Source organism: Hypomesus transpacificus, chromosome 13 (assembly GCF_021917145.1).
Source record: "Hypomesus transpacificus isolate Combined female chromosome 13, fHypTra1, whole genome shotgun sequence".
NCBI lineage: Eukaryota > Metazoa > Chordata > Actinopteri > Osmeriformes > Osmeridae > Hypomesus > Hypomesus transpacificus.
Genome location: NC_061072.1, coordinates 5340891 through 5482048, shown reverse-complemented (window position 1 = coordinate 5482048; position 141158 = coordinate 5340891). Strand labels below are relative to the sequence as shown.

General features: G+C 43.3%; 11 protein-coding genes and 3 long non-coding RNA genes across 27 annotated transcripts in view; 4 read left to right on the top strand and 10 right to left on the bottom strand.

The window, feature by feature from the left end:
* Positions 1-11400: 11400 nt before the first annotated feature.
* LOC124475987 lies at positions 11401-12034 on the bottom strand. Its single transcript, XR_006956983.1, has 3 exons — positions 11964-12034; positions 11628-11816; positions 11401-11510 (listed from the first exon to the last, which is right to left on the bottom strand). It is a non-coding gene; the product is annotated as an uncharacterized LOC124475987 (long non-coding RNA).
* A 1173-nt stretch (positions 12035-13207) lies between these two features.
* Positions 13208-13583, bottom strand: LOC124475334. Its single transcript, XR_006956916.1, has 3 exons — positions 13540-13583; positions 13365-13458; positions 13208-13273 (listed from the first exon to the last, which is right to left on the bottom strand). It is a non-coding gene; the product is annotated as an uncharacterized LOC124475334 (long non-coding RNA).
* Positions 13584-27231: 13648 nt separating this feature from the next.
* On the top strand, positions 27232-30045 carry lrrc59 (leucine rich repeat containing 59). The gene is made up of 8 exons (XM_047032304.1): positions 27232-27411; positions 27650-27767; positions 27858-27917; positions 27998-28156; positions 28248-28352; positions 28470-28542; positions 28764-28955; positions 29052-30045. The coding sequence occupies exons 2-8, from the start codon at positions 27669-27671 to the stop codon at positions 29330-29332; spliced, it is 969 nt and encodes a 322-aa protein (XP_046888260.1). The 5' UTR covers positions 27232-27411; positions 27650-27668; the 3' UTR covers positions 29333-30045.
* A 117-nt stretch (positions 30046-30162) lies between these two features.
* Positions 30163-32526, bottom strand: nat9 (N-acetyltransferase 9 (GCN5-related, putative)). Its single transcript, XM_047032294.1, has 7 exons — positions 32457-32526; positions 32287-32373; positions 31732-31841; positions 31467-31607; positions 31319-31378; positions 31067-31161; positions 30163-30968 (listed from the first exon to the last, which is right to left on the bottom strand). Exons 2-7 carry the CDS (start codon positions 32361-32363, stop codon positions 30798-30800), a joined length of 654 nt encoding a protein of 217 aa, XP_046888250.1. The 5' UTR covers positions 32364-32373; positions 32457-32526; the 3' UTR covers positions 30163-30797.
* A 1196-nt stretch (positions 32527-33722) lies between these two features.
* Positions 33723-40864, bottom strand: LOC124475882. The gene is made up of 2 exons (XR_006956974.1): positions 40709-40864; positions 33723-33893 (listed from the first exon to the last, which is right to left on the bottom strand). It is a non-coding gene; the product is annotated as an uncharacterized LOC124475882 (long non-coding RNA).
* An 11846-nt stretch (positions 40865-52710) lies between these two features.
* On the top strand, positions 52711-55057 carry zgc:112285 (uncharacterized protein LOC561476 homolog). Its single transcript, XM_047032790.1, has 6 exons — positions 52711-53137; positions 53388-53497; positions 53610-53704; positions 53816-54096; positions 54228-54391; positions 54575-55057. The coding sequence occupies exons 1-6, from the start codon at positions 52999-53001 to the stop codon at positions 54752-54754; spliced, it is 969 nt and encodes a 322-aa protein (XP_046888746.1). The 5' UTR covers positions 52711-52998; the 3' UTR covers positions 54755-55057.
* timm23a (translocase of inner mitochondrial membrane 23 homolog a (yeast)) lies at positions 54966-59995 on the bottom strand. 6 transcript variants are annotated; one of them, XM_047032791.1, is made up of 8 exons: positions 59899-59995; positions 59176-59292; positions 58854-58912; positions 58655-58748; positions 58454-58538; positions 57189-57247; positions 56951-57061; positions 54966-55823 (listed from the first exon to the last, which is right to left on the bottom strand). In XM_047032791.1, the coding sequence occupies exons 2-8, from the start codon at positions 59279-59281 to the stop codon at positions 55705-55707; spliced, it is 633 nt and encodes a 210-aa protein (XP_046888747.1). In that variant the 5' UTR covers positions 59282-59292; positions 59899-59995; the 3' UTR covers positions 54966-55704. The 6 variants fall into 6 exon arrangements, with proteins under 6 accessions (XP_046888747.1, XP_046888749.1, XP_046888748.1 ...); XM_047032793.1 differs by having other exon boundaries at positions 59176-59283; positions 59899-59970; XM_047032792.1 differs by lacking the exon at positions 59899-59995 and adding an exon at positions 59482-59637.
* A 17852-nt stretch (positions 59996-77847) lies between these two features.
* On the bottom strand, positions 77848-89030 carry qki2 (QKI, KH domain containing, RNA binding 2). 2 transcript variants are annotated; one of them, XM_047032741.1, is made up of 8 exons: positions 88163-89030; positions 86732-86880; positions 85803-85919; positions 85382-85525; positions 83356-83443; positions 82177-82464; positions 81620-81694; positions 77848-79310 (listed from the first exon to the last, which is right to left on the bottom strand). In XM_047032741.1, the coding sequence occupies exons 1-8, from the start codon at positions 88302-88304 to the stop codon at positions 79288-79290; spliced, it is 1026 nt and encodes a 341-aa protein (XP_046888697.1). In that variant the 5' UTR covers positions 88305-89030; the 3' UTR covers positions 77848-79287. The 2 variants fall into 2 exon arrangements, 1 of the variants encoding a protein (XP_046888697.1); XR_006956975.1 differs by having other exon boundaries at positions 79287-79310; positions 81620-82020; positions 88163-89029.
* Positions 89031-95632: 6602 nt separating this feature from the next.
* Positions 95633-102672, bottom strand: prph2a (peripherin 2a (retinal degeneration, slow)). Its single transcript, XM_047032802.1, has 3 exons — positions 101193-102672; positions 99155-99401; positions 95633-97191 (listed from the first exon to the last, which is right to left on the bottom strand). The coding sequence occupies exons 1-3, from the start codon at positions 101771-101773 to the stop codon at positions 96985-96987; spliced, it is 1035 nt and encodes a 344-aa protein (XP_046888758.1). The 5' UTR covers positions 101774-102672; the 3' UTR covers positions 95633-96984.
* Positions 102673-102782: 110 nt separating this feature from the next.
* tbcc (tubulin folding cofactor C) lies at positions 102783-104122 on the bottom strand. Its single transcript, XM_047032801.1, has one exon. It carries the CDS (start codon positions 104004-104006, stop codon positions 102966-102968), a length of 1041 nt encoding a protein of 346 aa, XP_046888757.1. The 5' UTR covers positions 104007-104122; the 3' UTR covers positions 102783-102965.
* A 569-nt stretch (positions 104123-104691) lies between these two features.
* Positions 104692-113045, top strand: bicral (BICRA like chromatin remodeling complex associated protein). Of its 6 annotated transcripts, none has more exons than XM_047032126.1 (13): positions 104692-104965; positions 107234-107282; positions 107478-107523; positions 107722-107770; positions 108027-108092; positions 108192-109373; positions 109552-109621; positions 109740-109789; positions 109901-109950; positions 110099-110241; positions 110335-110429; positions 110513-110615; positions 110718-113045. In XM_047032126.1, exons 3-13 carry the CDS (start codon positions 107483-107485, stop codon positions 111179-111181), a joined length of 2313 nt encoding a protein of 770 aa, XP_046888082.1. In that variant the 5' UTR covers positions 104692-104965; positions 107234-107282; positions 107478-107482; the 3' UTR covers positions 111182-113045. The 6 variants fall into 6 exon arrangements, with proteins under 6 accessions (XP_046888082.1, XP_046888081.1, XP_046888086.1 ...); XM_047032128.1 differs by lacking the exon at positions 104692-104965 and adding an exon at positions 105106-106680; XM_047032129.1 differs by lacking the exon at positions 104692-104965 and adding an exon at positions 105111-105216.
* On the bottom strand, positions 112919-116713 carry si:dkey-21c1.4 (uncharacterized protein C17orf80 homolog). 3 transcript variants are annotated; one of them, XM_047032132.1, is made up of 5 exons: positions 116421-116713; positions 114529-115901; positions 114286-114399; positions 114073-114189; positions 112919-113976 (listed from the first exon to the last, which is right to left on the bottom strand). In XM_047032132.1, the coding sequence occupies exons 2-5, from the start codon at positions 115883-115885 to the stop codon at positions 113948-113950; spliced, it is 1617 nt and encodes a 538-aa protein (XP_046888088.1). In that variant the 5' UTR covers positions 115886-115901; positions 116421-116713; the 3' UTR covers positions 112919-113947. The 3 variants fall into 3 exon arrangements, with proteins under 3 accessions (XP_046888088.1, XP_046888087.1, XP_046888089.1); XM_047032131.1 differs by having other exon boundaries at positions 114529-115887; XM_047032133.1 differs by having other exon boundaries at positions 114286-114396; positions 114529-115887.
* Positions 116714-118849: 2136 nt separating this feature from the next.
* Positions 118850-124533, bottom strand: LOC124475657 (guanine nucleotide-binding protein subunit alpha-13-like). Its single transcript, XM_047032432.1, has 5 exons — positions 123943-124533; positions 123201-123427; positions 121311-121361; positions 120978-121178; positions 118850-120771 (listed from the first exon to the last, which is right to left on the bottom strand). The coding sequence occupies exons 1-5, from the start codon at positions 124223-124225 to the stop codon at positions 120400-120402; spliced, it is 1134 nt and encodes a 377-aa protein (XP_046888388.1). The 5' UTR covers positions 124226-124533; the 3' UTR covers positions 118850-120399.
* Positions 124534-134642: 10109 nt separating this feature from the next.
* LOC124475650 (regulator of G-protein signaling 9-like) overlaps positions 134643-141158 on the top strand; it is a 9105-nt gene continuing 2589 nt past the window's right edge. The window contains exons 1-12 of the mRNA XM_047032426.1: positions 134643-134870; positions 135877-135973; positions 137198-137248; positions 137346-137452; positions 137524-137575; positions 137664-137722; positions 137842-137918; positions 138153-138234; positions 138961-139023; positions 140002-140031; positions 140881-140942; positions 141155-141158. The exon at positions 141155-141158 is cut by the window's right edge and continues 110 nt beyond it. Of these exons, the coding sequence (XP_046888382.1) occupies positions 134805-134870; positions 135877-135973; positions 137198-137248; positions 137346-137452; positions 137524-137575; positions 137664-137722; positions 137842-137918; positions 138153-138234; positions 138961-139023; positions 140002-140031; positions 140881-140942; positions 141155-141158 (750 nt within the window). The 5' untranslated portion in view covers positions 134643-134804. The remainder of the gene's footprint in view (positions 134871-135876; positions 135974-137197; positions 137249-137345; positions 137453-137523; positions 137576-137663; positions 137723-137841; positions 137919-138152; positions 138235-138960; positions 139024-140001; positions 140032-140880; positions 140943-141154) is intronic.

The following is a 141158-nucleotide window of genomic DNA, read 5'->3' as shown; positions in this document are numbered from 1 at the left end:
TGCGCCAAAATTCAAAATCGATCCAACAAATTAAACACTCATGTTATACCTTTCTGAAATCCATGAGATGTTTTCTAACTACACCAGAAAACAAAACGTTGATATCACATTCAGAGAAGACATGTCATATCTTTCCTGTTCTTATCGCCTCCCCCCGAAGAAAGTACCCAAATTTGATAATCTGGGACAGGTCACTTGGTAATCTGGGACACTCTATTTGTGTTAGTTATAGACTAAATCACCTTACATTATGCATAACAATCACAAAGTCACACATTTTTCAAAAAGCATTATGAAAATATGACACACACAAAAAGCTGTTTAAGAAAATGTATTAAGTCATAAATGTAGTCATATTTATTTAATGTAGAACTAAACAAAGAACATATAAAGAAGGATTAACGGATCTACCTTGTTAATTACTGTATTTTTTAACTGATTATATAAATGATTGACTACAACATTCATACACATTTACAAAAAATCAAGCAACAAGTAACAATTATTTACTGATTATTATTCATTTAGTTATTACTTGTAATTTTTTATACAACTATTGAGTAGGGGGCGGGGACTGTTGGGGAAACACTGGGGGCTACTCCGGAAACAAACAGTCCCTGCAGGTGAGAGACCCATCGTCGTCGATCACACCGTTATCCTCTGCACAGGATTGATGGTGCCACAGACTGCAGACCGCACAGGACAGCCACTCTTCTGTGCTCTTTGGGTCATCTCTGTCCCCATATGCATGGTGGCAGATGGTGCATGGCTCCTCTGTCTTCTTCTTGCGGTTTGGCTTTTGCTTTGGCCCTTTGCCCTTCCCCTGAACATAAACAAAATGTTCATTGCTGGTAAAATTCATCGAAGGCGGCTTGGTTCGCTTCCGGGAGGTTGTTGGTCTTTCTCTGACCGGAAACTGTACCAGGTCCTCAAATGAGACTGCTGCTTCCTTCGCCTGTACCACTGCTGTCTCCACCTAAATTTCACACACCAGAGATGGTACAGCCTCTTGGGGCACTGCCAGTTGGCAGCAACAATGATGCTGCTGGAGAATGGCATGTTGGGCATCAGGACGGAGTTGAGGAGGGTTGCTGGCTTCCTGCACAGGACCATGCAGTGGATGGGCTTCAAGACGGAGGGGAAGATGGTTGTTAGCTTCCTGCAGAATATGCTGTGGCGGTTGTTGGTATGGTGAAGCACTCAACAGTCTTGCTTGTTGCTCTCTCTCGGTTGCTTCACTTGGTGGGGAGAGGGCATCATTGATGTGGTCTGGGTTTAGTGGATATATACCACTGCCCCGGAAGCCATCTCTGGCATTTGAAGAGGTTGCTGCCTTGCTCCAGGCCTTTGAAAAGAGTGGCAAAAACAAGGCTCTGTCTAGTCGTTTCCCCCCACTCTCCCTGGTGATGGCCCGACCCTCCAGCCTCCAGTAGTGCTTTAAGCTCTTGAAGAAAGACCTGTCTGCTGGCTGTAGATAATATGTGGTGTGTGATGGTAGGCCAAGGACATGCACATTGTTAGCCTTCATCAAATGTAGAAACTCCATGTTATAAACATGGGAGCTGTGCCCATCAAGCAGCAGGACATGTGGACGTGGGTCATCTTTTGGCAAGCCAGACACAAATTGCCTCCCCCACTCTAAAAACAGCTGACTATTAATCCACCCATTGTCAGACATTTTTACCACAGTGGTTGGTGGACACCCCAGGAGCCACTCTGCCTTCAACCTTTTTCCCTTGAATATGATCATGGTAGTGCCATACACACCGGCAGCATTTAGAGATGCTAGGCAGGTGGTTGTCACTCCCTTCTCACCAGCAGTGACTTCAAAACATGGCCCCCCAACCTCTGCAACCACCTTGGACGAAAGGAAGTGGTCCTACAGGCCGGTCTCGTCACAGTTCCAAATATGGTCTGGTGCATCTTCCAAACTCAGGGACTTGATCACCTCCTCATATTCTTCAAACCACTTCGATACCACAGGGCGGTTGAAGCCAGCTGCTCTAGAAGTGGAAACAGGGTTCATACACATTTTGACCAACGGATTTCCATGACTTTTCCATGCCTTTTCCATGACTTTAAACCAAATTTCCATGACCAAACTTTTTGTGAAATCTGGTGTATACGTTAAAAAGTTGTATTACACGGCTGGGCGTAATACTGTAGAATGCTCCATTCACCTAAATGGGGCTTCCCAACGTTCTTCGGTGAACATTTTTTTTACATTTGAACTTTGCTATGCATATTTGACCGCTGTCAATGGAAGTGGCCTTTTTGCCTCAGATTCACATCTTTTGTAGCACTCCGCAAGCAGTCCGGTAACTTTTCAACCCCAGCGTACTCCGTTGCTTAGCGACGTCAGCTGATTTGAAGCCTAAAGAATGTTCAACGTCTATGAAGTTCAACGTCAAACTATTTTTCTGCTGATCAACACTACGAACGGTAACAAACAAATTGTAAAAAGACACTGTGTTAAGTTGTTTTTTTAGCAAGTAGCCGTGTAATAAGCGGCATAATGTATAGAACGCCGGTCATAGTCGGGAAAATAAGCCCCTTCAGCCCACATTACCTCCGCAGTTAGGACTTCATTTTTTGTCACAGCATCGGTTATCGACCCCTGCTGCTAGTAGGCGTAGCAGTGGACCTCGCTGTGGTGAGAAAGCCGGTGATGGGTGCTGCTGTAGCTTTGCTAGCAGCACCCATCACCAGGCTGCTGAAGCTTTGCTAGCAGCAGCGCTCTGATGTTTGCTACCTTTGGAATGGCTAGTTAATGCCGCCTCTCCCATGTTTGAAATGTCGAATGATTTTCCACCAGACAACCGACATTTTGCTCGTCCCGGGTCTTTGTTTTATGTATCTTTCCATTTGTAGCCAAGCATCGTTAAAGCTACACTTTCCTGGCATTTGGCAGCGTATGCCTGCTTATATTTTGAACGTATTTCTTTTAAACGCATGTGAATTATTTAAAACTCAGCGTAAATGAACAACATGAAAATATGATTATAACAACTTTCCATGACTTTTCCAAAACTTTTGGGATTTAATTTTTTTCAAGCACTTTTCCAGGCCTGGAAATAACCATTTAAAAATTCCATGACTTTTCCAGGTTTTCCATGACCGTACGAACCCTGTGGAAAGACCCTCAGGCTTTCTGATACTTAGACCAGGGTTCCGCTTCAAGAATCCCTGAAACCAGGCATAGCCAGCTTTTCTCTTGTCTACCGAAAAGCCCTTTATCCCTTTTTTTTTTCAGCAAATTGGAATGCAAGGTTCTGGATGTCTTCCATTCTTAGAGGAAATCCTCTTTTCCCTAGTGTCTGCAAGATCTGCAAGGACGTTTTCATCTTCTTGGGAGATAAATGGCTTCCTCCCAATGGCATGTTTGTGGTCCCCTGTACCTTTGACTCTTCGCTGAAGGGTTGACTTAGGAACATTCCAGGCCCTGGCCAACAAACGAAGCTGAGGGACGCTACCCGCCTCCACTAACTCAAACTAAAATATGCACTAGCATATAAAGTTGCCCTAATTTACAGTAGGCCTATAAAAATACAAGTATTACAAAAAAATACCCAAAAAATATTAGGCTCCATTTATTATAATAACATGCTAGCCTTACCTATTAAAGCCTACTACTTAACTGATCCGTGCTTTTACGTATCCTTTACCACCCGTATTTAACCGATCTTCCTATTTATAACCAAGAAAGGACTTAACAATAACCGAGAAAAGATAGAAGATGTCAACTATGTCATTCATAATGGAACGAGGCCTGGACAAGGAGAGCACGCGACCTGGCACGCGACCTGGCACGCGACCTGGCACGCGACCTGGCACGCGACCTGGCTACAATCTACCGCGCAATTTTAACCTTCAGTGCGACTTCATCCCCTTCCTGGTAAGTAGCATATAAATGAACCTATTCAATTTCTCATGTGAAGTTTACGTTTGATGAAGTTGCTAGCCATAATTTCTCTGTTTATCAACAAAACATAGAAGCCCAACTGTATTGCAATTTTTGTAATTGTAAAAAAAAAAAAAGAGCGGCAGTATAAGCATTTAAGAACAGGAGGCATATTAGCTAGCTATAGCTAGCATTGTACAGTGCATGCGTTGGCCAGCCTGCCAGATTTTAGCTGGCTCAGCTAGTAAATGTATCTAGTGTCTGATTTCCTGCTTGCAGGACTCGAAATTTAGCAAGATGAGCACCAGTAGTAGTCTGTAATATCAGGCAGAATAGTTGACATAATTTCAGATGGGCTGGTTAGACTAAGAAAATCAATGTCTTCTACAACTACTTTTATATGCTCTTGTTCACTTCTTTTTCTAACCTTCTGTTGCAGCTCCATTAAACCCATTTGCCCTTCTCCAAAACCCACTACCTGTTTGTTACCAAACCAACCCAAAGGCTCTTTTAAGAACCACATCTTTCTTTCCTGCTCTATTGTTCTCTCTATCTCTCTCTCACTCCATTTGCCCTTCTCCACAACCTACTACCTGTTTGTTATCGAAACCAACCCAAAGGCTCTTTTAAGAACCACATCTTTCTTTCCTGCTCTATTGTTCTCTCTATCTCTCTCTCACTCCATTTGCCCTTCTCCACAACCTACTACCTGTTTGTTATCGAAACCAACCCAAAGGCTCTTTTAAGAACCACATCTTTCTTTCCTGCTCTATTGTTCTCTCTATCTCTCTCTCACTCCATTTGCCCTTCTCCACAACCTACTACCTGTTTGTTATCGAAACCAACCCAAAGGCTCTTTTAAGAACCACATCTTTCTTTATTCTATAGCTCTCTCTATCTCTCTCTCATTCTCATTCTCTCCTCTCTGACTCTGTCAGTTTTCAGCCTTTTAGATGGCAGGAGGATCTATAAAAAAAGAGCTGCCATTTTTGCAAATCTTCAATGTTTTGTGCTCAAAAAATATGTGGCAGCTGTAAGCAGCCACAACCAACAAAAAAGATCTTGCAAAAAAGGTTTTCAAAATTTGATTCCCGAAGAGAAGTGTGGGCAGCTGGTATGAAGATCAATCACAACGTTGCAGCCTTGCACAATGATGCCATTTTATTGGTAAGTTGGCTTTCTAAGAAGGTTCGAGATATTAATATTTGCTGTATTTCATAATATTTGTAGTTAAGTCTGGATGTACCTAATGAGAAATCCCTACTTAAAAAGTAGCTTAATGGTGAGATATTTCTATGTGCAGCGAATGTAAACCTACTGTAGATGACTAAAGCCCCACCCGCAATCTATGATTGATGAAAGTGAAGCAAAATCATCAAAAACAGACTGCTGGGAGACTGCTTTGTAATTTCCTCAAATGATTCTCACAGTGTCATACTGTTGTCATTTCAGCACGAGAAACTCCAGGCTGTCGGGTACAAACCCACTCTCCTGCTTGCCGAAGGCCACAAGAAGCCTTTTAAATGTGAAACTTTAACCCCGCGTTCCATCCTTAATGAATGCTCAAAGGACTGCATGAGCAATATAAAGGAGGTTTATGCAGTCTTGTGTGAAGGTAAAACCTATTTTAATTAACCTAATAATCAGTGAACCAACAGCAGTTGATATTGCATTATTCCCCTGGTATCAGCAGGCCAGATATGACAAAGAAAAATCTAGACCAAAGAAATGAAGAAGAAATGAACGTAAATTTGAACGCATCTCCCGATCCATTTAAATGTTTTGTGTAAAGCTCCCATGTGTGCTCGAGTATGTAAGTAAGTTTAGTTACATTTCACCTTGAAATAAGTACCAAAAAAAGCCGAGGTGAACAATTACAACTGCAGAGAGCTTAATAACATAATTACTGGGTAATGTTCTCAGTGACTAAAACTATTGCTTGTTCTTTTTATACAGGGTGGACTGAGGATTCACAGGGCACACAGAGTCCTCTGACCTCAGACCTCTGTGGAAATCCTGAACAGGGACCAGTTTTCACCCTGACACTGGTCCCTGTCAACCCCCAGGAGACGTCGACTAGCCTGACCCCCGCTCCCAGGGTCGAGACGTCGACTAGCCTGATCCCCACTCCCAGGGTCGTGATGTCGACTAGCCTGACCCCCGCACCCAGAGTCGAGATGTCGACTAGCCTGACCCCCGCACCCAGAGTCGAGATGTCGACTAGCCTGACCCCCGCTCCCAGGGTCGAGATGTCGACTAGCCTGACCCCCGCACCCAGAGTCGAGATGTCGACTAGCCTGACCCCCGCACCCAGAGTCGAGATGTCGACTAGCCTGACCCCCGCTCCCAGGGTCGAGATGTCGACTAGCCTGACCCCCGCACCCAGGGTCGAGACGTCGACTAGCCTGACCCCCGCACCCAGGGTCGAGATGTCGACTAGCCTGACCCCCGCTCCCAGGGTCGAGATGTCGACTAGCCTGACCCCCTCTCCCAGGGTCGAGACGTCGACTAGCCTGACCCCCGTGCCCAGGGTCGAGACGTTGAAAAAAAAGAGGCAAAGAAAGCCAGACAGCCGGACTCAACAAAAGAAACAAAAGAAAGGTAGATTGACTGTACATTACATACTGTATAATCATATAGTGGGCAGTGACAAAGTATACCTGTATCTCTACATTTGCTTCATAGTTTCTGAGTAGACACTCACACACTCAATTCTAAAGTAAGCATTCATTTTCAGTGATAATTATTACCAACAACGTTTTTACTTTTCAAAATATTTGAACATGTCTTTTATATTTTCAGAGTGCTTGTATCACACAAGCCTGAAGGTTTTCCCCATCAGGAGTGTGATCAAGGAGAGAGTCAGAAAGGTTGTATAGGCAAAAGAAAGACAAGGATATGAGGATTAGGAAAGCTGTATACAAAATTAACATCCAATTCTAGACTCTGAAAAGCACACATGGCTGTTTCACATTCAGTCATGAATAGCAAGTTTTAGAGTCCTAGATAGAATGTATTAACTTTATGACAGTGATACACAGTACAAACATGAAACTCACACGAATATTCTTCAAATTAAATAAAGTATTTATTCCTCCTCATAGGGCATATCGGAGATTTTTGTGGACTGGCAGCCTTGCCCAGTGTGGTATGTACTCATTTTAGATCATTCTTTGTATCATGCGTGATGCTTGATCTGAGTCTTTAAGTAATGAGAAGTTTGGATCATTTTACTGACTCGGTTCTTTGAATCTCAACCCTGAGGACAGGGTTAAAAACCACTGTCTTAGTGCATCTAAACTAGCATAGATTACACATTAGTGTGGCAGATAAAAAATTTTAAGAAACTAATGCATAATTTTGTTACACAGTTTGTATGATTTGAAATCGTCATTTATTATAACACAAGCATTTAATTATCTCTGCAAACAATTACACTGCACTGAACTGTAAGTAAAGTACAACAAATTTCACCCCTAAAAAACTTGTGAACAAATATCTTTTTTTCTGTTTCTTCTTCTTAGCCTACACAGGTCACGTGAAAAATGACTTCAGCATATTTACATGTTTTACTTTATTTTCAGTGGAGAGGTGTGGCTCGAGTCCTGGCAACCGAAGGCGACCATACAACCTGTCACATCAATATAAATAAATATAAATCCATTCTTTCTCCTTGTATTCATCTTAGCTACAATATGTTGAATAGGATGTGTGCAGGGTTGTTTTTTTTCAGTAGGTTTATTGGTGCCAACAAAGTCTTATCAGGAACAGGAGCCGAGTGTCCCAGCTGGGTGTAAAAAAGTTGGTCTTAACTCTTACTTCTTACGTCTTAGGTACGTCCGACTTTGTGATTTGAATTTATAAGTGCACCAAGCTTGAAAGACCAAGGTCGTAGCTACGTCTGGTCTTAAGACGCGCGTCCTTGTGAAAATGCGAAAGCGTCGAACGTTGCCAAGCAACACATTTAAGAGCCTATCAGAGCCAGTCTACGGGCTTATTAGACATTCTCTGAGCCTATCCGAGGCGCACTTTATAGCTAGCCTCCCTTCAAACCCCAATCTCCCTTCAAAACAAGCCATGGATAAAGAAAAGAAAAATACATTTTACTGATAGAGAAATTAGAAAACATAAAGTTTGTATACTGAGAACAGAAGCGTGTTCTCGGGGAAATGTATAATAATATCAACACAAACAAACAGAAACAATCAGCTTTGAAATCGATCAACAATAAGTGGATTTCTGCTACCACGGACGACTCTTTCTCGCCTTAACGCCCTTTCCATGTTGCCTATTAACAGGACGCGCTGCATGTGCGATCAAACTGTTAGCCCTAATTAGGCTACCATGGATTTTGGTCCGATTTTCCAATTTACGCCTGCTCCCCACTAGGCGTAAAATGTACACCCAGGTGCAGCACATAAAGGGCTTAAATCTAACTGGTGCACAAGTCTTAACTTTAAGTTAGTCTTAACTTTCAGTTCTACGTCGGACGTAGCGTACGCCCAGGCGTATGCCCAGCTGGTGCACTCGGCTCTGATGATGACGTAAAATGATAAACGTAGATACAAACAGGTGGGTTCGACATGGACTGCGTGACTTCATGCAGCGCCGCAGGTGGCTGCAGCCGGCTGCCTTGAATCTGAGAATGCCATTGGCTGCTTCAAGTCTGCGGCGCTGCATGATGCCAGTCCAAGTCGAATGCACCTAATGAATGGGAAGATGCACACAAATGGGGAACCCTGAGTTAGCTGAAAGCTAATGATAGTTAACTGTCGTTCTTTAAACAAACGAGATTCCAAACAAAACGAAGTAATCGGATGGTTTCTAATAATATGTGCTTAATTATGCAATATTACACATGATGACAAACCAAACTGGTTAAATATAGCTACAAACTAATCTTTCCATACAGTACACCATGATATGAGTAGGCCTAGCCTACACTAAAAAATAAAGTGATGAATGGGCCATGATGTTTGTCAATGTATCTTTGCGGTAAATTTGGACATTTGCTTAAAAAATGTAAAGTAAAGTAGGCCTAACTAGTAGCGAAGTTACTTTTCAAATGCAGAAACTAGTAAAGTACAGAGCTCTGGGGCTGTCTACGTTTCCCTACCCGCAACAGACGCACTCAAGACGCACTTGTTCCGGGAGTACAATGGTACTTAGGAATGGTTTGCTGAACCCAACGCTAGTTTCCTCAAGGATCACAATGACTCTTGCTTAGACTGTTGCTCTTGTTGGTTAGTGGTAGCTGATTTAAACTGTTGTATTTTATTTTAGTTAATCCTATGTTTTACTGCTTTCTTCAGGTACACCTGCACTTAGAGATTAATGTTGTGTAATTTTAACTTGTTTAACTACATGCTCTTATGGTTTCTTCCCTTTAGCACTATTTTTTGGTTGTTCACAATATGTACTTCTTGTTTTTGACTACCCGCAATGCTGTGGGGCTATCTTGTTGTTATTATCAGTGACCTATGCACTTTGTAAAGCTCTCTCTTGGAAGTCGCTTTGGATAAAAGCGTCTGCTAAATGAAATGTAAATGTAACAGAGTTTCGGGCTGGTTCACGAAGTCCAACTGGCTATATGTCCCTGCCCCAGCATATATTATACAGTGCAATTGAAACAGAAATATCAAAAAGGGTTGAGCTTGTTCTCTCGTGTATCAGGGAGTTTGTTCTTCCCTACGCATCCCTTCTGCTCGGGTGCTGTCTCAGCCTGGATTCAAGGTTGCTTCTGAAATGGAGCGATAACAACACAAAATACAGCCTGTTTCCCACACCCTGTGTGAGACACAATGTTTTAAGCCTGAGCACACTTCTAAGTTTATTAGACATACATTTAATAAGCACAATACATAACTTCAATACATGCATCCTTTATAAAGTCATATGAGCATTGTTCCCGTTGCTATATAGTGCACAGTGCCCGTGATGCATTAGATGATTAAGTTGCCACAAATGTTAATAACTGGAATTATAGATAATGCCCTGCCCGTGATACAGCTAATGATTATAGCACTAGAATTGTACTGTAATGTATTATAAATTCTTTAGTACATAATAAAGACTGAACCTTTTCTAAAGTCTGTGGTGCAGCTTCGTTTTGTGGGCATTCTCCTTCCTAAAATAATCTGGCTACATTCTAGGTTTATTACAATACCATCATTACATATTGGATTAGACACAGTAAAATGAAATCCTTCAAGACTCGGCACTTTTCAGTTAGAATTCGCCATGTTACAGAGCCAGACAAGACTTTGCGGATGGTCCACACATTCTCACGTCTGCTCAAAAGTTTCCGTGACGGCCCGCACATTCTCACGTCAAGTAAATCTTTATACATCACAAAGTGTGCGTGAAAACCAGCGTACGCAAGCTTTTTGTGCGTACGCAACGTTTATACATGAAGCCCCGGGTTTCCAGCCCTTTGTCTGGACTGCTGTTTTGTGTCCTCCTTTTCGCCCTATTGTCCTCCTTTTGACTCTTCCTGCCCACCGTCGCAATTTACCCCTCGTGTCGACTATCAGATGCCAAAAGGAATAGAAAAACCTCCTTCAGATCTACGTGAAGTTCAGAACTCCACTTTGTCACTAAGAACAGCAACGATCGATATCATGCCTACTTGCCTCGGGGGAATGTCCCTGTAGGCTACTTAGTGTATGCCGCTCTGGATAAGAGCGTCCGCTAAATGACTAAATGTATTGTAAATGTAGTCTATTCAAATTACAAATGTTGACTTACTAAAACGATAAATGTTACTGTTAAATTCATACTAATGCCCCCCCTCCATCTCGGTCAACAACTCATATAATTTCAAAAAGACTCCTTTATATGGCTGAAATATTATTGGATCCACTGCTAATTGTGTACGTTTGCCCACTGACAAAGAAATTACCAGTCTGTAATTTTAACTGTAAGTTTATTTGAACAGAGATAGTTCTTCTAGGGGACAGTCCATCCACATTGTCTGCTACCACCGCCCCTCATCTTTTAGCAGCTAACATCTGAAGAGAACAGAGAATAGGACAGAGATAGATGGAGAAAGAGAGAGCGTTTGAGTGATTGTGGTTTATAAAGTTATTTTTCTGAAGCTAAATCATGCAGTACCAGGATTGAGAAATTCTGCATTAAATAATACCTTCTTTAGCCTCTTCCTCCTCACTCTCTTCATCGCTGCCTACCCTGTCACATTCCTCTTCCTCTCCCACATCGCCAAGGAGAAAGGCCTGTTGACCTACAGCTGCCTTGTTGTACTGGCAAACCAGCTGCAATCTTCCCTCCACTTCTGACAGTCTTAGTTGCAGTACACAACGTAGTCCATTATTTTCCTCCCCTAACAATTTAAAATGTAACAAGACAATATGCAGAACCTCATTTAAGTGTCTATATGTATGTCAAATCTGCATATTTTTTCCCCTAAACTTAAATTGCTCAGTATTACCCTCCTCTGCAATCTTTGTACTGAGGACAGAGGACAGGTTTTTCAGCCAGGTGCAGTGTTGGGCCATCTCCCAGACCAGGATCGTCCTCTCCTCTTGCAGGCGTGTGGTCAGCATATGTTGATCATGCATCCTCTTTTTTGTTGCAATGGACACTAGTGATTCTAAATAATTTAATAATATAATAAATAAGCACTTCTGTTGTTTTGTAATTTCTGTAGACTGTAGAGATACAAGTAAAAAGTTGATACCTTGAGGGACACTTCTAAAAAGACACATACCATTGCAAAGCACCTCCCATGGCCATAGCAGTGACTCTGCACTCGATCCAGCCAGCGACCCCTCTAACACAGCCACATTGATGTTGACATCTTCAGGTACCGTGCCATTGTATTTTGAGACCTGCTCAAAAAGCCGCCTTTTATCCTCTGCCAACCTAGAGCATAAGCGATGACGAAGCTTGTTGCTGTCTGTAAAACATCAGAAGAGTTCAAACTGGTGTGAGAAAATGTTATCTATATGAAATGATCTGTAATGTAATTGGATTATGTTCTTCATAATTCGTAGATTTTTATAGCTAAATCTAAGTCTTTTTAAGGAAAAGAATGCCCACATACCATTCTGACGGTAGAGGCTTTGTTTTCTAGCATGCACACTCATATGAAGCCCTTCAATGGACTGCTGCAGAGTCTGAAGGTCAGGGTTTGTGGTACTGGTTTGCTCTACAAAAAATAAGTATGTGATGAAAAAGCATTTGGTGTATGTTGTCTATTATCACAGTAGTAATTTTGTTTGTTGTGAACTTTTATGTGTAGTTAACCTTGAACAGTCAGTAACAAAGTGTAGTGCTGCTGCCTAGAACACAGATTATCCCTAAAAAAGGGCTCACGGGAGGGGTGCCATCCTTACCGCTTACTGCCCAATCCTGAATATCAGCATCACACTCCAGTGCCAACTGGTCGGAGCAATGTAGCTCCAACTTGAGCTCGGACAGTTTTGCTGCCTCAACCACAGCCCTTTGACAAGTCTGTTTTATAATACTAATAATAATCAAATATTAATATTCAACTGTGGGATTTCTTTGGAACCACCATATAGATTTCCCTACAGAAGTGGACATATACACAAAATACAATAAGACAGCTAACATGAATACCTTCACATATCTTGTGGAGAGGGCCTGGTGAAGAGTTTCACCCTTGTACCTGTTCCACACCATAGCATGGACCGTCAGCATGTCCATACGTGCTGTTGTAAGTAAAAGGATGTGGTTATCTGGCAAATGTAAGAGCAATCTAAGAAGAGAACAGATACCCAATTAGTCGTTAAAGTAGCAAACCTGATTTGGACATGTACTTGGTTGTCAGGGCACAACGGGAGAGGAAACTGTTGACTTGCTCAACTTCTTCACCGGCGGTTGTGCCTGCTCCGCTCTGGTTCCTTCCACTCCATTTGATCTGATAGGGGTAACAATGACAATGTTGGGGAACTAAATACTATGAACATTTACATTTTGGTTGAATGTGCTCAATCTAATTCCTTTATAATGTAATGTAGCAAAATGTTAACAGATACATACCTCACACTTTGTGGCATGGGCTCTAGCATGCATGATGCTGAGGAAGGGCTTCATATCAAGGAGCCCCTGGAGAGATGACACAACACCAGCCACCTTTTCTAGGTAGGGCCAGTATTTGCAAGCAACGTCCATTGCAAAGAACCTGATGTTTTCGGTGGCATGTATCTCTTTCTGTAGATACAGTGGGTATGCAAATATCTCCCCCCTGTACATGCTGAGGCCCTTCAGCAAATATCCGTGGCGACACACAGCCACCTCAACACCTTCCTCATCCAGCTTGTTGGCCCTCCTGGAAGTCTCCCTTGCGGCTGTCCACTGTGAGGCACCACATGTGCCCCTCCCTTGAGTCTGTGAAGACAATTCATCAACAGATAAATTCAATAACAATGAAATCTAAAACTTTGTATAAGCTTAACACTTGTGTGTGGTAAAAACGTACATTTTTTACAGCACTGTGGATGAGGTCAACAAAACATGCCACCTCTCTGTCCTTTGCAAGGAACAGCCCATCAAAAAATGCAGCTTCATCAGAGCTAGAGAAAAAACAATAATGTAAATTGCGTAAACCATTTGAGTTGTAATTGAAATGTATTTTAATTAGATACCAAACTCACCTTCCTGATCGCTGAAAGCGGTAAAGCTTACGGTTACCATCTACTGACACGGCAACTGTTTGTGGTGTGCAGGCTGGACAGGTGAATGGGGTCACACAGCAGAGCTGCTCTTTCTGAAAGGAACAGTACATAAACTCCAGAAAGTTCCGCTGCAGTGCATCCCCGTTGATTTGACCAGACCAGAAATATAATAAATACATAAAATTACAGCAATTCACAACAAGAAAATACAAAAACAAACAAAAAATGGCTGATATGCTTTTCTCTTTTACAGTTACTCTTCCAGCACGCTGTGTGCGATGTTCAAGCAATTTTGTGAAGGCCTGTCTGGACAAGCCTGGAGAGATCCCCTTCAGCTCCTGGAATGAGCTTAGGAGGTCAACAGAGTATAGGGTCTGTGAAAGTGTTGTAGCTGGCCAATACCCACTTTTGATCAGGTCCCTGACTTCTGGGGTCCACTTTTGCATACAGATATTGCACAAATACACAGGTTTGTGCAAGTCATAACGTCCTGGTGAAAAATTAGTAAATAATGTAAACATTCTATACTTTGTGTACATACACTAACTAAAGAATGTAAAATGAGGGGAATTTCTTGCTTTACCATTCATAGTAATGAGGATTACTGCTCTTCCAGCCAACACAGTGATGTTGGCGACCTCACAGGAACCCCAGCTTCAACAATAGCTAGATAGGTGGAAGGAGGAATGGCTCTGAAGAATCCATCTACCACGCTTTCTCTGTTGTGGAGTAGCCATCTTTTATGAATGTGGACATCACATGCCTCACACAGCCACTCCTCAGAAAGACAATCTCTTTACCTAAGAAAGGAAAACAAGGTTTATTAGCTAGCTATTTTAGTGTTTCAGTTGTCAGACTAAAATGGAGGAGCAAAACACTTTTTACTCCCAAACACATAGCTAGAAAATGCAAACAAGTGGTCCAACCGTATGACAGCAGTCTTCTGGCAGATGTAGCACAGTTCCTGGCCAACATCCTCTGAGTCCAGAAGACATTTCAGGTGAAATGGCCGAGCTTCTTCCCAATGCTCTTGTGCTGTCAGGTGACGTGAGGGCCAAGATGAAATGGTTTGTGGGGACTCCATTGGCATTGCAACCGGGCAAGACTTCAAAATTTCCGAAAGTTTCTCCATGTTTCGGTCTATAGAAGAAATGGTTTGAATTAGCCATGTTGGAAAAATTAAGATTAGAATCTTTAGAGACAATATTACCAAATTGGTGGCCAAGCCGCGAAGCGGCGAAGCCACCTTAAGTGTTTCTACGTATTCTTATTATTATTATTATACGTCTTCTGCCATGGAAGTCTTTGGCAGCCCCTAGAACCAAATGTTCAGAAGTTGTGAATTTTGGCACACTATTTGGGACCAGTCCCCTCATCAATTTCACCAAGTTTCATGTCTCCCATTCCAACCATCTAGCGCCACCAATGGGTCAAAGTTGAAGGTGTGTTTACACATGTTACTTTTGAACCATATGCCCCATTGTCCAAAATGAGGTATCGTTGGATTCCCTGGATCAAGACGAGTTTAACGCACTCTATGACATCATACCCAGCTCTATAGATTCTCCGCCATTTTGAATGTAAAGGAAAAGCGTTTTTTCGCTACTCCTCCTACAATTCTTGTCGAATCTTCTTCATAATTGCCACATATGATCTTCAGACCAAGCCTCACAGAAATTATCCCCTGGAGCTTTAATTTTCGCAGCCGTTGTTAGTTACAGCCACATCAAATTTATGTGGCTGAATTGATGTGGCCGCCATTTTGAATATAACGTTTTTTCGCTACCTCTCCTATAAGGTTTGTCCAATCTTCACCAAATTTGGCACAGATCATCTTCAGACCAAGCCACACAAAAGAAATCACATGTTTTTTTGATTATCTAAACCTTTTGACTGGAACAGCCAAACAAAGTCGTCAACCAAGCCAACATAAAAGAAGTGAGGTCATATCTCAGCACCTCTACTGCATTGACACCAAATTTGGTATCGGGACTAGGGACACTGTTCTAAAGAGGTCCAAAATAGGTCATGCCAATTCACCTCTAGGTAGCGCTGCAATCAGCAAAAAATTGGCAACATTTATCTTCAGATCAAGCCTCACAAAAGAAATCACATGTTTTTTTGATTTTCTACACTTTTTGACTGGAACAGCCAATCAAAGTCATCAGCCAATCAAAGTCGTCAACCAAGCCACCATAAAAGAAGTGAGGTCATATCTCAGCACCTCTTTACTGCATTGACAACAAATTTGGTATAAGGACGAGGGACCCTGTTCTAAAGAAGTCCAAAATAGGTCATGCCATTTCACCTCTAGGTGGCGCTGCAATAGGCAAAAAATTTCAGACCAAGCCTCACAAAAGACATCACATGGCGTTTTGATTTCTGCAACCGTTTGTTAGTTACAGCCAATCAAATTGAGCAACTGATCCGGAAAAAGGGAAGTGAGGTAATATCTTAGCCAAACTTTGATGCATTGACTCCAAGCTTGGTGTATGGACTCAAGGCCCTCTTATTAAGAGGTTTGAGACAGGTAGTGTCATTTGACCTCTAGGGGGCATTACAATAGGTAGGATTGTGTTTTGACCAATAACTGTTGATTTGTTTGGCGTATTTAAGTCATTCCTATGTCTCGTGATATATTAGGAGATCCCGCGTCTGATGCATGTTAACGCGTGATACCAGACGAATTGATGAGGCCGCCATTTTGAATGAATAAAACTTTTTTTCTTACTCCTACACAATGTATCCAATATTCACCAGATTTGGCACAGATTATCTTCAGACCACAATCACCTTGCCATGTAAAAATATGACTGAATTACAGCTGTTTAAACTCGGGCCAAATCTGACCATGCGTGCCACAGGAGAAACGGCTTCCTTTTTGTATTCAGTAACTGTACACAGCAATTCCCAGTGCTGATAATGGCTCACTGGGATAGACTGGCTCCGTTGAAGTGCAAGGTCGTAGGTTCGAATCCAGGCAAAGTCTCAGGCATGTCATGATACTGGTTTATCTGTTCAGTGAAGCCAGGTATGTGACAGTAGCTGTCGAGCAGTATAATCATAATGGCCACGATAATGTTTCATTCTCAGGGGATTTATACTCATGAAGAATCCGATTTATTGTGCTTTGTAGATATAGTGAATCTACATCTAGCCAGTGCATCGGATTTCTTGCATCATAACTTCTGAACAGATTTGTCATAAATCACAAGATTGGTCTCTTCTGATTCTACGTGGCATACCAAGTCGAAATATATCACATTGTCCCGTGTCCACCATTTTGGGCGTCGGCCATTTGGAATTTTCATAAAAACATACTTTTTTGAACTCCTCGTTTGCCGTTGCTCCTATTTTCATGGACATGTAATCAAATCATTTTCAGACTACAATCACCTCGATTTGTCAAAATATGACTGAATTACAACTTTTTATACTTGGTTCAAATCTGACAACGCTTCTCACAGGAAAAACGGCTTACTTTTTTTTACATAGTAACTGAACACAGTAAATCCTTGCACTGAGAATAGCTCACTGGGATAAGACGGGTTCCTCTGAAGTGTAAGGTCATAGGTTCGAATCCAGCCAAAGTCATCACGCATGTCATGATACTTGTTTAGTGAAGCCAGGTATGCCACAGTAGCTGTCTAACAGTATAATCATAATGGTAATGATAATGTTTCAATCTCAGGGGATCTATACTCAAGAAGAGTCAGATTTATTGTGCTTTACAGATATGTGTCCTCTAACCTCTAGGGGGGCGATCCCATGTCTGACACATGTTAACTTGTGATACCAGCCAAATTGATGCCGCCATTTTCATTAATTAATAAAACGTTTTTGTCCTACTCAAAATGTATCAAATATTCACCAACTTTTACACAGATTATCTTCAGACCACAATCACATTGACATATCAAAATAGGACTGAATTACAGCTGTTTAAACTTGGGACAAATCTGACAACCGCTTGCCACAGGAAAAATTCTTTATATTTTTACGCAGTCACTGAAATCTGATTTCCAGCACTGAGAATAGCTCACTAGGATAAATTGGTGTCCTGGCAACGTCAGAGGTTCAAATCCAGCCAAAGCTGACAAGCTTGTCATGTCTCTGATTCTCTGTTTAGCGAGACTATAAGCCACTGCAAAGAAAGCCAGGTAAACCGCAGTCACTAGATGTCGAAAGTTTCTTCTGGGTCATCTGACCTGCTTGGCCACCACATTGCTGCTTGCAGCTATATTTTTTCTTGAGTTTGGAGCTCCGGAGAGGATTCCTCTGCACTGGAAGGAGTTCCTGTGAAACAAGACACGAGAGAATAAATAAAACAGATTTTAGATGTCAGATTTTTGTATTGTATTTAGACCGAATTTAGGTTTGTGATTCTCAAAAGGTTACGCCACAGTGTCAGACTATTACATTTCCTAAGTGTGATAAATAGAGGTAAATTCAGACTTGCATATGAAACATTTGAGTGAATAAAGAACACCAACCAGTAGTTGAGCCCTGCCTTCGCCCACCACATCTTCCCCTAGGCTTGCCTCGTGGACCAACTACACATCCCCTTTTAATTGGTGAAGTAGCCTCTCCGGATGCTCCATCACTCCGTTTCTGTGAAAAATATAGTTTGACTGTGATCCTTGAAATGCTACTGTATAATGGTACTTCATAGCAACTTAAATGTTGAATTCTTGTAAAAGCACTAACCCTCGCTTCACTTAAAAAATGTTTTTGCTTGATGGAGAGTGAGTCTGCCCCCTTGGTTGAGATTATCTGATGGACGTTGGGACGCCATCATTGGACAGACAGACACAGAAAGAGAGAGATAGAGAGAGCAATAGAGCAGGAAAGAAAGATGTGGTTCTTAAAAGAGCCTTGGGTTGGTTTGGTAACAAACAGGTAGTGGGTTTTGGAGAAGGGCAAATGGGTTTAATGGAGCTGCAACAGAAGGTTAAAAAAAGAAGTGAACAAGAGCATATAAAAGTAGTTGTAGAAGACATTGATTTTCTTAGTCTAACCAGCCCATCTGAAATTATGTCAACTATTTTGCCTGATATTACAGACTACTACTGGTGCTCATCTTGCTAAATTTCGAGTCCTGCAAGCAGGAAATCAGACACTAGATACATTTACTAGCTGAGCCAGCTAAAATCGGGCAGGCTGGCCAACGCATGCACTGTACAATGCTAGCTATAGCTAGCTAATACCTCCTGTTCTTAAATGCTTATACTGCCGTTCTTTTTTTTTTTTTACAATTACAAAAATTGATATACAGTTGGGCTTCTATGTTTTGTTGATAAACAGAGGAATTATGGCTAGCAACTTCATCAAACGTAAACTTCACATGAGAAATCGAATAGGTTCATTTATATGCTACTTACCAGGAAGGGGATGAAGTCGCACTGAAGGTTAAAATTGCGCGGTAGATTGTAGCCAGGTCGCGTGCCAGGTCGCGTGCCAGGTCGCGTGCCAGGTCGCGTGCCAGGTCGCGTGCCAGGTCGCGTGCCAGGTCGCGTGCCAGGTCGCGTGCCAGGTCGCGTGCCAGGTCGCGTGCCAGGTCGCGTGCTCTCCTTGTCCAGGCCTCGTTCCATTATGAATGACATAGTTGACATCTTCTATCTTTTCTCGGTTATTGTTAAGTCCTTTCTTGGTTATAAATAGGAAGATCGGTTAAATACTGGTGGTAAAGGATACGTAAAAGCACGGATCAGTTAAGTAGTAGGCTTTAATAGATAAGGCTAGCATGTTATTATAATAAATGGAGCCTAATATTTTGGGGGTATTTTTTTGTAATACTTGTATTTTTATGGGCCTACTGTAAATTAGGGCAACTTTATATGTTAGTGCATATTTTATTTTCTAAGCATTGCTGGTCTATGTACCTTTAGTATAGTTAGATCTCATCAGAATCAGATCAGAATGGGATTTATTCGCCATGAAAGTTTGCACTGACAAGGAATTTGCTTTGGCAGGAAGGTGCATACAATAAACATATAGGAATCTTAAATTTAAATATGTGGTCTAACTATACTAAAACTATCAGTAAAAAGTGGAATACACTAAAATAGAATAAAAGTGGGCATAAAATAAAATATAAATTGACAAATTACAATATAAAATACAATATAAAATACAAATATAACAGGAATTGAATGTAGTGCAAAAGTAAAAGTTTTAAGACATGAAGTCATTAGAGTCAGTGTGAGCTCTTGGCCTTGTTGAGGAGGCCAACAGCGGAAGGGAAGAAACTGTTTGTGTGGCGTGAGGTTTTGGTCCTGATGGACCGCAGCCTTCTGCCGGAGGGGAGTGTTTGAAACAGGGAGTGACCAGGGTGGGAGGAGTCCGCCAAAATCTTCTTCGCTCGTCTCAGGGTCCTCGAGGTGTGCAGGTCCTCGAGGGAAGGCAGATTGCAGCCAATCACCTTCTCTGCGGTGCGGATGATACGCTGCAGCCTGCTATTGTCCTTGGCAGTGGCAGCAGCGTACCAGATGGTGATGGAGGAGGTGACGATAGACTCAATGATGGCTGTGTAGAAGTGCACCATCATTGTCTTTGTCTGAACTGATGTTCAGTTCCCACTTGAGGTCCTGGGAGAGGATAGTGCCCAGGAAGCGGAAGGACTCCACAGTGTTGACTGGGGAGTCACACAGGGTGATGGGGGTGAGTGGGGCTGTGTTCTTCCTGAAGTCCACAACCATCTCCACTGTCTTGAGAGCATTGACCTTAAGGTTGTTCTGGCTGCACCAGGTCACCAGGTTGTCCGCTTCCCACCTATAGTCGGACTCGTCTCCACCAGAGATGAGTCCAATGAGGGTGGTGTCGTCCGCAAACTTCAGGAGTTTGACGGATGGATGGCTGGAGGTGCAGCTGTTGGTGTACAGGGAGAAGAGCAGAGGAGAAAGGACGCAGCCCTGGGGAGATCCAGTGCTGATGGACCGGGAATCAGAGACTTGTGTTCCCAGCTTAACGCACTGCTTCCTGTCAAACAGGAAGTCTGTGATCCACATGCAGGTGGAATCAGGCACGTTCAGCTGGGAGAGCTTGTCCTGAAGCAGAGCGGGGATGATGGTGTTGAAGGCAGAGCTGAAGTCCACATACAGGATCCTGGCGTAGGATGCCGGGGAGTCCAGGTGCTGTAGGGTGAAGTGGAGGGCCAAATTAACTGCATCGTCCACAGACCTGTTGGCTCTGTAGGCAAACTGCAGGGGGTCCAGTAGAGGGTCTGTGATGGATTTAAGGTGTGCCAGCACCAGGCGCTCAAAAGACTTCATTACCACAGACGTCAGGGCGACGGGTCTGTAGTCATTATGTCCAGTTGGCCTGGGCTATTTGGGCACAGGGATTATGGTGGAGGATTTGAGACAGGCTGGCACATGGCATGTCTCCAGGGAGGTGTTAAAGATGTAGGTAAACACCGGAGACAGCTGGTCAGCGCAGTTCTTGAGGGTGGCTGGAGAGACAGAGTCCGGCCCAGCTGCTTTGCGGGGGTTCTGTCTATTGAACAGTTTGTTCACTTCTCTCTCCTGAATGGAGAGGGTCGTCACTGTAGATGGGGGAAGGGGGGGGCCTCACGGGTGGAAGGGGTTGTTCAGGACTGTCCAATTGTCTTTCAAATCTACAGTAGAACTCATTCAGGTCGTTGGCCAGGCGGGAGTCATTAGTGGAGTGGGGGGCTCTGGGCTTGAAGTTGGTGATCTGCCTGAGGCCTCTCCAGACAGAAGCAGAGTCGTTAGCAGAGAATTGGTGTTCCAGTCTCTGCGATTACAGTCGTTTAGCCTCTCTCACCGCCTTGCTAAACCTGTTCTTCGACTCCTTGAATCTGCCCTTGTCCCCATTCCTAAACGCTGCCTTTTTGTCCAGCCTCAGCCTTCTGAGTTTAGCTGTAAACCAGGGGTTGTCGTTGTTGTAGCTCACCCTGGTGCGTGTTGGTATACAGCAGTCCTCCCAGAAGCTGATGTATGATGTCACAGCCTCTGTGAGCTCATCCAGACTATTGGTAGCAGTCATGAACATGTCCCAGTCAGTACAGTCCAAGCACGCCCGCAGTTCCTCCATAGCCTCACTGGTCCACTGTTTCGATGTCCTCACAGCAGGCTTACAGCGCTTAAGCTTCTGCCTGTATGCAGGAATCAGGTGGACCATGGCGTGGTCTGAGTGACCCAGTGCTGCTTGGGGGACCGCATGGTATGCTTTACTGATAGTAGAGTAGCAGTGATCCAAGGTGTTCTCTTCTCTGGTAGGGCATTTGATGAATTGTCTGTATTTGGGGAGTTTTTGAGTTAGATTGCCTTTGTTAAAGTCGCCTAGCACAATAACCAAGGAATCTGGATTTTCATGCTCCATGCACAATATCTGGTTTGCGAGTACACGTTGAGCCTCGTTGGCGCTAGCCTGAGGGGGCATGTAGACGCCGACCAATATGAATGAAGCAAACTCACGTGGCGAGTAAAAAGGTTTACAGTTAATAAAACATGTTTCCAGATCAGGAGAACAATGCTGCAAAATCACTGTCACATCTTCACACCAGCCACTGTTAATAAAAAAACAAATACCACCGCCTTTCGTTTTGCCAGAAAGCAGGGAGTCACGATCATATACATTTTTAAGATTCCTATGTTGAATGTATGCATCTTCCTGCCTAAGCAAATTCCTTGTCTGTGCAAACTTTCATGGCGATTATACCCTTTCTCATTTCTGATTCTGATTCCTGATTCAAGTAAGGTGTGAGGGAGTGGAAAACTGTCAGGATTAGGCAAATCTCCGAGATGTAGTGGCGTGGAGTTCATAATATTTAACTATAGGCTACGTAGCCTATTTCACCTACCTCTTAAAAAAAAGAACACGGCAAGTTATTTTATGAACTAGTTTTTTATCGCTTAAAAATTAGAACGAAACCTTAAATGAACACAAAAACATTTCCCCATTTTGTTGCTCCATTGAAATGAATTGGTTAATTAAAATGTGCCGAGGTCACGAAATATTCTCTCCATTGAAATGCACTGGTTGAAAAAACGTGACATAGTCTCGAAAAAAGTGCCAATTTCGTGAACCTGTCACGAAATATTAGATTCTTTTTCGTGACTGGTTCACGAAATTATGTGATACTGGGTTGTCAGTACACACACACACACACACACAAAGAGGAAGTCCCTGAATACATATTTTCCTTACTTGAAGAACTTAAATGACTGTCCCAGATGACCCAAATGATGCCGTCCCACATTACCAATCATGTTTGATAAAGTGGGACAGCTAAGAAATTGTAAAAAAAAAAAAGTTTTCCTCACTTTTAGGCATATTTTGTGGCTTGAATAGATCACAAACATAATTTGATAACAATAAGGAACATTTATTTATTTTTGACAGATTTATATCCTTAACATTAATCTTGAATGTTATGTCACTGACCTGATTATGCAAATCTCATGGGAGCTTCCTGATAGACAAGTGCCCTGCCCCATTCTGTGACATAACACCAATTAAGTTTTGTGATTTCAGTCACATGACATCCATGCTAAACCCATAGTAAAAGTTCTATGGACTAGACATTGTCATAGCAGGATAAAAACACACTGGAGTTTAGGTGTCCCACATTACCCAGTGTCCCAGATTACCCGAATTCACCCTACATGATTAATCTATAACAATAGGCAGCCATATTCTGAAGCAGAGCTAGAAATGGCTATGCTAGCTGCGTACTGTAGCCTAATGATTGAGGACTATTGTTCTACTGAACATTTAACTTTTGACTGTTGAAGTAAATGGGACTTGTTAAACACGTTTTTTTATTCATCAGCCCACTTACAATTTACCACGTTAACAACGTGTTATGTTCTGTGTACTTAAATGCAGTGATGGGCAAGCTACTTGATATGTGTAGTGAGCTAAGCTACTAGCTACTCAACAATAAATTCAGCTTCACTACACAGAAGCTACTACTCATTTCATCATCTTACTACTAAAAATTTAGCAAGCTAAGTTACAAAGATCTGTCAAAAGTAGCTTGATACATTAGTAGCTACTTTCAGTTAAACAAACTGCATGTCAATTCAATACAATTTTAGTGATCAACACAATTGTCAGCCAGATAAAGGCTAAAATATGTTTAGATATTTTAATCGAACAATAGCCTAATCCAAAATGCTAATGACAATTGCTGTTATCTAGTCAGACTGGCCGCGCAGGCACTGTGTGAGTGGAGATGAGACAATCATAGCCCTCGCTGTACTAAGTTCTAGTGAGATAGATTGTAACGTGAACTGCAGAACGGGATATGTGAGATGCTTTTTCCGTGCTTTGCTTTTCAGATGTGTCCAGGAGAAATTAGCTTTCGAGGACGCTACTGCGCTACTTGATCAATAAAAGCTAATGAAAAGTTACTTAGTTTTGTAAATAGCGACGTTACAGCCAAGCTACTGACAAATGTAGTTGAGCTAGTAGCGTTGCTACAAGTAGCGAAGCTACTACCCATCACTGCTTATATGTTATGCCAGGTTGCTTTGCTTCTTGTCCTGAGACTTTCCGTGCCCAGTCGGACCCTGTGTTGTTCTGTGCACCTGACAATAAAATACTTGAACTTGAACATTTATATTTGCAGTATCCTACTTGATGCAAGTTGAATCTAATCTAGATAGCAATCACACCAGCAACTGCTCAATTTAAAACAAGGAGTTTGGTAAATAGAACAGAATATACAAGGCAACCAATTGCATTAATTAAAACATTTTATTATATAATATCATGAGAGGGTCATTGTTTTTAGTGTGTGAACCTGAAATTTCTGCCGAGCGTTGAGAGCTAGCTGGACAATAGGAACCCTTGATCTGCTATTAATTGTTGTTAGCTCTAAATCACTAACTACGCTAATATGAGAAGACTAACTTTGTATGCCAACAAACATCGATAACTAGAACTAATTTGTCAAACGTAACTTCAAGTGCTTATACTCATCCTGATGTTGTGATTAGTTGACAACATATCAACTATCACTTCGTATGTAGCCTACCTATGCCTTGCATCAAAATCATTCTTAAAATAGCGAAAGTATTTCCGAGTATTTCGATGTTTTCAAAATAAGCGTTCTCCTTCCTGTTAAAACACAGACAGTCCCTCTGTCCAATCAGGGTCCATCTTCTGCTAGATAGGCCCTACCTTTTCCGTCAGAAGTTAATGTCGTTGTGTTTTCCTATTTGATGTTGTGTTTTCCTATTTGATGTTGTGTTTTCTTATTTGCCGTTGCGTTTTCCTATTTGCCGTTGCGTTTTCCTATTCGCCGTTGCGTTTTCCTATTCGCCGTTGTGTTTTCCTATTCGCCGTTGTGTTTTCCTATTCGCCGTTGTGTTTTACTATTTGCCGTTGTGTTTTCCTATTCGCCGTTGTGTTTTACTATTTGCCGTTGTGTTTTGCTATTTGCCGTTGTGTTTTGCTATTTGTCGTTGTGTTTTGCTATTTGCCGTTGTGTGTTGCACTTCAGGGCCACCGTAGGAAAGTAAGCAAACAGCGCTTGATCGGCCATGACTGACGTTAACGCAGCACAGAGCCGTTTTCAACTCCTCCCCAACTGCAAGCGGCTACTCTCGCCGGTTGTTTCATGCAGCCGCAGTCCATGTCGAACGCACCTTATGTCAGAGCCATTCTCTGACTTGAGCTGTGTCTACTACCGCGCACTTGTGCACTTCGAGCACTAACTTTCAGTGCTTAGGGCGCTTCACTCCCAAAACCTGCAGAATTCAGTGCACTGAAAGTACCCGGATGGCGCACTGCAAACGGTCCAAAAAAACTGGTTGTTTATCAATCCGAAGAACGCTGAGAACGCAAGTACATTCTTTTGAAGAACCTTCTTGCAAGCGTCCTTACAAGAATTGTCTTGCAAGGACGCAAGGACGGAGAATGAATTGAGATGGTTAGGGTTTTCCTGGACTCGCAGCATTATGATAACACTGACTAACTACAAAGACTAGATAACAAAGCTAAAAAATGGTCCGTCTACCTGTAATTTTACGTTTTCTGTAGCCCTTGCTATCTTACAGTACCTAGTGTCTGCACTGCACTGAGATGCTAGGTAGGTTATCGACAAGTCGGAGCAAATTGACAAATTAGCCTTTTCATCAATAAAATAAGAACATTTTCAGCGACTGAACTGCTTATTTCTCGTCACATTTTATTTCAGATGCTGATTTACACGTACCAATTAACTGAAATATGAAAAGTAAAAAATTACAGTTGTGAGGTTTGTCTGCCTCGCTTGACATCTTGCAATGACTTCTGGGAAATCAGAAGCGTTCTCTCTGGTCAAGTCATCATTCGATGCAACCTCGAGAAAAGGGGCGTATCAGGAACATTTCCGGGTATTTTTGGCGTTCTTGGTGACTTATGTTCTTTGGATTGGAACCGTACTTGGGCAATAAAAGATGATGTCAAACGAGTTCGCAAGAACACAAGAAGGGAAAAAACGTGGATTGATAAACAGCCAGTGTACAACGATGGACACTACTCGCCCTAAACAGGCGCCATCTTGGCTACGTAGCGGAAAAGGAGGAGCCCTTTCGGCAGCTTTTTCCACTTGAGTGGAGAAGCGCGTTCATTTTGGCAGGTTTTGCGGGTGTCGCGAGCAGATTTGCGTCCGTCACTTCCACCAAGTGTTTAACGTAAGTGTTCCATTTGAGACAGCACTTATCAACGACGGAGTGCACTGAATATGTAAGTGCACTGTTTTGCAGTGCACTGTATTGCAGTGTACTTTGTAAAGTGCGCGGTAGTAGACACAGCAGAGTGTATGGCTGCAGCCTGCAGCCTCCCGCCTCATGCCCTCCCGCCTCATGCCCTCCCGTCTCATGCCCTCCCGTCTCATGCTTCTACTTTTCAAAATAAAAGCTTGTCTGGTCCGCTATTTCTCCTTTCTACTTTGGTGTACGTGTTTTTTTTTGCTAGACTACAAACTAAAAATCCATTCTAGCAGCCTGGGAGGCCCGGCTGAGTTTAGGCGTCACAACGACGGTTGAGGTTAGGATTAGTTTAAGGCCAGGAGTTGTAGCAGAGGTCGAGGTTAAGGTTAGGCACAACCACGACGGTTGGGGGACAATGATGGTCGGTACAGCACACTGTGCATTTGGTTAGGGTTAGGGTTTCATCTACGGTGTGTTCTTTGTTTTTAAAGACACTGATGTGTACCTTAAGGAAAATCACAAAAAGAAACCATCAAAGTCTGCAACAATACATTGCTCTAGGTAACGTTAGCTAATATTCGCTAACAAATGTCAGCATAAAACGCTGATGCAGTCATCGCAGGTTTCATTAAATATACGTTAACATCAGGGAAAACATCCAGAAATCAGCAAACTATATGATAAAAAAAGTAAAATGTTACGTTTTTCAATTTATTGCAACAAACGTGCTCACGAATTTACCTTTAACTCCATCCGTACAATAATTCGCGATTTGGTATTTTTGACCCTCTGCATTTACCGTTGGACAGCTTGGGCATGAGACGGGAAGACATAAGACGGGAGGCTGCAGGCAGCAGCCATACCCATCTCGACACAGCCTATATCGACCTCTGGCGGTCTGTGAACTATGTCGACCTCTGGCGATGACGGCTGTGTGCAGCAGGAGCGGAACAGAGAAATCATCCTCCAATGCTGTAGAGGGCAATGTATGCAACAATGTCGATGTGGCATTGTTGTTGACTCGATGCTAAGAACTGAAGCACACGACTTAAATGACTGACGTGGACTTTCATTGTAACTACAGACAGGAACATTAAATATCTACCAGAGCTCTTACATTTATATTTACAAAGAGGTCTGTCTCGCCTTTCCTTTTGCTGGTTTTCAAACTGTCAACTTAAACCAGGTGAGTGTGGACCTTCTTGAAAACCATCCCACTTTGTCACTGTGCCTGTCATCGTGGGAACTGTTACCTTATAGACAGATTAGCTACATAGTCAGGTAGACAGAAACGGTTTAATTATTATCTGGCATAAAAAAGGAAACACTAGGCCTACTTTTACGATAAATTAGCCATTATGCAAACAAACCAACCGTGTCCATCAGCTTACAGTTTTTTTGTAAATAAGTTGTTTCTTATACAGCTCTCAAGCCAAGGCCACAATGAGTAAAAGCAAGCTGATAAATCTGAAAGACAAAATCAATGGCAACGAAATGGACCTTAGCCTCTGTAACTTAACAGAGGTACCGGTCAAAGAACTGGTAAGTGCTTTTTACATGTAGAAAGACTAAATTCACAATTAGTTTAGCATCAGACCTGTATGTAAAATGTTCTTAAATGTGCCACCACAGGCCGCATTCCCCAAAGCAACAGTTTTGGACCTGTCCTGCAACAACATCACCTCACTACCTGTGAGTAACACTTGCATCCTACACACATTGTCTTTCCTCAAATAATTATTAATGGAATCTATGGTTTTGACTGTGTGCAGCCAGAGATCTGCAACCTGACTCACCTGATCAAGATAGACCTGAGCAAGAACCAGCTGAGCAGTCTACCAGAGGACCTGGGTCGCCTAAGCAACTTGCAACATCTGGACCTGTACGACAACAAGCTGGGCATCCTGCCTGTTAGCTTCTCAGAGCTCAGGGTATGTACACACACACACAGTACAAATTGAAATTAATTACTGGATTTTATAACAAACAAATGTTCCTTGTGGCTTGTATGTGGGTCTGTAGAATTTGAAGTGGCTGGATCTCAAGGATAACCCTCTAGAACCACAGCTAGCAATGGCTGCAGGTGACTGTTTGGACGAGAAACAATGCAAGCAGTGTGCTTCTAAGGTAAGAAGACAGATGTCATGAACAGAATGCCGCAAAGACGGTGAGATGAGAGAGGGAGAGAGCTGGAGTAGCTTTGTTGAAAACAGTGTATAGTGAGAAGGCTGTATTTTTTCCAAGGTTCTCCAGCACATGAGATCCCTTCAGGAGCAGGTGGATAAGGAGAGAGAGCGGCGCCTGTTGAAGGAGAAAGGTGGGTACTGCAAGTGTATTTATCCCAGAGATGGTTGGCTATTGGCTCATGAAATCAAACCTGCGAACCTATAATATTAGAGGTTGGTTTCTGAGCTAAGACATTTATCCACCAGTGTAGTGTCAGATAACAAACAATTAAGTTTTTCCAGATGAGGGATTGATGATGTTCCATCTGCTAATCCTGCTTTATTTCCTCTTTCTCTCCACTATCAAAACTAGAACTAGAGAAAAAGAAGGAAGCCCAGCAGAGAGCGAGAGAGGCAAAAGAGAGAGAGGCTCGTAAAAGAGAGAAAGCAGAAGAGAAGGAGAGGAGAAGGAAAGAGTACAATGCTCAGATGGCTTCCATGGCTGCTCAGGAACAACAGAAGAAGAACAAGGAGGAGAAGAAGAAGAGAAACGGACAGGCTGCTGGTAGGAAAGCTGCATTGCACTGTTGGTCAAACCATGTAAACTTGCTGGTCACCTCATCATTCATTCATGTGTTATTTATTTCATTCACATCTCAAGACAAACAAGCAGTGGTGGACTCTTTCCCAAAAGCCAAACGCTCTCTCATTGGCCTGCTGTTCAAGATCGTCCTCCTGATGCTGCTGGGATTGGCCGGAGCCATAGGGGCTTGTCATCTGACAGAGCTACAGAAGGAACCTGTTTGTCTGCCAATCAATGTTGCCGTGGGTGACAGCCTGTCGTGGGCACGGGAGCAGGAGAATGTGGTCAGACAGCTGGTGCACAAGCTGTCCACTCTGAGTCAGGAGCTACTGGAACGCCGGGCTCCGTCTGAAAACTAATCGTCTTTCTGCCTCCATGTCCCCCTCTTTACCAGCCCATGGCTCCCACTGGCCTTTACTATGCTCAAACATGGATTTAGTCCAAAGCTCACTTTTGAACTTTACAGGACATTGGGGTATGGGATTTGATTACAGTGGGGGCCTTGCATTCTTTAACTCGCTGGACTGTGATGTGTGGGTTGGGAGAAGGGGGGGGGGGGTGATAAATTGGATGATCATCTTAAATTCCTATGGAATTGTCTTTGTCCTGGTTCTTCAGTACAAGGTCCTTGTTTTTAAATCATGACCTAGTCTAAAAATGGCCACCTTCTCTGTATTAAGCATGTACCTGCAGCCTTACGTGGCTATGTAGTGCCCTGTGCAGAGCAGCTTGGAGTCGGAGAAGCCCAGCCAAACAAGTGGCCTTGTCTGTTGTGCATTGAAGTGCCCAGAGCCATCAGGACCAGATACAGGACATTGGTGTGTTAGGCATGCTAAGTTTTTCCAAAACTGTGTGAATGTTGAGTTGTCACATATTTAATGATAACATCTAACTAACCATCTACTCTATAAAGTCTATTGATGCCTCCAAGTTTTGCAATGGCTGTAATACTTGACCAGGTCCATGGCTATAGCAGTACATTTTTCCTTGCTGATATTCTATCATGTTTCAGCTATAATCAAGATATGTCAACATAAATAAATGTTTGTGTGCTGGCCAACCATTGCAGTTGTTTTCTATTACTAAAAAATCTTAACGAGGTGTGTTGGTATTGAAGCCTAAAACTGATCAATAAAACATTGTATTTCAGCTGCTGAAATACAATGTGAAATAAAGAGATACAAAAATCCAAAGTTATAAAAAAGAAAAAAAGACTTGAATTTAATATGCGCATTATATAGTAAACATTTATTACCCAAGCCCAATCGTTTACAGTTTCCAATATATTTGTGGAAAACATTAATGAGATGTCCATGAATCTCAGAAAATCATCTACCCAATCGAGTATAGATCTGTAGAGAATACATCCCTAGATGGACCTTCCCATTCTCTGTCTTGGTGACCATTTACAGACACAGTAAACTAATACTTAAGTACTGAAAAGTACTCCACTTACACTTGGCACATTTACATTTCTTAAAAGTAGGCTCGCCTCTGAAATGAGTCCCAAAATTCTATGTAGTTCTCTGACTCAGCCACAGACCTGTATGAAGAGTATAATTAGGTCTAAATGTATATTTGGGTCTAGGACATCTACTCATGTTCTTCCTTCCTGACTTTGACCAGAGCAGCATCACAACAAACATGTAGGACTACAGAAGGAGGTGGACCCTACATACCTGTGTATGTACAGTTCCTGGGCATACAATTAGTAAAAACAAGAGTGTCCAGTTCAGGTCAATGGTAGCCTAATGCAGCTGTATATACCTGGGATCACTTTGACCGTAGTCACCAGTTTGAAAACAGGAAGTTGTCGGGCAGTGTTCACAGGGAGGCATGTGATGTGTTTGGTAAGGTCCCTTCATGCCGGCTCTCGCGGGCCTTCCTGTACTCCTGTTCCTTCATGAAGGCCATGTCGCCCATGAGCTTGGTCCGCATGGCCTTGTCCACGGTCAGCCCCAGGGTCACCTCCTTGAACACCTCACTCACGGACAACTGGAGGACAAGAGTTGGAGCAGGATGACTACACATTGCTACCATGTCACTGACATCACTCCCTCCGTTTATACATGATCATACTTTGACTGCCATACCTCATGGAAGTGGAACTTTTTGAACATAGCGATGCTGACTTTGTTGTCCAGTCCGATTTTTGCCTCAAACTTCTGGATTCCCAGTTTAGTCACCCCTAGAGGACAACACCATTGTCACCACAGAAGTGGGGGGAAAAACCTTCAACACATTCTAACATTGCTTTAGCATAAACATGATCCTCTATTTAAAGCACATCTTCTAATCCAGGAGGAGGGGGGGGGGGGGGGGGGGGAGTCTATGAATGACAGTACCATAGCAGATCATCATCCATGTAACCTCTTTCCCCAGGCCCTTTCCCCTGTAGCATGGCTCTGGAACAACATCAGAAGACTATCATTATCAGCTCTTATTATTCAGATCAGTCGGTGAAGAACCAATTGTAATTTTGTTGCTGTTTACCTGCGATCATTATCTCGAGCTCGGCAAGAGAGGGGTCGCTGGGATCTGTCAGGAAGATGTTGACGTCGCCCACCATACACTGCTCTTCCTGCATCGCTGGGTCCGCCCAGCGCTGCTTGTCCAGGATGATAAACGTGCACTCTGGGAGAGGAATGAAAGGAGGGATGTAGAGAGACATATCTCCTGAAGACAAAAAGGCCACTAAAGTAGTAAAGGCTGACCACCGGTTCCCTTCTTTGGGCTGTGTGTGTGTATGCGTGCTCACTATCATCATCCTCCCGCCAGCTGCTCTGCATGTCATACTCCTGTTCCAGAGTCAGAGGTTCTGAAGCAGTCAACTGCTGAAGCTCAGAGGACTCCATCCACTGGTGGTACCTGGCAACCAAAGGGACATACAGATGATACCTAGCAACCACAGGGACATACAGATGATACCTAGCAACCACAGGGACATACAGATGATACCTAGCAACCACAGGGACATACAGATGATACCTAGCAACCACAGGGACATACAGATGATACCTAGCAACCACAGGAACATACAGATGATACGTAGCCACCACAGGGACATACAGATGATACCTAGCCACCACAGGGACATACAGAATACAACTAGAAACCACAGAAACATAAATGAGACAGCTTACAACAATTAGCTGAGCGTGGACAGGTAGCCTATAGGGTCTGAAATGTGTGCGGAGATGTAGTGCGCGTGCACTGTAGACAGAAGACGTTGTTACAGGTCCCTTAAGAAGCAGCACAGACATAGGGACGTGGTCTACAGTGAAATCTAGGCAAAACCTTGAATATAAAATACCTGGGTACATGATCTGCGTTGTAAGGCACCAACACAACATTCTTCCCCTCCAGTAACGTATCTTCGTTTATTCTCATGGTTTGCCACCTGTCATACAACAGGTAGCGAAGTAACTGTTTATTAGCATCCCAACATTGCGCTCTAAGATTTACTTCACCAGATTTACTTACCTTTACAAGTACTGTTTGACTCACTTCCTTGTTTGCTAGGTTCGTTGGTTTGGTCCAGTGATGTTGGTCGTTATAGCCAGCTAAACGAGCTAACCCGCCATCTACTGGTCTGGAATCGATATAAGTGAGACCTGTGTCGAATCGTAGTGATCGTGATGTATTTTGATGTGGTGCTATGAAACAATAAATGTTTCAATTAAGTAAAACTTTATTCTTTGGGTATCAGGCAGCCTATACGTCTGTATGCATCTGTTTACTGTGTCTTTGGGTGTTATCTTTGATTCAACACTAAAATTTGACAAATTAATTCTGTTGTCAACGGTAATTTCTTTCATTTAAGGAGTATTGGGTGACACTTTAGAATAATGGTCCGTTGTTAACAAGTAGCTATGCAGGAAGTAATAGGTAGTTCTACATTAACACCGATTTTAATACTATTAACTAATATGGAACCAAGATTAACTAAGCAGTAAGTAATAGCTAATTTACAACAAAGGTAGTTCCTTGGTAGGTTTTTGGTTATTACTAAATACATGTATCTTCTTGAGGACTACTTGTGAACTATCACTAATTAAGAAAGAATAACCAATTAATTACTAATCACAGAAGTAACATGTCTAAAAAGTGAACAATTTGGTTGTTTCACTCTCAACATGGTCATAACTTTTCAGAAGCTTGTGCCTCAAATGGGTTCTTTGTGGAAACCAGTTTATGAATATTATATCCCCCCAAATACGTTAACTACAGGTTGAGATTTTGACTACTCTTACCAAAGAATGGATGTATGTTCTCTGTTTATTTCAAACTTAAACAAGGTATAATACAAATAATGATGATTTGTTTAACATTTTTAATAATTAGGAAGTGATGCTGACACTCTCATGATTGGATTAGTTTACTATTATGAGCTCTTCAGCGTCAGTTCAATATGTCTCAGACTCCAAAGACCTACCTTTATGTTACAGTAGCCGCCTGAGGAGGACTTCTCTTTAGGATATGAATATAAACATTGATGTTCTCTTGTCAAAAACAATTTGCATCCTGCATTTATGTTGCGATAAGCGCAAAACCAAATCTTCCAGATTACAATGTTTGTTAGAATATCACTAGTGCCTCACAGAAATGTATGCCCGTGTAACGGGTGTGCAACAGTTCTTGTGTTAATATATAGAAGTGCACATCCGTTAACGGCGTAATCGTCTGCGTTGTGTTCTGGGGGGGTGTGAATGTTGGATGAATGGAAGGATGGGAGACTGGACCACAAAGGAGGCTGGCTTTCTCTCATTTATTCGCTTCTGTATGAGCCAAAGAAACCAACGTGTCAATAGTATAAACGGTCGTAGTCGGGACCAACATTCCCTCCTCCGCTCAGACAGTAAAAAGCCTTCTGAGCTTTGGCGCCACACCCACGTCACAAAACACGGACTTCTCTTAAAGCTACAGTACAGGTACAAAAACACATCAACAAAGGAACAGGTTACCAAATGTACCTAAACATATACTGGTACATTTAAATCAGCATTGGTGACATTTCAACACAACTAAAAAACGCTGTTTCACCCTGGTTACATACACCCCTCCTGAAATTCACCAACATCCTGATTTAAGGATGTCTTCAAAGGCGTACAAAAAGTCTAGCACTGACACAACCTGGCACAAATGAACAATGGACCTTGTCCACATAGTCAACTTGAAAGCTACCTTAACACAAGGTTCAGGAAAGAAAGAGGTTGATCAAATCTCTAGATTCCCCTTAGTTTGATGTGACGCCTCGTACGTCACACAGCATTTGGCCCAAAATACATAGTCCATAGACATTTGCAGGTTTATAAAACCTCATAGTTGGCCCCTTTTGAAAATGTATCACATAAGCACTTTCAACACTTAGTCACGCCCAACTTTTAAAACAGCTGGGAACGGCCGTCCATAAAAAACTTGGACCTTTCAAACAATGGTTTCTGAACCATAGATTCTATCAATCTGTTCACTGATTTCACCAATCTTCCAGCACGTGTTCTGACAATGCCATCATCCTCAGCGTGTGCATGAGAGTCAGTGCAACCTGAGGTGTCAGCATGCTGGGCTGGCCTTGTGTCTCTGTGTGGAGCGACTGAGATGGATGGACAGTCATTGATAACAGCAGCAGGACAGAGTGCTGGACTAGGCTGAGCATGCTCTTCTGCAACAGCCAACTCGGACTCAGGTGAGTCGTCAAGTGATGAGATTGAGAGCTCCTCTTCATCTCTGGAATCTGACACGTCCTGGGCATGTTCACCCTGAGTCAATTCTCCAGACACTGAAGCCATTTCATCATCATCAGAGACGCGATCTTCCTTATCAGACTCCTCTTCAGCCCACGACTGATCAGTTGCATCAGCAGACTCGGCTTGGTCCAATCCAGGGAGAGGCAAGAAGTTCACTTCCAGTAAGAGATTCCTGTGCACAACTCTTGTGTGTCCCACGGCATCCTGTATTTTGTAGACATGGATACTTGGATTCACTCCAACCACTGTGTACACTCCATCTTCCCATTTGTCGGCTAACTTCCTCTTTCCTCGTCCCCCTTTATTTGACACCAACACACGATCTCCCACTGACAGGAAGGTGCCCTTGGCTCGTTTGTTGTATTGTCGGGTCTGGTGCTGCTGCTCAGAGGAAGTATGTTTCTGAGCGATCTCCATAGCACTTTTCAAGCAAGAAAGCAGGGATTTTGCATACGTGTCGTAGTCAGCAACTTCAGGGTCGTCCAGAACCCGCCTGAACATGACGTCCACCGGCAGCCTAGGGACACGCCCAAACATGAGGAAGAATGGAGCGTAACCCGTCGTCTCGTGGACGGTGGCGTTGTATGCGAACGTGAGGGTCTGGACTTGTTGTGGCCATTGCTGTTTTTCTTTTAGGGGAAGGGCTCGGAGCATGTTGCCCAAGGTGCGGTTGAATCGCTCGGTACCCCCATTGCCCATCGGATGGTAAGCTGTCGTGTGGGATTTTGCAACACCAGCCAAACGGAGGAGCTCCGCAATCAGGTTGCTCTCGAAATTGGCGCCCTGGTCGGAATGTATCCTCGCCGGGAAACCATAAACACAGAACACATTATCCCAAAGCTTCCTTGCGACCTGCTTTGCCGTTTGATTGGCACAAGGGAAGGCATGAGCGAGTTTGGTGTAGTGGTCGGTGACCACCAAAACATCAACGGACCGCTGCTTGCTGTCTTCGGCAGTCCAGAAATCCATGCACACTAACTCCATTGGAGCTGAGCTCTTGATGCTCTCCAGAGGAGCGCGAGCAGCTGGTTCCGGTGACTTCCCAAACACACATCTCTGACAGCATTTTACATGTGCCCTCACATCCTTTTCCATATCAGGCCAATAGAAACGCTGTCTTGCAAGCGAAAGAGTACGATCCTGGCCCTGATGACCTGCCAGATCATGGATGCCGGACAGTGCTTTGTCCTTTAGACTCTGAGGCAACACATATTGGGATCGTCGCTGCTTGGAAACTGGATCTCTTGAGACCCGATACAGAACTCCATCATGGACTTCCAGCCTTTCCCATTGCTTCAACAATCTGAGGACCTTCGAGTCAGCACCATGCCTTTCTCGCCTAGACGGTCGTCTCCTGGCAGAAACAAAGGGCAACACCCTGGAGATAACTGGATCTTGCTCTTGAGCCAGCTGTAGCTCCTGGGCAGAGAACATGGGCAGTGCATCTTGACCACTTGAGCGTTGTTGGACTTTTTGTGTCAAGAAGAGTGCCCTGGACTCTGCCGTGTCATTCCAGGCACAGTGGGCCTGACAGAGAGCTCTGATCTCGGCTGTGTCGTACCCCGTCCTGGGTAGTGGATGGTTTTCCAGTCTGAGGGTTTGAGACTGGCAGCTGAGCCTGAAAACATCCTGCACAGAATCCCCTTCCACCTCATCGGCTTCCTGAGTCAGAGTGGAATATGGCTCCTTGAGCAGCCTCTGGCCAATGGTTCTCGCAAAGGGATCGCGACTCAAGGCATCTGCCACCACATTTTTCTTCCCAGGTAAGTGTTTGAGATCAAAGGTGTACGACGCCAGCTTAGACACCCAGCGGATCTCACATGCGTCTAGCTTCGGCTTTGTTAGAAGGTAAGTAAGTGGATTATTATCAGTCCAAATGGTGAAGCTATGACCCTTCAGCCAGTGACTAAACTTTTCACACACACTCCACTTCAGGGCCATGAACTCCAGCCTGTGAGCTGGATATTTCCGCTGTGATGCGCTGAGGGTCTTGCTCGCAAAAGCAATCGGTCTGGCCTTGGATTCTCCTCGGGGCACTTGGGAGAGTACCGCACCAAGTCCATCCAAAGACGCATCTGTTGACAAGATAAATGGTTCATCGAAGTCCGGATGAGCCAGCATGACGCAGTCCAACAGCCTGGCCTTCATGTGCTCAAAAGCGCTCACACATTCCTCTGTCCAATCCGCAGCAGTGAGTTTACGGTAGGCCGATTGGGGCTTTCTACCCTTAGCTGACTTCCCTCGCCTCTTCTGACCAGCTGTAAGTGCGAACAGCGGCTTTGCAGTGGAAGACAGGTTGGGGATAAAGTGTTGATAGTAGAACACCATGCCGAGGAATGATCTGAGTCTTCGAACAGAAGGCGTGCATCCATCTGTATCCATGAGGTCTTGTACCTGCATGCTGTTGATTACTTCCACCTTGGCTGGATCGACGGACACACCCCCACCGTTGATGATGTGGCCAAGGAACCGGACTTGCTTCTGCAGAAGGTGGCACTTTTTAGGAGCCAGTTTCAGGTTGTTCGCCCGCAACCTCTGAAACACTGCTTCGAGTCTGGACAGAGCCTCTTCCTCCGTTGGGGCAAAGACAAGAAGGTCATCAAGATAACACAGAAGCTTTGTGAAGTTCATGTCCCCAAAGATACCAGTCATCACCCTCATGAAGGAAGCAGGGCTATTACACAGACCTTGTGGCATGCGGTTGTATTCATGCAGCCCGAGAGGAGTCGTGAAAGCTGTGTACTTCTTGTCGTCTTCATGCATCGGAATGTTGAAGAAGCCAGAGGTGAGGTCCATCGTGCTAAAGAAGCAGTTGCCACCAAGGGCAGCGAGACAGTCTGACTGGTGAGGCAGGGGATGTGCATCCTTTATGGTTCTGACATTCAACCACCTGAAGTCATTGCAAACCCGCAACCCACCATCCTTTTTCCACACCATCACCAAAGGAGACGCATATTCGCTTGTGGACTTTCTGATGATTCCCTTTTCCTCCATATCAGTGAGAGCCTGCCTCAACTTCTGATAGTGGGCTGGAGGGACTCTCCTGTATGGTAGGCGAAACGGGCGATCGTCAGTGAGACGGATGCGGTGTGCGTAACCCTTGACCTCACCGCAGTCAAGCGAGTGCTTGGAGAAGATGTCTTGATAGTCAGTTATCAGTTGCTTGAGCTGGGACCTACAAGCTTCGCTAACCTGACATGAGGCTACATCGACGTCGCTTAGACCCAACTCTGACAGACTTTTGCCGGACTGGGATGAAAGACTAGCACCGGAAGAAGCATCATGCTGTCGTTTCTCAGTGTCAGGTTGCTCTTTCTCCGAAGCTGCCTGTGAGCCCTGGAAAACATCAAGATCCTCGACTGCCAAGCACGGGAACACATCAGCCAACTTGCAATTCCTCTTCAGTGTAATCGCTTTGTCAGATGGGTTCACAACAGTCATTGGCACCCATCTATCACCCCAGAGAGGTGTGACAAGACGACCCACTAGGACACCTCGTGGCATGGCTTTTGAGTTGGTCTGCTCCACGACAACAGTGCTGCCAGGTGACATAGGCGACTTAGCAGGGAGTCTGCCCCAAACCAAGTGTTCATGCTTGGGTAGGAGGGTCACAGCCTGGGTGAGCTTAACCGTTCCTATCTTTTCAGGGACTGCGCTCCCCTTCCAGCGCTCGACATTTGTGAACATGGACAAGAAGTGACCGATCTCGGGGTCAGATTGATGGTCATGAAAAGATGCAAGATCCCAGTACTCGTCACCACCTTTCAGGACATGAGTGACATATTTGATGATATTCGAGCCCAATATGAGATCATCCTGCTGGCCAGACACAACCAAAGTGGATACAATACATGGAACACCATACAGCTGCATCTCCAAGTCATAAAAGCCCTCAGGCTGGGTCTTCAGACCACCACAACCAATCAAGACAATGTTCTCTTCGGGGTACCGCTTCTCTGGCAAAACATCAGCACATCTGAGCTTCTCTACTGCTTCCTCACTGATGCTACATACCATAGAGCCAGAGTCCCACATGCCTTTAAGCTGCACACTGTGGTTGACGAGGACTGGAGCATAAAACAGCTCTCCGAAAGCTTTGATTCTCTGGGTAGCTTGAATGGCTATTTTTGTACCCTTAGGTGCATTGGCACAGCTCTCTTCATATAACTGAGCTAGGTCACAGGTTTCAGAAGGGGTTCCATTTACGTAACCCACACCGGGCCCCTCAAGGTGTGGGTTTAACAGTTTAACTGCTGAGACTGGCCACCAGCGCTATCATCAGGCTGAGAGCGGCGCTGGTTAGGCTGCTGGTTGTGGTTACCAGCACGGCCATTGTGCTGAAAGCGGTGCTGGTTCGTCCGTTGAGGACAGTCCCTCTTCCAGTGACCGGGACACAAGCACTGTAAACACAGGTTCTCGTGATTACAGTGTGACAAAGTGGAATGATTAGGAGCCCCACAGACCCTGCACACTCTCTGGGAAGAGCGTGGCATGGCAGCTTGGGTGCCGGGGTTGGAAGGCACTTGGGTATGCACTGTGACCAGCCGGTCCAACAGGTTTACCAAACTCTTCATGCAATCATTGTCGACACCAGCAGTGGTCAAAGGGGCTGGAGGCTGTCTCGGTGGAGCAGCAGTGTTCAAGAGAGGTGCCTCTTCAAGTATAGGTACGTGGCACGAATTAGCTCTGTGCTCTACAACACTAGGCTTTAGTGGTCTTGCAGCTGCAGATCTTGATTTCTTATCCTGCATGTGCTCATCGAGCCTATCTTGAATTTCACAGGCCGACCATTTGTCAGCAGACTTGAACTTGAAAACACTGTAGAGAGACTGGTCTGGGCAGTGTTTGATAAACATCATGCTGACCTCATGGCCCGGGTCATCAATGCTACGACCCTGCCTTTTCAAGCACTCGTCAGCTACATCCACCGTTTTATTTAGCCTAACCCAATACTCCATAGCATCTTCACCTGGTGTGGGCAGCGTGTTATAGAAATCTGACAGGGGCATGCTTGAGTATGATAGTTCACTGAAATGTTGTTTCAGAGTATCAAAAATCACATGTGGATTTGTAGCGTGATCGATAGATGTGTTACGCAGCTTTACTCTCACCACATCTCCTGCTTTGCCCATAAGCTTTGCCAGGATCTCTTGGGATTGCTCGTGAACTGGGATGGCACGTCTCTTTAAATACAGGGTCATGAGATTTTCCCACTCGTGAACTGTAAATTTATCTGAGCCATCACCCCTGAATAAGGGAGGCTCCTTTGCGGCTGATTGCAGCACTACACTGACATTAGGCAGTGTTGTCTCTGTTGGCAGAGGAATACTTGTGCTGTTTGTGCTCCTATCAGCCTGTAGCTGAGCTGTAATGGACTCACCCAGCTTTTCAGCTAACTGTGTAATGAGCGAACCTAAGTCTGGGTTCTGATTGAAGTGGCTCGGCATGGCACGGTCTACATACCGAGTTGAGGTCAACTGGGGGGTGCCCAACGCCGTGACTCCAGGCCCTGGTGTTCTGGTTTCTGAGGGCTGATTCAAAAATCCCCTCCCCACACCAAACTGGCACTCAAAAGAAACGCGCTCAGCATCATCACCCCCACTACCCAGTGAGTATGTTCTGCCCTCTGCCATATTAAATGCCACCTTATCAACACAATGGAAGAAAAAAAACTGTTCAATGAAATCACAATGGATAAATTGGGAGCACGAAATGACAGTACTAAAAGAGCATATCAATTGGCAAACATATATACAGCATCAAATCAGTACTTTACATTTCACAATTGACGAACGTGCTGTAACTGCCCTTTTTTTTTTTTTTTTTTTTTTTTTTAGCACTCAATCAGTTCACTGAGATGGTACAAAAAGTCCACAATGTGCAAACACCTACTTCGTTCAGCATCGACACATGTGGATAGGCCTATATAAAAAAATAAATTGTCCATTCAAAATAAAATAAAACCCTGAGCACTCTCCACGGAAATACCTCAGTACCACAAAGGGCCAGTGGCAGCAGCTTCCTCGGCGAACGAGGTGATGTCGTCCTTTAAACCAATCCTTGAAAGGTCACGGCACCAATGTAACGGGTGTGCAACAGTTCTTGTGTTAATATATAGAAGTGCACATCCGTTAACGGCGTAATCGTCTGCATTGTGTTCTGGGGGGGTGTGAATGTTGGATGAATGGAAGGATGGGAGACTGGACCACAAAGGAGGCTGGCTTTCTCTCATTTATTCGCTTCTGTATGAGCCAAAGAAACCAACGTGTCAATAGTATAAACGGTCGTAGTCGGGACCAACATTCCCTCCTCCGCTCAGACAGTAAAAAGCCTTCTGAGCTTTGGCGCCACACCCACGTCACAAAACACGGACTTCTCTTAAAGCTACAGTACAGGTACAAAAACACATCAACAAAGGAACAGGTTACCAAATGTACCTAAACATATACTGGTACATTTAAATCAGCATTGGTGACATTTCAACACAACTAAAAAACGCTGTTTCACCCTGGTTACACCCGTATGTGTCAAATATAAAAATAGACTTGTTATAGGCCTATTACTTGTGAAAACCAGTATAACTCCTCACTAATTACTCGAGCGTTACCTTGTCATCCTGCAGGAACTACTTGTGATGTGGACCATTATTTTAAAGTGAAAAACATGTTAACTCCTCACTAGTTACTCAAGGGTTACCTTGTTATCCTGCAGGAACTACTTGTGATGTGGACCATTATTTTCAAGTGACAAACATGTTAACTCTTCACTAATTACTCAAGAGTTACCTTGTCATCCCGCAGTAACTATAATCTGGACCATTATTTCAAAGTGAAAAACATCCCTCCCTAACATGTCACCTCACAACATTTACAACATAAAACAACTGCAGTGATTGGATAATATTTTTTTAAAATTATATGCACTGGAAGATTTCCATGAAATCGTAAAAGAAAATCCTACATAATGCAAAAATGCACATGGGCATGCAAGAATAAAGCATTTTATTTGTATGTCTGAATTAACTAAACATTTTTTGTTTGGCACAATGATGAAACCTAGCATTTAAACAAAAAAATCTGTATTTTGGAATGAAACATTCAACACATTCAACAAACTGTGATGATAAACTGAGTCAAACATAATGGCTAAATAGATAATAAGTAAGTACATGGCTAACCCTAACCCAAATCAAGGTATAGGCCTACTCACTACTCACGATTCTAGCATTGGCCACTACTGCGAAATACAACAGCAACGCAATTCCAAAAGAATAAAAATGATGAAGGAAGAAAGAACAAATGGCAGGACTTTAAAATAACTTGCTAGATAACCCAAATCAGAGAACAGGAACATGGCCCAAAACGCTAGCTACAGTTGTTGCTAGCTGTAAAGCCAAGCTAGCTGTCGGTTAGCTTATAAAAACTCCCTCATACAAACTGTATAGTATTGCAATCGAAATTCGCATTAATTCTACAATTCGAAATTTGCACTAATTCTACAATTCGAAATTCTAGTGAAATTCACCTAGTCGTTGTTATCGTATGTTAGCCAAATGCTGGATATTTTCCATCCATAAAAATGTGCCACTGCCAAATGATTTTGCGCTCCTAACTCATTGACGTTGCACCAGTATTGCTTTAGGGAAAACATGACATGTATTCAGGACAAATAGGTTTTGGTAAGCCAAGTCGACTGGATTCGGAAAATGGACCGGCCGTGATTTGATATTTTCTGAGCTACAGAAAGACCTAATTGCAGACACATCGAAATTGCCCGCATAATCATACAGTATGATCAAATGTTGGGGAGGACGTGTCCCATAATCATACAGTATGATCAAATATTGGGGGGGACGTGTGCCATAATCATACAGGGGCGTGTTATAACGTTAATATTCATAAACTGGTTTCCACAAATAACTCATTTCAGGCACAAGCTTTGAAATGTTACGACCATGTTAAGAGTTAAAAAAGGACAATTGTTCACTATTTAGACCTTACTTTTGTGATTAGTAATTCATTGGTTATTCTTTCTTAATTGGTCACAGTTCACAAGTAGTTCTCAATGAGGATATATTAATAATCAAATACCTACCAAGGAACTACCTTTGTACTAAATTCGCTATTACTTACTGCTAAGTTAACCTTGGTTCCATATTAGTTAATAGTATTAAATTCAGTGTTAATGTAGAACTACCTATTACTTCCTGCATAACTAGGCCTATACTCATTAACAACGGACCATTATTCTAAAGTGTTACCGAGTATTGCAAAACTTAAACATTTCCTCTCTTTTAAAGACTTGGAAATTGTTATTCATGCACTTCTATCGTCTCGAATTGATTATTGTAATTCTCTGTATTATGGCATTTGTCAATCATCATTATAACGCCTGCAGCTTGTCCAGACTGCGGCTGCTAGAATGTTGACTGGTACCAGGAAGGGGGACCATATCTCACTTCCAGGCCCCTTAGATAATCAAACCAGTTATTTTTAGCCATTCCACAGACTCGGATGAAAACAAAAGGTGATCGTGCCTTTTTTGAGCTGTAGCCCCTACTCTGTGGAATAAACTGCACATGTTTGTCAGGTCATCCCCCATCACCGAGCCATTTAAGTCTCGTCTTAAAACATATTTTTATTCTTTGGCTTTCGAGTCAGTTTAGGGTCTCTCGTGCCTACTGTAATTGTGTTTTTTGGCTGTTGTTCTTATTTTTTGTTGTTTTGCCATATATGATGATTTTTTAACAGCACTTTGGTCGGCATTTGCTGTTTTTAAATGTGCTCTATAAATAACTTACTTGTCTTTGTAAAGTAATGGAACCTTGTATTACATGAAAAAATAACACAAATGATAATATCAACAATATCGATTAAATCATTCTAAAGGTGGGAGAGTTTGATTATTGAGCCAGCGAATGTATAATCAAGAGAAGACCACTAATGGTTAAATGGGACTTTATCATCAGGAAATAAAATAAAATGTAGAGCAGAACAAGCAGAAATGTAGACCCTAATAACATATTGCATTGCCAAATGTCAACCCCAATGAGGATTTTAATTGTACAGTAGTTATGCCATCCCAAGACAGGGCAGATCTGACTGACAAAGCCAGCTCCTGTACAGTGTGTAAGATTTATTTGTTTGTCTTAGATTTTTTTAAACATTTATTGTCATTTAGAAGATGCTCTTATCACACAGGTGGAGCCATAGTCTAGACCAGCTGCAGAAGTGTGCAGGACACAGGTGGAGCCATAGTCTAGACCAGCAGCAGAAGTGTGCAGGACACAGGTGGAGCCACAGTCTAGACCAGCTGCAGAAGTGTGCAGGGCATAGGTGGAGCATCAGTGTAGACCAGCTGCAGAGGAACCTTTAGATTCAGTTGTGTCTGCATAGTCCCTCTGACTCCTGATGGACAGGAGAAATAGGCTCAGTGTTAAGGTGTTGTATTTAATCTATTGCCAAAAGTGCTGGTTAAATCATACCCCCTTTCCACCAAAGTGAACCGGGAGCTAGTTCGGAGCTGGTGCTAGAGCCAGTTCGGAGCTGGTTCAAGAACGGAGCTTACTAAGAACCGGTTTGCTTTTCCACGGGCGAGAGCCACCACAGAGCCACGTCATTACGTCACTGTATACGTCTCATATTTCCCAGCAACGCTAGCGCGGTAGCGCCAAACACAACATCAACGATGGCGGACGTTTCTTTGCTGTTGTTGCTCATGGTTTTGCAAACTTACATCGGCATCCAAACACGGCGCATCCGACGTGTTTGTTCAACTCGCCATTTGTATAGACCAATTATCACCCTACGTCACACAACTGTCAAGCAGTCTCAAATGCGCATTTCGGTTGTAAAAGACGAACTTCTCCCCGGTCTATTACACCTGGAGTGTCGATCAGGTCATCATATATCTCTGGCCACTGGATTGCAGGGCTTGATATTAACTTTTTGAGGCTCTTGGCCTTTGGACAAATACATTTACGTTTCACTTGTCTATGCACAAAATTCACTTGACCCCGATACCCTTAAATAGCCTGACCAAGTGATCAGCCAAAACTAGCCTGGCAAATTTTTTCGACTTTTAAAATGTAAAATTGACTGTGAAACTGTAAAATTATGAACTTAGTGACATGACGAAGACATGGTTGCCACTCGACTATGCGGTCTGTACCGGGCAACATTCTCACTCAAATGTCAAGACGTTCGTGACCCAAATCAAAATTCTGATGTGACAGATCAATGGGTAATCGCTTTCTCTTTTAAAGGCTGTCCTCCTCGACCTTTTTGGTATTTTTAAATTTAACTATTTGTATTATCCGTGTGGTCCTTTTGCCATAAAAAATTCTATCCTTTCCGGGTTTTCTGCAGCCACATTGCGCGCGCATCCCGAATGTTTACATTACAATCGAGAATAATAAAAGTCAGAGCAAAATTAGCAGTTTCATCAATAAAATAAGCACATTTTAAGCAACTACACTGCCCACTTCTCGATACATTTTCATTCAGATTCTGATTTACAAGTACCGTTTAGCTGAAATATGAATTGTAAAAACTTTGCAATGGCGGCCAAAGCGTTTTGTTGGTCACAGTAACCCCGCCCCAAGCAGTTCTTTGTTGGTTCGTAAACTAGACCAGCTCCGAAGTGGTGCTCGTTGCGAACCACGTACGAACCACGTACGAACCACTTTTCCGGTTCCCAGTCTGTCGAAAGAGGAAGAACTGGTTCGCGATTAGGCACCGGCTCCGAACTGGCTCCCAAAATGCGTTGATGGAAAAGGGGTATCATTGGACTAGAAGTGCACAGTTCTCAAATATATTGCAGTGGTTAATGCCGAGGAATGGTTTGTCTTTGACAAGACTCTAATACTGGTAGAGCACAAACGTGTTGCCACAGCAAGAGTTTTTAAAATTCTTGTTGATAGAATATTTATTTATGTATGTATCTTGAATCTTCTAACTATTGGTGAATCTTCTAACTATTGGTGAACAAAGCATCAGATTGTATGCAGTCTTTGGGCCTCTAATATATCTATAATGTTTTGTTGCATCTGTTTTGTTGCATCCACCACTTTTCAGAAACATTTTCAGAAAACTTTAATTGATATTCTTCACTGATTCCGAAATGATTAAGATGGGCCAACCCATCTCACCCTGGACACTCCCTGTTCCAGCTACTCCCCTCCGGCAGAAGGCTGCGGTCCATCAAGACTAAAACCTCACGCCACAAGAACAGTTTCTTCCCATCCGCTGTTGGCCACTTTAACAAGGCCAAGGAGTCACACTGACTCTAAATCACAATCTGCACAATGACACCCTGCACATTGCAATTTGCACTATCTATTGTATCGTTTGCACTCTGTATTTTTTGGTATTTTTAGGTTAAATTGTAAATTGCTACTTTATTAATTAATTAATTGATTAATTAATAAATAAATAATTAATTAATATTGATTAATTAATTATCCTTAAGGATGTTTACCATGTCTGTCGCTCTATTCTCATCTCAGCAATATGTTTCTAATCTATCTTTCGACCATGCACACATCTGATCTTAATGCCCTATAGGTCAAGTCTTAACGATTACAGAGATTGGGGGCTGATCCTATCTATGGCCAGAGGAACTACAACCTGGGTAACCTTTACCACCTACACACTCACACACACAGACGCAGACATACACACAAGCACATACACACAATCCCCTTGTAGAGATTGGTCAGCTCGAACCACGGCTAATGAGATGAAAGGATGTTAATCCTTGGAGTTAATGCTAACGTACTGCTATCACACACAAACGTACACACACACAGACAGTCAAAGACCCACACAGCTACTTTGGCACTATGTAAGATAAGCGCTTAAGACAAAGAGGCAAAGAAAGATACTGACCAAGAGGGAATAGAATGGAGAACATTTTAAAATTTTAATTAAATGAATTGTTGCAAAAGACGGCAGGGAATACAAAAAACGTTTGTGTGAGAGAGGAAGGTAGGTAGAAAGGAGAGGGCATACTGTAAGGTGTGTGAGGTACAGAAGAGTAGATCAAACACTCTCAGATGGAATACAGTTGTCCAAACTCAACTGGGGAATAAAGAGGAAACAACTCAACAGTTGTTGTTTTTTCAAAGGTAAGAAATACTTACGTGTGCGTTTGTCTGTAGGTGATTCGAAGGTGTTTGAAGTGTGTTTTTGTGTATATACTTTATACACAAGTGTACTTTCTTTGAAAGTATGTGGCTAGGATAAGGGTGTCTATGTTGGTGTTGGTTAGTTTGAGTCAGATGTTTGTACTGGGTTATGTAATTGGATAGCCGTTTTCACAAGCAATGTCACAGAGGGCTTCACATACGCCCATAGAACTGCCCCTCGATGAAAGAAAGTGAGCAGGTATCTGGGTGTGCGTGATTTAGAGTGTGCCCGTGTGTGTATGCATGTTCGTGAGTGTCTGAATGAGCTCTCCATGTTAAGCTGAAAAGCCATCTGCAGGGCAGCAAAGCCACACACACAGTCAGTACTGGACTCAATCAATCAATTGACCATTACACTTCCTTGAGCTACCTGTCCCCTCTTCTGCCCCTTGAGCTGTTTCTTTGACACCGACTACCACATCTAGTTTTATTATAAGGTAAGTTAGGGTCAAAAAGATTTGGAAGTGTAAAACTGGATGTAAGCGTGAGATAAATATTTGTATCTTCAAAACACAATTTTCAAAAGTGTGATATATGTGGGAAGTGTAAAATATGTGGGATTTAGGACATGGAATGTTTACACTCGGTTTACTGGTACAGTAATAGTTTGACCTTTAAATTAAATGACTCACATACAGCCCATCCAATTTATTGCGTTAAAAGGACAACTTCAATACTCTTAATTTAGAATGTAAATTTTGTATTTAGAAAATGTGTAGTATTATTGTTTTCCAAGAGCACATAACAAACCAATTCAAAGCATACACTTTGGAGTAGAATTTGTGGAACTATTGAAAATGCGAAGATCTGGTCCAATCAGTGGGATTGCTTGAAACTCTCAGCCCAAATTTGGCAATGAAACAACAGACCTATCACCTTATTTTTTTTAAATCAATATCACATATAGGCCTAATGTTAAAGAACAAGATGTCTTACTCGAGATGTAAACATGATAAATTATGTAATTATTATAATTATTATAAATATAGCTGCAAGCAGCAATGAGGTGGCCAAGCAGGTCAAATGACCCAAACTTTAGACATCCTCAGAACAGGGTTCCAAGCACATGCAGCAAGTTTTGGTGTGAATACATCATAGATTTGCTGAGAAACAACCCAACTTCCTGTTTGGCGGCTTTGCTGCAGATTTTGATTGGATGTACCGGACAAACGGTTTAGAAAATTTAAATCTTATGATAATTGGAGTGAGGATTGCTCTGACGATGATCTGTGCCAATTCTGGGGAAGATTGGACAACGGTTGTAGGAGGAGTAGCACAAAAAAGGTTTTCCCTTACAATTCAAAATGGCTAAAAATCGTATTGTCTTGATCCAGGGAATCCAACGGTACCTCATTTTGAAAATTTGGCCATACAGTTCCAAAGTTACTTGTGTAAACACTCACACAACTTTGACCCATTGGTGGCGCTAGAGTGCTGAAACTTGGTGAAAATAATGAGGAGTCTGTCCTTAAAGAGTGTGCCAAATGTCACAACTTTTTAACCATACAGTTCTAAGGGCTGCCATAAACTCCAATGCAAGCAAGAAATGTCTTAATAATAAGAAAAGGAAGAAAAACAATAAGTGGTTTCGCAGCTTGGCTGCTTGGCCACCAATTATAATAACAGTCTGCTCCTGCGCATCGAGAGGAGCCAGTTGTTCGGCCATCTCACTAGGATGCCTCCTGGGCACCTTCCTATGGAGGTTTTCCAGGCACGTCCAACTGGGAGGAGAACCCGGTGTATTCCCAGACCTCGTTGGAGGCATAATATATCTCCTCCGACCTGGGAACACCTAGGGATCTCCTTGGAGGATCTGGAAAGTGTTGCCACCACGACCCACCCTCGGAAAAGCGGAAGATGATGGATGGATGGATGGCTAGTAATAATAAAAGAAAAAACATGAAAATACATATATACGATGCATGAGAAATATTAATATAGAATGTTAAATGTAGAACAAAATGTATTGATGCCTTGATTTGCTTTCCTGTTAACAGATGTTAATTTAGTATTCAAATAAAGTTTCAATTTGTAAAAAAAAAATGAGCAAAGAGGCTGACAATTTGTAGCTTATAATTACATTTGTGGATGTAAAACTTTCCAATAAATTACATTAAATTCATACAAAAGCAAGAATATTTAGTTATTTTATTGTTAATAGAGACACCCAAAAGAATATGCTTATAAGTTGCGTTCAGTTAGTTTCTATGCCGATGTTGACATAAACAAAAGAAAATGTTGTGCTAGGCTCCGCAATTTGGATGTGTAGACTAAGCGGTCTTCAGAAAAGTAATTCTATGAAAAATGTATTACTGTATTGTGTTATTTGATTAGGCTAATCTCTATTTCACTTTTTTAACATACATGTTTGCGCTTCTTAGAGAAAGAGAATGAGAGACGATAGGACTGGGGAAAAATTGGTAACAACTTTTGTCAGGTTAAAAGATTGATTATTTGGAAACCTTTCTCTCCTTTTTACAGATCGTATTCTTGTTGCCATGGCAAGGCGTCCACTCTCTGAGCATCTTCCCTTTGGCAGTGGCCATGTTAGATCCTCTCATGAAGCTCAGCTGGATGAAGAGGAGGAGGAGCATGGGCCCATTATTTCTCTGTCCAAGAGCTCCATGGACATAGTCATGACAAGAGGGATGCCTTTCTTGCGAGATCCTGCCTTGGCAAGACTGGATCTAAGACGGAGTGCCAGCCATCACACCCACACAAGTCAAGCTATAGCCCCAAACATACAGGCCCTGCAGCAAGTGTTCATTCAGACACCTCACAACAAACATAAACTACAACAGACACACACATTCCAACCTACAAACTTATCCCAACAAGGAAACGCAAAATGTGAGAATTGTAACGTGTGTAGTGGGAGTGCCTGTAGTGGAAGCAGCACTCCAGACACAGTTGTATGGAAGGAAGGGACTTCAAACCCCTGTAGTCATTCTGAGCAAGCCCTGTACTCTCCTGGATCTCCCTTCTCTGGACAGGCCTCTGCCCCTCCTACTCCTCCCCCATTCATTTCACCCCTTCAGACCCCAGTGGCATCCCCCTCACATACACGCACATATGTCCCTTCCCCACTGCTACTACCACAACAGAAACACATAGCCATCTCACCCACATCTACCTCTGGCTCCTCTGGGACGAATGTGGAGGGGACAGGCACATTTGGAGGGAGTCTGCTGGATGCGGACTGCAGTGAGGAAGAGACAAACTATGGAGAGAGAACCCCTGGCCTGTTTACCAGTCCCAGCGACACACATCCCCAAGGTGGACTTCCAGGAAGTCTAGTTGAAGCACAGAACTGCAAGACTCATGTACCCTTTGACAAACTGCAGAAGAAAGACAGAGTCTCTTGGCATCATATGGACTTGCCATGGTTATCAACAAACTGTCTGTCGGCCTCCTCCCCCTCCCAATATCAAAGGTCTGAATTCACGTCATCGCTCAGCGACTCACAAATGGATGGCCGCTTCTTCAAGTCTGCCCATGTGAAACAGGAGATGGCGAGCTTGGTGACATTCCCACAGCTGCGTCGGGGTAGCGGTGCATGCAAGGAGGAGGGGACGATGACGTCCCAGGTGGAGCTGAGAAACATGGCGGTCCAGGTGGGCTCTCCTTTTGGATCCATGTGGAACCTGGGGACACACCTGGGCTCCGACATGGGATCCCACTCCATCCTGGGCTCTCCCCCAGGGTCGAGACTCAACCTGAGGTCATCAGTAGGCTCCCACTCAAACCTGGTGTCTCCCTCCTCCAGCATGTTCCGCGTGGACAGCTCTGGAGAGGAGGGGAAGGGGGAGGAGGGGGACGAGGTGGTGTGGGAGGTCAGCAATCCCCCACCGGCACCTGGAGGGAGGAGAAGGTCCTGTCTGAAGGTCCAGACTGAGGAGGGGAGGAGGACTGGGGGGAGGGATTACACACGGAGGAGGAGCAGTATGAAGCAGGTGCAGTGGGATGAGGACGGGATGACATGGGATGTACACGGAGCATCTCTGGACCCCGAGGAGTTGACCTCAGCCATACAGAAGCACCTGCAGAGGAAAACCTACAAGACCAGAGAGAACAAAACCAAGAACAAAACCAAAACCATCAAGATCAAGAGTCCTGCCACAGTAACTGAGACACCGCCCACGGTCCCAGAAACCTCTGCACCAGTTGAGCTCTCTACTGCAGTAGATAATGAAGCAGAGCCAGCAGTTGTGGAGCGAAAGGAACATAAGGTAGAGGGAGGAGAAGGGGGGAAAGATAGAGAGGTACAGGAGGAAGAGGGCAGTGCAAAGGAGAGGGAGGACGGGGGAACCCAAACATCAAACAAGTCACCCTCCCTTGAGAGAAGGCGAATCCGGACAAGGCGCAGAAGCGTGATGAGGTCACTGAGGAAGCCTGGCTGCTGTGTTCGCTTCAGCAAAGCCAGCGACTGATGCCAGCCACTGCTCCTGTGTCTGTTTAAACTCACCGTGGTTGTAAACGAAGGAGGCACATGGAACTTCTCATTCTGTATGTGTTTCCTTCTGTTGTGTTGACTAATTCTGTTTGTCAAACAATCATTGACACAGTAGCTAAAGATGGAAAAGGAAACACATTATATTTACTGTGAACAAATACACTATTGCCTAAAAAGGGATCAGTGTAATCTCATATCCAATTTGTTACGTCTAATGTACATGTAAACAAACCTAGCATTGAGGAATATCAGACAGATTAACTAGAGGGGAACTAGCACTGAATCAGAGTAGACATTTACCAGGACTCATCCGTACTAACTTGTTCTTGTCCAGGTTTACTCCCAGTACCTCTCTTCAGCTTCTGCAGGACAGGCCCATAAGGGCACGCATGGGTAGGGTTTAACTTACTGTATACAGTATGTCAAGTGTGGAGAAATGAGAGGAATGGTGTGCTGATAAAGAATGGAAGAATGCTGGACAAACGTCAAACAATATAATCTACTATTTGGACCATGACTGAATAAAATGTTTTAAAAAGAGATATTGTTATTGATCTTTCACTCATCTATAATATACACTTATTGTGTATTTGAAAATATGATGCATACACATTCACACACATTTTAGTGGGCTCACCCACACACACACACACACTGGGCATGGGAGCTTGGTGAACCATGACGGTGAGAGCGGTGGACGGTTCTCTGTAAGGCCATTCAGGTGTTTTCTGTTCAGATGAGCCGGCACATTCCCTGTCATTCACTGTACTAAAATGCTTCACTGTCTGGCTGCTTCTATTGGAGTTATTGTTGTCATATTTTACTCTTTAGAAACCAACAGAGCATGTTCGTGTGTGATACCATATTGATTACCATAGCCAGAACCTTCTCCATTCATCAATTTTTCTTGCATGCTTCTAGCTGTTTGAGTATAACTATAAAGACCTTGTTCCAGCAGGCGCAGAGACACAGGGTGTCCTGGTTTGGGGTTGGAGGAGGGGAATGAGATTAGTTAGAACAGAGTTTAGAAAGAGGTTCATCTGTAGGGCAGTGTGTCATGTGACATGACACCATGTAACCAGGAGGTGGGGGGAGGTGGGTGTTGTTTGTTTGTGAATGTATACAGTAAGGTCATGTATTCTCTGTGTGCCTGTGTGTGTACGTATGTTTTTTTTAAATCGCTGAAGGGACTCTCAGAATCCCAGCAGCAGTGGAAAGCCCAGGCTCCAGGAGAACAATCCAGTGTTGGCGCTTTGTGAACATGTTTATTGTCCCTGGAGGGGCGTATATTTGTGCGTGTATGCGTGTTTTGGGGGAGTTTAAGTCTATAAGCATGCATGTGTCTTGAATGAGTGTGTGTGCATTGAGGAATGTGTTTTGATCGACATCTGTATCTTTGTATGTGTCTACTTGTGTGTCAGGAAGATACGTTTGTATATTTGTGTGTGTGTGTGCATGTGAGAGACAGAGATGGTTTGTTTGTTGGTATTTGTGTGATTGTGTGTTCGTGCGTGCATGTGTGTGTGGGAGGGGTGAAAGCGCGGTGGTTTGTATGTTTGTATTTGTGTGACTGTGTGTGTGTGGGAGGGTCCTGAGGCTGCAGTATAAATAGTGGGGCCTAGGGACAGGGTAGAGATCATGTGGAGGATGAAGGCTGTTCCTGGGAACCCTCTCCTGCTGCTGCTGCTGCTGCTGGTGGGCCAGGCTCCCCCGCCAGCTGCTGGACACACCCTCAACAGTCCCGGAAGTCAGCCCCAGCACAAAGTCTTGCACTTGGGTGAGAAACACACAAACTTAATCATATTCAAATGCATAACAGAAATACACAAATGGCAACATAATTTTCAGTCCAGGATTTCAGTTACTTGAATCTCAGTCTTTGAAAGGTAATCACTCATTTTTTGTTTGCCGACCAGAGATCAGTTAGAAATAAAGAAGTAGCTGTTTGTGTATGGCTGGGACCGTTTCATGCCATGTCTGTGATCAGCATCCTTGTGCTTCACGGATTGCTTCTCCTCTCCTTCCAGATTGGCCAAAGGACTGCGGCATGTCCCACTTCAAACCCAACATGGCTGAACGTATCGTCTCTGGTAACGAGGCCCGACCTCACTCATGGCCGTGGCAGGTGTCCTTGCAGGTAACAGATTATCTGCCAAGAACACAGGCATTCAACCAAGAAGTTGACATTGATATACCACTCGTGTGTTTATGTGACTCGAGGACATGATGTCATGTATTACCCCTGTCAGGTCCGTCCTCGGGGCAGTAAGCACTACATCCATGTGTGTGGAGGAACACTCATCCACAAGAACTGGATCCTTACCGCTGCACACTGCTTCCAGAAGTAAGAATCGTCTCTCTCATGCACACACATTACTGAATGCTTTGAAAGTAACCATAAACAAATTCTGGAAAGAATCCCCACAAGTCAGTCCCCACTGTCTGTTTCTATCAGGGGGAAAGCAGAAGATGCTGGTAGCTGGAGGATTGTTGTGGGGAAGCACCAGCTGAAGCGGTCTGAGAAACCTGAAAGGATTTTCCCAGTGAAGCGTATCTACAGGCATGAGCACTTCCGTTACCCAACCCACAGTGAGCTGGACTATGACATTGCCCTGGTGAAAGCTGGCACAGACATCGTGCCATCCAACTTCATTCGCTACGCCTGCCTGCCGCGCAAACAGACCAGTCTCAAACCAGGCCACTACTGCTGGGTCACTGGCTGGGGGGATACACGAGGTGAGGAGAGGGGACAGGAAGGTTGAAGAGAAAGGAATTTTGTGGAGGGGGGTGGGAGAACAAGGAATGAGTGGAAGGTTGAGAAAGGGCAGGGGATGAGAGGATCTGATGTTCTGTCCCCTGGATCTAAGGTGGGAAGGAGAACGTGTCTCTGGCTGAGGCTCTGAACCAGGCTCGTCTGCCCATCATTGACTTCAAAACCTGCCGGCAGAAGAAGTTCTGGGGTGAGCGTGTCAGAGACTCCATGATCTGTGCTGGCTTCAGAGACACCGAAGGTCCACCTGCAGCTTGTCAGGTAAGATTATCTCCAAAGGCTTTCCCTCCATGCCAGATGACATAGGCATCAGAATACCTGGATGCATGTCATTTTCAGGACTGGAGATAGGAGACTAGTCATAGTGATTATTTGCTTATATAAGTATCGACTTGCTTTCCCAATGTTCTGTATGTTTTACCACCTCCTCCACCTCTCCTCCAGGGGGACTCCGGTGGTCCTCTGCTGTGCCAGGTGGGACACGACAGCTGGGAGGTGCATGGGGTGGTGAGCTTTGGACCAATTGGCTGCACAGTGGAGAACAAACCCAGTGTGTTTACACGCACAGCAGCCTACATTCCCTGGATCGAGGCCACACGCATCAGAGACTTCTTCCTTCACTAAGCCTCTTCAAATATCCCATACCTCGCCCAACATCCTGTGTCTGGGGACCTGGAAATATACTCCTGCCTAGTCCCTGTATTTTAAGAACTTGTAAGACTTGTCTATGGTTAGGATATCAGCATCTGTGACACACTCACAGAAAACTGGCTAGCTGGCCTATTTCCCAGGTTGAAGCTCTAATATGATTAAAGGAGATACACACCACAGCATGGACAGCACAGCAGTGGCTTCTACAAGCCTCTGATCTGACTTCTTTATTTAACACAATACCTAGTTTATTTACCAATTAAAGTTTATAATAGCAAAACACTTGTGGTATCTGTTCTTCTTGACAGTGTGGTAAATAAGACCTGGACAAAGAGAACACACACATACACGCACCATACCTTTGAGAGGTCATGTTTACTCACTCCAGGCTTCCATGTCTAACTACCAATAAACTATCACCCAATGGATATTCGTTACAACAGTATAATTTTTAAGACTGTGCTGGGGTGAAATGCTTTCAGTAAGTTATGATGACACTACTAGGCTGATGATATTAATAATATAATGTACTCCAACTGTAGGCAATCAGACATGTAACCTTGCCCAATTTTAAATGTACATCCGCTGAGTTGGAACAACAACTTGGGATTAATATCGGTAAAGACAAAGGAGATTCATATGTCTACCAAATAACTTTTCACATATATTTGCTGGGAAAACAAAAAATTAAAATTGTTGACTGTGTGTGATAGGGAGACTCCTCCAGTGGGTGGGAACTTGTCAGAAACTTGAGGGGAAAGGGCACATACTATAGGAGGGCGTGGAAGTGGAATTCAAGTCGTTATTCAGTCCATGGTTCAACAACTTGCTTCCATCAGCACCGCAAAACGCTCCTTTCAGCAGAAGTGGACAGTGATTCTGGGAAAGCTAAAAAAGGTGACTGAGGACACCTGGTGGTGAGTTCAGTACAGACTTGAAGAGGAGGATGAGCCGGTGAGGTGATCCCAGTTGTTATAGAGAGCGTAGGCACTAGACATGGCCAAGCCAGCAAGACCGCCGCGAGCCACTCCCTTCAGGCCTCCTGCTCACCACACACACACAGGATGGAAGACTTTTGAGTTTACCTGCATATTTACACAATCATTTGCAAGTGTGTATTTTTTACTTTCCATTGCAGTCAGTACTTATGTTGTCACAAAAAACATTAGCAAGTCGGTACTACGGTTCTACCCAGTACCCATGCAGAGTCGGACGCTGACAAGCACAGTGTTTCCAAACTTATCTCACCAGATGTTAATAGTGGCTCTCTGAAAAGTCGCTAAATTAGAATTTAATTAGACTTTGGGTGTGAGGCAGATGACAATTAGAACATTTGGCAAATGCAATACCGAATACTGGGGCATACAAAAGGAGAGGGCACACCAAGGTTAACACATTTTTACTTGCAGGCTTTTAGATGACATACTTGCCGAAGTTTGTGTTTAGGAGTTTGGGATGTATATTTACGTGTTGTGCTTGTAGCGCAACCACAATGTAAAGAGCCTCATGAAGTGTGTTGAATCCACTCTTTCTACTTCTTATAAGTTATGTCAAGATTAATATTTTGAGCTCTACAAATGATCTCAAAGTCATCTGTGAGATCATCTCTTAATGCCTACACACATTTTTTGCCTTTAGGCGTACATGCATTGTGATTGTTGTCATTAGTAGGCTACAGCCTTAGATATTGTAGGTGACTGTTACTGTCAACAAATGACAGTTGTTCAGTAACCATTTTTGTTTTTTGCTTTGGTATCGAAAATGGTATCAAGTACAGTGACATTTCACTTGTATTGGTACCGACTACTAAAATGTTGGTACCGTGACAACGTCAGTAAGTACAAACATTAACAAGCATACATACACACCTTAAAACACCACTGATATTTCTCAGCATATTCATTCAAGATTCTCATAGTATTAGAGACAGGTAGGACAGCCATTCATTGTCATCCTACATGGATGGAATGGAGCCTTCTCACAGATTAGCATCAAGGAGAATCATCTCAATCCCTTTTAATCTTCAATCTTTTAAATAGCACACTCTGCGCATTGATTTTAGTTATTTTGTAGGCTAATTACAGGCTTGGCCTGAGAAACAAAACAGTGGTCTAAGTATTAATCCTTTGTTATCCTGTGTAGAATAAAGGCTTAGCTTGAAGCACACACCTGTGGCTTTGAAGAGCATCCCTGTGAGTGTTCCAGCAGCCACTGTGTTGATGTCGTCCTCGGCTCCTCTGGCCTTCTCAATGGCCACACCAAATACACTGTACAGCAATGCTGCAGGAGGGCAGAACACACCCAGCTCAACAAACAGCACACCAAGGAAGGCACATCTGTTAAACATGGCGGAAGAACATGTTCAGTTAGTGTGGTGGTGTTCAGGGAGAAGCAGGTGAGAGCTTACCCACTGAGCCCAGTGTGTTGGCCCATGACGCACCCTGACGAGTCACCATGTTCAGAATCCTGAGGAAGTGTCAGGAAAAATGTCACGTCAAACCAGGTGAGACCTCTCACTGGTCTAGGCTCATCATTCTTAACAACGTCAAACCAGGTAGGGCTGTCACGATAACTACTATTTCTTGTGCGATATATTGCACCAAAATTAGTTGCGATAAACGATATGCACACATCAATTGTAATTTTCAGTCACAATTTTATGTCACTGATTACGCCCCCCCCCCCCCCCCCCCAAGACGAGTTGCCACGGCTGTTCGCGCGTCTATGTTGCTTCACTCCATCATCCCTTATTGATTACAACGTTAACAGGGATACTTGGTTGGCGTTGCCTTTTCAGCTTGAGATATACAAGATATGGCGTGAGAGCGTGTGAAATGGTTGAAATGCGTGTGTCACGGCCAATGCGTGAGAGTTGGCAGCCCTGTGTTTGTCAAAAGTTTACAGCATATTTGTAAATGCTGGTTTTTCGACCGTGTTTAATGGCTGCATCTCTTTGGCTATATAGCGAGTTAAGCCATTTTGCGCTGTCACGTTTAAACGTATCTGTAACAGAACTGTATGGAAAAACCCCATTTCAGCTCCAGCTGCAGTTGTTGTTCACAGGTTGAAAAACTGGGTGGGATAGTTATGTATTGCTAGGTGAGATGTTAGGTTAGTTTCCACTGTTTTTAAACAAAGTCGACATACCGGCTCGTACCTACACCGGAGCTGAAGATTGCGGCTTTGAAACCAAGTCCATTTTTACTTGTTCTTCCTAACTAGCTGTAGATGTCTTAAAACAGAACACTTTATAACAGTGAGTTCACGCCTTCTCTTCACCTGTCAGTGTCCGCTCTGTGTGTGTGGAGACGCTAGTTCCGCCTACGCTTTCGACACAGAAATCAGACAAGATGACTGAAGCAGCGGGATCGACTAAAATTGAGCTAAATTGGTGACATTCGTTCTTATGTAAAAATGTTTATAATCATTATTTTTTTATTATAAAAACAATCAGTTGCAATATATCGCGGCACCAAAAATTATTGCGCTCATTTCCATATACCGTGTGATAAGTCAATAAATTGACTATCGCGACAGGCCTAAAACAAGGATCCAGTTGTTAAGAATGATGAGCCTAGACCAGTGAATAGTGTGCATCATACCATGACTAAAACTGATCATGCCTGTTGTAATCCTAATATCACTAGTGGAAGGTAGTGAGAGGTTGCTTACTGGACATTACGAGGTTTTGACCAGCCCATGTCCCGTGTGTCCTTCAGGCCCAGTCTGAGACCGTTCACCGTGCCGAACGCAGCACCTGCAGAGTAAGCGAGGGAGGAGGAGGGAGAAGACAAATTGCACAAGCTAAAACTAGAGGCTCACTGAAAAGATACTGACAGTGTGTGTATGGATGAGTCAGGAAGGAGGTCTCACCTGTGATGCAGCAGCCACCAATGGTAAAGAAGGCCAGTTCAAATCTTCCTCTGGTCTTACTGGCTCCTGTTGGCAGGATAAACTCATCTGTATCCTGTGGAACCACAATGTAGGAGTAGTTTATAACACTGACTGACATAAGATCTTCAGTATAGTCCTTGTTAAAGTTAGTTTGGCTTCTCAGCAGTGCAATACAAACCTGAACCAGGTAGCGTGGGTCGACATTAAGGTAAGGAGAGAGAGGGCTCATTCCTGTCACTTGGAAGAAGTACCAACAGCAGTATTAGTACAGTAGCAGTGGGAAATATCAAACTATTGAAAGCTGTTGCCCTAACAGGCTTACTTAAGTAAAAGGTTTGCTACCTAACTTGTTAGCAAACTAACGACGACTTCAGCTAATCAGGTTGTTTGTCTGAGACAACTGAATGTAATCTGCTGTCGCAAGATAGACTAGTTGCTAAAATGGGTTTGTCCTCTCAGTACTCGAGCAATACAATGAACGATTAGTTTATGTAACTTACATGGTACACCAGCTAGTTCGGTGTTGGAATATTCAGGCGCACTCCCTCCAAAGAGATTTCCGAGTCCGCCTTTGAAACCACCCGATCCCGGATCGTTGTTATCCATGTCTGGAGCAACTTAACCAGTAAGAATCGTTGAGGAAAGATGTGGCAGACAGCTAGCTAGATAGAACAGCTAACTAGCCTAACTATCCGGCCTCTTAAGATTGCTATCCCGAGAACGTGATTCAGACTCCAACTGATTAAACACATACATAAACATAGGTAGGTATGACTAAGCGGTGTAAACACAGTGTCTCAATGTACCTTGAATCTAGATCGCATCTGAAAATAAAGCACTCATATTTTCATACCGAACTGGTTATTGCTTTTTCATTTCGCTCCATTTGACCTCCAACACGCTTTACAGTAAAGCGAGTTAGCGACAGTTGAGCACGAATACGGTAGGCTCCTCTAAAACTGAAGTGTCATAGTGATGACGTATTTTTGTAGGCTAACCGGAAAGTTAGCATCACCCATAGACTTATAACTAGACCAGAGAATGTCTAATATGTCTAATAATAATGTCTAATATCCTTAAACAGGCTCTGACTAGAGAGAGAGAGAGAGAGAGAGAGAGAGAGAGAGAGAGAGAGAGAGAGAGAGAGTGAAGATGAGAGGTTTGTTTTGGAAACGCTCTTTTAAAATACTATAATAGGGCCAAATGTAAAAATGAATACTAACCTTTTTATGTCGCCTCTTTACTTGACTTTTGTTCCCGTTTCCAAAACAAACCTCTCATCTGCTCTCTCTGGGTCGAAAATCAAGTTGTTCTACTTAGCGCTCCCCCTAGAGGCTTGGATCACTTCCGTTGTGTAATCTGGATGCTACGGTGGCCGACATGTGCAAACGCGGCGTGCTGCAAATTAAGAAAACACATGCAAATAGACAAAACACAAGCACATTGAGCAAACATCTTCATAAACACATGCGCAGCATTCTGTAAACGCGCTGCAAATACACACAACCAAATACATAAACGCGCTGCAAAAAACGAAAGCACGCAAACCAAAAACTCGATTGGCCAATACGTAAACGCGTTGCAAAAATGAAAGCACGCAAACTCAAAACGCTGCATCCCGTTTTCACAACGGCTAGATCAATTTAAAATCTGTGCTCTTGTAAAAAAATGTCATGTTCTTTTAACCATAAAGAATGTATTTGTATAGCATACATCATAAACAATTACAAAAACGGGATTACCAGTGTTGAACTACTTTATTGTCTATAAATCAAAAGCATCACTTACTTTAAAGCTAACACACATCCATAGACATCATTAGGGTTCTTCCGGTAGGAGGAAACCCTATTGTATTTGTTAGTTTTATTATTGGGGTTCCTCCGGTAGGAGGGAACCTATTGTTAGGGTTCCTCCAGTACCCGGTATTCCTCTTCTCTTTGCGCCACAATAACTCAACATGGTATTGGTAACTAATATTCTAATTTGGCACAGTGATACTACATCTGAGTGGGTACCCCCACGCCAACTATGGGCCACATCAGACTATAGGGGGCGCCACAGAAAACGCCCTTTGTGCACTTCGAGCACTGACTTTCAGTGCTTAAGGCGCTTCACTCACAAAACCAGAATAATTCAGTGCACTGAAAGTAACAGGATGGCGCACTGCAAACGGGCCAAAAAACGGCCATCTTGGCTACGTAGCGGAAAAGGAGGAGCCCTTTCGGCAGCTTTTTCCACTTAAGTGGAGAAGCGCGTTCATTTTGGCAGGTTTTGCGGGTGTGGCGAGCAGATTTGCGTCCGTCACTTCCACCAAGTGTTTAACGTAGCAGTGTTCCATTTGAGACAGCACTTATCAGCGACAGAGTGCACTGAATATGTAAGTGCACTGTTTTGCAGGGCACTGTATTGCAGTGTACTTCATAAAGTGCGCGGTAGTAGACACAGCCATGGTGTGCATGCCTTATTTCTCATGGCGAACAAAAAAGCCTCAAGGACCCATAAGGTCCGCCTGATCTATTTTCCTGCACAGTGATAATTTGGGAAAACCTTCAAAATACCTCTTCTCTTGAACCAAAGGTCTAATTAACTTGAGATTTTGTACAGATATGTATCATTGACGTATTTAAAAACGTTACTTATAGCAATTGAATAAAATACAAAATGGCTGAAAGGGGTGTATTTATATAAATGTCCACATTGCCTCAATATGTTTGTGTCACTAAATCAAATGTCATTTTGAATGATGGGTTTTCAAACCTAATAGACTTTAAGGTGACACGTCCCTGAAGTACCATAACAATTTCGCCTTGATATGTCAAAATATGACTGAATTACAGCTGTTTGAACTTGGACCAAATCTGACAACGCTCACCATTGGAGAAAAAGCTTTTTTTTGTACAGTAACTGAACATGCCAAGATTCAACTCTGAGAATAGCTCAACGAGCTGGAACGGTGACCTGGAAAGTATAAGGTCGTAGGTTCGAATCCAGCCACACTGAGTCTGTCTTATATTTGAATATATGTTTAGTTAAACAGGATGACATCGTTCTGAAGTATCATGCGCAATTTCACCTTGATATGTCAAAAGATCATTGAATTACAGCTGTTTAAGCTTTGGCCGAATCGAACAAGCCATGCTACAGGATATACAGCTTTTTTTGTTGTTGACAGAAACTGACCAGAATTTCTCAGCCTTGCGGGTAGCTTAATGGGTTGAACCGTTGTACTGCAAAGCATAAGGTCACAGGTTTGAATTTAGGCACAGTCTTTTGGCCTGTCATTATTTTGATTACTTGTTTAGTTAAACAGGCAGACACCATTCTGAAATACCATGCACAATTTCATGCAATTTAACCTTGAAATGTCAACCGTTTCTTAACCTTTGTCCCAAAGCTGAGAAAAAACTAATACTCATATCACTCAGTCGGAGCACTGCTAGATAATCAGCGTCAGCACCCTTGGGTACCCAGCATGCAGTGCGGCATGTCCAAAAACGCAAAGACTTGTGGAAAATAGTTTGGTTACAACAGCCGAGGGATTTCAGTTGTTGTGTTCGTTCAGTTAGATGTTTGTAATGTTATTGTTGGTTAGTTAATATAATCTTCTTGGTCACCCTGATTGTGTATGTTGTGTAGTTTAATCGCACCAGAGAGTCTGCTGCCAAACTATCACAGCCATTCTTGCAAGGAGGTGAATGTGTAGACCAATTGTCACCCTACGTCACACAACTGTCAAGAAGGCCAACTGTGCATGTGGGTTGCAAAAGACGAATGTCTCCCCGTTCTATTACCTTTGAGTGTCAATCAGGTCATCACATATCTCTGGCCACTGGATTGCAGGGCTTGATATTAACTTTTTGAGACTCTTGGCCTTTTGACAAATACATTTACGTTCACTTGTCTATGCACAAAAGTCACTTGACCCCAATACCCTTAAATAGCCTGTGAAAGTGATCGGGCAAAACTAGCCTGGCTAACGGAGGTAGCTTTCTCAGGCAAATGACGAATGAAACAGACAGGTTAAAGAAATCCGATATTCTGGCTATCTTCACCAGACTCGTATCTACATTAGGCAGTCCTCCCTGACGTTTCTGGTGTAGGATGGAGTGAAATACAACATTGTGCACACTGCCAGTGAGCGAGTCTGACTGAGGCTAACATCAAAACAGTGTAACTGGGATGTAGTCTCACTCAGATTGCCAGTTTAAACAAATAAGAAAAATAATCGGACCAGCTGACTATAAAAGCAGAATTCCCATATCTCTTGAAAGCTGCCCTGCTCAACTTTTTAAATGTAGAATTGACTGTAAAAGTGTAAAATTATGAACTATGTGACATGACGTGAAGACATGGTTGCCGCTCGACTATGCGGTCTGCACCGGGCGACATTCTCACTCAAATTTCAAGACTTTCGGGACCCAAATCAAAATTCTGATGCGACAGATCATTGGGTAATCGCTTTCTCTCCCAAAGGCATGTCCTCCTCGACGCTTTTGGTCTTTTTAAATCTAACTATTTGTATTATCCGTGTGGTCCTTTTGCCATTTAAAATGCTATCCTTTCCTGGTTTTCTGCAGCCACAGTGCGCGCGCATCCCAATTGTTTACAAACAAATAATTGGTCTATACCAGAGCCATGGAAAAAGAGAGTTTCGACACGCTCTGATCTCGCCGACACGTGATCACGTGGTTCATGTAGCTCGCTGTAGTTCCAAAAAGCCCCACTGCTGTCAACTTTTTTGAATGGTTTTCAATGGAGCTGGCCAACGGAAGTCGCTTTCTCAGGCAAATTACGAATGAAACAGGCTCAGTTGAAGAAATCCGATATTCTGGCTATCTTCAGCTGACTCGTATCTACATAAGGCAGTCCTCGCTGACGTTTTTGGTGAAAAATGGAGTGAACTACAACATTGTGAACACTCACTGCCAGTGAAACGCAGGAAAAAAGCTAGAGCTTTTTTGTCACGTGGTTCCGGTAGCTCGCTGTAGTTAAAAGAACCCACTGCTGTCAACCTGTTTGAATGGTTTTCGGCGGGACCGACAGCAGCATCATCTCGATTCACGGATATTTTCGGTATATTAACACAATATCAATTGGTTACTGGTGTGTTGTATCATGTATGTATGCTACTTTATTAACATGTATGTATAACATTAACTTATAATGCATAACGCAATATTGTGAAGCAGAGCTGGAAATGGCTATGCTAGCCTATATTGTTCCACTTAACGTTTAACCTAGGGATGGGCGAACGATGCCTTGTGAAGCTTTGGTGGTTTCTTCCGGATTGTGCCGGCCCAAAGAGCCGAACTATCGGCGCTTTGAAAATGAACAGCGTCATCTAGCAGCCGTTTAAACTGGCTGAATGAGGCGTAGTGGTTGTCTCCGACGGTAGACTACCCTACGTTATTCAATATTTAATTAAGGCTACATGTGTTCATTTTGATCTGATATTAGTGCTCACACATTAAAATGTTGTGATACATCCGTAGGCCTTTAGAATTATGTCATTTTCTCACAGTAAAAGTTAAAGAATATCGTACGAGATTCACTGGACTGGGGCGCGAATTTGGGATCCCAGATTCGCATTAACAATATGTAGTCGAACAACGCTTTAACCAACTACACCACCGAAGAGATCTTTATTTGTTAAAGCGGTTGGACGGACTTTATACGATATGGTCTTTATATCAATTAAACTAGATAACACAGATTTTCTTAAAATTTGTTATATGTAGGTCTATTGTGAACTGGGGGAACTTTATTTTTACGAATTATTATTACTGTTGACAATGTTGACGAATCATCAACATTTGTTTTCTGGGCACTGTATAGACCTACCTAGTCCTATCATGTTACGTTTCATTTCAATAAAATAACACAACACAAATGCACGGATTTATAATTATTACTATACGGATTTGGCTAAATAATAATGACTGATGGAAGAAACTCTAGCGATATGGAAGCAAATCGTGACCAAAATTCAAATGAAAATGCATTTCCAGAAATGCATTTTCATTTTAAGAATGTGGCTGCATTATTTGACTCATAAATCAAATTAGTATTCAATCATCCTATTTGCATTTTCATTTTCTTCTTTAAGACTGCTCATTCTTTCCCTTAATTAAAATGAAAACGAAAAAGACATTTGAAATTTAATTTTCAAAATATGCCCCAGCAAATAGATACCAAAATTCAATTTGAAATGTAAAATTTGAAAATGAAAATGCATTTCCAGAAATGCATTTTCATTTTAAGAACGTGGCTGCAAAATCGTGACCACAATTCAAATTCAAATGCATTTCCAGAAATGCATTTTCATTTTCAAGAACGTGGCTGCAAAATCGTGACCACAATTCAAATTCAAATGCATTTTCAGAAATGCATTTTCATTTTAAGAACGTGGCTGCAAAATCGTGACCACAATTCAAATTCAAATGTATTTCCAGAAATGCATTTTCATTTTAAGAATGTGGCTGCATTATTTGACTCATAAATCAAATTAGTACTGATTAGTACTGAGCGGACATTGCATTTTCATTTTCATGTTCTGCCCGCAAAGAACTGCCCATAATTCGAAAACGAAAATGCATTCTGAGCGGCGCAGTTGAGTGACGTCAGTAGCCGCTCTTCTTCAGCTCCCTGCTGACCGAGCTACCCATCTTGTTCGGTAGGGGGCGGTGTGCACATACGCATTGCATTACATGGCAAATGTGCCGGGAAATTTATTGAATTGCCGGGTCTTTAGAGGACGCATCACAGATCATGGCGCTCCCTCAAATTGTGCAGACACTGATAGAATTAGCTGAGCTGGTAGAAACTAATAATATATCTGAGTCTGATGCCCGTGACCGAGTAGAACAAGTCACAGAGAGCTTGGCTGCATACTCTGCCGTCACAGACGTACACATTAATGAGGTTGCCATAGTAAACCTCTCTTTAGTCCTGGAACGGCTGGATGCTGTGGAGCCTCAAATGGGACGGGGACGACCAACCATCCACATCCCGTTCGAGTCCATCGAGAACTATTTATTAAATGGTCTACTTTTTCCTGTGAAAGCAAGCTGTTTCACCTTTGGCCTGGTTCAGACAAAATCTGAATTTCCGCAATCTGAATTTGAATTTCCGCAATCTGAATTTCAAGAATCTGAATTCCTGCAATCTGAATTTTAGAATGTTTTATTTTTGGATCAAAATAATTCAGTTGTATTAAATTTGGCATACAAATAATTCAGATATTATATATTCAACAGCAATATATTTCAGTTTTATGAAATTCGACACACAAATATTTCAGATCTTTCATATTCAAATTCAGATACTTTTGTCAGCTTTCTAGCTCCATAAATCCGTTGCTTTGCATCCTCCGACGGATGGTCTGGTGGCCGACAACAGCTCCGCTATGTCCTTTATTTTTAAACCATTTAATAAATAGTTTTCGATGGACTCGAACGGGATGTGGATGGTTGGTCGTCCCCGTCCCATTTGAGGCTCCACAGCATCCAGCCGTTCCAGGACTGAAGAGAGGTTTACTATGGCAACCTCATTAATGTGTACGTCTGTGACGGCAGAGTATGCAGCCAAGCTCTCTGTGACTTGTTCTACTCGGTCACGGGCATCAGACTCAGATATATTATTAGTTTCTACCAGCTCAGCTAATTCTATCAGTGTCTGCACAATTTGACGGAGCGCCATGATCTGTGATGCGTCCTCTAAAGACCCGGCAATTCAATCAATTTCCCGGCACATTTGCCATGTAATGCAATGCGTATGTGCACACCGCCCCCTACCGAACAAGATGGGTAGCTCGGTCAGCAGGGAGCTGAAGAAGAGCGGCTACTGACGTCACTCTACTGCGCCGCTCAGAATGCATTTTCGTTTTCGAATTATGGGCAGTTCTTTGCGGGCAGAACATGAAAATGAAAATGCAATGTCCGCTCAGTACTAATCAGTACTAATTTGATTTATGAGTCAAATAATGCAGCCACATTCTTAAAATGAAAATGCATTTCTGGAAATACATTTGAATTTGAATTGTGGTCACGATTTTGCAGCCACGTTCTTAAAATGAAAATGCATTTCTGGAAATGCATTTGAATTTGAATTGTGGTCACGATTTTGCAGCCACGTTCTTGAAAATGAAAATGCAATTCTGGAAATGCATTTGAATTTGAATTGTGGTCACGATTTTGCAGCCACGTTCTTAAAATGAAAATGCATTTCTGGAAATGCATTTTCATTTTCAAATTTTACATTTCAAATTGAATTTTGGTATCTATTTGCTGGGGCATATTTTGAAAATTAAATTTCAAATGTCTTTTTCGTTTTCATTTTAAATAAGGGAAAGAATGAGCAGTCTTAAAGAAGAAAATGAAAATGCAAATAGGATGATTGAATACTAATTTGATTTATGAGTCAAATAATGCAGCCACATTCTTAAAATGAAAATGCATTTCTGGAAATGCACTTTCATTTGAATTTTGGTCACGATTTGCTTCCATATAGCGATGCCTGGTGCTGCTTCTCTGATAATGTGAGATTTGTCTTTAACAAGAAACGGTGGCTTCGTTCCTTCCATGGCTCTGGTTCAGAAGAGCGGCAAAACTTCGAACCAGTTCGTGACGTTTGAAGCATTGAACGTCATCTGTCACGTGGTTTCGTAATTTGATACAAGCTCCAAAACACTTTTTCGAAACTGTGCGTATTGGTTTTGCGACACAAGCATCGATGCGTCAGTGCCATACGTCCCATCCCTAGTTTAACCTTCGACTGTTGAAGTAAATGGGATTTGTTCAACTTTTTTTTTCTTCATCAGCCCACTTACAATTTACCTCATTAACAACACGTTTGTAGTACTTGATGCAAGTTGAATCTACCCATGATCACCGGCAACTGTTCAATAGAAAAAAATGGAACAGAATATACAAGGCAACCAAATGCAATTCAATAAAACATTTTATATTGTACAATATGTCAAGTGTTCTTCCACTCCTTTTGTTTGTAGTGAGCAGGTGATCTTAATGTCTGCTTTTCACAAAACTTAGACCGCAGTAGTAGATGCATCTAGTTGAGCTAACTAACTAGTTAGCTATTGAGTGTACCTGAAATTCCTGCGAGCGTTGCTGGACGATAGGGGACCCAAGGCTTTAATCTGCAACTCATTGTTGCTAGCTCTAATCAGATGTACTATAGGCTAATAAGAGCAGATTCTGTAAACTGTGTATGCCAAAGAACACCAATAACTAGAACTAATTTGACAGACTATAAACCAACAAACTTCTGGTTGATACACATGCTCTTTAGCTAGCTACAGTAAAAGTGTTGCATAGCTCTACTATAGTCTAGCGCAAACTGCATTTAGAATCTAACGAGCTATAATCTTACGAAAATGTTTATCTTCAGTTGGCCATATGAAATACTACTCATAACATTTGATATGTGGTGGTTGAAATATGAAAAAATGCATGATTTTCATCAATTTACCACCTAACTTACTTCGGAGACACTGAAAATGAATGGGGTTCAACGGTGGAAAATACAATGTTTGGAACTATAAGTTGCATGAGACACGCTTAACTTACGCATTCCTCGATAATAATGGGAGTCTATGGAAGTGTCGCAACTCTCTTTTTCTATGGCTCTGGTCTATACGCTGCCCTAGCCCTGTTGCCCACATGACTTTCGTTAGTTGTGCATTGACTGAGAGTCTGGAATTGATTTTTGGCCAAACATGAAGTGGTTTTGTTTCTTTGTCCAAGTCTTGATCTTCTGCGGTGTACATGGTTATAATATTGTGCCATTTTGCGGAGGAACCCGCATCGCTGCTTGCAGCTATATTTTTTGTTGGTATTCTTATTAGATATCTTATCAGATATCTCCCTGTACACCAACCAACAGAGATATCTTATTAGATATCTCCCTGTACACCAACAGTTGCACCTCCAGTCATCCGTCCGTCAAACTCCTGAAGTTTGCGGACGACACCACCCTCATTGGGCTCATCTCTGGTGGAGACGAGTCTGATTATAAGTGGGAAGCGGCCAACCTGGTGCAGCCAGAACAACCTAGAGCTCAATGCTATTAAGACAGTGGAGATGGTTGTGGACTTCAGGAAGAACACAGCCCCACTCACCCCTATCACCCTGAGTGACTCCCCAGTCAACACTGTGGAGTCCTTCAGCTTCCTGGGCACTATCCTCTTCCAGGACCTCAAGTGGGAACTGAACATCGGCTCCCTCATCAAGAAAGCACAACAGAAGATGTACTTCCTTCGGCAGCTGAAGAAATTCAACCTGCCAAAGACAATGATGGTGCACTTCTACTCAGCCATCATTGAGTCCATCCTCACCTCCTCCATCACCGTCTAGTACGCTGCTGCCACTGCCAAGGACAAGAGCAGGCTGCAGCGTATCATCCGCACTGCAGAGAAGGTGATTGGCTGCAATCTGCCTTCCCTCGAGGACCTGCACACCTCGAGGACCCTGAAGCGACCGAGGAAGATTGTGGCCAACTCCTCCCACCCTGGACACTCCCTGTTTCAGTCACTCCCCTCCGGCAGAAGGCTGCGGTCCACCAGGACCAATACTTCATGCCACAAGAACAGTTTTTTCCCTTCCGCTGTTGGCCTATTCAACAAGGCCAAGGGTCCACACTGACTGTAAATGAGTTCCTGCTTAAAACACATTGCATTTACACAATTCTATCTTGTACATTTGTATCTTTTGTAATATTTGTATTTTTTATATTTTCATATTGTAATTGGCAACTTATATTTTATTTTATGGCAACTTATATTTTGTTTTATTGTAATTTTTTTTAAATTCCACTTAGTACTGCTAGTTTATGTACCCTTAGTATAGATAGCCCACATATTTTTATTTTAGGTCCCTATATGTTTATTGTATGCACCTTCCTGACAAAGTAAATTCCTTGTTTGTGCAAACTTTCATGGTGAATAAATCCCTTTCTGATTCTGATTCTAGGGTTCCTCCGGTAGGAGGGAACCTATTGTTTTTGTTAGTATTCTTATTCTCCTTGCGCCCCAATATCTCAAAAAGTCCCCGGTCAAATCTTCTAATTTAGCACATTGATACTACATCCAAGTGGGTACCCCTACACTAAATATGGGGCACATCGAACCATAGGGGGCGCCACAGGCCACGCCCAAAGTCACATTTTCAAAGTGATGGCATTTCCACTGCATTGCTCCAATTCTTCTGAAACTTGGTGTGCATATGTCACCGGCTTGAAAGTGAGGTACAGGGTGTATTTGTATATTTAGTTAATTGGGTTATTTGGGTTGCAGTAGTGTGCCTTGTTTGGTTGCTGTGTGGTTGTTTTGCCTTTCCCTTTACCTCCAGTCACCGAGCCTAATTGACAATAAAGGAAAGGCCCAATTGGAGCGCAGTTGGGGCGGAATACCTGGCCTATAAAACAAGGAAGTCACGGGGAAACAAGGAAGTCTGAAACCACCGACGAAGTCACGGAGGAACCGATCGGGACGATCATGGGAACGGCGGTAATTAGAGGGCCGCAAGAGAGTGTTCTGGATTACGGAGGGAGATCTAAGGGCGTGGTTAACATTCGGCACACCCGGACAAAGCTGTGGGAACGAGACGGGAACCGGACCGCAAAACAGGGATTCGGATTACGGAAGGAGACCTACGGACGTGGCCCGATGGACGAGGCTGCCAGTCAGCACACACGGGTGACTGTTAGAGACTGAGACATTCTCTCTTTTAAACTTGTAGACATTTCGGAAGCCTGGAAATACCTTTTATACTAATTAAAGTACATTACTTTATATGGCATGGTTGTCGACTGTTCCTTTGGTCAAACACACAGGTTCCTCCCTCTCAGAACGAACCAATTGAGTTCCTAGACGTACAACTAGGTGGCGTAGTCGGTACAACACTACACGTCGGCGACACATACCTCATTTTTCATTAGGAACAAAAAAGCCTCAACAACCCATAAATTAAGCCATGATGGATTTTCCTGTACAGTGATAATTTAAAACCTAAACAATTCCACTTTTCTTGAACCAAAATATCAAGTCAATTAAACATTGACTTGATATTTTGTACAGATATGTATTATTGACGTATTTTTTGTTACTGAAGACAATTGAATCAAGTACAAAATGGCTGAAAGGGGTGTATTTATGTAAATGTACAAATTTTCTCAATATCTCTTGTCACTTAACCAAATTTATTTTTGAAGGATGGTTTAAACCTAATAGGCTTTAAGGTCACACCTCTGAAGTACCATGCAACGTTTCACCTTTATATGTCAACATATGACTGAATTACAGCTGATTGAACTTGGTCCTAATCTGACAATGCTCGCATTTGGAGAAACTGCTTTTTTTTGCTTTTTCTAGTTTTCTGATCAATCCTCCGGTTGTAATACATAGCAATGCTTGTTTATTTTAGCCCATCACAACACTCCGATGATCTGTTTAGCGAGACTGTGTAAACCACTGCAAAACAAGCCAGGTTCACCACAGTAGCTAGCTACTTGTAGTCTACGCATGGTAGAGATAACTCTAATGGTTATCTCTGATGAAGTAAATTGATTGTTCAGGTGGATCTCTTGCCTGTTGCACATTCATTTCAGTAACCTAAGCCAGGACACGTTCCCACTGATGCTAGGCATGATTTGAAATTCCCTTCCATGACAAGTTATGGCACTCCAAACAACCTTTAAAAAAAACTGAGTAAATTATTCTTTACAGCAGCAACCCAGTCATCCCGTTGTACCGTTTTTATAGGAAATGTACAAGCAGTTTCAACTTGGACTGAATCTAACAACACTTACCACAGGAGAAACGGCTTTTTTATACAGTAACTGAACATGAGAATATTCATCACTGAGAATAGCTCAATGGGCTGGGATGGTGACCTATAAAGTATAAGGTCGTAGGTTGGAATCCAGCCATTATCTTTTGGCCTGTCATCATTTTGATAATCTGTTTAGTTAAACAGGATGACATCATTCTGAAATACCATGCACAATTTCATGCAATTTCACCTTGAAATGTCAACCGTTTCTTAACCTTTGTCCCGAAGCTGACCAAAGCTAATACTCTGCCCTTTCTATTCATGCAATCTCAACAGTTGGTGTGTAGCAGAGACGATAGAGGTTGACTTTAACATTACACTCATGAGTTCAAATCCCCATTCAACCTATTGTTGGACAAACATGAAGTAGTTCTGCTCTCTTGTTGGCAAACTCTATCTTCTGAGGTGTACATGTTTATAATATTTTGCCATTTTGCGGAGGAACCCGCATCACTGCTTGAAGCTATATTTTTTATATTGTTTTTCTTTTTGGCCTGAACAAGTATGTCAAGGGATTGCTTTCTATGTTTGGCAGCATGTTTCAGCCTAGACCTCCAGCCACCTTTTTTTTTTGCAATCCTGAGCGCCTTGGATCCTTTGCTATAGAAGAGAGACCTGGCAACTTTGGCTGCAGACTCTCCTGTCATCTGTCAACGGCTTCTGCTGACCGGATGTTTTTGCACAGTGTGCGATCCACCTCCCCATACCTGACATCCTCTCGTCTAAAGAGGTCGAAATGTTGAAACTTTCATGTTCCCACTGTTGGGGTTGATGATTTCATTCATCAGCTCCCCACCTCCATCAGGGACACTGACTGTCTCCCCACCTTCAAGAAAAGGCTCAAGACGCACTTGTTCCGGGAGTACAACGGCACTTAGGAATGCTTGGCTGGACCTGTTGTTAGTTTCCTCCAGGATCACAATGACTCTTATTGAGTGACTTGTTGCTCTTGTAGGTTAGTTATAACAAAGTTAAGTCTTGTACTCGCTGTGAAATATTTTACTATTGATTGTTCTTCTACAGGTACAGTCCTGCATTTTTTTGTGGTTCATGTTGTTTTCATTTGTAACTTGTATAACTGCATGCTCTTATGGATCTTCCCTTTTGGCACTTGTTTAGTTTTTTCACAATGTATGCTTCATGTTTTGGCTGTTTGCAATGTTTGGGACTACCTCGTTATGATCAGTGACCTATGCTCTTTTGTAAAGCTCTCTCTTGGAAGTCGCTTTGGATAAAAGCGTCTGCTAAATGCGTAAATGTAAATCAGACTGAATGATGACTTCACTCTTGGACCATGAAAAATAAAAAAAGACCACATTTTAGTAATGCAGTGAGGGCTGGATATTTCTATCTCTTCCCAAAGACATGACCCCACCACTCCACCAACCAATTCCCATCCTTGAAGCTGGGCAGGGATCCACATTGTATCTAATGATTTCTTGATGGGCATCTCTGCCAGTTGGTAGGAGGTGTGCCACTATATCACTCAACCTCTTCAGCTGGATGGTTGCCTGTGAGTGACCTTTCAGAAGGGGATCCAGAGCAGACAGGGCCCTCAGTGTCTGGCTGATCAAAGGAAGCTTCTTCTGCATATATGCAGCAGTTGTCATGTAAGCTGTTCTGAGCTTTTCCATGAATTGCTTCAGCAGCTGTATAGTACATCACTAATCAGATAATTAATATATGTTCTCTCAAACAATAAGTTAATAAAACACTACAATACACAAGTACAGTCAACAGTCAAACGTTGCAGGAAAAATTCAGTTACATGTGACATACCTGCATGTTCATTTGTCAAGAACACCAAAGCACATGATGGGTATCACAGGTGTGACAAGTGACTGACTATCAAGGGGCGGGCGTGACATTCAAAATGGAGTGTACATAAATCACCGAATGACATATCCCCGTTTAGACAGTGTAATAACAGATGAGGCATTTTCCTAGTCAGGTTGATGAAGAGCACGATCATGGTCTCCATCCCTTTACAAGTGTTAATGTTGGAATGGTCTCACAGTTTCCACTTGACTAGATATACTCGGTGTGTTTAGGTGTAGTCAGGCAGCTGATAAACCACTGGCTAAAGGGACATCTAAAGTTTCACCCACCTTCCAGACTTGTGAATAGAATCTCTGATGCGCTTGTGAATATTAGAACTTACATTCCAGATGAATTTGCTTGTAAACCACAATCACTCTCGGAAGAGGATAGGTGGAAGGCCACAGAGTTTAGGCAATTTGACAGGAATCTGTGTGTGCACAAATAAGAATGGTTGTAGTAGGTTGTAGGTTGTAGTTTAGTTTAGTTCAATAACCGTACACTCTGCAAGTTCATATTCTGCATGTGTCCTCTTCATAATCCAACAGAGTGCAGTGCCGCGATTGACGTTGTTTGGATAAGCATTTAGACGTCAAATTATGATTTTAATTGTTTTAATTTGCCGCCAGTTTGCCTTGCTATCTTCACGTTGCAGCCCCTTCACTCTGATTCATCCTCTGGTCTGCAGCGAGTCTCGAGAACTAGGCACTCAAAATTCATATTATGCAGGTGTCCTTTTTATAATCCAACGGAGTGCAATATATCCAATGAAGCGTACAAATCTTTACTGTGATTTTGAAGATCGGGTTTTCCAACATACAAATATTTTCTGTGCTCTTGAAAATGTGGTTTTGAATATTTTTGGCGTTTTTGGAAATCAGGTATTGAAGATGCAAATCTATATTCCATGTTTATATTAAGATTTACAATTGCCAATCTTTTTGATCCGAAACTGGTATGTGACCAGCACATCTCTCTTCTCGCGCCGCTCGTCAACAGTGGCGAACAAAGATCCCACTCTTTCCATGGTTGGGCTCCCTCATCTCTGGGGTTCCTGAGCCTCTCAGACCTGCCTGAAGATCCTTGGATCATCATCAGAGAACTGGCCAAAACAACGGCTGGCTCTGCTCCACCCTGCCATGTCCCAGCAGAGGCACTACCATCCGTCTGTTGTGAAGGACTGAGTGCTCCGGTGAGTTCAACTCCACGTCTACCGGAGCACTGGACTGAAAACAAACATACTAAGCACCTGTCTCCCTCTCCTCCAACACTGATTGCTGGTGATTGAAGGGATGTGCGTTTCTTACACTGTTTCCATGGTGCCCCTGCCACCTGATTCAAATGACCCGAGTCGTTATGTAACTCAGCAGAAGCCTGCGTACGACTATTCATTTGAATCAGTTGTGCTGGAGCAGGGAAACATCTAAACATGCAGGGCTGGGGGTCCCTGAGGACCAGGGGTTGAGAACCCCTGCCCTAAGGGCATTGTTTGAACTCTCATTCTGATAGATTAATTTAGTTAATTCAGCTTTGCTCCTTTGTTTGTTGTACTTGGAATACCGACCAGGTATATTACGTTTTGTTCAGTTGGATTTTTTGTGTGCCAACGGTGGTTCCATGTGTCATCACAGAGTGTCAGTGTCATCCCCAGAGTATCATCACCAGAGTGTCATCCCCAGAGTGTCATCCCAGAGTGTCAGCGTCATCCCCAAAGTGTCACTGTCATCCCCAGAGTATCATCCCCAGAGTGTCACTGTCATCCCTAGAGTTTCAGTGACATCCCCAGAGTGTCATCCCTAGAGTATCATCCCCAGAGTATCATCGCCAGAGTGTCACTGTCATCCCCAGAGTGTCACTGTCATCCCCAGAGTGTCAGTGTCATCTGCAGAGTATCATCGCCAGAGTGTCACTGTCATCCCCAGAGTATCATGCCCAGAGTGTCAGTGTCATCCCCAGAGTGTCATCCCCAGAGTGTCACTGTCATCTGCAGAGTATCATCCCCAGAGTGTCACTGTCATCCCTAAAGTGTCAGTGTCATTCCCAGAGTATCATTCCAAGAGTATCATTCCCAGAGTATCATTCCAAACCTATCATCGCCAGAGTGTCAGTGTCATCCCCAGAGTATCATCCTCAGAGTATCACTGTCATCCCCAGAGTGTCATCCCCAGAGTATAATCCCCAGAGTATCATCCCCAGAGTGTCATCCCCAGAGTATCATCGCCAGAGTGTCACTGTCATCCCCAGAGTATCATCCCCAGAGTGTCATCCCCAGAGTATCATCGCCAGAGTGTCACTGTCATCCCCAGAGTATCATCCCCAGAGTGTCACTGTCATCCCCAGAGTATCATCCCCAGAGTGTCACTGTCATCCCAGAGTGTCAGTGTCATCCCAGAGTGTCAGCGTCATCCCCAGAGTGTCACTGTCATCCCCAGAGTATCATCCCCAGAGTGTCACTGTCATCCCTAGAGTTTCAGTGTCATCCCCAGAGTGTCATCCCTAGAGTATCATCCCCAGAGTATCATCGCCAGAGTGTCACTGTCATCCCCAGAGTGTCATCCCCAGAGTGTCAGTGTCATCTGCAGAGTATCATCGCCAGAGTGTCACTGTCATCCCCAGAGTATCATGCCCAGAGTGTCAGTGTCATCCCCAGAGTGTCATTCCCAGAGTGTCACTGTCATCCCTAAAGTGTCAGTGTCATTCCCAGAGTATCATTCCCAGAGTATCATCCCCAGAGTGTCATCCCAAACCTATCATCGCCAGAGTGTCAGTGTCATCCCCAGAGTATCATCCTCAGAGTATCACTGTCATCCCCAGAGTATAATCCCCAGAGTATCATCCCCAGAGTGTCATCCCCAGAGTATCATCGCCAGAGTGTCACTGTCATCCCCAGAGTTTCATCCCCAGAGTGTCATCCCCAGAGTATCATCGCCAGAGTGTCACTGTCATCCCAAGAGTATCATCCCCAGAGTGTCACTGTCATCCCCAGAGTATCATCCCCAGAGTGTCATCCAAAGACTATCATCGCCAGAGTGTCAGTGTCATCCCCAGAGTATCATCCCCAGAGTATCACTGTCATTCCCAGAGTGTCATTCCCAGAGTATCATCCCCAGAGTATCATCCCATAGTGTCAGTGTCATTCCCAGAGTGTCATCCCAGAGTGTCATCCCAGATTGTCATTCCCAGAGTATCATCCCCAGAGTATCATCCCATAGTGTCAGTGTCATTCCCAGAGTGTCATCCCCAGAGTGTCATCCCAGAGTGACATCCCAGTGTCATCCCCAGAATGTCAGTGTCATCCCCAGAGTGTCATCCCCAGAGTGCCATCCCAGAGTGTCATCCCAGTGTCATCCCCAGAGTCCATCCCAGAGTGTCATCCCAGTGTCATCCCCAGAGTGTCATCCCCAGAGTGTCATCCCAGAGTGACATCCCAGTGTCATCCCCAGAATGTCAGTGCCATCCCCAGAGTGCCATCCCAGAATGTCATCCCAGAGTGTCATCCCAGAGTGTCATCCCAGATTGTCATTCCCAAAGTATGAGTGTGTGTGTGCGAGCGTACACGTGCAATCTTTCTTTCATCTCATACTGACCTGGTTGAGAATTTGACCTTGTCCTGACACAGTAGCACAAGTTGACAAGCTGTTGACTGTCAGTCCTCTGGACTGATGGACATTGCAGAGCAGACCTTAGACAGAAGCTACACACCTACCAGGACAAGCACTCAGCACTCATGTTCTGCTGCCTGATCAGTGAGCTAGCACTGATGACTATATCAGTCACTATGCTTTGTTTAAACATCTACACAAACGTCAGGTTCACTAGATGTCCTCAGACAACTGGCACAAAAACAACTTGGATTGACCTCGATGTTAGACGGCATGATAGAACATAATGTCAACTCGCCACGTGGTTAGAAACTGAAGGAGGTACATAGGATGGTCACTTATGGCAGGTTGAGTACATTATACCACAACTGTATCCTCACTCACACACACATACCTTCAGATTGGGTTTCAGTTGTGAGTGGTGGAAGTTTTGATACTTTGATGTAGTGGATGGGAGAGCTACAGGAAGGAGATCGCCAGATGTTCTAAAGAGGCTCACTTCTTCTAAAAATATCTAATTCAAGTTACTAGACAGCAGAAAGTACGTTTCCAGATCATGCTTTTTACTTCCAATTTGTGAGGACTGCCTGAGCAAACTGAATGTGCATCCTCATTGGGTGAGTGTAACTGTTAAATATACACATGTATGTCAATAAAGGATTAATTGCCTGAACAGAAAGTGTGAAAGAGAGAAAGGGTAGAGGGAAGATTGTTGCATTCAACTTCTTCATGACCTTCCAAAAACACATTTCTTGATATATTACCTTTGGCATAGTTTTTGGTCTGTAGTCATTTAGTTTACGAGTATTTCCAGAGTTGTTGCAGTATCCACAGTCTACTATTAGTAGGAAAAAAGCTCACGGTCAGAATTATGTGACAGAGGAAAGCAACCAAGTTTGTTAGTTTTAATAGTTTAATAGTTTGCTGTTTCCAGTACAATGAGTTATTCTTTTTCCAAATAATGTTTGAAAAGTTAAACATTCAATGTTGAACACATTTTATTTCCAGACAGCTGGTGTTTTTCTAAAGGAAATCCAAGCAGAGACAGATATCAGTTAAGCTGTTAAAGATCGCTGGGTTGGTCAGTTAGTAATACTTGGCACTGGAGAATAATAGTGATACTACACCATTAAAAGTCACATATATATATAAAAGGCACATAAGGTAAGCAACAGAGACCAACCAAAGATCCTGGAAAAAATGTTCACTACATCAGGACTTAACAAACATTTGGCACACCAGTATGTGATGAAGCTGCTTAAAGTTTTCATTATTATAGCTGAAAATTTGAAATTATAATCCATGATAAGGCATACTTTTCTTATCTGACATTGTCATTTAATGTTATTTTTCACTTACAAAATATAATAGAAAAATATATTATAACCTTGTTACAGATGTTAAAAATGAATATATTATTGTATTCTCTTGAAGGCACTGGTTGAAGTACAAGGCACTGAGTGGAATACAAGTTGATCCGAGGCAAAATGCAACAGACACAGTTCACGTGAAAGCCTATGCACACTCACAAGTAAACACAAATCTACCTTCCACTCTTCCAAAAAACAAAAACAAAGTAACAAACACAAATGTTAACACTGATATGATGGCCCTGTCGTATTGGTAGAAGACTACCACAGACACGGTAGCCAAAAAGGAACCTACCAATAGCAATGCATAGCTAGGGCCTTAGTACCCAAATACAGGTTCAGTACAATTGTGCTCCAAGATGTTTTTATAAATAATATTTATATATGACACACAGGATTATGGGAATACTCTTTAGACAAGCTAGGCCTGATTTATCTTAAATACTTGATTGAGACACTTTGTATTTCATTAGGAATACAATGCCAGGAATGTTGTCCTGATTTGTAACATCTTTCTCATATTGTATAATTAAAGGCATATTTGTTCATCAGATTTATAAAACGCTATGGTGATACAAAGGCAACATGATGACGAAAGAACATGTCTCCTCATTTACTGCACTGTGAGAGGACTGGGGTGTTGTTCCTGAGCGTGTAGGTTCCTCTCAGTGTTTGATTCATTATTATCTTTATAAATGCATCACTTGGACTCATACCATGGCAGGAGTTAGAGGACACTAACTAAGTAGAAGTACTTTGGCCTTGGGGTGGGCGGGGACACCTGGTTAGGAGGTGTGGCCATGGGTGAATCCTCTGAAGGGATTCCTATCATGTCCCCTGGTTGGCTGGTTAGGCAGAGACAGAGGTTGTTCACGCAGTGCTGGTCTCTGGTGGATTGGGCTGGGGCACGGGTGCAGCCGAGAGCCAAAGTGAGGTGGATGGGTCATCAGTGGGCGGAAAGGTCAGAAGGTCAGAGGTCATGGATTAGTTGCTGTGGCAGCTGGAGAGTTAGATGACAGACAGAGAGGAGGGTACGAGGAGAAACAAAGAAGACAAAGAAAAAAGATAGAAAAGATATTAGTGTCAACTAGTGGCGGAAGGATGACAACAGATCTACTGCAGTGAGGCAGACATCAGGACCATAAAACATGTCTTCATTAGCAGCATATGAGCTCATAACCATGGTCTGAACAATCACATCAATATCACAGCCAGTACAGGTATCTCAATTGCAGCACACAACAGATACCAGGCGTTGCGCATTGTTCACAGCAGTGCTACTAAAGGTGTTATATTTGCATATTAGGTTCAAGGAACTAGTGCTTCTGCTACAGATGTCTGCTACTTGGGCTAGTGATGATGCGCCTAGCACAGCCTGAAACCCTGGAAACACTGACAGCCTAATGTGGCTCCTGGATCCACCAGGGATCCTCCATTAGCTTCTCCACAGTGGAACTGACCCCAACAGTTTCCCAACATCAAACACTTTTATCTTCAACTTTGGGTACACGTATGACTATAAGAGAGAATAATCTAAATAATTAAACATCAAAGCCCCACCTTCCTCTGATCTACTCAAATCCGATGGGCCAACCTCTCTCTCAACCCCATCCAGCTCTTCATGTATGTGACATAGAGGTGTGACCGCTGGTCACTTGTTCTTACAGAAGCTTTACTGACGTTGAGAATGTCGCTTCCCTTACTATTGATAAACACGCTTCTTGTAAATTGCTTTGAATAATAGCGTCTGCTATATGACTCAAAGATAAATGTAAGGAGGCACTGGAACACAGTGGCATTTTAGTGTTAAGCATCAGTCTGGGCAGAGAGGGCCATCAGAGACGATGATGAGATTACAGTTTAATTATGGTTTTCAGACTTTGATATGAGAACTGCATTCAAACGGAGTGCGAAAGCAAGGATACATCTAATCACAAGACAGCGATGAGATGTTAAGAAATATGATTTTAGAAGGAATTAATAAGTAATTGACACTTAAAAATGTTGACTGCAGGCTTTAGTTTCTTCTTTGGAGAATGACTTGTCTCAGACTTTATTCTATTTGTTGTTCTCTACAGAGCCTCCGTCTGAGGAGGTTTACCAGAAGAACCAAAGGGCCTCCGACTCAGGACCACAACACACAACACCTATCAACACAGCTAGGTGCTTTGTTTCACTAATAACAATATAGATCTCTAATGCTATAAACCTCCTAATCAATGACCCAGTTGTGAGGCCTTCCAATATTTCATAACCATGGGGGTCTATTATATATTTTTAGAATGCACAGTCAAGACATGCAATGTAGTGGCAATGCATAGCTCATTTTTGCTACTTATTATTTGTGGCTAAATACATACATTTCCACAAACTTAAACACTACTTTTAATTTTGTAATTCTTACACATTTGCCAATACACAATACTCCCTTTAACACAGTGGTTGTCAAACCTGTCCTCAAGTACCACCTACCCTGCATGTTTTAGATGTTTCCCTGCTCCAACACACCTGATTCAAATGAATGGGTCGTTATCTAGCTCTGTAGAAGCCTGGTAACGAACATGCATTTGAATCAGGTGTGTTGGAGCAGGGAAACATCTAAAACATGCAGGACAGGTGGTCCCTGAGGACAGGTTTGAGAACCACTGCTTTAACAGTTAAGACAATGTTGCTGAAAATGGAATGAAGTCCTTCTGACTGTAAACCCTATGGCTCATCAGAGAAGGTCCAGAAAAAAAGAATTTACACCTGCGCTAATAATATGTTAATAAGGTGTCAGACACCATCTTGAAGTAATACTGGACCCTATAGGATCACACTACACTACCTTACCATGACCAAACTGCATATAACCATTCTCATAGGGACGCTGAGTGGGTTTGCCAAGAATCCAGAATAAAAAACATTGATATATAAAACAACAACAAAAGAAAGTACATGTAATTTTTTCTACATCTAGTTCATGAAAATGAATCAATAATTTAAGTTTATAAAACTATTTGATCTCTTAGGTTGGGTTGTAATGGACTGACTTAATATGTGTTTACATTTGCAGTAAATGGGCCAATCCATTCTCATACTGGGGGTCAACCCCATGTGCCCACTAATCGTGCTAAGAACTGTCTCATTACTCTTTTCCTTTAAGCCACTGTAACCTAATTTTCAAGTGTGTCACCACCTCAACACATTTCACCAGCCCTTCTTAGCATGACACAAACTAAACTGCTAAATAGAAACCAACCTTGGTCCATACCACAGATAAATAGGTCCAAACACACACACACCCACACAACTGGTGAACTAACTGACCTCTGTCTGGGGTCACTACCCTTTGGTAAGGATGGAGTCTCATGTCGTGGCGTCGTACCTTAGCAGTCATCGCACCTGCTCATTGTGCAATTACAATGACCAAAACACAAAAAGTTAGTAAAAATTGTGACATACACACAGTAAACCTCTTGTGTCAAAATCTGGTATTTTCTAAGCTACCTTTCTAAGAAAATATACAGTAACCTTCAAAGTAGATGCACATTTATGAGACGGAATAATGCACATGCATTTTATATTCCAACTTATTGTTTCCAGAATGAGATCATTTGAAATGTGAACCCTAAAATGACTTTGTGATGGTTTATTTAAGGGGGTGTATCTGAGAGCCATCTTGTGCAGGAGGTGTGTAGCAGCTTAGCCCTTGGTTGGGTAAACCATACCTGCAGTGGGGGAGAAACAGGGCTGAGACCAAGACCTTCACAATTGTACAGTCTGTTAATAATGAGTTCCTCCTCATTCATATCATATATGTAGTGCCTTTCAAGATGTTCCATGTTTTTGTTATTTTGAGAGTGTGTGTTTGCACGTGTGTTTACCTAGTACTCCAGTAGAGTCAATGGGGTATTCCAGTATTGACGGGGTGAGTGTGTAGGGGTACTCATAGGGTGCATATATAATTCCTGATTCTTGAGCTTGCTGCATCAGTGCTGCGTGGGGATTGGCTCCCTGCATTAAAGCTGAGCTCTGGATCTGTCGAATCAGATGTGGCATGATGGTGGGCGTGCTGAGGGGGGTGGGGTTTCTCAGAGTGGAAGGCAGCATGGGGGATGGGCCAGTAATGATGCGAGGGGCCTGATGGGAGGCTAGAGAGAAGCCCATAGTAGCTGGGAAAACACAGGACAGAAAAAGAAAGCACACAAACATCCATTACATGAAGGAAAGTATTCTGAAATACAGTAGACTCACTTTGAACCTAACCTCAGCTGCCGACTCCCTACCCACACATCCCCTAACCTCAGCTGACCTCCACACTTCTCCTAACCTGAAACTCAGCTGCCCTCCTCCACACATCCCCTAACCTCAGCTGCCCCCCTCCACACATCCCCTAACCTCAGTTGCCCTACTCCACACATCCCCTGACCTCAGCTGCCCTACTCCACACATCCCCTAACCTCAGCTGCCCTCCTCCACACATCCCCTAACCTCAGCTGCCCCCCTCCACACATCCCTTAACCTCAGCTACCCTACTCCACACCTCCCCCAACCTCAGCTGTCCTACTCCACACATCCCCTAACCTCAGCTGCCCCCTCCACACATCCCCTAACCTCAGCTGCCCTCCTCCACACATCCCCCTAACCTCAGCTGACCTCCTCCACACATCCCCTAACCCTAACCTCAGCTTCCCCCCTCCACACATCCCTTAACCTCAGCTGACCTCCTCCACACATTCCCTAACCTCAGCTGCCCCCCTCCACACATCCCCTAACCTCAGCTGCCCTCCTCCACACATCCCCTAACCTCAGCTGCCCCCCTCCACACATCCCCTAACCTCAGCTGCCCTCCTCCACACATCCCCTAACCTCAGCTGCCCTACTCCACACATCCCCTAACCCTAACCTCAGCTGCCCCCCTCCACACATCCCCCTAACCCCAGTTGCTCCCTTCACACATCACCTAACCTCAGCTGCCCCCTCCATACATCCCCTAACCCTAATCTCTAAAGTGAACCTCCAGCACAAACACAATGGCAGTTTGGTGATGATGTCATACTTACCAGTTTTGATGTTAGCATCTCTGTAGGTTCCATTGAGAATGGCCAGCTCCATCAACTGCATTTTTTTCAGACTGTCCTCTCCCTCAGCCTACACACACACAAATCCTATATAATGTAATTTAAGCCAGTGTACCGTACACGCACTCAAAAACACACACAAAACAGTATCAATCAAGTTGCCGTTTCTTTAAGCTTGGGTTACAGTACATAACAGGTTATAAAAAAAAACATGGTACTGATCTCTGTATCTATGCTCTGAAGGAGATTGTCTCTAGGTACACAAGTCTTAATTAATCTGTATTTTTATGCTTTATTGATGCTTCCAAAGCTTTCGATCGAATTTTCCATGAAAAACTGTTCATGAAGCTGCTAGCGAGAGGTGTCCCTAAACCTCTTGTGAGGATTTTGGTGTTCTGGTATGCCAATCAAACTTTTCATGTTAAATGGGACAATGTTGTATCAGCTCCTTTCCATGTTAGTAACGGAGTTCGACAAGGAGGAATTTTATCTCCCTTTTTGTTTAATGTGTATATGGAAGATTTATCAAGCCAGCTGAATAAGACAAATACAGGCTTGTAGGTGAATCTATTGTCAATCACCTGATGTACGCAGATGATTTAGTCTTACTCAGCCCATATAGTGCTGGGTTGCAACACATACTGAGGGTGTGCTCTCAGTATGGCATAGATCATGAAATAAAATAAAATGCAAAGAAAAGCCACATAATGATAGTCAGAAGTAATCAGGACAGGAAATTAACCTTCCCTACTTTTTATTTATCTGGCAGTCCCCGTGGTGTTTGTGAGGAAATAAAATATCTGGGCCATGTCATTTCTGATGATTGGACAGATGACAACGATATATATTGACAGCGCTGCAAAATATATTCTCAGGCCAATATGTTAAGGACGTTTTCTATGTGCTCAGACTCAGTTAAATGTTCCCTGTTTAGAACCTACATAACACCATTGTACACTGCTCATGCCTGGTCTATTTACAGAAAAAGGAGTATACAGAGACTGAAAGTAGCTTACAATGATGCTTTTAGATTGCTGCTTAATGTGCCTAGGTGGCATAGTGCTAGTCAGTTGTTTGTGTCGAAGCACACGCCAACCTGTGAGGCACTCTTGAGACAATTGATGTATGGTTTCATGTGTCGACTGGACAAGTCTGAGAATTGTATAGTAGAGGTCAACCCTTTAAAGAGCTGCTATCGATTTACTTCGAACTTAAGACGACATTGGCACAAAAGTCTTCATACTTTTTAATGCACTGTATTATGTATGTTGTATCTTTTAGTGTTTCTCTTTTTTATAGCTCTCTGTCTGTTATTTTATATGGAACTTGGCGTCTGAAATAAAGATTTATATATAACACAAATGTGGGTTTGTAAAACATGTTGGTTCATCTAAGTTAACCCAATAGCTATCATTAACTTACACACAGGCTTTAGAAACAGATGCAAGTACATTTAAATATAAATGAAAAATGGCAACTAGTGAATAAAAAAGGAGTAAACAGAACCAGTGAAAACGTATTCAACAGTTTTTGGTACAATTTGTTAGGTTAAGAGTTAAGAGTGCACAAACAAAAACTGTGTGTGCGCGTGTTTTTCCAAGTGTGTTCAAGTAGGAGGAAAAGATCATGTGAAATACTGTAGCTTGTGTAGTATAGATGTAAGTGTACAAGAGTGAAATACTGTAGCCTATGTAGTAAATATGTAAATGTACAAGACTGAAATACTGTAGCCTGTGTAGTATAGATGTAAATGTACAAGAGTGAAATCTTGAATGAGGAAAATGTGTGAACAGACTCTCAATTCATCCCCATAGTCTTTCACACAACCATAGGTTACCATGGTGACTCTTTTATACGTGTCACTACTGATTACCCCCTACCACACACACACACAGCCCCCCCCCCACACACACACACACACACAGCCCCCCACAGACACACACATATACACACACATGTCTCTTTCTCTCCTCTATTTCTCTCACACATCCAATAGTTTGTGACTCACAGCAGGGATGAGCAGTTTGTTGACCTCCGCTGTGGCTCGCTGCAGTTTGATCTGGGCTCGGTTGTGGGTGTCCTCAACAGTAATTAACACATGAAGGTCTTCACTTAGATGCTCCCAGTTGGGCTTCCCTCTGTTCAATTCCTCCTGCAGCACACACACACAGTTAGGGTAAGTGTGCATTTGTGTGAGAACATTTTAATATTTGTTCCACTGTCCCCCTCTCTTTCCCTGGCCCTCTTCCTCCCATCCTCTATTTCCCCTCAGGGCTTAAAGTGTGGGTTGGGAATGTTCCGGAGAGAGGGGGAAGGAATGCTGGACTTGCTCCACCTGGCGTTTGTCTGGTTACCTCCACAGAGGATTGAATACAGATCCAGGACCAGAACATTCTCTTTCTGTGTGGTGCGTGTGTGTGTGTGCGCACCTTCTTCTTGTCCCTCATGGAGCCTTTTCCTCGCACCATAATCTTGCAGCCTGTCTCTGCCTCCAGCTGTTTGGCTGTCAGTCCCCTTGGACCCAGGATTCTCCCCACAAAGTTAAACTAGACAACAGTACAAAATGAAACAGTCATTGTGGAAAAGAACATTCTGTAAAATTGAGTGTGTGTGCACATATTTTTGTGTGTGCGTGTGTTTGTATTTGGGTACAGGGGAGGGGCAGGGGGACAGGAATAGCTCATTATGTGTTGGCTGGTGGTATGGCAGGACAGCTACACTCTCTTAACCTTATCTGTCACTGAAGCTGAGTGATTAACTAGACAGCTGCCTCTGTCTTTTCCTCTGTCCTACTGCCTGTGCCTACCTTGCTGTTTCTCAGTTTTTCTTTATTGATCTGTCTCTCTATCTTTCTTGTGTCTTTCTTTCCTTTTCATTCTCTTTCATATCACTGCATACTTCTATCTATTTTAGTCTTTCTTTCAATCTTTTTCAACGTTTGTCTACCCAGTACCCCCCAACTTGTCACTTCAGACAAACTGTTGCTGTTTTCTTAACCTCTTCTATCTGTGAAGGTTGCAACACATTCTTTACATTCCCGAAGGCAACCCTTAACATACAGCTACCATGACTAGATACTATATATAATACCCTGACCTAATCTGTTTCACTGTGTGTGTGTGTGTATCACATGTGGAAACATAGCTAATATATGTTAATGAAAAGACTTACTCAACCACCTGAACAGTCTAACTTGGGCCTTCTTTTCAAAAACAACATTTGTTGTTATCAACGGTCTGTCTTTTGAGGTCTTACTAGTACCTACGTATTTTGTGTGACCCTGTTACCAGCACAGGGAAACATGGGTAACCCAGAGCATCCTGACCAGCGTTTGTGGGGGATAGGTTTATCCACTCACATCAGGGTACTCCTTGACAGGCACGTAGAGTTTCTCTTGCAGCTGAGCAACTGGACCAATAGCATCAGGCAGCTCTTCAGAGTCCCGCCCCTCACTGACACCCCCATTCATGGTGTCATTGTACATGTCCTTGCGCACTCTTCCGATCTCTGAGGGAGGGGGTGAAAACATAACACTTTGATTAATGTGCTACCTCTATTAATAAGGTAAATATGTGTAGATTTACAGAGGGCTAGGAACAAACTAGACAGCCAAATAACAGATATATAACTTTTGACTGACACATGTTAAAGTTACATCCTACATGAGACTCTCTCTCACACACACACATACACACACACATACACACACACACACACACACACACACACACACACAGGTGCATGTATTGTGAACAGGCAGGATATATTCAACAAATTGGGGTGTCAGAAAAAGGCTACACAAAACAACAAACTAGCGACAGTCTGGGACAAAGTATGACCAAACTACAGTCCAGGAACAACATGGGATGTATGGTTTAGAGACCACTGTGGACCACACAAAGAAACAGTTACAGAAAGCTAACACCATTAGCATTTATGTCATTAGACCATGGACACTAAGCCTTATTTGTGTTTGTTTTATGGCTGACTCTGGTGTCCAATTTGTCAAATGATTCATTTTGTAACAGTATGCTAACACACACACACATATACACAGTGACTGGCCTGAAGCAAAAATATATTCTGACCTCAGTCAGATTGCAGACACGTCTCTGCTCTCCAAGTGATAATTCCAACCATAATAACTACAGTTGGACTATAATTACACCCACAGCTACAACCACAACTATGATCTCCTAATAACAAGCTGACCTCAGACCCAGAGGTGACAATTACTGACACACACGCACACACAGACAGTTAGAAACATGTGTTTTAGAGTGAATGGCAGAGGCCAAGGGGGGTGGGTTGGGGTTGGGGGTATGAATTTATGACAGGCCCTATCTAAACACTTCAACCTGGCTGCCACACATAGATACACTGGACCATGGTCATTTTAGATATGCAAAACAAACACACTCACTCACTTTTAAAGACACCTGTGAGCTGTGGAAAGTAAAAACATTGAATCAAACAATGAACTGTAAAGCAGCACAGCGCAACACGTTCCAGCTCCGACATGTTCAGTCTTACTGTCCTCGTGCCAGTCCGGGGACGGCCTGTTACGTCCACACCAGCTTGTGCATTAGGTCACCGGGAAAAACAACTGTCTTGTTTGTTCCAGCGCCCACTGTGTGTTCAGCCCTCTGCCCCACAACAGTTATGCTGTCTTCCAACTAGACCCACTTTAACCTTCAAGTTAATGGTACACAATAGGCTACAAAACAATAAAACACGTTCTCAACCTGAAACTGTTGAAACTCTTGTTTCCTGTGCAACTGTTCAGTACCTTCATCCAGTAGGCGCTCCAGGTGTGTGAAGATACCAGTGAAGTTGGGCAGCGAGCTCATCACCTTCCTGTCGTTCATGAGCTGCATGAGGTAGTCCGGGCTGGCCTTGGGTCGGTCCCTTAACTCCATCTCACCCACCATGGCAAACAGTGTTCACTAAAGTAAAGTCAACTTCTTGGGCTTGAATGTAAACCAATTTCTTTAAAAGTGGTATTTATATGAAAACAGTTATAATAAAGTCAAAGTAAATCGAATTAAAGTCTGCCGGTTTCTATTGACAGTCCGTGCTCCCCACTCCAACAATGATTCCAACCGCGACAACTCTGCCTCCGCTAACGAGATGAATTGATCAGCCGCCACTCTGGACCGACTGTCCCGCAGTCATGCGGAAACTGTTCAAGGACAGAGCTAGAGAACAAATAAACAAACAAACAAAAAAGCTATCAAACGGTTGGTTATTCCGACTCTTACTATATGCGTCTCTACACTCACTTGCAAATGCACCTTTGTGTTTTTCTCCAGACAAATCTGAGATGAAAAAAACCTCAAAGCAAAAAACTCCTCAACAGTTATTAGAATCTCCGGTTTTCGGTATTTCTGTGTTTGTTCACGCACATTACAGTAAAGGTGACAGATATCTCTTGCTTAAATTGTCCTTCCAAGTGTGAGTGTGTGTTCCGCAGCAGGCTCAGACCTATCATATGATAGTTTGCACGAGTCGGAACTGGAACGCGCCGCGCGTCGGTTACATTGGGGCCGGAGGCGTGTGCTCGAGACACAAACATACGCAAACCCAAACTTAAACGCACACACAAACACAAAAGACAAGAAGGCCTGTAATGCATAGGTATGCACACCTGTTCGACCAACACTTGTTGCTGTCCATCACTCTTGCGAGAAATCTGGAAGTGTATGTGTGATGGACTCACATATAAAAGTGGGCTAGGCTACACCCCTGTCATCGTTTGAGTTTATGGCAATAATCTGGAAATTGTGTGCCAAGGTTTAGACAATTACTCTTTAATTTGCTTGATAAGTGTTTCTTTGTAGTCAGCTGTGCAAATGCCAGCAGAGAGGTAGCTTACTGGACAGTGCGTTATCCTTCAGCAAGGCTATGACTGTAATAACACTGATGGAAAACAAGTCAAACAACAACTGGAGATACACACTAATTTTCAGAGCATCATCCTTTTACAGTGTTTGTCTTCTATGTGTGTTTGTGTGTGTGTCAGTATGGTTGTATGTGTCTCGGTTTATGTGTGTCTCTATGTGTGTGTATCTGTGTGTTTCATACGTGAATGTCTGAGTGTATGTGTCTGAATGTGATGGTGTGTGTGTCTGTGTCTCTGTTTGTGTGTATGTATGTATGTATGTATGTATGTATGTATGTATGTATGTATGTATGTATGTATGTATGTATGTATGTATGTATGTATGTATGTATGTATGTATGTATGTGTGTGTCCATTGTCTGGCTCTACCATCCCACTGTGTAGCTCCTCTGTGTACTAAAGACAGCGGAGTCAATGTTCATGTTGGCCTCCCTCTCTCTTCCCTCTCTCTTCCCTTTCTCTTCCCTCCTCTTCACCTTGTCCCTGCTCTGCTGCACAGCCCCCACCCACACGGCGCATTCCACGAAACAATCACACAATGTGTGTGTTTAGCTGTTTAATGCAATGTAGGGTTGGGGTTGTGGGCAGCCAAGTGGCGGGGTGTTTGTGTGTGTGCACGTACACATGCACGTGTGCGTGCATGTGTGCGTGCCTGTGGGTGGGTGGTGAGGTGTCGGGGGGAGGGAGGAATTGTAAAGAGGCAACAGTGTTGGTAATAGCCAGCTGGCATAGTGGGCATTCTGGGTAGGGGCAGTGCATTGTCCACTCATGGCCTGGCTCAAACAATGTCCCACTGAGCAGTATAAATCAACCAGTCACAAGCCACACAAACACACACATGCGCACAGACAGACAGACACACATACACACCACTAGTAATAATACAGATTTTTAAATAATTAGGAGTGACCTTTTCCTCAGTGTCTCTGTCTAGCTGCTGTAAGCCACGAAGGACACAGTAGTTTGTGTGATCTAGTTAGTCCTGATCTGATCATGGCTGTTTGACCTCAGAGCAGTTTGAGGTCAGATTGTGAATGGCTTTAGTAAAGTATAAATAAAACATTGCTTACAATACTTAAATGTGCAATGAAGGTTTCATTAACTATTTACTGTAGTATGTATTCGTTATCAGAGGTAATTTCTTCGATTTAATAATCGAATAATGCCAACTATAAGCAACAGAATGATAAAGTTACAGGTATATGTGTAAATTCATAAATGGAGGGAGCTGACCAACATGGAGAGTTCAGAAATATCTGTGGATTGTCCAGGCATTCCAAGCAGCCTACGTTATTTCTGTGTTCTACTGAGATCAGGCTTCCCTTTAGCCACCAGGAGAGGGAAGCAGAGGACATCTGAGGGTGAGGTGCATAATCGTTCAGGACAGGACCCTACAAAGTCTTTGAGTGAAATTGTTTTTACACAACAGTTCTGCAAGTATAATTTATTAGTTAACACTAATAAATGAAAACAGATGATTATTTTGTTATTTAGTAAATGATTTAGCTCTACCAACACAAATAGTTCTGCAACTGGACTGGGACTGAATTATTGCCAAGCAACACTAAATTGTTCCTGCATACTAGCTTTCTACTTTCTGCAAGTCTGCACATTACCACAGGCCAGAAACTTGTTTGATAGACAAACAATTAGTAATTTGTGGAAATGTGTGCTCAGTTTGTTACGATCTAAGATAGGCTTTTTTGCTTGAACAAATTTACAGTCAGAACTGCAATTGAACATACATATATGAATATTCGCTGCAGACCAGAAGACCAATCAGAGTGAAAGAGCTGGGAGGTAAAGAGAGCAAACCAAACTGGAGGCAAAAAAGATATTTCTTTATCTCAAATCAACGTCAATCGTGGCACTGCACTCCGTTGGATTATAAAGATGACATGCAGAATATGAACTTTGCAGAGTGCCCAGTTCTTGATCTGATTGTGGGAAACTAAACCTATTCTAATTTGCTCTCACACACACAGATTCCTGGCTTTATTAGAGAGCCAAATAAAACATTTTCTAAACACAAAGAAAAAGTGGGGTCAATGCTATCAATTATAAATCTATTCAAATATTTCCAAAATAAAATGTGAAACAAGTGAAAGTGAAACCAGGTTTCAGCCAAAGGATTGTAAAATGGACAGTTCAAATCAATATCCTAAAGATTTTTTTTTACTGGGTAGTATATGTGTAAGATTTTGAAAGTTACTTAACTTAATTTACCAATAAATATTTGTTTGGTGAAGTCCAGATGTCTTTCTATAATAAACTTTCCATCAGTCTATTTCAATAAACAATACAGTTTGGCCTGGTGACAATGTATTTTTGAAGTAAAGAACGAATAGTTGTATAAATATTTTTAATTCCAAGGGGAAAACAAAGTTTCCAATTGCAGTATCAATTAAATCGGAAGGAGGGGGGGGGGCGCAATACTGTTTTGAGTATTAGCTCTGAATAATGCCAAGACCCCTACCAGAATCGCATTCATCACAACAGAAAACTGCCTTGGTGTCACTGGGATTTTATGGACATCAAGAAACTCAGAATAAGTGAGCAACACATCTTCTTGATTTAATAATTTATCGATTTGTGTTATGCCTGCTAAAAAACACCTCTTAAAAAAGTTTGATTTAAAGAATCTAAATAGGATATAAAATTCCAAAGACAATTCGAATTTAGAATGAAATGTCTCATCCAATTTATTTAACACATTGTTTAGAGTACAGAAATCAAGGAAGTTCAATCCACCTGATTCACACATATTCATTATTATAGAGTTCCTAATATAATGTGTTTTGTTTCTCCATAGAAAATTAAATAACGCAGTATTACACATCTTTTTAGAAACATAGAGTGAAGTGGCAGTATTGACTAATCTTGACAGTCCCTCAGCTTTACACAACAAAACTTTACCTTTTAGGGATAAATCCCTCAGAAGCCAGTGATTCAACTTTGGTTTAGGCTTCTGAAGGATGGGATCAAAATGTATCTTACATGTAGATTTTTATCTTTCGAGATAACAATCCGCAAATATGTCACTGATTCCTTGACTGGTATATTAGCAATATGTTGTAACTGGCAGTCTTTAATACACAGTTCACATTTGTTGATGTTTAAACTAAGGCCAGAAGCTTTAGGAAGGGCATCTATAAGAGCAGCTGAGACCTGATGATGATCTTTCAGGAACAGTGCAGTCTGCTAACTGGAATATGATAATATCCCTGCCAGCAATAGATATTGCTTTTAAGTGGCTTTATTTAGCATAAATATTAATAAGCTGAGTACAGAACACAAAAAGATAATGGGAGATTGGACAACCTTGTCTAATACCACGTTTTAAATCAAATCTAGAAGGTGCACCACCTTTAAATTTAATACAACAGTTTGCGATCCTATACATTGTTAGTTTAGCTTTTCAGAAAAAGTCTCAAAATCCAAATTTTTGTCATGACTTAAAAGTTAAAAAGTAACCAATGTATTGAGGGCTATCTATAGAATTTAAGAAAGTACTTACATGTGAGTAGTCCAACAAGTCTACGACTAATATTATATTATTTGTATTTTCTTTAAGAAGCTAGATTGAGCCTAACGTATGAGGAGGTCCATAACTGACTGCAAAAGTTAAGGCAAAGATCTTATAATCATTGTTTTACAGAGAAATTGGTCTCCTGTTATCTAAGAGTAATGGGTATTTTTTCTGTATCAATGTTATCAATACTTGAGTTAAAGTAGGTGAAATAAATTGATGTCTATACTGTCTGTATAAACCTTTTTAAGGAAGGGGGCAATAAGATCAGAAAATACAATTAAAGGTTATAAAAGTGGGCCATCAACCCAAAGAGATTTGTTAACCTTAATAAGAGCGACAGTGTTAAAGACCTCCTTACTAGTAATTTAACTATCACAACTCTTTTTTTTCTCAGGGTGGAAGGAAACATGATAAGTTAAAAGTCCCAGTGCTTCAATACTCTACGTCAGCACTCATGGAATGCCTCTTGTCCAATCAAATTACTTGTAAGAACTATATTTTGACTTGTCTTGTTTGTCTTCTTTTTATATTTCTTGCTATGAACCCTCTTGTGACAGAAATACAATTTGAATTGAATTTGTACAAGATAATAGTTTGACAGTTTCAAAGTACTTTAAACTCCCTGTAAAGAGACAATAACATTTGTGTTCTGAGTTTGTGACACAAGAGAAAAATGTGTTCCTGACCACCTAGCCAAATTTGAATGATAAAAAAAATCGTCGAGTAACTAAAATAAGTTGGCAAACTCTTGAAAAAATTAGCAGTTTTCTCATTTCTCAAGTGCTGGGTGCGTGTCCGCACAGGTCGCTGAAACCACGTCCACTTGCGGAAAAATTGCTCCTCTCACAACTGTCGAATACCTACAACAAAAGGGTTAGACTCTGCAACAAAAACTCTACAACAAAAATTGATGCTCCTAGCAGGATTGTCTTTAAACAGCCATATTAATTTGAGCCTACAAAACCAGAATAAAATTCAGAGGAGAGGACATTGACCAACTATCCGGGAATCAATCTAGTCCTTCTCGGTCTGCAACCGAATGGACATTTTGTATCTCCCCTTTATGCAAGTTAACAAGCTAGAGCAGCATGTCATTGATATGTAACTAGCATGACTTAGCCAAATAACGTCAGGCTATCAATAAATAACAGTTTATTAGTTTTAACAACAGCTTATTTGCTCTCTAGTTCCTAAAGTGTTAGGGGAGGGGCTATGCTCAATGCCACCATTGCATCATAGAGGCATGGTTTCATCCTTGCCCAAAAAATCCCGTGGTTTAACGATGTAACATTGTAATGTGTTTAAGCAATACATTTCAACAACAAAAACATGTGTTAAGACAAAACACTCGAAATACACTTTACTGGGACATTAAGTACTTGCTTTGACTTTTGAGACAGGATTTGAGGTGACATGATCTCAACAGTATTGCCAATTTAGTGACAACCAATAGGACCTTCTGGTGAGATTTGCAATCTCAAATAGCAGTATCCCACCAATGAAACTGTATTCTGTTATGTTCTCCTCTAGTACAGTAAGCAAATGAGAACACCTAAGCAATCCACCTGTATACCTTCCTGTCTTGGAAGCATTGAAGCTGCCAATCACTGTACTTGAGGTCCATGAGGTCCATGCCCAATGATAGTGGAATTTCACACTTAAATTATATTTAAGTCACATATAGTATATATATATATGCAATCACCGGCCACTTTAATAGGTACACATGTTCAATTGCGTGTTAACACAAATAGCTAATCAGCCAATCACATGGCAGCAACTCAGTGTATTTAGGCATGTAGACATGGTCAAGACAACTTGCTGAAATTCAAACCGAGCATCAGAATGGGGAAGGGGATTTAAGTGACTTTGAACGTGGCATGGTTGTTGCCCCCACACACACACACACACACAAATACAGTCACAGTCAGCAACCACACTTCTAGAATTTCTAGAACACTTCTTTCTTATCAGATAATCTTATCCGATTATCTCTCAGATCTTCTATTTTTTGTATCATTCGTCTCACTGTATCTCTACTTACACTATCTTTCATTTCATTTTTACTCCCACTTTTAGCATTCAACATCAATCTTTTTGCCTTTTCAATACCCAACATTAATTATTTCCCTCCATGCTTTCTACATGACGTGTGTGTTCCTGCCCAGCACATTACCTGTTCATCTGACTGAGGGCTAAAGCTAATCTAAAGCCTCTTATGGCTCTTATCTGCTAAGTGCTAGTTAGATACTTTAGGCCAACCAAAAATACCTCACTCATAGTTGGCCTGGTTAGCGCTGTGGCTAGCTGTCAGAGGGCCTCCACTAAGTCTGGAGCGGTCAGGACAGCCTCCCTGCTGTTGTCAGGCAGGGTACGGGGGTTACCTGCGCTAATCTGGTGACGAACACATAATGGGTGATTGGTCATGACAAACTTTTGACCTTGGTATGGGAATTGTTTTGGGATGTTTTTGCCACAGGATTTGACATTTCAACAATTGGAGAAACAAAAGGACTTGTTTGTGACAAAGGAGAAAATTGAAGGACATTGGTTGTAAGCTTTAGACTGCATACTAGTTCATAATTGTCCAAATAATCTGATAAAGGAATTTAACAACTGCATCCCCTTCTTTGTCCTCCATTGTGTGTGTTCCTGCCACACTTGTCCTTCAGCACACATTTGAAAGCTTGTCCTATGGCCATGTGAAAGCAGTAATCACATAATGATCCTGATCCTATTCACTTAATCAGGACTCCCACAGCGCTCCCAGAATGCCTTGCTCTCTGATCTCTACAACCTTACACTGAAACAACACACCACTATGATCCTTTCTAACACATGACTATGTTCCTTTATTCTGGTGTACAATAATCATCATCATTTTCTACGCGTACAGAGACAGAGAGACAAAAATATTTTTCATGACAAAAATCTTTACAGTCAATAAAATAAAAGAATTTGATTAATTACATTGTTTAAAAAAAGTTTTGTATCAATTCTACACTATTTACAAAGACAGTAGCCCAGTTGTTGGTGTTTGAGTGTGTGAGAATGGTATTTACAGCAGGTCCATACCTAAAATAGACACATTTAATAGGACACAGGAACACTGAGTGGTGAAGGTGAGGGGTCAGATTTCAGGGTTCTGTGGGAGGGATTTAGCTGCCAATCTCAAATGTCCTCCCCAGCTTTGTGGTTATCATGGTTCCCTCCGGTGCCTGCCCCTTTCCTTTCCCCCTCACTTTGGCTTCAACCCTACACCCCAGAGTTCCTCCTCTCCCCAGCCCTACACTCCAGAGTTTCCCCTCTCTCCAGCCCTGAGAGACCCCAGAATGACCGCTCCCCTCTCCCTCACACTCCTACCCCATCTCAGTAGCACAACCCAGCCTTTTAAGACGAATGCAGTAGAAGTTGAGAAGCTGTGTTTTGTGTGTCATGTCATTTATTTTCTTTGCCTGTAGCCTATTATTTACCTACAAGTGAAATCACTATAAAAAACACTGCTCATCGAGCTACCAATACCAACTTGACTCCTTAACCTTTAGAACTTTGGGAGGGGGGGCTGCATAGCAACCACCATCCCCACACCGCTCTGAAAACGACACACCTGCTCACCTGACCTTGTAGTACTGACCTTACGTTTCACATTAAAAAGAATGATATTCTTTCCCATTGTGGTAAAATGCAAATATATTGATAGTATGCATTTTTTGGTGTTAGACCTTCAGCTTGTTGGTTTGTTGTGTTCCCACATTTGAGTATAGACAGGATGGAAATTAAAAATAAAAACATGAAATAAGCAATAACATTCTTTACCTATGAAACAAAGAGAGAGAATCCCACAATGAGAATCTGCTTCAAAGCAGAGCTGTCGTCTGAGTTGGTCTACGTATGCATGAGCATGTGTGGTGACTGTGCGTGTGTTTCTGTCTTCGGTGTGAAGGGTCACATTTTTCATAAATTCTGCTTTTTCTATATGTACTCAGGGACCTATGATGTACTTCCCTTTACACAATACTGAAGTCCATTTGTTTATATGTTTCCAAAAGCAAGCCAAATGTGTTTATAGTATTGTTTAGTATGTTTTATGTGGGTAAAATAGTAGCAACACCAATCTCTCTCTCTCTCTCTCCCCTGTTCAGTGAGGGTGGTTTCAGTTTGTATGGGCGGAGCTTGTTCAGCTCACCGTGGCGACGGGAGCCTCCGCTCCCTCGTCCACCTGGTTGCCTTTGCCCATGTTCTTCATCTTAGCCATGATGTCAGTGAAGGTCTCCTTCACAGTCTTCTCCAGGATCCAGCCCTCACTCTCACTCTCTGGGTCTTCTGGGTTGGCCAGGGTGGAGAGGGAGGTGTTCACGTATTGCAGACCCACCATCACACCCACCTGCAGGGTAGAGGAAGAGTCGTCACCCTGGGCCTGGTGGCACACTCTACCTTGACTCAGACCCCCAGCATCCCCTCAGCCTTGACCCTCATGGCCACCTGATCCTCAGTACAGCTCTAATCTGAGCCTCTACACAAGCTTCCTCACTAAGCAAGCATCACGCCTGTGAAAATGCTTGGGTTAGAGTGCGTGTCCACTACAGCGGAGCAGGGCGTTGGCTTCCAATTTATTTTCAAAGAAACCGGACTTTGATGCTCGCGTAGGGCATTGTGGAAAGGCAAGCAGGGCGGAACGTTGCAAGCTGGAATTTCTCAACTTTATGTAAATGAGGAGCGTTAAACGCAAGCGTTGGCCAATCGGATTGGTTTCTTGTTTCTTGTAACGTAGCAACCGTTGGTCATGGTAAACATTACTAGGTTTCAGTTTCAAAATGGAGAAGAAATGTATTGTGTGTAGCTGCACAACCAGTCCTGTTCAGAACAAAGTTACATAATGTGACAAGCCTGAATTTTAAGATTACATTAAAATAATAATGCATGGTGCAGACTTACCGATGTTGTTAGTGTCCCTGGTGTGTTTTTATGCTTTTAAGTGCCACAGTTGTGCCACTGCTAGCTCACTAGCCCAGCCGACACACGACTGGTTGAGTGACTGGTGGCGTAACATGTAGTCTACTGTAATCTTGCACTAGTAAAATATTTTGTATTTTAACACAAATGTTGTGTAAAAGTAGTATGTTGATCGATATTGTGAATACATGAACCCAAGTCTGCACACTTGGCCATGACTACAACAGTGACCTTAGAGAATTACAACTCTGTATTAACCTTTCGGACATGCCTCCGAGCGTGGTGAACTGTGGGAAGGCAAGCGGTGCAGAACGTTAAAAAACACTGTAGTGGGCACTTAGGGTTACGCATGTACATTTAGTCATTTAGCAGACCCTCTTATCCAGAGCGACTTACTGTAAGTACAGGGACATTCTCCCCGAGGCAAGTAGGGTGAAGTTCCTTGCCCAAAGACATAATGTCATTCTGCACGGCCAGGAATCAAACCAACAACCTTCTGATTAATAGCCCGACGCCCTAACCGCTCAGCCATCTGACCCCAAGGGCTAGGGTTAGAGAGCTCTGGTGGTTAGACCGTATCTAATCATGGGTTGCAACTGGACAGCCCACGTAACTCACAATTTATCATCCAGGAAAGACAAAAATCGTTATGAATCACCTGTGGGTGAGAATGTGAATCCCTACTCACACAGCAAATGTAACAACAACTACTGGGAACACTTAAACACAAACATCAAAGATTGATAAACACCACCACAAAGAATACAGATTCCAAAACAGGACAGATAATGTGGACATAGTACACATAGTACACAAGTACTTAATTAATTCCAGAAAGTGGGTTAGTGTCTGGCTCCGTCCCTGGTGGATCTACAGGACAGCTCTCTGTGCCACCCTGGGGACACTTACGTAACCATGGCTATTCCAGGTGTAGGATCTCTTTGGTTGTTTTTGTCTTTGATAAGCTTCAGATGTCTTAGTCTAAGTCGTTAAAGTAGTAGTCTACTACTTGATTTTATGATTTCTAGATCGGACTAATCCATATTATGTGAGCTGAGTTAATCATTCTGAAAACAAAATGTATCCAAATAAAGGTCTGGCACACATTCTGTTAAGTACAGGACTGAGAAAGGAAGAAATGATGACAAGCACATAGGTGTTATGGTGACTGTTTGAAGTGGATGTGATGATATGCGACAGCTGAATGTGGACACAGAAGGATAGCTGGTTAGATGCAGTCATGCTCTTTTCTAAGGGGACTTATGAGCTAACATGTAGCAGGGGCCACAACCCACCCACAGCAGCCTGGGGCCACAGTGGGATCAGGGAACAAGGCATGCATCTCACAGTTGTAGAGAGGCTGTATAATTGTGTTTGTGTGTGGGTTCCTTTACCTCCAGCATGGTCACCAGCAACACCAGGGCTCCTATGGTGTTCATCAGGCCTCCGTAGTAGGAGAGCAGGGCATCGCGGCAGCCCCTCTTCCAGATGTTCAGGTCCTCGGTGTAGTGGTCATAGCTGTAGTGGGCTGTGTTGTTGGTGACCTGGTACTGGATGCAGGGTCTGGGGGAGCTGGGGTTACAGCAGCTGAAGGGAACCCCATCCATCAGATACTGACCATCCACATTGCTGCCAATACGACTGCAGAGGGAAGGGCAGAAAACAAAGGTCAGCATCCTATACATTCAATTTTTCAGAGATCAGTAATGTATTGTATGTAATACTTGATCTCTTTGAGCTCGATGAATAATAAACCTTTCCCTAAATGGTTCCCTAGCGGTTCCCTAGCTTACAAAAGACACCTGAAGGATTCACTTCATCAAAATATCAAAACACTATCAGGACAAAGCTACCACAACTTACTATGACAACCCCTACCTTTAATTTGATGAATGTCAAGGCTTAAACACCTCTACATTAGAGGCAGTGTTCACCACTACATTAGAGGCATATTTGATTAAGCAGTGCCATTGCAGATGGCTCGGATGCTGATTTATAATCCAACTGTAAAATGTTTTACTGTAATAGAAAGCGTATCAAGATATCAACATATAAATTGGTCAGCACAAAGGTCCATTCCATCTGACACACATGTATTTGATCTAAGATAATGTATTCAGCATGAGTGTCTTCATTCAAGTCTCTGCCTTTGCGTTTTTTTAATGTAATGTAACTGTAAAAAGTAACTGTGGCTAATGCAACAGCTAATGGAGATCTGACTACATTTGAAAGTGAAATAAACTGCAACGTATCTGCTTGGCCTGTATGTGACAGGATTAACCCCTTTAACCCTGACAAAGGCAATTAACTCAAGAAGCAGTATGTGCCTCATTACAGGTCACAGGGCTGATTACAATCTCCTTACAGAGAAACAATCATTGACTGTGCGTGTCTTCGTATGTGAAAGAGCATTAAGTCATTCAAAGTCCTTCCCCACAAATCGGAGAAATGCACCGTCAAGTAGCAATGCTGAATAAGATCAAATAAAGGTTTTGTAAGGAGGGTATCATTGAAATGTTTTAAACAATGTCTGGCACAGTGGTTATTTATGTTCTCAATAGTAGCACACTCTTATGAGAAGCTTTGGGTCAATCAATCTATAATGTGTCTAAATATGTCTTTTAGTTTGTCAATCATACTCATTTGTTAAATTGCGTCAAGGTCCATTGGTGAATCTGTGTGTGCAAGGAACTATCTGGCAATGTCTATTCATACCATGTTGCCAGGTCCAGTGCTGATTGGACAAGACAGTAAACCCTGGAGGATGAAGAAATGCAATCCAAGAGGATTTGAGTCTGAGAACACCACCTGATACCTAATTTTATGTAAAACCACAACAATTAAAACGTAAACTGACCGGATACCCCCGCCCCCCCTTCATAAAATCCATAGAAACAGTCCATCCTGTTACAGCAATCCAACATCCTCACTAACACCTGGAATCCACTGACCCTGTACTCCTTCAGTTACCTTACACAGAAAATTGGCCTCATATTGGTGACCTTTTTTCCTAATTTCTCATCCATGTAATCTAAACTCTTACCACAACTGGAAAACAGAGCTTAACTCTTATTCACAGGATATGTGGTCAACATATAGAACATAACAGGCCTTAGTGTTTACATTTAGTCATTTAGCAGACACCCTTATCCAGAGCAACATACACTAAGTACAGGGACATTCCCCCGAGGCAAGTGGGGAGAAGTGCCTTGCCCAAGGACACAACGTAATTTTCATGGCCGTGGAATCGAACCAGCAACCTTCTGATTAATAGCCCGATTCCCTAACCACTCAGCCATCTGACTCCCTGCCCCTGTTGAAACACATGCTGATTTAGTGCTGGGTTGGACCTGCATTCTACCAGATGCTAGGTAGCTATAGATGCACAGGTAGGTTTAGGAATGTGTAGCTCAACATAGATGGGTCACTTACTCTTTTACTTCTTTTGCCCCAAAGTTCAGGTAGCGGTTACTAACCCACTGGATTTCAAACCAGTCTTTGTAGTTGTTGTTGCCACAGCAACGGAACTCCATTTGCATCATGTCCAGGGTCCTCTTCATGTAGCAGCGGCCAGGGGTGTCTGTGTCTTTGTAGAACTTCATGCCGTTCTTCAGCCCCTCTGCCAGCGTGAATTGCAAGGGAATTCTCATAAGAAAGCAGAGCAGAGCCGTCAACACCAGAAGGGCGTTAAAAATCACGCACGACACCAGGAAGGGCTTCAGCATGGGCTTCCACTTGGCAAACTTGGTAGGATCCAGGGAGTCATAGCAGATCTTGCCTCCAAAGGCGTTGATGCCACAGGCAAGCAGACCCACTGCAATGAGCAAGTTGGGAACAAAGTGGCTCTCGTTGTTGTCCATGAGCTCAGAGCGTTTCCGCAGCTCGATCTTAAAGAACAGGCCCATGCTGAACACCAGCACCCCGGCCATCACTGAGAACCAGTACATAAACCAGACAAACTGGGCCAGTTTGACACGCTTTTTCAAGTCAAACTTCACCTTCATGAGCGCCATTTTTTAACCTTTGATGAGTTCTTAACAGTTATAAACAGATACTACACAGATATCTCACAAGCTGTAGGGAACTTATCCAGCTTTGGACCCTTAGTCTTCACTTCTGTTGCCTCAGTTCAACCTCAGGTCCTGTGAACTAGTCTCTGTGATCAGGGTCTCCTCTGGCTGGTCCAGCAGGACAGGAGAGTCAGCCCAGATCTATAATCCATCCCAAAGTGAAGAAATTGAGAAGACTCAAACAGAGGGATTGTGGTTATTCCTCAAGTCTATTCTCCCATACCGCATCAATCTCCAAAAACTCTCAATGGGCCACTGAGTAATGTTCTCTCGGTATAATTTGTTCTTGTCCAAAACTTTCCCTCCTAACGTGGCTGATCTCACAGGTGAAGCTAATCGTGATGTTCCTTTCCCTGCGAGCAGACGATTGCTGAGGATCCTCATGATTAAACTCAAAGTGGCAGTACGTCATGCTAAGCCTCTGTAAGTAGCCCGATCCCATTTGCAGAAATCCTTCTCCAGAAGATGAGCCTGATCGTAAGCTGTTGCAGGGGACCATAATTGGTTTGAATGTTCACGTGGTTAAGGTCGCCCCAATGGTAGCATGAGGGCACAGTAATAAGGACAGTTAACAGTTAACCACACCTGGAAGGTGAAGGTGGAGCCAACGGCTTGAATACTATATTCACAGGGGTCTCTGAGTTCAGCAGACAGGATGTTATTCTACACAATGGAAAAAGGTGCTGTTCAACTAATGCCTCTCTAATTCCATCAGAGTACATGAAGCTGCACACCACGCCAATGCCTATACCTGCCCATGACCCAGTTTGCTCTACCTGCACTCCATGTAGCCTCTCTGACCTGTCTGTCACTTCACACTACAGAGCAGGAAGTAGGGAGACATCTGTTTGTCACTAAAGTTAGATGTTGCTTTAGAAGATCTTTATAGATCAGATTCAACTTTGAGAGATGCACACAATACACTACGAAACAGAAAGAAATAAGAGGTATTTAAATCAGGCCATCAGCCATTTTTATTCATATTGTTTGATCATAAACACAGGGGAAATGTATGTGAAGTTAAGTACATCAATTATCAGTTTTGATATTTTAACAGTGTCAGGTTGGGACTGAAGGAATAGTATTTTATTGATCTACTGACTGTTTAAAGTCCACTCGTGATGGGTGTGTACTGCTAGACATCCCAGTCATTTCTTCTGTCAGGTTCCGGGATGACAGTCCAGTTGGGGGAGGGGGTGCTTGTGGCGAGCCAATTAAAGTCATCCACTTGGGTCCAGTTGTTTCGATTCTGGTCCAGACCAGACACAAGGAAGTCACTGTCCAGGCCGGGATATGACCAGGAGAAGGGGGCAAAGCGGACCCTTTGGCAGTCTTCTATGATGGCTCGGCTTGTGACATGCAGATACACCTCGGTGTCAGTGGTGTTGTGAGTTCTTAGTTGCTGGCAAGGGAAGACCAAAACGCAGTTTGTACAGTGGTCCACAAATATTGAACTAGACACCGGTCCACACAAGATCTCACAGTCACGGACATGTTTAACATGCAAAGTACTTGGGGCACCAAAAAGACGAACTTTGCAATTAGTCAGGTATGTCAGCAGTACATCTTGTTTTTGTATCTCCTCAGCTGACTTGATCAGCGTCTGAGAACTGATGTGGGAGAATCCGCACTGATCCGGATGGGAAGTTCCGAGCAATTTAACACCACCAGAATCGACAGTCGTGGCAGATGCAGGGGAATCGACTACTGCGGTTACTTTTGGGTTACTTGCACCAGCATTACGAGAACGAAAGGCGAATTTTTTCTTGGGCAAAACCACCTCTCTTTTCTCAGCCAGAGAGGTTTGCAGTTTTTGAAGAGACGCTTGTGCCTGTCTCAGCTCGTACTGCGTCAGAAATGTCATGCTATCGTTTAAAAACTTTTGGAGTTGTTGTGTCTTCAGTGTCACCTCTTCCAGTGTTTGCGTCGCAAACGCACAGTCATCCTCAGAGCAGGCCGACATGAGTCTCTCAATTGCCAACCGCTCGGTCTTAAACGTGCTTGAAAAGAACTCACTCCTCTCTTCGGTTACGGACAGGCTCTCTTTTTCTTCCTTCCGCCTTTCTACATCCTCTAGCCTCAACTGATCACGTTTCAGTAGCCTCTCTGGAATTTTAACAGTGTCGCTGGGACCTGAGTCACCATTTCCCTGACCATCGCTGGTGACAACATCCATTTCCACTGACAAATTCTTGTAGTGGCCTACTGAAGAAACCTAGAATCAAAATATGATTTTCACCCTAGGTAGGACCGAGGAACAACACGGAAGTGGTGATCCCACTTACAAACAAACTCCTCTCTCATTGGATAGAGAATATATTCTGAAGTGTGCTGGAATGTGATTGGTGAATGCAGAAGCGCGTGCGTAGGATCTGGGTTCGGCTTGCAGTGCGTTGACATTGTGAAAGAGTGGGAGGGGGGACATTGGGCCGAAATTAAAATAAAATAATTTCACTATCATAATAGCAAATTTCCACGTCCTCTTTTTTGTGAAGAAATATTATTACGAAGGTATTACAATTTGGAGCAAACCCAGTCTATATCCATACGTGCAATAAGATGTTTGCCTATTTATTTGAAAGGAATAAATGCATAATTAACGCAAATTATTAGACCACGGATAAAAAAAATGACTTCAGTGAAATGTTCGAATGCAATCCAAGTATCGTCAATGACACAACTCAGTTATGTACAGAAACAACATTTTGTTTAAGTTATGTCTGTGTAAAAGGGGACAGAATAATACAAATAAATGTTAGGGGTAAACTAGTGAATCTACTGATTTCACACTGAACCATAAGTTGCCAGTGTGTGGTTATGAGCTGCTGTCAAATTAAGGTGTGGCATCGATTTCTGGCCCGCCCCCTGCCGTTTGTTATGGTCAAGACCACAATTGCAATTTTTTCATTTTTATAGGGAGAGAAATATATATATTATTTGGGTTAGAAAGTAGAGGGGAATTAATCTATGATAACAGATAGCTTTGTGTCGATATGATATCTTTTACTGGTGAGTCCTGTATGAGTACTTATTGTACTGTAGGTTTCTGTGATGCTGCCTTCTGTGCACTACCCCGACGACCCGTGCGGTGATGGCGAGGAAACCCCGTTGACAAGGCACTGCTTTTTCATGACGGTGAGTTTCCCTTTGAGTGTATTATAATTTTGTGATAAAATTTTCAAGGAAAAAACACACACAACCTCCTTCCTCTCTTCCTTCAGGGAGGGAAGAGAGTGAGAGTGCAGAGAAAAATCTATCTGAGACAGAAGAGAGACAGTGAGAAAAATATATGTGGGAGAGGGAGAAGGAGGAGGAGGAGAAGGAGGGGGGAGCAAATTAAAAGTTGCCAAATGGAGATATTGGGTTTCAAGAGGGGTGAGACAGTAGTAAGGGTTTGCCTCTTTTCGGTCGTCTTCGTGTTATGCTAATCGAAATAAATATTTATAGGTCAGCACTGTTTAGTCCGTTAGCCGTAACAACGAATTCTACCCGTCGTTTCTCAAATAGACTATGGCAGCGTAGCCAGCTAGCCAACCTTGACAGGCCGGTGGTTACCAGTAAAATGTTACGGAGTGTCTATCCTGAACATCTGCTTGTTTGAAAACTTGATGCTCGCCGTAAATTCCCCCATTGAAATCGTCTGTTCAGCAAATCGAGAGAAATGTGACGTTTTGCATGCTGGCAGATGAACTAAAAAGAAGAAATGGAAGCCTCCCTCGTCTAACCCCAGCAGAGAAATTGCGCGTCAGCGACGACGACTAGCTAGAGAGACTGGAGAGGACGAGGACAAGCTTTTGTGCTCGGATGAGATTATCATTGTCGATTCAGTCTATTTTTGGACATAAAAGTCGCTAGCTGTAGCTACATTAGGTGACTCCCAGGCGACGTTTCTATACAGTTCAATTGACCCGCTAAACGACCGTGTTGGGTTGTTTAACTGGGGGTAGCACAATGCTAAGGGGTACAGTTTTGGTGGGTGTTATTTCGATATCGAAAGTTAGGCTAGTTAGCTAGCTAATTGGGTAAAACATTTCGACAAATTCGTATGTACTACTAACTAAATTACTGCAACCCCGTATGGCTGGGTAGTTGCGTCTGCGCTTCCATAATTTAATTTGGTAGAGCAAGCTAGGTTCTGGCTATTGACGAACTGTTTCAGTAATTTTGTCGCCATATCACTTAAAGGCTAGAGCTTCTGTAGCAAGGTTAGCTATCTGTGTTCAAATTCGTTTTCTTTAGCAGAAATTATTGAACATATTTGCAGACCGCGGCCTCTAAATGTATTCACATTTATAGCCTATGTTTTATTAAATTTCAAACAATTTAGCCCAATCCACGTGTTACATATACCTCCTGCTAGGGCTGCACGTATCGAACAAGTCTGCTAATTTATAAAAATGTTGAGCTAGAACTACGACATAGCTAGCACTAGCTCAACTAAATGGAACCAGCAAAAAAATGCGTAGTCTGTGTCGACCTTACTAGCTAGGTAGCTATTTATCTCTAGCTAGATATACTAACACTGTCCATAGAGATACCGATTTCCTCTGGCTGAACATGTGAAATAAAACAACCACTGTATTAACTGTTTGGTTCATTATTTGAAGTTAGATGGTTAGCATAGGTATCGATATGGGAGCCGTGTTAGCAAGAGCCGTCTCTTATTTTCATTGTTCTTTCGTCACTTCTGGGTAAATACAGCAGTAGGTAGTTACATACATAAACAATCTGAAAGGAAATGCATTTTAAATGAAATCATTTTATTTCCATGTTGACTTGCAACATCCATTTTGTTTTTGACCATGTAGTGAGCTGGCACTACATTTTTCTCGAGTAAAGATGGTGTCTGGGTTAGTACAGCAGCTGCCATTTTGAAAGCAACATGTATGCTTTTGCTGAAAGCACATGCATGCTAAACGAAATATTTGATACGAACATGTCATCTGAATATGTATTTATACTTTACACACTGCAAAACATACTCCACATTCTTTCCTGGTAAAATACAATTCTAATTTCCATTCAACAATGCATTAGACATTTGAAAAACATGTTAGTCTCCTGAATAGTCCCAACACAGACGACCACACTTTGACTGCCTGTCAACACTCAATATTGTTAAAACAATTGCATCAAATGGAGGAATGGTCATATTTTAGTACATGCCTAAAGTACAAAGACATCCTTGGTATTACTCCACTTATTCATATTCAATCAGCTGTGGCAGCTGAGTTGACAGGATGAGCAGGCTGTGTGGAAGATGATCGAGAAAGTGCTCCACTGTCTAATAACAAGGAGGATCCTATGGCCAGGCTTTTAATGACTATAGTACTGCTATTCTTAATATACCCCCCCCCCCCCCTTCTCTCTTGCTCTCTTTTCACACACACTCCCACCCTACAGGATATAAAGGGTGTTCAATGACTGATTCCATGCTCTCTGCCAGAAAGCTGTGAGTGAATGCTTAATGATATTTTCAACACACCACAGATTGTCTTCCCGTTACCATACTACAATGCTGATGTATTCACGTTCCCCTAACAAAGGGTAGTTTGGTACCATGAAACCTTTGTGTCTGCTACTTGAGGTAATGATATACATTCACATTTCCCTCCCTGTACGGCTTCTTCCTGATCCGTTCTGTCAGGTGTCATGGATGATGAGGAAGATCGTCGTCTTCTGGATATTATTGGGTAAACAACTCCAAATATGTTCTAGAAAGTCAAACCATCTGCTCTGCGTGCTTCGATCAGACACGAGCATCATGCACAGGCCATTTACAAGCTCATTTCATGTTTAAAAACTGCCCATGCTGGTTTGTGCTTCCCCATTGTGTCTTTGTCCCTTTTCATCTGGTTTTCCCCCTTTTGTCTTCAATCTGTTCCTCATAGAGATGTGCAGGCGTTAAATGACTATCTCCATGGCTCCAACAACAAGTCTGTAAGTGTGCTCCACTGACTGTCCCCACAGTGTCAACAATTTGAGACCTCTGGGTTGTATTTTCATAAGACACCACACCACAAATCACCACAATAACAAACATTTTGCTACCAGCAACACAATTGGGCACTGAACAATGACAACATTTCAATTTCTGCATTCTCTGTGAGATTTGTGAGGTCTTAGCATTGATGATTATAGAAGTGTAGGGAGATGTATGTTTTCTGTGTCATGCTTGACAGCCTGGTCTCTGCAGATCGAGGAGGACGATGTGAGTAATGCAGCGTATGGGCCTGCGGGGAGCTTCTTTGCTGGAAGCGCTGTGAGTTTACATATTTTCACATGTATAGTATGCTTATTTACATACCTTTTCTGGGGGTTTGTCCTCTAAATCCCACCCTTCCCATCTCTCCTGTCTCAGGCTGGAGCCAACTCTGACCTCAAGCATGGCCCCTCTTCCCTGGGGGAGTTTGCTGAAGATTCAACGGGGACAGGCCTTCAGCTGTCCAGCAGCCTGTCGTTCATCGAGGATGAGCTGGGGGAGGCTGCATCCCCTGGAGGGGTGGAGCTGGGTGGAGAGGACCAGCCCTTTGACATACTCCAGAAGTCCCTTCTTGAGGCAGACATTACTGAGCAGACACTGGCCCAGGAGGCCTTGCTGGACTCGCAGCCGCCCTCGGTCCAGGCCACATCCCCCTTCCCCTCCCAGCTGGTCTCTGGGGGGTATGGAGGGGGGACGGGGGTTGTTACCACAGCAACGGCAACCTTCTCTGGGGGTCAGTTCCTCCAGGGGATATCCCAGCTGCCTAATGGCTCGGCCGGGCATATCCAGGTACTGGGTCCGTTTGGGGGTGGCGGTGGGGTGATGACGTTGAGCAGCCTGGACAGGTCTCCTCAGATCCTGCTGAGGCCCGGCGCCCCGGCCCCCACAACGCAGGTGTTCACCCCGCCCCCAGCTCAGCTGGGCCAGGTGGGCTTGCCATTCAAGAACATTCCTCTCCAGAACATAATCATCCAGAGAGGTCCAGGAGGGACACAGACACTGGTCAGACCCATCCAGCCTAAACCCCCCCAGTCTGGGTCTCAGACTTTGTACAGCTTGGGCATCCAGCCTACCACCACCACTGCTAATGTGGCTAACACAGCGAGCCCAGTAGGGGGACAATACACAGCCAACGGCTCTATCCTGGTGCACTCTCCTCTGGGCCAGGGACAGGCACAGGGGCAGTACTCTGTGGCTCTTACACCAGCCACCACGGTCCACAATGGCCCCACAGACCCCAACAACACCCTTCTCACCAATCAGAATGCAGTGCAGCTTGTTGCCGGGCAGAACTTCACAGCCACGGCTGGAGGTCAACTCATTGTTAACCAAGGCGGGGCAGCAGGTGTGCCGGTGGGGGGTTGGTCAACATTCCCTGGTAGCAGTCCTATCCCTGGCCAGGCAGCATGTAACCAGCGTCTGACGCTGGTGGGCCCAGCTGCAGGAGGAGTGGGCAGGGGGCAGGTTTCTGAGAGCCCAGTGCAGCGCCTGGTGGTGACCCACAACAGCTCCTCCCTATCCCCCGGCCTGGCTCCTCAGGAGCAGCAAGACTACACCCAGGTACAGCAGCCACCTCCAGACACCTGCATCTGCTTCTCCTCTCTCTGGCCTTTCCACTACTTTCCTCCTGCCTTTCCTACTTAAGAAATATGTGTTTGTCTCTTCATATTATAAGTATGTCCTCCAACTGCTATGGTTTGATGGTCCGCTGTGAGTGAATTGTCCTTGTCTTCCTCAGGATTCTTCATCACCTGGCCTTTCCCAGGATGGTTCACAGGCACAGCTTGTCAACCTCCTTGGCACCAAAGGTGAGGACCCCTGTCAGTTGGTGTGTGTGTGTGCTCACACACACTGTGACCTATCTAATAGATGTGTTTTCAGTGTACTGGTATTAATGACTATCCATCCCATTGTTTGCTGTTGTAGCAATGAAAACGACCACGTCCATCTGTCAGGACTCCCTGCTGATTGCACAGGTACCAGAGATGTTGCTGTGTGTTTGTGATGGGGTGGGGGTGATAGAGGAGATGGTGTGACAGTGAGACGTGTGCTGATCAGTGTGATGACGAGGCTGTGATCTCCCACAGGGCTGCACCCAGAAGCGTCCAGCACCCCATCAGCTGACCAGAGGAGGCATGTGAGTGCTCACACTGGCTGTATGGCAGAACATCTGTGTCTGGAGGAAAAATTGCCTTTATGTCCAAATAATTTGTAAAAAGTTACAGCTGTGCATAGGCCTCAAGTGTCCTGCAATTTTTTGATTGTGTACGTTTTCTCTCCTTCAGGATTCTGCAGCAGCTGAGAAAGGATCATTCTGGAGTGTTGTCAACAGACTACAGGCGTTTCACTTCGTTGGAAGATACGTTTCACAGACTCATGCCCTATCACGTGTTCCAGGGCGCTGCACCAAATCATGAGTTCTATCTTGGTAAACTCAACCTTGTGATTGAAATAATATAAATGGGAAAGGCTCTGAAAAGAGAGATGTGTGTGTGTAAACTGACTGTCCTGTTGTTCACAGTGGATGAGGAGTTTGAGTCTGTGGCTACACAAGTACTGAAGAGAACCCAGGCCATGGTTAACAAATACAGACGTTTACTCATGGTGGAGGCTGAGGTGAGAACACACACACTCACACACACACACACACACACACACGCGTTCTGCTACTAACTGAAGGTCCTACCTGTCCTGTCCAGCGCTCTAGTCCTTCTTCAGAGATGGTGATGATCGACAGGACCTTCAACCAGGAGGAACGTAGTAACCTGACCCAGGACAAGAGGATGGTACTAGTTGACCCGGGTACAGACTGCTGCAGTTTTGGCTAAGAGGCTAAGAGGGACAAGCCAGAAAATGAAAGGTTTTTGTGTCAGAACAGCTGTTGATAGTGTGCTCTCTGTGCAGATGGCTTCCTGGAGGAGTTCTGCTGTGGAGTGAAGCCGTCCCCTGCCCTGCCAGACCCCTACCTGCCTCCCCCCTCAACCAGCTGCAGACAGACAGGCACAGGCCCCCAGGGGCCAGGGAGGACAGACCCCCAGGCCGGGTATGGGGACCCGGGGGGGGGTGGAGGAGGGAAGGAAAGGGGGGGTCTGTCTCAGCACATAGACACATCTGCCAAAAGCATCCTGGACCTTAAAAGGACGCGGCAAACTTACGGCTCCAACAACAGCCTCGTAGCTGCCAGCAACCATCAGCATGCCAGCCTCTCTCCACCCACAGCCCTGGCAGCAGGACCCACTCACTACCAGGTGTCTCAGCTGTCCTCCCCATCCCTCCAGCCCCACCTCCCCCCGGAGCTGTCCTCGCCCCCAGCCACAGACACAGACTCGGTCCTGGAGGCAGCGGTCAACAGCATTCTGGAATGTTAGACCTGCCACCTGCTGCTTCCGACTGCTCCCAACCTCCACCCACTCACCACATACTCTCCTGGGTGGGACTCTTATTTAGTCACTTTTTGTCTTTCAATCCCTCCCTCCCTCCCTCACCCCCTCCCTCTGGGTGTGTTAGGGAATGAGGTTGGCTTCGTGGTCCTATCCACACCCCTGCACCCTGTGCTGCGCAGCGCCGTGCTCACTGACTGTGCAGAAGAACAGGGATGAGGAGAATTTGAATGATTCTGTGCCTGAGAAATTCTGTGTTGTCTTTGACACGTTTACAAGAAGCATTGTCTTCTGCAACTGACACAGGAGTCAGATATGAGTTGGGAAGGGAAGTTTGGATTGTTCCTCAGAGGAATATGGAAATGATACAGTACAACACATTCTGCACAGACGATCTGGTTCAGCCATGCCATTTAGATGACTCCCCATTCACACAAGGATTGGATCATTTGCATAAAACAAGTGTGGAATGACATCACTATCTCATCTCTGCCTGTCAGCTGACTAGAACAGTCTATGATGACATTGGTTTTTTCTCCCATAAATGAATTAAGTTAACCCCACACACATACACACAATGTGTCTAAAAGCATTTGTCTGCCAGTTTTCTGTCATTTGATCTATTTTGGCATTTTTCTTTTGTACCTTAAAGGTATGTGAACCCCCTACACACCTGTACACACACGGCGTGCTTGTGTTTGGGGGTGTAAACCCTCAGATTGAGGGAGATATGTTACAACATGTTTTATCTTTTTTTTGTGTTGATGGAATCGTTCTCCTTGTAATTTTTAAACGTCACTTGTGATATAAGTGATGACCTAGCTTTGTGACCACGGTAAGTTGATGTGTGAATGATTCATGTGATTGACCCTGGCTGCTCATGTCCAGCCTTTGCATATTGCTCTATGCTAGTACGTGTTCTGATGTCTGCGTCTCTTCACGTGTGTGATGGTGCGTGTTTGGTCATGTCAGTCCATTACCTCCCAGTCATCAACCTTCACTCATGTTGTCCTTCCCTATGAGGGCCCAGCGTGTCTACAAAGCTCTGTAGTCTCACTGGGGGAGGAGCTGAGGGTCTTGCCGAGGTAGTGATGCCAGTTGGGGGAGGTCATCCTCTAGGCCTTGTTATGTGACCGGTACCTCCAGCTCTCTGCGTCTGAACCCCACTTGTTTCAGCCCCTCGTCTGCAGGTCCACCCTGAGAGACACCCCTGTGTACACTGTGGAAGAGGGGTTCAGCCTGCTCAGGCTGAGGGGGCCAGGCTGCATATGATAGGACATATTAGAGAGCCTAGTGTTGACATGTAGGCTATGCCCTGCTCATCACAGAAGCTGATGTCAACCCTCTCTTGAACCCAGACATTGAATAGACCTGAGTTTGGTACAGGGCTGTGCAGCAATGCTGCAGCAGCATAGGTCTTACATAGTGGGGTTGCTACCATTAGTTGTGTAACTATGTATGGCCTGTGTCCATATAGTAACTATGTATGGCCTGTGTCCATATATTTGACTAAAGACTGACAATTTAATGTGCATATGCTCATTTCTCCATGGAGAACTATTATTTTTTATCTATTTGCACCCATTTTCACTGTCAAATTCTTTTTGTATGTCTCACTCTCAACTTTATTTCCATAGTTTGTTTTTTTTAAATAAAAAAAATCTAAAAGTCAAACAAAATATTTATAGTTTTTGTAAGGAGAAAAAAAGAATTTAAAACAGGAAGCAAAAGTTATTTTTTATTCTGTTGGCAATTAAAATTTCAAAACAATATTGTTACAAATGACTGTCAGTTCTAGTTAATGTGTGTTCACTTCAGAGTTAAGTCCATAATAAACTCTTTATGAATACAATCACAGAAGTTATCTACTGAAGTCATACATTCCACAGTCTGAGTAGACTACATGCCCCCTACCTGTCTCTTATCTCATACTTGGACTACGGTTTTAACATTCACACTACAAACTTGTTCTGTACATTTGACATTAGACGTTGAGGTAGTGTATGGACAGCATAACCACAGTAACATAACCTACAAACTGAACCAGCACAGCCCACTGTGGCTTTAATAAATGAAAATGCTCCAATACTGACCCCTACTGGACTCTAGGTAGTTTGATGGAACTGTGGAACTGTCCAGTTCCATAAAAAAGTGACCGAATCATCATGATTTCTGTAAAGAGGTCAATACATTGAATTTGATCTTTAATTAACAACAATAAAACAGTCTGCTTCAACCATTTAGAGGGACCAGGAGACAGATAACCTCGAGCCAGATCAATGAGGAGAGATGGAAGTTAATTGGTGGAGCTATCCTGCCCAGTGACACTTGACACAATGTCAAGTGTCACAACACATACCTGATGTGAACTATGCTCGAAACTAAAGAGGTGAAAACTTTTCATTTTTGGTGTGTCATTCTTTGAAGAAGACTGTCAATTTCTGTGATTTAGTAAAAAATCTGATCAAATGTAACCACCAATTCATGCAGAAATCCAAGTCATTCCTGTATATAAACATGAATTCATTTACATTGTGAATGACTTGGTGAACCAATGTGTAGGTTCTGGACCTATGGCTTCTCTTCTGAAATGACATCCTTCTAAGAAGAAAACCAGAAGGCAGTGCAGACATCCTTCAGACACTCGTACTGTATGTGCACTGGTGTGTATCATGTCAGTGTTATCTTCTTCTGAGGCCAGCCTGTCTGACCATGGTGAGGGGTGCTTCTGCTATCCACACGGTCTCCTCCCCCTCAGTGGTATCTCCTCCAGCGGTCTCGCTCTGCAAGATAGGGTGGATCCCATCATTCAAGAAGAGCCACATGATCCATGTATTTGTATGGTATGGCAGCACCTCCATTTGAGTTCCTATACTTACTGATGTGTGGGTAATTCCATGTGTAGCTGAGAACACAATACCCTGCTAACAGCATAGCCACTCCTCCAACACCTCCTTTCTTGACATCGATGTATCTCCTGTAATACCACTGCCAGCCTATAAACACACACACACCTAATGGTTAAGCTCATAAATACAGTGACTCCACAGGTGTGTGTTCCATGTGTCTGAGATGAGAGCGTGACCTCTGACCTCTGTGAAGCATGTGGGCTGCCTCTCGGGGGTGGTTGGGGAGTTGGTCTGCCAGCCAGCCAGGGAGCTGCCTCAGTGTCACTTCTCCTAGAGCCCGCTGTGTCACAGCACCTGCTGCCCCCCGCCCCACACACACACACACACACACACACACACACACACACACAATGAAAACACTCCTATTTAAACAATCACAATTGTACAATTGCAGTATTTGACTCATTAGCAGGCTGAATGACTGACCTAGAGCCTCCTGCTCTGCAAGTTGCTGTGCCTTGGTCTTGAGCTCCATCCCCTGTCTCAAACTCTGGGCTATATCCATGACGACAGGGGCTGGGCGGGGGGGCACCGTGGAGCTCCAGACAACAGGAGGTGTGTCTCGTGTGTGAGACGTGTTCAGGAGGCCTGGGGAACGTGTGAGGCTGGACGGCAGGCTGGTCATTATGGTTTTGTTTCCTGTCCTGGTTCGTGGTACAGGGGTGGATGCTGGGAGAACTGGAACATTCACTGGACGTAAAGCGCTGCTTTCACTGAGGTCTCTGACAGGTCTCCTAGAGTCTATCATGTTGAACAGATGGTTCGCACTCTGGACTGCAGTGGTAGATTTAATCTGGTCTAGTATTGATTTCTGACTTTCAGTATTTAAGTTGCTTAAGATGGTGTGGTCCTGGAGAACTGGCCTGATCTGATCAACACCTGACCAGTGCAACCTTTCCATCTTCTCCACCTCCCTGCCTGAAGATCCTCTGTTCCTCTCCACCTCTGCACCTTCAGCCCAGGCACCGTCCCCACAGCTTGGACCCTGCAGCCCCCCATCCATCAGCCCCTGCTGCCCAGGACCCTGGGAGACAGAAGGAGGCGTTGCCTCCACTGCCAGTCCAGCCTTCTGTCTTTGTGGTTTCTTCTTGGCAGCATCTTTGGGTTGGAGTCTAACTGGGCCAGGGTCAAGGGCAGATTTGGTGCTCCCTGTGTTTTCAGTCATTTTGAGTTTAGAGGATGTGACTGGACGTCCTGTGTCCCCGTGAGAGACTGGGGACGTACATGACACGAGATCTGGAGCCAGACTGGGCTCTGGGGAGAGCAATAGACCTGTGGAAGCAGCTTCTGTTCCCAACAGTGTTTTAGATCCTGAGTCCGAGTACTCCTTAGGAGCACGAACACCCTTCTTCTTGGGTTTAGTGATGGGGGGGTTGATGGAGAGAAGAGGCAAGGGGACAGGCTTTATGTCATCAACAATCCTGTGTTTCTTCTTCTGGGTTGTTGGTAATGATGGCAAAGCTGCTGGGGATGAAGATTCTAGTGTTTTCTTACTCTTCTTAGTTGGTGAGGAAGATGCTGATGATGGTGGCGGTGATGGTTTCTCAGTCTTCTTAGCTGATTTCTTGCCACTTGATCTCTTGTTGGCATTTGCTGTTTCTAGCAATGCCAACGATGGTATTGAAGATGTGTTTACTGGTGATGGATGGTTCTGCTGGTGGGAAGCTGTGATGGGGTTCTTGGAGGCTTGTGTTGCCTGGGCGACTGGGGCATATTTGCAGTGAGGGAGGTGGGTCTTCAGCCTCTTAAAGCTTTTCCCACAGAATGGGCATGTCTCCAACATGTCTGGAAGACAAGATCTGGGATCATTATATAGTATGTAATCAGAAGACACATTACGTTATCTCTGTAGTCCAGGTGGAAAGGCACCAGGAACTAAATGGATTAAGCATTTACTAATTTAGGAAGCAACTGATTTAAAATTTCGGGAGTCAATGTGAGAATTGTGCACATAGCCAAAAAGTTCAGGTGGCAATAACATTACACATGAGAGTAGTTAGAATCGGAATAAGAATATATAATCGGATCAAATTTGACGTTGGGCAATGTTAACGGGGCAATGGATGTCACGACTTATCATTAATAATTCGTGCTTTTTAGGTAGTCATTTAGACTTTTGTGTTAATACATTCCCGAACAATTTGTTCTTTACTCCGTCTTAAACTTCCGTCACTGCTTAAATGCACGTCGTGTACTGGGCGTGCTGGCCTGCATGCAACTGGAGGAACACGTGCCAACAACAGTTCATGCTCTTGACCTTGCAGACATCGTTTGTAATGTTAAACTACACGACGAGGACGACATTAGCGTGAACATACCTGATATTTATAATGACATGCCCCAGTATGAACTACATCTTAACACAGCAGGCTTAAACGCCCCCTGTTCTTTCCGTAACCTTTTCTTTTTTTCTGAAAAGCCCCTCTAGGTAGCAGGATGAAACGCCTGAATGTAAATACAATATTTACTGAATGACCGGCAAAAACACTGACTGAAGAAAAAGTGGCAAGTTTGGTAAATTAGGCTTCTCATCCCATGTTTACATGAGCTACTGTACATTTCAAAACGAGCGAAACGTGTTACTCTGAGAGCGGCTTACATTGTGTCGTAAAGCCACTGCACAAATGATTTGGGGGTTTTCAAAGTAAGAGTCCTGCTGAAAACTCCATACGGGTGACTCCATATTCTCTCAATGGGGAATAGTGCATTACATTACATAGGTCACCAAAGTTACCCTTACATAAAGTTGTCACCATTAACTCACAACATCACTTGTATTGGTTCTTAATGGGAGAGGATTAAGTGTATTATTCAAACCGAGTTACCTTCCACTAAAATAAAATGTGTTGCCATTTGTCCACTAAAAGGCAAACTACTGGGAGAGAATACATTTCGAACATGTATTATAAAGAATTAATAGATATATCAGTGACAATATTAGTCATTTGGAGTGTTCAAACACAGATTAGAATAAACTCAACTTTATTGTCACTGTTTACAGGACAAGTAGCTACAGAGCCAATGCAATGTAGTTAGCATCTAACCAGAAGTGCTAATAGTAACAGCTTAGTGCAATAGGAATAGCTTAACAGGGCAACAGTGTAGTGTAGTGTAGGGAAAAAAAACTGATGTACTGGAGTACAGATTAAATAGAGTGCAAGTACAGTGTAGTGCAATGAATGTAAGTGTTAGGTTGTGTAAGAGTCTGGAGGTGTTATCCTGGGGTGTGGGGAGGGATAGGGGGTGGCATTAGAGTCCAAGGTTCAGCAAGTGGACAGCTGAGGTGAAGAAGCTGTTCCTGAGCCTGCTGGAGCGACAGCAGAAGCTTCTGGAGCTCTTCCCAGATGGAGGGGGAGAAGAGGCTGCGGTTGGGGTGAGATGGCTGTCTCCCTCCATAGGCAGCGCTGTCGCTGGATGTCCTCGCTGGAGCGTAGCTGGGTACTGTGACGGGTACGAGGAAGTGTCGGCCTCTGCCACCCTCTCCAGGCCCTTCTAGTCAGACACTGAGCCATCCACACTGAGATGCTGTGTGTCAGAATGCTCTCTTTGTTACAGCGGTCCCAGGAGAGGTTCTCAGACATGTGGACCAGGAACTTGAAGCCAGGCACACACTCCACCTCGGCCCCATCCATGTGGTTGAGGGGTTCTTCCTCATCTGCCGGTAGTCCAAGGGGATCTCCTTGATCTTCTGGGAGGTGAGGGCAAGGTGGGTGTCAGAACACCGCATCGCCAGGTGCTTCTCCTTCCTGGAAGCCATCTCATGGTTGTCTACCATCAGGCCACTGGCTGGTGTCACCCGTTAACCTGATCATGGTGTTCCAGCCGTGAATAGGTTATTTATGAGTCTAATGAAACGGTCAGTCAACAATGATAAAAATCTACAACCTGAATTCCTTCGGTCTTCTCCCTTATGCACAGTGATTTCTCCAGTTTCTCTGAATCTTTTGATGATGTTATGCACTGTAGATGATGAGATTTGCAAAGCCTTTGCAATTTGACGTTAACGAACATTATTTTTAAAGTAGTCCACAATCTTGTTACGCACTCTTTCACAGATTGGAGGGCCTCTGCCCACCTTTACTTCTGAGGGACTCTGCCTCCCCAAGACATCCATTCATAGCTAATCATGTTACATACCTGATATCAATTAACTTAATTAGCTGCTAGATGTTCCCAAAGCTGAATTTTTTTCCAAACTTCTTGCTTTTTCAGCCATTTGTTGCCCCCGTGCCAACTTTTTTGAGACCTGTAGCAGGCAAATTTCAAATAAACTCATTTAGTGGATAAAAGTGTAAAATGTCACAGTTTAAACATTTGTTATGTTATATATGTTATATTGTAAATAAAATATTGGCTCATGTGATTTGAAAGTCTTTTAGTTTTCATTTTGTTCAAATTTAAAAAACGTCCCAACTTTTCCGGAATTCGGGTTGTAGTTTAATTGTAAAAAAAATAAAGCAAGATTCAACATGGCCCAGATTTAAGAAATGGGGGTATTATGATAGTGGAATATTTATTATATTGGTGGCACAGACAGATGTACAGTAATGTCACCTTATGTCTAAGTGGGGGACTTTAAACTCCTTTTAAAGTAGGTCCTTAAATCATAAATGAATCACAGCACACTGATCCACACAGAGTTCCACCGAGTCCTAATTATTGGCTGTGGTAGAATACACAACACTACAGTGCATGCTACACGTTATATGCTAAGAGACAGCAGAATGGGACTATAGGTGTCACACACTCCATTAGAAAATGTAATTTATTGGAACAGTTAGGCATTAGACTCATCTCTGAGAGGAATTAATAGATTTTAGGAGAAGAAATGACAAAGGCATACAGAAAAAACACAAATCATAAGTAAGGCAAAATCTGAAACATTCAGTAAAGTACAACAAATATCTGCAATTCATTTATAACAACCATATGACAATAAACCTTGGGGTATTGTACAGACAGATATGTAGAAGGCGGCCAGGTAAGAAGTACCAGCAACTCAGGTCTCATGGCTGATCAGACATGAGGAGAAGGGAAGGCAAAATATGTATTCAATGGGGTCTTTGACTGTTGATCCCAGTAAAGAAGAAACTGTAATTTGGCAGTCACACTAATCACACACATACTCACATCCACTCCACCTTAGCATGCATGGTCTGATTGAGGATCAGCTAGGACTCATCAAGCAACCAAGCTGATTAACCCCTTTGGACTACACTAAGACAGACCCGTTGATGAAGCTAGTGTGAGACAGGTCAGAGAGGGAAGGTGGAAAGAGCAGAAAGAGAAACAGAATTAAACATAAGGCCTGCATGTGACTATACAAACTGGCTACAGTATTACATTCAGGAAACGGAACAAAAACATGTCATATTCCAAATCTACAGAACGAACTACAGTGGATCTCTGTACATCTATTAACAAAAGCATCCAAGAGTACAGCACTGTGTGAGCTCCAGAGAACACAAGCCATGAGGATACAGTATTTACTACCAGGCACCTGCACTACTACCAGGCACCTACACAAACAGTTACTGGATAGACAAGGCAGAGAACAACTCTGAGGCACTTATATTAGAAAGTTTTAGTTCAATTATAATAATGACATAATTGACAGTGGTCTCCATTCAACCCTGAGAATATATTATGTCTGTAGGCCAACAGCCATAATAGCCCTGCGTATAGCCCTGCGTATTGGTGTATGTGTGTGTGTGTGTATGCTCCAGACCATGAAGAAATTACATTTTTGAATTGAATTTTCTTGTTACACAGGTTTCATAAAGCATGCAGATCAATTGATTGGGAAACAAGACTTTGGATTAACCAAACACAAACATTTGTTCATACACACACACACAAACATACCCACAATAACATAAAGACACACACACACACCTCCCAAGGCCACATTTCAGCAGTGAATAAGTCTCTTGAGACCTATAGAAAGGGGCTGTGGGAGTCTATTTTACTACACAGCAGAGCTGTTCTCAGGTTATAGGAGTGTAGGTGCTTTCAGAGAGGAAGACAGAGCAGGCAGGGCTCCCACTGATCTGACATCAGTGCCTATCCAGCATTTATTTGCTCCTGTTCTTGTAACCCGCATCATGATTCAGTCCCTCCTATAGGTAGCCTATACTGGCCTCAGAAAAAACTCTCAGTCAATCAATCGTCAACAAGGAGTAAAAACCAAATAAAAACATTGAGACCACAGAAGGGGAGTCTTGCAGATCCTCCTGGTCGCTCTATCACCCTCTCTCAGAGGTCAACCTCACTCAGGTCAGCTTCAGGTCTCTCAGGTCACTGGAGCATGAGCTGTTTCAGGTTGTCATGGAGAATGGTGTCCTTGACATCCCGAAACACCAGGCGTATGTTCTCCGTGTTGATGGCGGTGGTGAAGTGGTGGTAGAGGGGCTTTTGTGTCGTGTCACGCCGTTTCCCCCGGAAACAGTCCACCAGGAACTTCTGCACTTCCGGCAGGCTGCTTTCCGGCCCAGTATACTCTGGGAAGTAGTCCCTGAGAGGAACGCTCTGCACCTTCTCCTCCAGCAGGTCCGTCTTGTTGAGGAAGAGGATGATGGACACGTTGCTGAACACGCGGTTGTTGACGATGGTCTCGAAGATGTTAAGAGACTCTTGCAGGCGGTTGGTTTCCCGGTCCTCCATCAGCACCTAAACAGAATAAAGTCACATCCTCATGAGGGAACTGACTTACTCAATCCGAAAGAGAACAAAAATACAATGATGACATTCACAAAAGGCAAGATCCACATCAGCTACATAAATGATTGTTAAGTTCTAGATGACTGTGTGAATAATCACCTTTTCATGCGGAGAGACGTGTGATGTGAGGGTGCAGGGTGTGAGAGGGTGTTTACCTGGTCGTACTCAGAGGAAGATACAAGGAAGAGAATGGACGTGACGCAGTCGAAGCACTCAAACCAGCGTCTCCTCTCTGAGCGCTGGCCCCCCACGTCCACCATCTTGAAGGGCACGTTCTTGATCTCAAAGTCGTACTCGTGGATGCCCTTGGTGGGCTTCCGGGCCAGCAGAACATCCTGCTGGCTGGGAATGTAGTTCTGGTGGGGGAGGGAGGGAATGTAAAGGGTTTGCAAGAACATTTCTACAGAATGCCCCAAAAGAAAACAAATGGACATACATTTCCATTATCACTCATTATCTTTGCTACAAAACACACAGAAAAGACTTACCGGCTCACCAAGTTTTTCTACATTGTCCAAGAAATATTTAACAGACTCCCCCTGTGACAAAGCGAGAAAACATCATTCTTTACAGCACATAAACAGGCCTAACACTGCATTACAAAATATCGTTTAGAACCTGAAAATATTCAGTTTGGATTGCAGACAATGGGGAACCAGCTTCTAAATGATGTGTCAGATTCTTCAACACCTTAAAAAAGGCAAAAGGCAGTTTAGCACAGATTTAAATGACAAATAAACCTGATCTGCTTATTTCAAAAAGGGAAGTTGACCTATTAGGCAACCCTCCTTATCACTGTGATTACACATAACAGGAGTGTGTGTTTGGTGTTTCCTTAACATAGAACCGTAGGCCATAGAAGATGTATTTCCATGCTGTTCTGTTGCCATTTCTGACAGAGAACTGCATGCCCAGACACGAGACTCAACACTGCCAGGACTGGGTTACATTCCACCCTATGCCTGTTTATGTATCAGGCTGCGTTCTCACACTGCTAGTTTAACACCTCGTACACAACTAGCTAACAATCAAACAGACTGAAAAACTGTGAAAACAGAACACAGAAAACGGTGTTCTGTTGGTGTGGGGCAGCTTCAGGCTGTCTAACTCAATATCACCGTGGGAGGTTCACAGAAAAATGGATAATATTCATTCTGGTATCACAGCTGTTATAGTGCAATTCTGACAATTTCCTGTCTGCTCATGATCCTACCACTTTGTTCCCTTCTCTGACCGTACTTTGAGGACTCTGGTACTCACCGTACCTGAAAAATCTGTGTGAGTCTGTGGAAGTGGCTAGGGTTGCACAAGGGAGGGGCTAGGAGGCAGCAGGGCCTAAACCTGGCTGTTCTGGACCCTCCCCCCGCCCGCTCCTACTCAGGGGTTACAGCTAGGAGCACTCTTAGCTGGATTTCACCAACAGCTATTGCCTGACAAAGCAAAACTGAAACTTAGGCTGGTTTCATAACTTCTCCAATCTCTTTATGAGCCTGACCACAGCAAATATATATAAGACTTCCTGAAGACTGATCTAGTCTGTGACATGATCAGATATTGTCCTCTGGATTCTTCACAGACATAAAGGGTATAGTGCTCTTATGGGTTGTGACATTTCAGAAGGACTGTGTTTTACATACCACTAAAACCAAAACCATAAATATTTGCTCTTGTTGTAAAAGAAGGAGTCACTGTGTAGTTAGTCTATGAGATGTGTCAATGTGGCTATATTCCTACATCACCTGATGTGTATTTGCCTCTGAATCTGAATGTATCTGTATGATGTGTGTGTGTGTGTTGTGTTTGTGAAGTTCTGTTTGTAAGCAGAAAGCAGTTTAACTCCAGATCAACATTCCAACTCAGATCACACTCCTCCATTCCCAACTAGCAGCAAGCTGTGTGCGAGTGTGTTTATGGTGTTTAAGTGTCTTGATGTTGATTAGTAACCTGTTTGTTCAATTGAGTGAAGTTGAACAATTGTAAACATTTAAGTAACTGAGTGTTCTAGTATGGTGTATCATTGCAATTCATGTATATTCTTTCCCCACAATCCCTGTAGCGAAGCTGTCGGAAGCCGAAACACAAGGAGGTGAGACTGAGGTATAAACAGGAAACAGGCTGAATCACGTGCCTGAGCACACAACATACACACACACACACACTGAGACACAGACAGTCTGTGGGTGAGAGGGAGAGAAAGAAAGCGAAAGACAAGCAAGTGAGAGGCCAGGAATGACAAAAGTCAGTGAGAACTCAGTTGAACTGTCCCTTCATTAACAGTGTGCGGACGTCCTCGATAAATAAAATATTCCTGCATTCTTCAAAGAGTACGTGTTTCTAAAAAGACAGAAAAAAAAGAATAAGATAGTGTGTGTACTGACCAGCTGGAACTCCCTGCGACGGTCATAAGCGTTCTGTATCCCTGTATCAGCCCACAGAGCCTGGATGGAGGGCAGGTACAGCAGGAACACACTCTTCTCCACCTGGCCCTGGGCCATTATCGCTGACCTGGTGTCGAACGCCATCAAACTGGCCCCATGAGTGTGATTGTCAGGGCATCCCCAGGGAATGTGTAGCTTCTCCCTCGCATCCACCAACACACGCACTCCTGGAGGAGTCACAGGTGTTAGACTTGAACTACACGCACACACACAAAATCCTCTCTTGACAATCCACTCCAACCCTCCTAGACTAGGAAAGTTTAAAATGGGATGGACACAATGTCTGAACTCTAAAAACGAAGAATTATAGATATGGCGATTGAAACCCAGACCTGAAAAGGGTTTCCTAACAGTTCACCCAAACTGGGTATTAGTCCCATTACTGTATTGACCAATTTTTTCAAGAAAGTGGCTGTTTGATAGTTCTGCCAGAGAGGAACTGATTGGTTGTAGCCTACTTTAAAAGACAGTCAAGCCATCAATGTGTAGTCTAAGCTCTTTATGAAACGTAACTTTCCGATCATCACTCAAACTGGGCCTGTTAGAAAAATGTTACAGATGCTTTTTACGTCTGAGTTTAGATAAAACTTTAACTTGAAAAAAGTCACTTCAGTAGATTAGACTAAACAATCGGTAAATTTTCCGTCATTTATTGTAGTATTATTATTGTTGTTATCATTACCTTTGATAACATTGCTGTAAATAGTAGCTCGGAACTCCTCTCTGGCTTGTTGGTCGAAGTCCTGTCCGTGTATTATCCGCATTTGTTTTAGGAAAGTAGACTTGCCGCTTTCGCCAGCGCCCAACAATAAGATTTTTACAAGCCGCTTTACGTATGTTTTATCCCGGGAGAGACATTTGTCGATTTCTTTAGATTTTCTTAGCTGCTCCACCTCGGTACTATTGAGGAGACATGCAGGGATACACACATTTAACACGGACCTGGACGGCAGGAAATCCGCCATGTTCGAACAAACTTCATCGATGCAGAGCGGGCGGCAGAGACCGTGCGCGCTCGTGTGAAGCGTGGAAACGCTGATCTCTCGTCTGTCTATTCGGGACCAAGCCCCACTTCTTCACGGGAGCCACTCTACCAAACAAATATTCAAGATACAAAAAATTCGCTGAACCAAGCTCTATAATCTTTCTTCATGCGAAATCAGATTTCAGTTAGAATAAATTAAGATGTTTTCATAATGATGTGGTACAGCATTTTCGTACAGCCTATAGATGACAGGCCTACTTGCAAACATAGCCTAACGCGCTAAAGCACATACAGAGATAAGCTATTATAAATAATTGTGTTTTTGTGTAACTACGCTGTAGTTTATAATTACCAAAGCTCGCCATCGCCATCTTTCGGTCAAATTGCGTAGATGCGCAACATGGTAGTGGCTTATAGGCTATTTAATAGCCTAAGTGAATACAATTTATGTTGGATTTTCCTTCTCTATTCTAATCGATGAGCCCTTCACGCCACCCATGTAAAACTGTTGTAGAGTTACCCTGTAGAGTTTAAATTACAGAGGAAGTTGTTGACAGGGTTTACAACGCTAGGGTGGCACTGGCAGCAGCAGCAAAAGGAAGCTTGTGTGGCTCCCCGGGCCTTCCCTGCCCCCCCCCCCCCCTTCCCCAAGTACATCAGGGGCTTAGCCCAAACCTAGGAGCTAGTAGGCCTATAGGTTTAGATGTGAGCTTAGATATGGACTTCAGAATGTAACAAAAACTCATATTGCTATATATGCCGAAAATGAAACCCACATTTTTATTTGATAAATTCCCCCCCCCCCCCAAGGGAATCCTGGTTAGTAATCAGTAGGGTAGTGTCAGAATGTTGTCGGTAGTGTTACTCTATGTGTTATGTGCGTTTTAAGTAATGACCGGAAATCGGCTCTGCTCTGGAAAGAAACGGAAGTCGAGCTCATAGCTTCAGGAGCACACCTGCGCGCCGGTGTAGCACATCAGCCATCATGACGCAGCCAGGCCTCTACCTGTACCGGTATGGAGACCTGGGGGACAACATTAAAGAACCAAATAGAAGGCCTCGCGGGTCGTCACAATCGTAATAACTAGGGATGTACAAAGGCCTACATTTCAGCCGCCAAAGACTTTGCCTGAAAAAGCATTTTCGTTTTTTGACCGAAAGAGAAAAACGGCCATATAATGAGCCAAAAATATATACCAATTATCCCCCTAAGTCACACAACTGTCAAGCAGGCTCAACTGCGCATGTCGGTTGCAAAAGACGAACTTCTCCTCGGTCTATTACACTTGGAGTGTCGATCAGGTCATCATATATCTCTGGCCACTGGATTGCAGGGCTTGATATTAACTTTTTGAGGCTCTTGGCCTTTGGACAAATACATTTATGTTTCACTTTTCTATGCACAAAAGTCACTTGATCCCGATACCCTTAAATTAGGGTGACCAGATTTGAGTTTGTGAAAAAGAGGACACTTCGTTAGTGGGATGGGGGGGGCGGGGGGGGGGGGGGGGGGGGGGGGGGGGGGGGGATTTGTCTTGTCCATATATTAAAGCAATAAATGTAATAGCAATAAATGTAACATATTTTTGGCGACATATTAAAATAAGAAAATCAAGACACATTTACGTTTTGGCATGGCTGCAGATGTCATGTGCTATTGTAAATAATGCAACTGGAGCAGCAAGGTGCTCAGTGTTGCCAGATTGGAAATGGCTAAGTATCGTACCAAAGGCTCAAAATGATCGTATTTGGAGGATAATTGTCGTGCATCAGGCAACACTGAGAAGGCGGTCGACCAATGACAGTTTTCTCTACAGTCAGAGCTCACGCAAGAAGGTGGAACATAAGAGAGATACACTTTCCAAAACTTGTAAGGGCCTAATAATAGTTTGTGAAAGACCCAGAGAAACACAAATATCCGACGACAAAATCCCGGACGTTTTTGGAATCCCTGCCGGACGCATTTTTTAGGTCTCGAAAAGAGGACATGTCCGGGTAAAAGAGGACGTCTGGTCACCCTACTTAAATAGCCTGAACAAGTGATCGGGCAAAACTAGCCTGGCTAACGGAGGTCTCCTTCTCAGGCAAATGACAAATGAAACAGGCTCGGTTAAAGAAATCCCAGATGCTGGCTATCTTCATCAGGCTCGTATCTACATTAGGCAGTCCTCCCTGACGTTTCTGGTGTATAATGGGGTGAAATACAACATTGTGCACACTGCCAGTGAGCGAGTCTGACTGAGGCTAACGTCAAAACAGTGTAACAGGGCTGCAGTCTCACTCAGATTGCCAGTTTAAACAAATCAGAAAAATAATTGTACCAGCTGGCTAAAAGCAGAATTCACATATCTCTTGAAAGCTGCCCTGCTCGACTTTTTAGATGTAAAATTGACTGTAAAACTGTAAAATTATGAACTTTGTGACATTACGTGAAGACATGGTTGCCGCTCGACTATGGGGTCTGTACCGGGCGTCAAATATCACTCAAATTTCGAGACTTTCGTGACCCAAATAAAAATTCTGATGCGACCGATCAATGGGTAATCGCTTTCTCTCTCATAGGCTGTCCTCCTCGACCTATTTGGTATTTTTAAATCAAACTATTTGTATTATCCGTGTGGTCCTTTTGCCTTTTAAAATGCTACCCTTTCCCGGTTTTCTGCACCCACGTTGCGCGCGCATCCCGAATGTTTACAAACAAATAATTGGTCTATAGGATATGCCGCTCCATGCACATATTTAACTCGTTCTATCCAGCCTTTATCATGAGACCGAAGTAAAGTTAGATTCAGGTTGGATATTTGACAGATATTCCCCATTAGTTTTCATTAGGTCTGCCAACACAGAGGCACCGTCAACAAAGTGAAGTTTTATAAAAAAAATTATATAGCTCTTCATCCATTACTCCTAAAACTGATTCTGTCCAACCCAATAACAATGACATTTGCACACCCTTTGGTTTGTTCATTTTCATCTCAAATTGTTATAGCCTATTTACAGTTTTAAAATTTTAATTTCAATAGCTCCTTGGTCACGTTACTTACAAACCTCAAACCAGTATCTGACTACTTATTTCTGACACTTTCTGTGAATTATCCTTATGCACACCTATTAGATTGTCAATTTTCATATCAGGTGATTTTACATAAATATTTTAAACAAGGGCAATCATGTCAACGGTGTGGAAGTTTCTGATAAGGACATCAAATTAGCAATCTGCAGTGTTGGTTTAGCAGACATTTCAAGAAGTGCCAATTCAAAAGTCTTAAAAAAAAGTATCAATACAATCATACAAAAAACTATAAGAGTTTAACAATAAAAGTCACTTTATTTTTTCAGCCAAGTCCATCCAGAATGTTTGGTTTCGGCCCAGAATTGTCATTTTGTTGCATCACTAGTAATAACTATGGGAATTTACAAGAACGGTAGTAGGTTGAATCTAAAATGAATATATAACCTTTTCAAACTAGGCTAGAAAGATTTAAAAAATATTGTCATAGAGTAAGTGGTTTGATAATTTAATTAGTAAACTTCTAAATCATTGATTTTGCTCCAGGGCTGGACTGGGCCAAAAAAATTGCCCTGGCATTTTTCTCAGACCGGCCCACCACAATTGGTGGGACACCACCCACCAGTACACCAGTTAAGAGATGTGATTTGCCCAGCCCATGGAAAATTAACCAATCTTGCTGTCCTTGCTTTATGGACCGGACAATGGCCAATTTTAACTTTATTACAAAAAAAAAAAGAATATGATATATATTAAATATCTTATTATATCGGCCCCAAGTGCGTCGGCCCACTGGGCATTTGCCTGGTATGCCAGATTATCAGTCCAGGCTTGCCCTGCCCCCACCTCTCATATGCTAAAATCTGGAGTTGCTGGACAGAGTCTCAGCTTGTGTAACTTACTGTTGCATGATTAGTAAGGATCAAGATGTGGTCTGTTGTTCTACAGATAATAGTTGGGTATACAGGGGATTGTGAAGCAATGTTCTTTAGATTCTTGATCTCCTGAGGGTTTCTCCTCAGCTCTGGCTTCTCCACACTTCCTCACCTCTCACTCTTTCTCCGATTTACAATAATCATGGTAGAGTAGGTAAGCTTTAAGCCTTCAATTTGTAACATGTTTGTCTTGTAAATGTATCTAATTAATTTGCAATGTTATTAAATATCAATTTTGTTGAACCTTACTTTGACCATTCTTGCTGCCATTCCAACATGTGTGGTTAGTATTTATACACTGTTCAGTTGACCCCTTTTCCTTTTAAACCTAGGGGAATAGTTTTGGTTGTTTGGCCAAAATTAAAACCCCCCTACATTCGTGAAATTATGACAGGGAACTGATAAAGTGACTTAATAAAGTCTTTCAAATGCCAGTACCAGTCCGTTGCTACTCTGTACCACATTCTGATGCCCCAAACCAACAAATATTCCAGACAGCGTTCCTTCCATTTACGGTTGCTAGGTTGCTCGTGTTGTGCAGTACTTTATGTCAAGTGTGCATGGCGTCTGTGTTGGAGTTGTGAAACGTCTGTACTCTGATTGGTTTTACGTATCCTTACGCACTCAAAAATGGACCTTTTTAACCTGAAGTGACAGTAGAATATCTAAAGAGACATGAAGATAGGACAGGCTCTGCTCCATGCCATTACGGTTCACACTCTAACAAGAACTGAAGTCTCCATTGCCATGACAACCTTGATAATCTTAGTGCCAGATATGGAAAGAGAAAATTTGAATGAGATGTAAGGAGGGGGGGGGGGCACTGAACGGGTGAGAGATGACAAGAAGAAAGTGATAGATAGAAAAAGAGGAAAGGGGAAAAAGATGACGAAAATGCTCATCTCCAGTCAATGAATAAAACTGAATATGAACGAATAATGACCTTGCCTTCCTCTCCATTCTTTAAGCAGCATCTCAGATGACTGTACACTTCTGAAAGCAATGGGACAGTCCAGAATGTTCTGCCAGGTCAGATTTCTGACAAACAGCCACTAGAGAGATTCGTCAAGAGAGAACTCAAACAGGAAAAACTGCCTATTTACATGTGGAATGTCCTCTTCTTTGCCACTACTTAGAGTAAGTCTGCGTAAGTCTGCAGCATCACATCCTGGACCACAGTCAGCCTGTTCAAGACCTTGAGAAGACTTAGTTAGGGCTTCTACATGGATCAGGTCTACTGTTTACTGAACCTGACCAATGAAGAAGAACATGATAATAATATTGAGTTTAATTGGTTAAGCTTACCAGTCTAAATACCACCCACCTGCACCATCAGAGAGCTAGCTTTACGGTGGCATATCTAGCATAAAATAACTGGATGCCCATCATTTACTTACAAGGGGTTCATTTGTAACAAGGAGGGCTACACTACAGGTACATTTGAATTTGTGGTCCTGCTCCTCACCTAATTCCTATATCAGTCTAACCAAAGTCCTAGGTGGGTTCAAGTCTAAATTTCCACATAAATTTGCGTGCAACCTATGTATGCATTGTCACTTGTAATTGTGCATCACTATGGAGCACTTCTGTCTGTGGAGATCCTACCCCCAGGGGAGCTGTGATACAGGAATCACCCTCCATTGTCATGCTAGAAACACTTCTGGCGGCTGGCGCTGACTTGTGGTGATGTAGGGGCGATGTAGGGGTGAACCGCTGCCCAGGAGTATGAATTCAAAGGAACCTGAGAGCATTTTCTGAAAGCACAGTCCATTCATTAACTCACCGTGGACAGACCAAAGCAGCCTGTACACTTACCACACTCCCTTATCCCCGACAAATCAGAGCATTTGGAAAATTTCATTCTTCACCTGCTCCCTCAGATAGTGATTGCATTTATTCATTTAGCAGACGCTTTTATCCAAAGCAAGAAAGAGCTTTCCAAAATTAGTTGATTAGTGTCCAGAGAATTATCTGTCATCTCTGTATGAATAATGTGGTCATGGCAACCCCTCGCATGAAAGATGCAGAGGTGTTACACACATATCGAAACACACAAGCTCACGATCCAATATAAAATATAACTACTTTGAGTTGTTACACGTGTGTGATAAAGTAATAACTACTTACTAACAGAGAGTGAGGTCAGTGAGTATAGGTTATACCTATAAGCTAACATAAAAGGTATTTCTCCTCACACAGCATGGGAAAGAGCCTGTGGTCAATGATGAACGATCATTTTGGTGGACCACCAACACCCAGGTCATGCAGGTCTGCCTTTTTGATCAGATTGATTCTGTCTGTTGGCATTGTCGTGCAGTTGCGACAAGTAGCTAGCTACAAGCACGCCACTCGATGTTGTTCAACCTGTCAATGTTAACTATATTTATATCTTCTGACAAAACCACATATTCTGCATCATATGGAACAACTGCGGTCCTGCGGGTACATAATTATGTATTGTTCGAAAGCATATGCCATAGGATGAACAGGGATATGTATGGTGGAACCATTCTCGTGACGTCAGATGTATACGTAATTTAAACATGGCGACGCCCAGTTCTTTTTAAGTAGCCTACATCATTTACACACTAGAGATTTCGATTATCAACAGAATATGTTTTATATTTTTTTATGTCATTAAATGTATATACTATTATAATATCACTGTGTCTAATCCGAGTTCAGTTCCACTTTAACAATTTCTTAGTCGCTGTTGATGTCTTCAGTATTGTCTGGATAGTAAAAGTCAGCTGGCTCCTCGATATCGCTCATTTTGAAGATGACGTCAGAGGACGGCAATAATCCGTATCAGACCGCGGAACGGCGATGAGGTCAATACGTGGCTGGCATGACTACCCATTAGCCAATCAGAACGCTCGTACTGTCGTTGCCATATAATAAGTTGCCATATTTTATTTATTTCAGTGGCTGGTGTGTAGATGTGACAGTGATTCTGCAACATTGTTCTCCGGATCTGGAATCATTTTTATAATCTGTAAACCTTTTTACTCGCCACGAGAATTCGTGTCGCTCATTTTGGTCGGAGTTCACATGACGCCATGAGGTCCACAGGTTAAAGAGGCCCAACGCACGCTCGCCGACCAGATTCTGAGTGTGGAGCGAGCAAACCCGGATTCCCTTGTTATTGTACTCGGCGACTTTAACAAAGGCCATCTCAGCCACGAACTCCCTAAATACAGACAATTAATCAAATGCCCTACCAGAGAAGAGAACACTCTGGATCACTGCTACACTACAGTCAGTAGAGCCTACCACGCCGTCCCTCGTGCAGCACTGGGCCACTCTGACCATACCATGGTCCATTTGATTCCTGCATACAGGCAGATATTAAAGCTCTGTAAACCTGTTGTGAGGACATCAAAACAGTGGACGATCTGCGGGCGTGCTTGGACTGTACTGACTGGGATATGTTCACAACTGCTACCAATAGGCTGGATGAACTCACTGAGGCTGTGACATCATACATAAGCTTCTGTGAGGACTGCTGTATACCAACACGCACCAGGGTGAGCTTCAACAACGACAAGCCCTGGTTCTCAGCAGAGCTGAGAAGGTTGAGGTCAAAGAAGGAGGAAGCTTTTAGGAGTGGGGATAGAGACAGATTCAAGGAGTCGAAGAACAAGTTTAGCAAGGCGGTGAGAGAGGCTAAACGACTGTACTCTTAGAAACTGAACGGTTAGTTCTCTGCTAACGACTCTGCATCTGTCTGGAGAGGGCTTAGGCAAATTACCAACTACAAGCCCAGAGCCCCCTACTCCACTAACGACTCCCGCCTGGCCAACGACCTGAACAAGTTCTACTGCAGATTTTAAAGACAATTGGACAGTCCTGAACTACCCCTTCCCATCCAGGAGGCCTCCCCCCCCCCTCTACTGTGACGACTCTCTCCATTCAGGAGGGTGAAGTTTAACAGACTGTTCAAGAGGACTCTCCTGCCACCGTCAAGGCCCAGTCCAGATTGTTTTTTTTAAGGAAACTCAGGTCATTTGAAATCAGCAGATCACTTCTTAATGTTTTTTATCACGGTATTGTTGCAAGTGTCCTTTTTTATGCTGTTGTTTGTTGGGGTGGCAGCTTGACAGTAGAGGACAGGAACAGGGTCAACAAACTGATAAAAAAGGCAGGATCCATTATTGGTAAGAGCCCTGATTCTCTGGAGGTCATCACGGAGCAGAGAACCAGGAGGAAGCTTAGGACTGTCCTGTCACATGACGACCACCCCCTGCACTGCACTTTTGTTAGAAGTGGAAGGAGCAAACGTCTCCTGTCACCAAAGTGCTCTACAGAGAGATTCAGGAGGTCTTTTGTTCCTGCAGCAGCTAGGCTTTTTAATCATGACTGCTGATTTGATTTGATTTGATTTGATTGTATTACTGCACATTGCTCATTTGCACATCATAGTATTGTTATATTGTTATGTATTCCCTGTTTTAACCTTCTATTTTTACAGTGGTAGTGGACCACACTCCCCTGACTAACAAGTGACTATGCTTGTTTTATGTTGTTACTGTATTCCTGTTTTGTATGTTGTACAGACTATGGTGGCAAACCAGTTTCCCCATTGGGGATCAATAAAGTAAATCATCATCATCATCATCAAGCACTGTGCTGACCAGCTGTCTCCTGTGTTTACAAACATCTTTAACACCTCCCTGGAGTCATGCCATGTGCCAGCCTGTCTCAAGTCCTCCACCATCATCCCTGTGCCCAAAAAGCCAAGGCCAACAGGACTTAATGACTACAAACCCGTCGCCCTGACCTCTGTGGTAATGAAGTCTTTGGAGCGCCTTGTGCTGGCACACCTCAAATCCATCACAGACCCCTTCCTGGACCCACTGCAGTTTGCTTACAGAGCCAACAGGTCGGTGGATGATGCCGTTAACATGGCCCTCTACTTCACCCTACAGCATCTGGACTCCCCAGCATCCTATGCCAGGATCCTGTTTGTGGACAGCTCTGCCTTCAACACCATCATCCCCGCCCTGCTCCAGGACAAGCTCTCCCAGCTGAACGTGCCCGACTCCACCTGCAGGTGGATCACAGACTTCCTGTCTGACAGGAAGCAGTGCGTTAAGCTGGGAACACAAGTCTCTGACTGCCGGTCCATCAGCACCGGATCTCCTCAGGGCTGCATCCTTTCTCCTCTGCTCTTCTCCCTGTACACCAACAGCTGCACCTCGAGTCATCCGTCTGTCAAACTCTTGAAGTTTGCGGACGACACCATCTCTGACGGGGACGAGTCTGACTACAGGTGGGAAGCTGACAACCTGGTGACCTGGTGTAGCCATAACAACTTAGAGCTCAATGCTCTTATGACAGTGGAGATAGTTGTGGACTTCAGGAAGAACACAGCCCCACTCACCCCCATCACCCTGAGTGACTCCCCAGTCAACACTGTGGAGTCCTTCCGCTTCCTGGGCACCATCCTCTCCCAGGACCTCAAGTGGGAACTGAACATCAGCTCCCTCACCAAAAAAGCACCACAGAGGATGTACTTCCTACGGCAGCTGAAGAAATTCAACCTGCCAAAGACAATGATGGTGCACTTCTACACAGCCATCATTGAGTCCATCCTCACTTCTTCTATCACCATCTGGTACGCTGCTGCCACTGCCAAGGACAAGAGCAGACTGAAGCGTATCATCCGCACTGCTGAAAAGGTGATCGGCTGCAATCTGCCTTCCCTCGAGGATTTGCACACCTCGAGGTCCCTGAGGCGAGCGAGGAAGATTGTGGCCGACCCCTCCCACCCTGGACACTCCCTGTTCCAGCTACTCCCCTCCGGCAGAAGGCTGCAGTCCATCAAAACCAAAACCTCACGCCACAAGAACAATTTCTTACCATCCGCTGTTGGCCACTTTAACAAGGCCAAGGACTCACACTGACTTTAAATCACTATCTGCACAATGACACCCTGCACATTGCAATTTGCACTATTGTATTGTTCTCTTGCACTATCTGTATTTTTAGGTTAAATTGTAAATTATGGCTACTTATATTTTATTTTTTATTTTTTATTCCCCTTAGTATCAGCTAGACCCCCCTTAGTATTAGCTAGACTTTGCTCCTTTTGTATAGTTAGACCACATATTTAAGTTTCAATATTCCTATATGTTTAATGTATGCACCTCCCTGCCAAAGTAAATTCCTTGTTTGTGCAAACATTCATGGCGAATAAAATCCATTCTGATTCTGAGAAGCACATTTATTAACAATAGCGTTCCTGGTTAGAGTAAGCTTACTCAAATGTAAACGCGTATCACCTAAAAACAACAATACTGTCATCGAGACTCGGAGACACAATTTACAAATAATAGGCCTAGATAACGCTTCAACTTGTCATGACAAAAACAATGATCAAAATGTCGCCATCTTGCTGCCTGGTTGCGTAAATGTGTAACAGTTGAGGTTAATCTGCCAGAATATAACTGTGCTGTGGTTGGAGGGTTGTCATCCTCTCTATCCTTATTGAGGAGCGCGGTTTGGCATCGATTAGAACAGGACCTGTTTGTTGTAATTTCATCAGCATCTTTCCAAGATAAATTGCCGACTATACATCTTGTATTCTGTAAGTGTGGTGGAAAGCCACCACAATGACAATCAGAAATGTACGGGATCATGGACAGAGATTTCGTCCGCGGATGGCATGTCTAAAGAAGGTAGGTTATCTTTATAAAAATGTTGAGGCTGTCACAACCTACTGCATATTGAATTGAATTTGATTTATTTCAAGACATTTATATTCATCTGAGGACATCGATTTATTTTCTAAACGTTTAAAACACACGTTTCTTTGTCGACTCATGTTTTATAACATGCCATATAAACCACGTTATGATATTAATCTGTACTCATTCATAATATTTTTATCTCTAATCCAGATCTATAGCCTAAATGTATTGGCAAATCTTTCTGAAAGTAAAGTGTATTTTATCAAAACATGTAAGTTGGCGCAACACAAAGATATCTTTGCTGTGTTACCTCAAATGCTGTGCAAAGTTCATAGACTCACTGTAAGAAAACAAAACAACACTGGAAATGCCAGTCATGTAAATGGCAGGGAATGATTGAGTGGGGCTCTGTTACTCTGTATTGGATTACTCAGTCATAGTTTTAGTACAGTAATCATTAGCCTGGATAAGTGTGGCACCTTCATAATTACCTTCAATGCTAACCCTCACACCAGACGATATAGCTGCACCTCAAGCATATAGACAAAGCCTCCTGCAGCTGTGCTTTGAAGGTGCAATGTTGTGTTGCCAGGAGTTGGTACAACTGTGGTCCAAGAAATTATTGAACCACACTCAATCATTTCAGGAGGGTTCATGAAATCCCCTTTGGTCCAGTTGAAGCTGCTGCTTTGAGGTCCTCCCTAGACCAGCTTCAAAGCGCTAGATGTTCACATGACACAAAGGCACTTCAAACAGCCACAGAGTCACAGAGCTGAGACATACAACTGACATTGGTGATGGAGAAGATAGACGAGCAGTTCAGCATTCCTGAACGAAGGCAGGGTCAAAGTATGGGGTGAAGTGTAGGTGTTGACCTAACTCCTGACGGTTTTCATCTTAATCCTATCCTTACGTAATAAGTATCACTTTTTGCTGCTGAAACGGTGACCTGTTGTTCTGGTGACTGGTTGTTATGGTGTTCTGCTCCTAATAGCTGGAGGCGGTGATGCTGGAGATGCAGGATCCACAGGCAGGAGTGAAGTCACAGCCTCAGAGACTGGTCATCACTACTATACCCCACGCTATGACTGGTAAGGGATGACACACACGCACACACATGCGCAAGCACGCGCACGCACACTCACACCCACACACACACACACACATACACACACACACACACACACAGTTACACTTACGGGATTGTACATATGCAGTATCTGGGCTTGGTTACTAGCTGCACTTAAGAATTTCAGAGCTCTCCAACACAGTTTTTCACCCCAACGGTTTAAGATTCCATCTCCATGACAACCTTGATGGTCTCAGTGTCAGAGAACAAAGTAAGCGAGATATTAAGAAGTGGAGACGAAAGGGTGATAGGAAAAGTGGAGGGATGAAAAGAGAGCCACAGTAAAGAAAAAAGTATATTCCTTCCAAAGGAAAGCGCTGATCTGGTCCTGATCTGTAGCCTGGCTGCCAGCCCAATTTAGCCCCGCCCACAGAAAATGTTGGTCGGGAAGTTGGGTCTGGAGTAGCTCGGTTGCGGAAAAACTATACCCGAACAGGAGCTGTTCGGACCAATGAAATTTTCAGGGCAGGCTTTATACGATGATGGACAGATGATCAACAGTAACATAATCAACCACGTCACCAAAGAGCGCTTGGGTTGAATTTGTTTTCAACAAACAACATATTACGTTGCTCTGATTGGTTGTAGGTCTATCCAATTGAGCGAAGAGGCATTTGTTTTAGGAGTTCGGTTGAAACACGCCCCATAGTCACAGCCCAACGGAGAGTTATCAGACTCATATTCTGACTAGAATTATGAGTATGACGACGTAAGGTTACCTGATCTGCCTACAGACATGACATGATTCAAATCAAACACTCGCGTCTGGGGTCTGGGTCTGGGTCTGGAATCTGACTCACTATGGTGGTGCTTTATTTAGGAGGCAGCAAGGTAGATGCTTGTGGATCATGGAGTGTTCTGGACAGACTCCTGCTAATCATGCTAATCTCTGATCACTCTATAAATAAAGCCTCATCTGGATGAGGCTGTAATCCCTCCCCTCCCCTCCCCTCCCCTCCCCTCCCCTCCCCTCCCCTCCCCTCCCCTCCCCTCCCCTCCCCTCCCCTCCCCTCCCCTCCCCTCCCCTCCCCTCCCCTCCCCTCCCCTCCCCTCCCCTCCCCTCACTAAGGAACCTGGTAGGTACAGGTACATGTTGACAGAACATTTCTTATGAATACATGCACATCACACACACATACATTGCTATATCAAATCAAAATGATCTTCAAGTATTTCCTTCTACCAGGTGAGGATATAGTGGCATGGCTAGCTAACCGCTTCACAGTGGAAACCCAAGGTAAGACCACCACCTGTCTCTTTCAGATGCCCCATAACCGTTGTAAAACCTCAGAGCACTTTCCCTTATCACTCTGCTTGTCTTTCCATCAACTTAGAGGCTTGCACCTTGGGAACTATGATGGTGTCATATGGCTTCATATATCCACTCCAGGATCATAAACGCCTGATTCTCAAACCAGACACCTCTCTCTACCGGTTTCAGGTAAACACGCACACACACACACACGCACATTCCTTTAACACGTCAGTAAATAAAATGTTGTCTTTTCTCAGACACCATACTTCTGGCCTGCCCAGCAGTGGCCTGTTGAAGACACAGATTATGGTGGGTGGTTCAGACAACGTTATGCTGCTGGCTAATGTTCACATGTTGAGTCACCATGTTACATAAAGCAAATACTGTTGTTTTCAAGCAATCTATCTGGCAAAGAGAAACATACGCAAGAAGGGTATTCTGGAGTTGCATGAGCAGGTGAGAGATGAGAGATGTTTACACCCCAGATGTGAACACGTGCATGGCTGGCTGCAGTACACTGAAAAACCGTTTCAAGATTGAACGTAACCATTTCCCTGTTCGTTTTTTACCTTCAGGAGAAGTACAACAACCTTCACAAGTGGATGAACCATAAATGGGACTTCATTGTGATGCAGGCAAAGGAGCAGTACAGGTCAGTCTATCTCCTCCTTGACAACGATCTTGCTCCTATGTCACTGGTAGAATGATGCCATATTCTGTATGATGTATGATGTATCTGTGTTTTTGTGTATGTCTCTGTGTGTATTTGTGTGTGAATGTATTTATTTGTGTATGTTTGTGTGTCTGTCTGTATATGACTGTGTGTATATGTGTGTGTATGTTTGTGTGTGTGTGAATACGTGTCTGTTTGTGTGTGTCTGTCCAGAGCTGGAAAGGAGAGGAAGAAGCCGGACCGCGTGGTGTTTGACTGTCAGGAGAGAGCGTACTGGGTCGTCCATAGGCCTCCGGTGAGAAGCACACGCAGTGCCACAGTTCCCCACAATCAGAGTAGCAGTCAACAAAAACAGTTGGATGATAACAGCACATGCTAAAATGGAACGGATAGGCAATCCTCATCCCGATCCTATAGGATAGAGGAAACTGGTGAGAGTCTCCTGTCCTACAGCACCCCATGAACTCCCCTACTACGCCTCATTACTGCCCCCCATGGTGCCTCATCACTCCCCCACCACACCCCATTACTGCCCCCCATGGTGCCTCATCACCACACCCCATTACTGCCCCCCAAGGTGCCTCATCACTCCCCCACCACACCCCATTACTGCCCCCCAAGGGGCCTCAATACCCCTTTGGCCAGTGATGAGGAAAGGGCAGAGCTGGTTAATATTTCAGTAGTGTCTGAGAACACACCTGGATGCCTCAAACACCATGCACAAACAGCAGTCTGGAATCTCTCTGATCTACGATAGTACATGTGGTAGCCTGAATATACTGTAGAAAGGAAACGTATGGAAAGGGGTAGGATGTTCACTGGGAGAAAGTGACAGTCAACTGACTCAGAGATCCTCTCTCTCTCTCTCTCTCTCTCTCTCTCTCTCTCTCTCTCTCTCTCTGTCTCTCTCTCTCTCTCTCTCTCTCTCTCTCTCTCTGTCTCTCTCTCTCTCTCTCTCTCTCTCTCTCTCTCTCTCTCTCTCTCTCTCTCTCTCTGTCTCTCTGTGGGTGCGTGTTTCCAGCCAGGTACAGTCAGTGCCATGGAGTATGGACTGGACCGTCTCATAGATCCCAACACAGAGGAGGTAACAGGTGAGCCAGGGGCTGAGGCTGTCAGAGTGGCCTCCTGTGTCAGGATGTGAGGTGGGGTTGGACCCAAATGCACGACACTCCTGTGTCTGCAGCTCTACCAAGGACATGCACAAGGGCTGTCGTCAGTCCGATTACATTTGATAAGAGGCTTGTTGTTGTCTACTGACACAGCCCTCTCTGTCCTCCTGCCTGTCCTCGTAATCAGCCAACCACCAAGCATCCTCATGGTTAAGCCCTGTCTTTCAAGCCTGATCAATCATTGGTTCACTGCTATCTGCATGTGTTAATGAGTATTCACTGTATATTTTTTCATATTTTATCTCTGCAGGTTTTCTACATGGATCTTCATGTGCTTACAGACTCAGCTTTAAAGATTGGATACAAACCAACATACACACACACAAACCAACAAACACACGCACCCACACGCACACATAAACCATCTATGGGGTGTAATCAGTGTCAGCGTAGCTGCAGACAGTGCGTTTACCGCATACCTGATACGGGTGAATTACATGTGGGCTACTCTGGCGAGTTTTAGAAAGCGCAGAATGAATAGCCTACTACGTCTTACAGTTTGATAGAAAATTTGGTGTGCGTATAAACACGTTGTGCACATGACGTTAAAATACGTGTGCACATCCCCAGCGAGACGCCTACATGTGTAGGTGAATGTGTGTGAATGCCTGTGTCCGTTGTAAGTCTTTGAAAAGTTCTCCCGTGCATTCAGAGGCTTGATATTATCGCGCAGGTGCTACTGTGCGCTTTGCATATTAACCGGTGACACATATTACACATCATAACCAACACACTCACACACGCACAAACGAACACACATATACGCTTGCACAAACACAGGCACACAAGCGCACAGAAAGGAATACAAAATGACAAGTAATCTTAAACCTTAAATAATCAACCTTAGTCTCTGCTATGAAGCTTTCTAAAAACCACATTGTTTTATTTTCCAGAAAAAAACATCTGATGTCTACAGAAGAATTGTAAGTCAAGATCCAATAAAACACTATTATTGTTCAAATTCCTCTGAATTGAGGGCACATCATTCAATGAATTCACTTCCTTTTACAGTTAAATCTTTTCTTTTTATTGCAAAGCCACTATCTTTGGAACCATAGGCTATTTTGCTAAACTCAACACACTAACCACAACAACTTACACCAAATCAGCAAAACATTTTACAACATATCTCTTGGAAAAGCAAGCCATTCTTGCAAAGCGTCTTTTAAAACATTGTCTTTGCATCGGTACAGTCCACACAAACCATCATTTGAATAGGCACACAAAGCACCAACTGATAGTATAAATGAAAAACACTTGTGGCTTTTGCTTTATCAGTGTGCTGCGCACAGCAGTTTATCATAATGTTTTGTCATAAATGTAGTACTGTATACTAAATACACAAGTGATTCAAATGTGTAAAGTATGAACGTGTTTTTCCACACACTATTTAAATTTCCCCTGATACAAATGATCGGAAAAGGTTCAAAAAGAATCTCAGTTGCCAGACCATTTTGTTGTTTGAGGAGTGTTCGAATATTTTAATGTACGAAAAAACTGGGGTTTCCCTCATTTGGATAGTGTGTTATGTCGGGAATTTACATTGTACTGACGCAAAAACATTATGTTTTTAAAGAGAGATTTTTCCAATATTTTGTTTTGTGTAATGTTATTCTGGTTTGTTGTAAGGTTTTATGGTGAATGTGTAGAGGTTAGCAAAAATAACCAAGTTTCAAAGATACTGCCTTAACCATGCGAAAAAACTGTAATTTCCAATCTTTTGTTGTCTTCTTCCTGGTGAGTGTCTGATGACGTCTCCCTGTGTCCTTTAGATGATCTTTACCCAGCAGTCCATCATGAGGCCCAGGGTGAAGTCCTCTGTGTCCATTGGAGCGTACGTCCACTGCTGCTTCAGTGCTGCTTCATACAGTTTGATCTTGTGGGATGGAGTGCTTGTGTCTGTGTGTCTGTGCGTGTGACAGGGTTGAGTGTTTGGGACACGGTGTGCGTCTATGTGTGGGTCTGCTCCTTCACACAGTTTTATCTTGTGGATGGAGTGTGTTCATCTGTGTGCATGTATGACGGTGACTTTGGATCTCCCTTTAGGCTG

Coding starts and splice junctions, on each gene's coding strand:
- lrrc59 (XM_047032304.1), top strand. CDS start 27,669: ATGAGTAAAAGCAAGCTGATAAATCTGAAAGACAAAATCAATGGCAAC. Junction 27,768..27,857: donor AGGTACCGGTCAAAGAACTG/GTAAGTGCTTTT, acceptor GTGCCACCACAG/GCCGCATTCCCCAAAGCAAC. Junction 27,918..27,997: donor ACAACATCACCTCACTACCT/GTGAGTAACACT, acceptor GACTGTGTGCAG/CCAGAGATCTGCAACCTGAC.
- nat9 (XM_047032294.1), bottom strand. CDS start 32,363: ATGAGAATAAACGAAGATACGTTACTGGAGGGGAAGAATGTTGTGTTG. Junction 31,842..32,286: donor AACGCAGATCATGTACCCAG/GTATTTTATATT, acceptor TTTGGTTGCCAG/GTACCACCAGTGGATGGAGT. Junction 31,162..31,318: donor ATGGATGATGATCTGCTATG/GTACTGTCATTC, acceptor GTTGTCCTCTAG/GGGTGACTAAACTGGGAATC.
- zgc:112285 (XM_047032790.1), top strand. CDS start 52,999: ATGTGGAGGATGAAGGCTGTTCCTGGGAACCCTCTCCTGCTGCTGCTG. Junction 53,498..53,609: donor CGTGGCAGGTGTCCTTGCAG/GTAACAGATTAT, acceptor TACCCCTGTCAG/GTCCGTCCTCGGGGCAGTAA. Junction 54,097..54,227: donor TGGCTGGGGGGATACACGAG/GTGAGGAGAGGG, acceptor CCTGGATCTAAG/GTGGGAAGGAGAACGTGTCT.
- timm23a (XM_047032791.1), bottom strand. CDS start 59,281: ATGGATAACAACGATCCGGGATCGGGTGGTTTCAAAGGCGGACTCGGA. Junction 58,539..58,654: donor TGGTGGCTGCTGCATCACAG/GTGAGACCTCCT, acceptor CTTACTCTGCAG/GTGCTGCGTTCGGCACGGTG. Junction 57,248..58,453: donor TCAAAACCTCGTAATGTCCA/GTAAGCAACCTC, acceptor ACACTTCCTCAG/GATTCTGAACATGGTGACTC.
- qki2 (XM_047032741.1), bottom strand. CDS start 88,304: ATGGTGGGTGAGATGGAGTTAAGGGACCGACCCAAGGCCAGCCCGGAC. Junction 83,444..85,381: donor ACAAACTGCTCATCCCTGCT/GTGAGTCACAAA, acceptor GTGTGTGTGTAG/GCTGAGGGAGAGGACAGTCT. Junction 79,311..81,619: donor GGTAGTGACCCCAGACAGAG/GTCAGTTAGTTC, acceptor CTAACTCTCCAG/CTGCCACAGCAACTAATCCA.
- prph2a (XM_047032802.1), bottom strand. CDS start 101,773: ATGGCGCTCATGAAGGTGAAGTTTGACTTGAAAAAGCGTGTCAAACTG. Junction 99,402..101,192: donor GGGGCAAAAGAAGTAAAAGA/GTAAGTGACCCA, acceptor TTCCCTCTGCAG/TCGTATTGGCAGCAATGTGG. Junction 97,192..99,154: donor TGCTGGTGACCATGCTGGAG/GTAAAGGAACCC, acceptor TCTACCCTGCAG/GTGGGTGTGATGGTGGGTCT.
- tbcc (XM_047032801.1), bottom strand. CDS start 104,006: ATGGATGTTGTCACCAGCGATGGTCAGGGAAATGGTGACTCAGGTCCC.
- bicral (XM_047032125.1), top strand. CDS start 107,483: ATGGATGATGAGGAAGATCGTCGTCTTCTGGATATTATTGG. Junction 107,524..107,721: donor CGTCTTCTGGATATTATTGG/GTAAACAACTCC, acceptor TGTTCCTCATAG/AGATGTGCAGGCGTTAAATG. Junction 109,622..109,739: donor CAACCTCCTTGGCACCAAAG/GTGAGGACCCCT, acceptor TTGCTGTTGTAG/CAATGAAAACGACCACGTCC.
- si:dkey-21c1.4 (XM_047032132.1), bottom strand. CDS start 115,885: ATGTTGGAGACATGCCCATTCTGTGGGAAAAGCTTTAAGAGGCTGAAG. Junction 114,400..114,528: donor TGCAGAGCAGGAGGCTCTAG/GTCAGTCATTCA, acceptor GGCGGGGGGCAG/CAGGTGCTGTGACACAGCGG. Junction 113,977..114,072: donor ATGGAATTACCCACACATCA/GTAAGTATAGGA, acceptor CCTATCTTGCAG/AGCGAGACCGCTGGAGGAGA.
- LOC124475657 (XM_047032432.1), bottom strand. CDS start 124,225: ATGGCGGATTTCCTGCCGTCCAGGTCCGTGTTAAATGTGTGTATCCCT. Junction 123,428..123,942: donor TTACAGCAATGTTATCAAAG/GTAATGATAACA, acceptor TGACTCCTCCAG/GAGTGCGTGTGTTGGTGGAT. Junction 120,772..120,977: donor CTTCCTCTGAGTACGACCAG/GTAAACACCCTC, acceptor TATTCTGTTTAG/GTGCTGATGGAGGACCGGGA.